This window comes from Anopheles arabiensis, chromosome 2 (genome assembly GCF_016920715.1).
Source record: "Anopheles arabiensis isolate DONGOLA chromosome 2, AaraD3, whole genome shotgun sequence".
Taxonomy (NCBI): Eukaryota; Metazoa; Arthropoda; class Insecta; order Diptera; family Culicidae; genus Anopheles; species Anopheles arabiensis.
The window spans coordinates 77555115-77661714 of record NC_053517.1 but is presented as its reverse complement, the minus strand read 5'-3'; the positions used below and the strand labels follow the sequence as shown (position 1 = coordinate 77661714).

The following is a 106600-nucleotide window of genomic DNA, read 5'->3' as shown; positions in this document are numbered from 1 at the left end:
TTGGGCTCGCGCGACTACGGAACGACCCGGGAAGGTAGGGCAGGGGCGATGTACAAAATCGAGACTTCTTCTGCGCTGCACCCGCCGCACACACCCCGTGAATGTCAGGCGACAGAACCGAAATGCGTGTTCGTAGACGTACACGGTGGGTAAAGGGAAAACGGGCACACTGCTGCTGCCACTACGTTCACTTCATTTTCCACCGTGCGTTTCACCGCTCACAAAACGTCGAAACAGAGCGATGGAAATGGAAAATTGGTGTTTCCGCGAGCCGCCTGCACTGCGAAGACGATGGTGATGATGATGCCGCTTTACAACACCCAGCACATACACGCGCTCGTAACACGGGTAGTATAAGTGGTGAAGTGTTTGGTGATGAAAAATTAAACAGCCACAGGCAAACTAAAAGCAGCGAGGTAGCGACGGTAGCCGTGAAAAAAGCTTTTTTCTCCTAGCGGTCAGTGTTCTTGCTTTCCTGCTCTCGTGGTGCTGATGCTTCTGGCTCTTGTGGGTTTTTGCGAGCTACAATAAATTCCACCGTCTGCGTGCCGAAGGTAGCCGAAGAAGGGCAGGTAGCCAAATGATGCGTTCTGCACCGCCATGATGCTTTTTCGGTCGTGTCAATGTGACGGTTAGAAAATGATGCTCGAAAGAGTTTTGTAACAATCGCTAATATTTCGATAGGCTGAGGTCGTTTTTGAGTATTTTGTAATGAATTTAATTTTTGTACTCTCAAATAGTGGAACAAAACTTTTTAAAACAAAAAAAATCACATTTTGTTCCCGAATAGACGTACCCGGTCGTATGACGTTTTGATACAAATGCCAAACAATAATTTTATTAAATTTATTTATGTTTCAATTATACTTTCAAAATTATGACCGGGAAATTTTAAGAGTTTTTTCTACAATGGTGCAGCCTTCAACAGGAAACAAATATAATTTCTAAAAAATGACTTCGCTAAAATCGTTCTCAAACCCGAAAGAAACAGCCACCGTGGTATAAACGCGCGCTGCTGCAGCACACAACATTTCGTGCAAGATTTCTGCTGAAACGTCAAGTGAAAAGGAAAGCAGAAAAAAGAAGACAAGCAAATCAAGCCAACAATTTCGGTCTCGGAATTTTGTGGGATTTTTCATCGGTAAAACTTGTTCCTACAGCGTGCGAAAGGGGTGTGTGTGCCTCGGTTCCTTTCATCGCCCTACCAGCAGCGGAACGCGGAACCCAGCAGCATTTGCAGCGTGACAGGATGAGCCGCAATGGAAGGTACGGTTGATTGTTGTAACCTTTTGCTTTGCCATCTTGTGACCCCGCATCCGGGATGCGCGCGTATGTGTGTGCGTGTGTTGCATTTTTGTAAAGCTGCTTCTGCTGGGGGTGCAAGATTTTGCAAAATCCCCGACCCTACCCACCTTGAACCACCGATGCCACAAGGTCATCATCGACGTCGGTTGTATGAACCATTGCATTCACTGTTTCATTCTTTCCCGTTTTTCCCTACCCACCCCTCCCTTCCCCGACAGGCGTCGCAGTCGAAGTAGAAGTCCCCGGGGCCGGGGTGGACTGCCGGGTAGCCGGTACGAAATCGGCAAACTGCAAACGCTCCGACCCGTCCAGTGGTCCCAGGTGAAGCTGGACCCGATCGTGCGCGAACCGTACCGTTCCAAGGCAACGTACCGGCGGTCCGAGCGCGAGATCTCCGAATGGCGCCGATCGAAGGAAATCACCACCAAGGGCCACGACATCCCGGACCCGATCTTTACCTTCGAAGAGTCCGGCTTCCCGGCGGAAATCATTGACGAGCTGCGGTACGCCGGCTTTACCACGCCCACGCCGATCCAGGCCCAGGGCTGGCCGATTGCACTGTCCGGCCGGGATATGGTCGGCATCGCGAAGACGGGCTCGGGAAAAACACTGTCCTACCTGATCCCCGCCCTGATACACATCGATCAGCAGCCGCGGCTTCGCCGTGGCGACGGGCCGATCGCGCTGATACTAGCGCCAACGCGCGAGCTAGCGCAGCAAATCAAACAGGTGGCGGACGACTTTGGGCGGGCGCTGAAGTACAAAAACACCTGCCTGTTTGGCGGTGGGAAGAAGCGCAAGCAGCAGGACGATCTGGAGTACGGGGTGGAAATCGTGATCGCCACGCCGGGCCGGCTGATTGACTTTCTGTCGAGCAACCAGACGAACCTGCGCCGCTGCTCGTACCTGGTGCTGGACGAGGCGGATCGTATGCTGGACATGGGGTTCGAGCCGCAGATACGCACCATCATTGAGCAGATCCGTCCCGACCGGCAGACGCTGATGTGGTCGGCCACGTGGCCCGACATCGTGGCTCGCCTCGTGAAGGACTATCTGAAGGACTACGCGCAGATCAATGTGGGATCGCTGAAGCTGGCGGCGAACCACAACATCCTGCAGATAATCGACGTTTGCCAGGAGTACGAGAAGGAGTCGAAGCTGAGCATACTGCTGCGCGAGATAATGGCCGAGAAGGAATGCAAAACGATCATCTTCATCGAGACGAAGAAGCGCGTCGATGATATCACGCGCAAGGTGAAGCGGGACGGTTGGCCAGCCCGCTGTATCCATGGCGACAAATCGCAGAACGAGCGTGATGCTACATTAACCTGTACGGTGGTGTATGGAATGCGTAATGTAAGGAACAAAATTTAATATTTCATTTTGTGGAATTTGTTTTACAGCATTCCGTTCGGGAAGGACGCCGATTTTGATTGCCACCGATGTGGCAGCACGTGGTCTAGGTGAGTAGTTTCCTTTTAACCCTTTTGATACAGTGATTGCGAATTCGTGTGGCCAAAAGGTTGTTATTAGGTAATTTTAAGGGTTAAAACGAAGATAAGTGAAGTCGTTTAATCACGCGAAGATAACTCAAATTTAATTGCATGATCTTGGAAAATTATCTGTAAGGTGCAATCAAAAAGTGTAAGTCAAATGTCAGGGATAACAGATACTAGATTTTAATTTTGCTATCGGAAAATGCAATCTTTTCATGTAAATTACCAGACGTGTTAAAATAGTGAAGAGTGACATTCTATCCAGAAACTGACATATTCTGCCAACCAAATCATGCATATAATGGTGTTTATTTAAATCTCGTGCAACTTATTTGCTTCTTTTCTCTTCCCGAGTACTGAAAGCATAACCAAAAAAAAAAAAAAAACGAAAGCTAACAAGTAAAACCCGGCCTCCCCTTCTATCCTTCCAGAGGCACACACTCACGTCTGCCTTGAAGAGAAGCGTTCGGCCGTTCCGTACCCGGCCGTAGCGCCCGGGAGCACAGAACAGGCTGGCGGTTTTTGGTAGGGGAAGAAGGATAGCCAACCAAAGCCAAAGGTGGTTAGCCAGGTGTGTGGTGACGGTCATCGGTCATCCTGCGCCCGTGGCCGGTGCGTTTGTTGATGCGATCGTGCCGAATCGTGTCGTCTCTCGCTACTTCCGGCTCATTGGGAGGGAAGGATTCAGAGAACACGCATCCGTGTACGCGCATCACCCGTCCCATCTCGTCCTCCCATGCGTGTGTGTGTGTGTGGCCCGGATTGTGTAGCCGCGACCCATGGGATGTGGTGGGCCCGTCGGCGTGACGTGCTAGCGGAGTGCAATGAATCGGCGATGAAGCCCCACCCAGGAGAGACCTGACTGACCGATCGACCGACCGGCCGGCAACAGCAAATCGATGCTCGGCGGGCGCTGTGACTGGCGGCTTGGCAAACAAGTTGCGTTGGCGTCCATGCTGGTGGATGTCGTCGGTGAGTTCGGTCGGTCTTTCCGGGCTTGAATCGCTGTCGCTGTTGGCACTGTCGCTGCTGCTGCTGCTGCTACTACTGCTACAGCTGCCAAGGTCCGACATCAGGTTACTTCGACTTGCGTCCCGCTGCCAGGGCTGTCTCTTCTGCCGCTGTTCCGCTTCCGAGCTGCATCAATCGTCGAAGGATGAGCACATGTACACCGTGGGAAACTTGCGGAACATCCTGGAATGGAATGTGAGGAGCGGCGCACGCAAGCAGCGAGTAGTAGCGGCGACAGTTCGGCCAATGGTGCGGCAGTTCTCCACGCCAGCGATCCCGCTCCAACCAGGCAGACTTCTTCAGGTCTTTTCCGTCGTTGGAATCACCTTTTCGGTCACCACGTACCATTCGGTGAAACGATCGAAACGGGTGAGCGTTGGCGTTCGCAGGTCGCTGCGGCGGCGACGGCACCGACGGACGAGCACGGCGACACAAAGGCAGCGACGGTGGCAGGCGGCGTCTGCGTTGGTGGAGCAGTAGCCGGCAACAGCAGCACGCGAGCTCGCTGGCTACTCCGCTCTGCCTCGCCCGGCACATCGCTGTGTGCGATGCATCCAGCCCACCAGCACACAAAGTCGAGTGAGAAAATTGCTTGAGAGAATGTTAGATGCAACCGCCAGAGCGTGGTCCAATTGATCCAGGTTGATCTGTTAAGTTCATTAGCAAACAAAACAAGCAGACCGGGGTTTGTCTTTCCCCAAAATCCCTCAAACCACTTCAGAAGAGTCCCACAAAACAAAAAGCAAAAAAAAAAGAAGATTACAATTATTATTTTCTGTTAGCCTTGTTTATGTTTGCCTTGTTGGGTGGCATGCAGCCCGAAAGGAACGTATTTGTTTCTCTTTTGTTAGTATCTCGTCTCTGCTCATACATCTACACTCTTTCCACGCGTCGACAATCCTAAACTACACTCCTTCATCGACGCGGCATTACAGTCCTTCCTTACGCAACGCAAAAAAAAGAAACTGGCGAAACGTAAAGCCCCTTCCCTTTCATTGTTTTTCTTTTTGTGTTTATAAAAACGATAGGGTTTAACTGCGTGTTTGGCTGTTTGCTGTTTTGTGCTTTGTTTGATGTGTGTTACTCAGTCCAACTAATGAGCCTTTTTATTCGTCCTTTTCTATTTAACCGATACACCCTTTCCGCCGGTTTTATGCTGTGCAGACGTGGATGACGTAAAGTTTGTAATCAACTTTGACTTCCCGACCACCTCGGAGGACTACATTCATCGCATTGGGCGCACGGGACGGTGCAATAACACTGGCACAGCCTACACGTTCTTCACCCCGAACAATGCCTCGAAAGCGCGCGATCTGATCGATGTACTGAAGGAGGCAAAGCAGGTGATCAATCCAAAGCTGGTCGAGTTGGCAAGCATGAAGGTCAAGGGCAAAGGTACGTAAGCTACTCAGTCGCGCAGTCGAACCAACACACGCTAATGGCTTTCCTGTTCGTTTCACCCGTTTAGGCAATCGACACATGACAACGCGCTATCCGCGCGAGCGCCGATCGCGCTCCAGATCGAAATCTCGCTCACCGGTACGAAGCAGGCGGCCGGCGGGCCTGTCAGACCGGCGCCGATCCCACAGCCGGTCCCGATCCCGTTCGCGATCTCCGGTACGCCGCTCGCCCGTGGGTGGCCGGCGGGATGTTCGCGCCAGAGGGTCGTCGCCCGGCCGGCGCAGCATTTCGCGCAGTCCGCGACGCAGCGGAAGCGGTAGCCGGCGTCGTTTGCTTCCTCCGGCAGCGCGTAAAGCTTCTCGTTCGCCGCCGCCCAGCCGCAGCCCGGTCGCTTCTAGCCGACGGGTGAATGGGCGCGAGCAGAAGAATGGCCGTTCGCTGAGCCGCGAGCGCGAGCGTGATCGCGATCGTGAGCGCGAACGGGACCGAGACCGGGGAGACCGTGATCGGGATCGTGGGCGGGAGAGCAACCGAGATCGAGATCGTCGCCGGCGCAGTCGAAGTCGTAGCCGCAGCCGCAGTCGTAGCCGCAATGGCAACGGCAGAGCGTCGTCGTACGATCGATACTAGCTGAGCGGAATGAGTGCCGACGCGTAGAAGAACAACGCGTCAAACTATAAATGGCATTGCAATTGCCATTCGGTGTAATTCAGTGTGGAGTTATTGCGCAAAGATAGGACAATGAAGTTTTCGAACTACTGTAACTACCGTAACCTTCCTCTGAGGAGCATTGTATACAGACATTTCTTCGTTTTTTTTGACCGGCAGACAATCGTCGGACTCAGTAATCAATCATCATTTAGTGAGCAAAAGTATTACGCAAACAACTTTGAACAATCGAAACAATTCCTATTGCGAAGGAGAAGAAGCGGAGGGAGAGGTGATACATTTTCCCAGCACGAGGATTTACTTGTCAAACACACAATCCTCGCCTTTAGAAATAATAACAAAAAAAGAAACAGATAGATTAAAGGTAGGTGAAAGAGAAGTAACGATGATGAAGGAGAAGTTAGAAAGGCAGAGGCGATGAGCCGCGTTGCAATTCCGGAACATACATCTCCGAGGAGCGCAAAACAAGTAGAGTGAATGCATTTTATGGTTTTGTTTTTATCACCACACACTATTTAATTGTAAGCTGTGTGGTTAGACAGCCGAGTGTGCACCGATTGCAGGCGAACATGCCTGCGAGACAGCACCGTATATGAAGGTATCTGAAATGCACTTGCACGTTGGAAAGCTGCAACTGAGCGTAAGGAGCCGCCCAGGGCGAACAAAGCAAAGCTTAGGAGCTTTCGTGTTTGAGGGCCATATTGAAGTGCACGTGTTGGTTTCATTTAGCCGTAAAAGAATTCTCCTCCATTCCTAGCCCCATTTATGTATCAGAAATATATATGAAAAGGAATTACCTTCATGCTTGCATTCATAGGCTCTGCATTTTTCTCTGATTTCTGCAGTTTGTTTGAAATACTTCGTTACTCGAAACCGTTATTTAGGGCACAGTGTTGCAGTGAAGTTGATCTGGATTATTAGTTACGTACGAGCAGAATTGAAATCTTGTACTCGTTTTAAAAGCTTAATGTAAAAGGGAGTTTTGCTTTTAGTTTTGGTTTAGATCTTAATCTAACGAAAGAGAAAGACAGTCGTGCACTGAACCCAGCGAAAGAGAAAGAGAGGAAAAGCAAAAAGAGAATGCATTTTTAACTAATGTGGTGTGTGTTCGAATTTGTCTAACAAAATTTTCGATATGAATAAATGTACGCATATGCAAATGGTTTCGTTTCTAAAAGTATTTATACTTTCGATGATTGTTGATCCCAGTTCATTTAATGTGCTTTTGGAAAACAAGTGGATACTGTTTATACCGATTTCAAGTGGCATTTGATAGTATATATTTATCTCTACTAGTTGCTAAGCTGCAAAAATTATGTTTCGGTGGTTCATTATTTGTCGTGGTTCAACTCTTATCTGGTGCACCGTTTCTATGCAGTTAAAGTCTGTGACTTTTTCTCTGAATGTTGTCTTAGTCCATAGGGTTTCCCACAAGTCAGTTTCCTTAGTCCCTTACAGTTCGTTAAAGACTGTACTTCTATTCTTCCTGTTAACGATTTCCTGCTATATGCAAATGACGTTAAAGTTATTCTTCTTGTATCCTCTACAGCTGATTTTGTCTCGTGCTTCAATCCTGGCTTTGTAACTTCTCTACATGATGTCCTTCTATCGGCTTAGTCCTGTGTAACGAAAAAAATGATGTGTTTTTTGTCCAATCCTGTACATGTATATCTCACTATACAGTCTCTGTAATGCTCCTGTGTGGATTTGTCTAAGGATCTCGGCGTCTTATTTGATCAGAATTTCTCTTTTCAGAAGTCTTATTTGATCAGAAAGAAAGAGCATACGGACGATGTTATCAATAAGGGCCAATAAATGTCTTGATTATATCTGTCGTGGTGATTGTGAATCACTTCAGTATTTTTTAAATAATGTTTCTACTTGTTGCTCGTCTAATGGGTTAGTGCTTTGTCCTCCTAAATGTTGTGTCGTCCTATAGGAAAAATTTCATAGGACTGCTTTTTTGGTCAAACTCAGATCTTCAATTAAGGACCTTGGTGTTTGGCTCGATGACACCATCACATTCAACGACCTGATCAACCATGTCGTTGATAAAGCAAACAAAGTGCTGGGACTCATTGCTTGTCTGGCCTCTGAGCTGAGAGATCCGCTATACCTGAAGGCACTGTACTATGTTGGAATTCGCTAGTTTTGTGTGGACCCCGATTGGAGGCGTCGCTATGCAGAGACTAGTGAGAGAGTGCAGAGGAAATTTACACGTATCGCAATACGTAGATTTCTTCACAGATATAATGCACCTGTGTCCTCATATTCTTTCCGCTGTCGTATGCTAGGCTTGATGGAAATCAAATCGCGACATTCACAAGCGCAGTCATACTTCATCGCCAGCCTACTTACCTCCAATATCGATGATCCCTCGCTCCTCAGCTGTATTCCTCGTCGTCTCCGCGACAGATCTCCCAATTTCAACCTCTCCCGACGTTCAGCTTTTGGCCAGGAAGATCCGATTTTGAGAGCTTGCGCTTCATTTAATCAAGTTCATGATATGTTCGACTACCACATTCCCTTGTCCAGTTTTCGCTCTCGTCTTTTCGAGTCCTTATCTATATCATCAATCCTCCATCCTTAACATTTCATTCTTCCTTAGTTTGTAAGATATATTATTGTGAAACTCTGGGCGGCTGACAATATGAAAATAAATAATAATAAACAGAATATCCACTGAAATTCGCGATCCATTCTGTCTTAAGTCCCTTTATTGTTGCTGGGTCCGTTACGTATTGGAATATGCCTGTATCATCTGATCTCCTGTTCAAGTATTTATGGTCCAAAGGATTGAAAGGATTTAGAAATGATTTACAAGGATTGCATTTCGTAGGTCGCTGGGTCATCACTCTATTCCCCTTCCTTCGTATGACCATAGATGCTCTCTATAAGGCCTAGCTAAGATGGAGCACCACCTCTCGGTAGCTTAGGCTTTCTTTCGTATAGGACTTCTTTAGCCTGTTGTTTCATACGATCGATGCTCCCTACCTTCTGTCCCGTGTACATTTTTATGCTCCTTGTCGCACCTTACGTTCCGTCCTTTACTTACTTCCGAATTATTGTACGCTTAAGTTAGTAAGTTCTATTTCTGTAACTCAATAGGGCCGAACAATTAACATTAATAAAAAATAAAATAAAATAAACAAGCACGAGTTTAGTTTTACGGTTAGCTTTATTTTCCTAGATTTTCGCACAATTTTCACAATTATTGCTGGCGTTAGCGCGACGGCCACCGATGGGGCCACCCTTTTACATTGTTTATCGGTCGTTAATGCTATTAATGATGCTTTATTTTATTCCTCACATTTGCGGATTCGGTGATTCGTGGTCCCATTGAAGGAGTTTACGATCAGTGATTTCTTTGTCTCTCCCCCTGTTAGTGTAAGCGCGCGGCGGAAGGCTTTTGTGGCCCCGATTACCTCCATATCGTCGCATCGGCTCGCTGGGCGCCTCTGTCCTTTTGGGCGCATTCCGTTTTCCCTGTCAGTTCTTGTCCGCCCAATTAAACAGTAATTAGACTAGCATTATCTTATCTTACTGCGGCTAGAGCTGCGCGTTTACGCGTGAACGCAACCTTTTACCGACAAGTTCGTACCGATCAGCATCGTACAGACGCGTTTTTGCTTATATCCCGAAGCACGATCGTGTTGTGTGTTTGATTTTTTTTCGCACACACAACCAGCAACTTTAGTATGTTTTAATCCTATTGTTTTCGTTCCGCGTGTTCTTAAACTGCCCAAGTAAAATGAATTTTCCTTTTCGTTTCGCACGCTGAAATATTCTCCCAGTGCACAAGCGTTTCTATTAGTATCTCTTCAAACGTTAATTAGTGTCTAATTTGTTCAGCGTTCAATTTTGTGCTATTAGTGTAAACTGTCGCGTAAAATTACAAAAAGAAAACCCGCTGCTAAAAACATGCATGAACCCCAGTGTTTGCTCTCGTGTGCTCTCTCACCGACGGTGCCACTGCCTACACAGGAATCGAATATTTACAGCTTGTTGTACCCTCACGTTCTAAATTAATAATTCCCACCCCGTACGGTGAGACAGCACCGTGCGTCCAGTGTTGTCTCCAGTTTCTCCAGAATGCATAGGACCGTCCACGGTCGGCGATGGCCAAAATGGAAGTGTGACATAGCGTCGTTCGCGCCGATTCGTCCACTTCAGCCCGCCGAGCACGGCAGTCCGTATTTGTTTTGCTTTTTCTTCTTTTTTTTTGCCTTGTTTGGTTCCGGTGTGCGAGAGAGATCATGCTCACCGCGTGAGAAATCGTGACTTTCAATGGCGAACGATCTCGAGTGCGATCGTGCAGAGTGCGGCAAGCAGGACGCCCAGTAGCCAGCCCGTCCGCCGGGAGCTACCGCTGGCGCTCTCGAACGATGCGTCCTCCTGCTCCTCCTGCCGGGTGATCACTTCGCGGAACACGATCGTCTCCTCGACCTTGGCGCTCTCGTTGTCCGCCGGCAGGGTTGTGGCTTCCGGCTGCTCCACATCCGCCGTCCGGGCTGGCACATTGTGGATGCTCTCGAACACGTTGCCGGCACGGCTGTTGCGGGCAAGCTTCTGGTTGGTGAGCTTCAGCTGGCGAATTTTCTGATCAATCTCCGATACGGTGTCTGTTGCAATAAGGGAGAGACAGAAAGAGAGCTAAAATAAGGTACTGGAATAACGCCAACCGCTGCACCACAACTTACTCTGATCTGCATTCTCGTCGTAGTTCACCTTGATGAAGGTAGTCATGGTGACTTCGTACACCTTGTTCGGGTCGGCCGGTGCAGCACTGATCTCGCGTTTCCGCCGTCCGAACGCCGTCTGACCGTTGCTGCAGATTACACCCTTGCACCGATCGACGCACACGTTGACGGTGCCGCGGAACTGGACGTAGGTCGACTCGGGGAACTTGAACGCGCGGAACTTGGCCGCCAGCAGGTCACCGTCGACCGTGTTAAAGTTTTCGAACAGATACGGATCAACCGAGCAGCTGCAGAACAGTGGGGAAAAAGGTTAGGCGGGTAAAGTACTGGCATGACCTTCGGCTGTCGGCGGGATAGTGTCAAAGGCGCGTTAAAGCCCAGCTTACCCGTTGAAAATGATCGTTTCCTCCTGGTATTTGGTGTCGGTGACGAGCATGTAGTTGACGCCGAGCCCGTAAATTGGTGCCGAACGGTTGTCGAGGAAAATTTCCATCTGCAGGTGAGCCCCGGGGCTAACGTTAAGGTCGCCCGATACCAGCTTGTCGCCCTGGCGGATCGCAATACCGAGTGACGGTTCGGGGGCATTCTCCGTGATCGAGGTCGTTATTTCGAGATCTCTGTAATGAAGAAGGAGAGATGGAGAGGGAAATTGTAAGGGTGAGTAAATGTATGTAAATGAAAGCATGGCATGTTCTTGGCAATCTATTGGATAGGTATAGGTTTCACACAAATATTGATTACAATGAAGTACAATTTTGCCTTTTTAGAAGACTTGAGGTGGTGAATAATTGTTTTATTATGACTCTTTGTCTTACATTGTCTTATCGACTTGAAGATATAAAGTCTATCTCTCTGAATCGATGCAAAAGACCCCCGATGTCCAACAACTTTATAAAAAATTGACAGCAACACCAGTCGCTCTTAAAAGACGATACGAAAATATTCAATATAGACTAGTCGCTCAAACCTAAATACGGCCTTTCGAATACTTAAATCTATTATAAATTAAGGTCATAACATTATTAAAACATAACTGGAATAGTGCTCCTGGATAATGAAACGAGATTTGAGATGTTTCTATATTCGGGTCTATTTTTTAGCCGAAACATAGCTAAAGAATGTCATCTATGACGTGTAAGGAAAGCTTTCCACAGAAAGTGGTCCAACAAACTGTTCAGGAAACTTCAAAATTATATAGGAATATAGGTGGGTTAAGCCGGCCTATACAGGCTTTCGAGACTTTTTTAAGTACTACGCAGCCTGATCATCAATACTTGATTAGGGTGACGGTCCTTACGAGAATTGAACCCAGGACAGGCATGTTATTAAGTATCCGAATTGAAGATAATACTGCGGTACCTCCCAATGCAAAAAGGAAAACCACTGGACTGGAAAGTTCCATGACTGAGACAGATGTAGGTACTATTTTTGGACCCGAATTAAAAAGAGGATCAGTATCAGGACCTAAAATGGGGTTACGATCTGTTTCAGAATCGATATGGAATCTTAATCAATTCAATGACCAGTATGTGTTTGGGATCAGTTGCAGTACAATAGGTACATGTTACAGAATTTGTACGGGGTAAGGATTAGTTCAAGAGCCGATATGGGTTCAGTGTAAGTTCTGGTATAGGTTGGCGATCAATTCCAGGGCCAATACGGCTTTGAGAGCAGTTTCAGTTTCGGTATAGAGTCAAGCTCAATGGAGATGAGATTAGAATAAGTTCTTTCATCTGTAAGAGATCTGTAAAATTCCAGGACATGCGTTCGGAACCAGTCGCCGGATCAGTATGAGATCATAAAGTTTCTAATAATGTGTTCCTTAAAAGTCACCAGGAATTGGCGTTGTATTTTAATTTTTTTGCGCGCAGCCTATAGCTATAAGATTTCTTGAAATTATCTTGCATAACCCTGTAACCGGGCCAAATTAACTAGTGCATAAAAAAATTAAATCAATGTGTTTGCTCTCGTTACAAGTATAGGTTTTCGTATACCAGAAAAGTGGTCCCTAGATTCAGATTGGTTGAGAAAACATTTGATTAGGAGGACCCAATTAGTGCAATAAATATGCATTCGAATTTTATCATGGACATGTGGTGACTTATTTTTTTTTTGCTAATTTGTACCTTTTTTGCTAAATTATTTTAAGCAATTTAAGTAATTTGTTGTTTTTTGCTAAACCTTGGCATATGAGTAGACTCTATACATAAAATTATAAAAAAGTTATACATTTCTATAATTGTATCGTGCCGTTTTGAAACACTTGTTGATTCTACTGATCTCTAGGAACGTCAATTATCTGACTGACTCTCAGACTTTTAAGCATGTTTCGTACGTAGAGTTTTTGAAGAATTCAGCAACTGGGCAACGAAAGGGATCTTGGTCATTTTGAAGTCCTAGCAAAATAATATGCATATTTTATTACAATCCTGATTTCACCAGGAGACCAACAGATGGCCAAAGAAGTGGCGATAAGGGAAGGGGAGTAGAGGGAGATTCTTCCATCGTTACATGTCGTTACCCTAGCGAGAGGAAGGAGTCCAACGGGGTGTGTATAATATTGCGTCACGTACCTCATGAATGATTCGATAGCTGCTTTAATCTTTTTTAAACTAACTTCATTTTTTATGCTAACGTTATTTATGGATGGCTTCTTACGTTGAACGTATAGTATAGTAGAACGGTGTAAAAAATACATTAAAAACAGCTTAAACACTTACTCTGGTTCCTGGAAGCCGGCGGGTAGCACATCCCGCTTCACGATACCGTGCGTCACATTGTAGCTCGGCCCGGTGGTGATGCACTTTACGCTCACGATCTCCTTGCCAGTGTCCGGTCCGGTCTCGACGATGATTCGATGATAGAAAACTTTCTTCCCCTGTAAAGGAAAAATTAAGCAAAAGTTGTCGTGTTGATTAGCATCTGCAAAACACCCACCCTTCCATTGCGCTCAATGACAGGAACACACACACGCCGGGTACGTACCGTAATTTGATTGATCACCCGTGTCACACCGCAATCGTAGATGTTGGTGAGCGAAAGCTCAAACACGGCCAGATTCTCCCGTATGGTGGGCTTACACTTCGGATCCGGATAGCCCTTCATACCGTCCAGATAGACGGCCTCGCTGGAGAAGTTTTCCGACGGCAGTGCAACGTCGACCCGCATCGTCTCGTCGGCGCACGTTACCTTGTGGGTGGCTGGGGCGGAAGGAAGATGGAAAACATACACAGGTACAGGCCATTAAAACAAATGTTATTTTGGGGTGGGTAAATTGTACACTCGTTGGTCGAGGAGGTGGTGGCAGGCAAGCGAACAGGTGCACTCTAACGGAAGCTAGGGGAAGGCATTTTCTTCCCATGATCGCCCCATGAATGCAGCGATGGGACGAGCGCCACGCATGAACATCATCATTTTATCAACTAGTCAGCCAATCAATCTAAACAGCTACTGCTGATATTGATCGTTTGGCCAATTACCGGGGACAGTGGGGTTTGGGGTTGCATCACGTGCATCGGGTGTATTCTTCCGTGTCACGATTCTATGCTCCTGGACCGGTTTTGGGAGGGGTGATGTGGAGGGACAGTAATTGGCTCTAGCTCGTCCCTTGGGTTTACTATAAATTCCGATACATTCCAGAACAATATATGATAAGAATGTATGAGAAGATAATATTTTAACTCACACTCAGAATGACTGTTTCGTTAACATTCCTTCCAATAGACTGGATTGCTTAATAATTCTATTTGCTTTTCCTTTTATCGACTCACTGGCACGGGTAGCTTGAATCTCACAACTACAATGCCGCTCGAACGTTCGGCTCGGGATAATTTACCGCTCGTCTATTTATTAGTTAGCGAGTCGTCATGTCACCCGTTATTAGCGTCAATTGCATTCTCCTGCACAAACGTAGCAAAGGAAGCGACCGATTGATACAGAGCGAGAGAGTGGGCAAACGGACAAACGTTGTTTGGTAAACAGTAAACGGTGTTGAGAGAGTTGGTTGAGATTTATAATTATGACAACGTCGCTTTGATTTTCTATGTTCTATGCTTTCACCACCGGACGCCACAGCATCATCATCATCCAGCCGCGGTGCAGTTAGACAACCTAGAATCTGTTCGATGCTGCGCCAAAGAGCAACAAGAAGCTGGTCGTATTTATCGCCGTTCAGGTGCTAATGGGAAGTCGTTCCAGGGCGCCTATTATTGCCGTGAAGCTTGCGTGATTAGAGGACGGAGATGCCCGTGCCAGGGTAGTCGGGTGTCTCCCGTTTGTAAGCTCTAAACTGTACGATTCAGATGTGTACCAGCAACAAGATTTATGCTCCCTTTGTGGCGCACCAAACGCATCGATGTGAGGGATGTAAGAATCGAAATAGTATGGAACACAATGAACAGTGTGCTTCCTTACTACAGGGCTGTGTGTCATGCTGTGCAAAGCTGTGTGATCTACATTTATCGCAGGAAATGGAAATCGGCATGTTGGTTTGGAGTATGTAGAGCTTTGACTGCCCAATGCCTTGATACTTTGTAGAGTATAAGTTACAATTCACGGTGTGGGAGTTTGAAATCGATACAACGCTAAGATCTAAGATATGCCGACATGGTGAAACCATGAATAGACTCTAATAGAGATCAATAACGATCCCGAAATGATTGATGAATTTTGAAGATCAGCGGTGCAGCTATTTTAAATGTTTCTATAGAGAGGTGCATTTTGAAAAATGATTTTTATTCAGCGAAACATGAATTAAGTCAAACTAAAGTAGTCAAATATAATATGCTCAACTTCAGCGTGTGTTATTGATTTTTCGAAACCCCATTCACCTCTTTTTTAATTTGGTTTTTCAACACCTTAAAGATTCGTTCGAGAGATTGCATTTTTTTTTCGTTGTTGTCGTTCATGGTTTGTTTCGATTTTGCATTAATGTCGAAAGGGGTTGACGGGGGGAACATGTCCGTGGCCTTTTCAGGAAAGCTGCTTATCAACAATCGATCGGTCATCGCGCAGCGTGCCTTCCACGACACGCCAAACATTCTTCTTCGGGGCCACCGCATCGATCGATCATTGCGCGCGGAATGAGGGCAAGCGCTTTTGATGTTCTGATATGTGATGGGTACGATCATTACCTTACCAGAAACAATTTGCTGTTGTTTGCTGCCGCTGAGTGAAAGGACCGAAATGGACACAAAATAACAATTTCTTTTCAGAATGTGTTGGGTTGCCCATTGAGGGAAGAATCGGTGAAGAAGTGCAACACATTAGTGCGATGGTCTTTAGCTACCGTTAGCTGAGGTACTTGATAATTAAATAATGTGCTTCAAGATTGACAGACTTCCTTAGGCAATTGATTAAGTAGGAGAGTTAAGTATTTAAATGCGTGATCTTTTTGTTCAAACCCAAAACTCTCAAATTTATTGAAAACTAAAATCAAAAATACCACTATCTGCTCAAAAAAGGTTTTTGTTGTTTGATTAGAACCGTTTAAGACTGAGGCTACAAATCGTACATCAAATGTTATGATAAAATATATCTTCAAACGACATCATGAGTTGCCTCAAAGTCTGTTGTTTCTCTAAGCCACCGATATCAGACCCGATGCACAACTGCAGATGATCTGCAACTGCATTCCCTTCTCGGTACAACCTGTCCGGCAATGTCCCAAAAATGGACCGCTCTTTTCCACCCTCTTTGCTACTTCCAGCGGAATACGCTGTGGACAGCAATTACATGCCCCAGATGGAAAAATTGATCCCGCTTCGCTATAAACGGTAATCCGGTACGCTTCAATCATTGCCGTCCCAGAAATGGAGCCATACGATGCGTGCGCTATGCTTCAGACGCCCCAGAATCTACGGGCTACGGTGATTACACCGGCCAACCGAGCGACTGCTGCATCGCGCACTCACGCATCGAAGCCATCCTCGATCCACGACCACCACCAACTCAACTTACGCAACCAGGGCACCCGCACACGAGCGCGGGAAAAATCGAACGCTTTTCTCTTAATTTTATTTTCTAGTCCACAGTCTCCCATTCCACCACCCGATCGATCGATCGGTAATAGCTCGCGGGAGCAAAACAAAATTAGATAAGTCTCGAGGTTGTCGAGCAAGTGCACTTGCCGATGTCGGTATTGTTTTGCCAGTGAAAGCAGAACAAAAACGGCAGACGGTTTTTTTTTGGGAACGGCTCGGAACGGCCCTTTCGAAAATTCGGTCTGCAACTGAGGTAGATAATTGGTTAGCCTACCGGACCGGTTACCGATCGGATGTGCCGGACCTACTGGCCGTGTTCAAAAACAGACAGACAGTAACGAACGGCCCAGTACAGTTGCTTAATGAAAAGTGAGATTTTGTTCTGGCCGCGAAAGAAGTACGCGGTGATATGCTTCTTCGACGGGAAACGGGGGCAATGCTTCTGGTGTTTTGTACCTTCAGATTGCATTGTCGTTGTGCCCTTCTTTTCTCGAGTGATCAATCTCACTGATACGATTTGGTTTAATTAAAAAAAATCATTTCTTCACAACCCAAAAAAAGAACTGGGAATTTAGGTTACAACCGTCCAATCGGGCCCGGTGCGTCGGTGGTACCGTGTCTGGGTGTGTGTATGAGAAAAAAGGGAAAGACGGCAATTAGATCAAACTAATTTTCCAAAAACCCCATCCATCCGGCGGGGAACGATCCTTACACGGATTTAGGATTGAAATTAATTCGTTTTCATTCTTCAATTCTGATTCCATAGCTCGACGGAAGGTATGCAAAGCGGCAGTTGAATGTTTCTGATGCTGCTGCCTCATTCCTGCTGCTGGTGGACCACTTCCAACTGGACACACGTACCAATCATGGTGATCAAAGAAAGGGTTGGGGCGTTTAGATAAAGATCAAAACATTTCTACCGGCATCAGCAGGGCAAGGGGCGGCCCCTTCTGCTTGCTTTGGCGGTACTGCCAGATTAATGTGAGAAATTAATAATGTGGTATTAAAGGGGGAGTGTAATTATGTGCGCACTTTAGGGTGGATCTGTTCCTGACAAGGAGCTTTAATGAAAGTAATTGCATGCTTGCGTATGTTTTGTAGCGCTTGATTGGTTTTATTTGTATTTGTTAGATTGCTTTTTTAGTGTGGCTTGGCGAGATTTTAAAATAACGATTCATGTTTGATTTATTAATTCGTTATTCAAACGACTAGATGCCGGAAACAGCCAAATACCTCCTTTAACTTTGGAAAATAATTTCTTCTAAACATTAGCTTTATGAAATTGTTACTGTAGTTAAAGCCGTGTAATAATTGATTTTTTTTGCAATTAAGTAATCGTGTATAGCAATTGTCGTTAAGTGGTCTCAAGAGAACTTAATTTATTTTAAAGGAATTTAATTTTTGTCCTTTAATGGGGGAAAAGCAATTTAATAAAAATCGAGACTGCTTAATTAACTGTGGTTAATGAAACCGCTTTTATTATAGATACATTGACAACAATTTATGATAAATTTAATTCAAAAACAATATACTCCGTCTTTAAATGTAAGAAATCTTTGAAAAAATAACATGAAAATATCTAACAGTACTTAATTTGAATATTTATAACTACCAAGAATGTTCTTAACATCTGATGCAGTCTAATCACATACGAAAATATTAAATTGTTCTTCCCTTTCGTGAGCACAGCTGGCGGTATGCAACCTCATGGGAAAGTGAACTTTGGATGTGGGATTCGTTAATAGTAACTATAGCACTCAAAAAAAGAACGAAAAAACACTTTCAAACAGATACAATAGTTAATTTCCCGTTGTGATTCATAATCGGGAATCACCACCCGCATTGGCAGCTTTTCCGTTCCACTGTCCGCTGGTGCGCTGATCCCTTTCTGTTTAGGGTTTCCATTTCTCCTATTCCCACATACACACTCACACACTTGTGGAGAGAATTTGTAATCTCGTTAATCAAATCGTTAATCGGATGAACTTACGCCGTCCCAACGCCTTGCTGACTAATGAGGTTTCTTTCCATGGGGTTTCGCTTTGTTCGATGGTTTGCTACAGTTGCAATACATTTTCTTCCCCGCACTCGATCGAGTGTGACCTCTGCGGTGGTGATAGGGAAATTGCGGCACAAACACTCGTCGGTTTCTGCTACTCCACGCAGACGGATCAATTCGAAACCAGACCAAGATTAGCCGATCAATCGGGGCGCGAGTCAGCGATGGTAATGTGCCGTTTCCGACCGTGGGCTACTTTCGGAGACGAAAGGTAGCGCAGCACCTTTGTTTTAGCAATACCGATAATGGGTGGTCTAGTGTCTAGTTCGATCGTGAACATTTCTAATCTGCAGGTACACATTACCCTGCGCTTATGTTTGAGGTCACTGAAATACTGAAAGACGTTAGCTTTGTCTTTGTCTGTTACTTCGGCAAGATCTAACCCTCCAAAAGAGAGTAGATGAGGTGATTCTTCGGAAGTGAAATTTTGGGATGCATTCGTACAAAATAAAAACTGCCCGGAAGTGGCCATTTCCTGCCGTTTATTCGCGATTAGCACTAACTGCATTAACGTTGCGCGTCAGCAGGAAGGGAATTGACATGGCATTGCTGCGATGTCTGTGCTCAGGTGACTCGTCTCCGTCAACGCAATCGGAACAACGTTCACGTTAATCGGAGATAATTTACAAAGCTAACCAGGTCGATCGAGCTGCTGCTGCTGCTGGACCAACCGTGTGGCCTATATGTGTTGGTTTGGCGCCGTGGAAAATGAAACCCAAAAAGCGAAACTGGGATAAGGTGATTAGCGCATTTCGAGGGGTGTAAGCTATGAGGGCGGTCGCGAGTGGTGTGGTCATCGATATGATCGAAAAGCAGCAGCTTATTGGCTATACCCTTTGTACGACTGTGCTCGATGAGTTTTTAACCGTGATTGGGAAAATCTTTGTGTAAAATTGAGAAAAAGTGTTTGCATATAAGACACAAGTTTTGATAGTTTTGAGTACATAACATTTTTGTTGTTTAAACATGTTTAAACTTGTTTAAACTTGATTGAAAAATAAAAAATAAAAAACAAATAATAAAGATATAAAAGAACTGCCGGTTCGTCGCTTGCTGTTGCCGTTTTTTGATACAATTTCTTTAAAATACGTTTATTTTGATGCAAATGCACACCAGTAATCGAGTGCTTACAATGCTTACCGATCAGAAGAAACCTGGTGCTTATGTGAGTGTGCCGAATCGATCGATCTCGTGCAACGGTTAACAATTTCACCTTTAACGCATAACCTACTGCGGTCATGCGGGCACGCGAGGTGTACGCCGTGCCGATTAGTCGATCAGCAAAAAGAGAATTAAAAAAGGTTATGCTTGGCCAACGAGCGTGCGCCACTGACCTCGACGCGATCGGGTTAGCTTCGTTTCGGGCACGTTATGGGATTGTGGTATACATGGGAAAATTCCAGTCTGTGGTTTTGAGTCCAATGCTGATTTTATAGTCTATCTCACTTGAAGTGTGCTTTACTGGATTTGTGATTGATGGAATCTTCCTATAGCCGAAGCTTTCATATTAATGTTGCAAAATTTCCATAATTAATTACACTGCTTAAAACTGTGAGTGCCGAACAAAAATTGAACCAATCTACACTACCTGTCCCTCGCCTTTGGATGGGAGAAATCAGTTTCTTTTGGAACAGTATGCATCTTCTTCTCTTTCCCATCCCATGATTATGCAAAATCAACCCAGAATTAATGGGCGTTGAAGGTGTGCTCTGGCATCGACACACCATTAACACCGGTCATTACGGTACGCATCGGCTCATGACTAGTAATGAGCCAAGGGGCTGTGTGCATCATAACCGACCCTGTACCATCGGCCAACGATAAGTTGGTGCGAGTTGGTGCTGTGCTGTGTTATACGATGGCAGAAACGTGCAGACCTTCGGCAAAAACAGAACGCTTCGAAGGGAGGCTCTAACTTTATCAATCAACTCGTTTCACACACACATGAAGCGCATGATAAGATGAACGCACTAGATCCACGTTAACGCATCTTCTCACACTTTAGCCCGCGGACGCGGATTGCGTGTAATTTATGCAATGCGTACCGGGTATGGCACCCTGTCTACTATGGCACTGTGTCTGTTGTAGCGCCTCCAGCCTGGCGTGCGGTGATCCAACCCATGCAAAACTAATTACCTTCTCTGCGTTGCGCTCCCGATCGGACATGACGAAGTGATTTTGATCGCGTTGGAAGCATTTATAATGCGCATGATTAGAATATTAATTGCAGATAATATAATGACCATTCCTGCGGCTGCCTGTTTACACTGAATTTCTGGTGTTGTTAGCAACGATAATCTGTTGTTTGCTTTTTTTTAAACACATCTGCACTGGATGGGCACGATCGCATCAGTTAAGTGGGCTGATCAATTGCAGAACTCACAGATTGGACCTCTCGCCCATTTAATGATCGGGTTGGTTCGGTTCAAAGGTGGTAACGCTTTTCAGAACCAGGGGCAAAAAATAAAACTCAGGCACAAACAACCAAATTTCCTTACAATGACCTCACACGCCAATTTCCTCGGGGCTTACACCGTCCCAAGCTTCGTCGATCATTGGATTTTTGCACACACGCTTTGCCTATTTTGTGAGGCATTTCAACGCCGATTTTTTTATTCGAGCTTTGTCTGAAAGCATTAGCACACACACATAGCAGCCAGATATCATTGGCAAATGAAAGGCCCATCGAAGGGGAAAAGAAAATCAGTACAGCTGAGCAGAGTAATTCCCTCTACAGCTAGGTGAGGTTTTATTAGCTTGTCTGTAATTGAAAATTACTCCCATCGGAGCGCGAATAATGGTACGCAACGGCATCGCGTCTTTGTCTGCGCTCTAATCAATCCGATTGTGTGGATATTGGTTAGCTTGCCTTTATCATCCACCCAGCCACATATTCTAAGATGGTGTGGAGCAGTTTTTTTCTCCTTTTCCGATTACTGTTTTCCCTCCATCGCTTTCCAATGCGCAAGCATCCAATATGCAAACAGGGAAGGAAGTAAAATATTGCTTCAGATCACCTGCAAACCTGCGAACAGCTGCCTATCGAGCGAAATAAAATTGGCTGCTGGCGAACCGTATTGCGAACTGTGGAGCAACAGAGTGGGTGTAATGCCAGCATCGAAGCTTTATGTGCGAATCCCTTTTGTGATGCTGGTGAGACAAACTGGGTGCTGGTCATTGACCAAACCATGAGGATAGTGGAGAAGGTGGTTGATTTTTCCGACGATCCAGCCAGCGGCTCAAACATAGGCATTTTGCTCTCGCCCGTACAAAACCCGTGGTCACGGTAAGCATCTTGCATTATGGCTTGAGGTGTGGAAAAAAAACATCTCATTTGTTGCGAGCGGCATATAGTTTCCGTTTTTATTTGTCGTCGTAGTGTGTGTTCCCTCGCATTCGCCTTCGGTTGTACGGATTGAATAAAATGCTCCCCTAGAGGGTACCGGTGTTTCCTTTTGGGAAGGACGAGAAGGTCATCTTTTGTTTACTCTTTACAGCGCTGAAAGAAGGGTGAATAAAATGAAAATGATTTCCACTTCATCTCCAACAAGATACTGTTAATACGATCTTCTGCTCTTCCGCTAACTGATAGCGGAGGGGTCAAACAAAGAGCTTACAAATTAAAAAAAAACTCCCTTCTACACTTTCACACACACACGCATGCCATAATCGTAAAACTCAAGAAGAGAGAGAGTGAAGAAACGGTTGTTAATGGTTTTGTTTTCATTGGTTGCCGTTGCAGAGCTTGGGGGCTTTTTTATGCCAAGTTGGTCAAGCTTCTTTCCGATGCCCGTTTTATGCTCGCTATGGAAATTGCTGAGAATTTTCCCAGGCAGCAGAGATCGGCTTAAGCCGGCTTTCAAAGGCGCAGTTCGTTCTTTGAGAGTGGGGGATGGAACTATTTCATTCTTGTGCCTTCAGCTTGCTTGTTTTGCTTAAGAATTTATTTAAGCTGTTTGTGCGATTTTGTTGTCTGTACGACGTGTGATGCCAGCAAGGGGAAAACGTTGAACTTTCTCTGCCAATGGTTATGCTTCGAAACAAGCTTAGAGCGTGTTTGGGGGGAATGGTTGGAAATACGTTGAATTAAATTCTTCGTGAATGACGTCGGTAGAATTTTGCCTATACAGAGGCGGGAATGTGTGCGTGGGAGCGATTATGAAAATATTTCTGTTTTGATCTGCAGCGTGGTTGGTAATTGTCTCAGTTCGAACGAGAACCATGTGCGCACAGAACGGAACGGAAGGGAAATGCCCGTTATCAACGATTATTCGGAGTTTGTCGGAACGTAAGGCAGATGGGAATTGGAGTTTATGTGCTCGTACATTTATCGTAGCCTTAAGTAATGAATCAACCGTCAAACAACCGTCAAACAACCGTCAGACAAACAAAAAATGTCATTTTTTAAATCATGTGGTTTTGCAATCTGTTTATCAGCATAGTTTTCGGTTAAGACACTTGGTTTTGGACTAAAATCGATATTGTTGTGCCTCAAATAAATCAATTTCCGTCAAACTAATTTGAAAATGAAATACTAAAATTTAACGTGCCTTCATCGCCATCCAATCTCTTAAAAACTCTCTTACAACACAGTCGCAGTTTATGGACCATTACAACTCCATACATCAGTTCGGCCATTAATATTCATCGATTCTGCAATCGATCGTAGCCGTCGCAAACGTATCCGGGAGCCACCGAGTTATGTGCATCGCCAGTACACAAAGCAACTGCCGGCCGCCGGCGTAAAGCACCGCCAGTCGCAAAAACTGGCAACGGAACACCCAAACGCTCCAAACCGAACAACAATCGCCCATAAAACCGTTCAAGTCGAAAGTGATTAGCTTCGTGCACATCGATCGTGTGGTCTCCCGCCCGCCCGTTTCCGGGCCAATCCAATCTGTACGGGCACCAAATGCGACAACGATTCTGTTCCGTCCGCGCGTTGCTGCTTTGCATTAGAACGCAGCCAATAGGGTTGGGTCTAGAGGGTAAGCTGTGAGAGCCGACCTGAACACACACCCTTTGCCCGATCGCAAGCCGCGTTCGTTGGACGATTTCAACCGGCTACACGAGGTGACGTTCATGATGATGTTGATGATGATGCGAGATTCTTCACCTTAACGGTTATGGGGGAATTGTTTTCGAACAAAAAAAGAATCCATCGGGGACGATCGACGAAACGGAGGGATGGCGCGATTTGTTTGCAAATGGCACGACCCAAGTTCGGCATCGCAATCCCAAGCAGGGGCGCAGGGGGGAAAAAGGTGCGAAAGATGTTCAGAACAAATTGAACAACATGATTCGAGCGAGCGAGAAGTGTTTCCGTGTGTCGTTTTAACGGTTCTTACGTCCGTTCGCGAACGCAATGCTTGCACGGGTGCTTTGGGCCGCATTTGGCAGCGGGTTGGTGGAAATGAACAGTTCGATTTACCACCCATGGTGCGCCCGGTTGGGGTGTTATGACACAGGTGATATTTTACTGTCACCAAGCACCATGATTAGCGGTGGGTTCTGTCTGAAATTTAAGCTATAATTTAAGCGAATAAAATGTTATTGCTTTTCCGCGATGAAAGCATGCTGTGGGGTCTCTGTAATGGCAAAAAGGGAGAATTCATTTCTTTAAGTATGATTGGATTATGAATCATTTGACCGATCATAGGCATTGATCAGGGCTATAAAAATGGAAAGAAAGTTGTAAGATTTCCTAGAAGAAGCAGGGATTATTTTTTATTGCATTAAAAGGCGTTCGACAAGATGACTCATAGAAAACAATTAAAACAACACAAAGATATGATTTGTTTCTCTGCCTTACTGCTCAAGAATAATTATGCGTTAAAACAAGAAAATTCAACAAAAAAGGTAATCGCCTTCCCTTGTTTCTCACAGGAAAAAACACACACACTTTTGTTTTGTAAAATAAGTGATCCTCCCCGTTTTCTCTCCATCAATTGCAGTGGCAATTTTAAGCAACTGTACACTCCCTCCTGCACATTCTCGGTGTTGCATTGCGTGTGTGTGCATCGGTTGCCGCCGCTTGTTACCGTTTAGACTGTTTGTTCTTTCGTTCGTTTGATATTTCTTGCGCACAGGCAATGCGGCAACGATTAGCTGCACAGTGGCAAAGGTTATTGCTCCTTGCTTTCCATGTTCGATGTTACGTGATTGTTTTCTCACCGGTGGTGCAGACGGGAGGAGGCAAGCTGCAACCTCCAGAACCAGACAGCCGTAAGCCCTTTAACTTGCAGACAGTCGGTACGTCACGTTCCAGTGTGTAAAGAATTCCCAGTCCAGGTGTAATAACTGCAAAATCATGGTACAGTGATCTCTGGTCGGCCATCGGCCGAAATGAAACCCATCATTATGTGCCTCAATTCGCTGCGATTGAATCGTTACGATGAATTTCGCTCGCAACGATCATTCGCAGGATCGTTGCATTGGAGGTAAAGAGCAGAGCGCTAGAATTTCGGGATAGAAAAAACGGCAGCAGATGGTTACCTCCACTGGGTAGCAGGTATCATTGGCAGATGATTAGTGGGTTTGGCGAGTGAATTATAAATAACTCTTGTTTAGTGTTATGAGGCGAGTGTTTTCACAATTTCTATGATTAGGCAGCGATCGTGTTGAATTCTTGGATTTAAATTCATTTTTCTCTAGTAAAAATGCATCACAGTGAATCATGTAGTATATATGATTATATATTTTGTAACGAGTTTTTTTTTACATAATAATGCTCACATGCACAATTTGTTTTAAGTCAAACTCAACATTCTGTTTACAGTTCTTTTGTAAAACTATTCTTCTGCGATAAACTATTTGTTTTATACAAAGTTTTGTACAATAACCAAAAATTGTATAAGAAATATACAAAAAATCTAGTTAGAAATAGCCAAAAGACTTGCAATTAAAGCGCATTCTTTCGCGATTGTGAACGATCGATTTCAATTCAAATTATAATCCAACATGCACCATTCCTATCTAGATACCTTTTGGATTGTCAATGAAAGATCACCGTTCTGTTAAAAGATCTTCGTCACGAGTTGTGCCTTTTGTTTTTTTCAATCCGATGCAACGACCAGCAAAAATTCTACATTTGAGAATTGAAAAACAAAAGAAAAGCATCTAAAATTCACATCAGACTGACGGGTAAGGGGTGTAAAGGAAGGGAGAGCAAGAGAAGCCTATCCAATTCCGGCACAGAATAATCAATCAATTTCCTTTCGAATGGACGATTATTGATAGCAGCGCTTAGAGACTGGCTGGAATAAGATATTTTATGCAATCGACGGCGCATGGTATGCACCTTGGTCTTCGTGACCGGGCGGGCTCCATTGTTTCCATCCGGGGGAGATTATCATTTGCAGCGGGGATCAGCAGCGCGGACCATTGTTCTTGTGGCATTCGGTTTGAGCATTTGCAGCACGTTTCAAGCTTGTTCGTAAATCTGTGACACAAGATATAATTTATTAAACCATCACGATGCGCGGTACAGAAAAGCGCATCGAAGCAATATTCATTGCCTGGCAGGAGAAGAAGCACGATCCTATAGTTATTCTAAGCGGACAATTAAACGTGCAGTGAATGCAGCATAATAATAACGAACCGATAAATCCATTCTTCGATCCTGAGTGTGAAATAAATCAACTCAATTAGAGTTTAAAAAACTAAGTAAAACGGAGCAGTACTAAATCTACACTGCAATAATGATGATCGCTGGCCCGATTAACACCATTGATTAATCTCTTTCTAAACCCTTTCATACCCTTCCATCGCTTCATAATCGTGTGGCAAAAGCGTGTGAAAAAAGAGAATATAGCTCAAGCACGCACCACGACGACCGCGAAACATCGATTGCGGTGCGGTGAGTAGCGTTTAATTTTCCGTTTCCTTCCTTTGGATGATTGCGAATCGCGTGCTCGATGTGCGTCGCGGTATGCAGTGTGCTGTATCGGAATTAATTACCCGAGACGGCGACGACGACGACGACGGTGACGACGATCACCTCCGATGACGGGCTGGGCAGGAAGGAATAATAGCGTTAAGACATAAACCATCGATTGGTGTTGGCAGAAATCGGCCACTAGCCGTACAGCAACCGTACTGAACGGGGAAGCTTGCGGTAGTCTAGGGAGTACACTGGCTCTGCCAGCAACTCGAAAAAGGAAGGCAGAGAGGAGGGGTACTGATCGTACGTACATGCGTCCCTTTGATTGCTTTGTCCTGCATTGTGGCGGTCTTTTCAACCCATCAAGGCTAAGATTAATCCACACCGGTCAACGTGAGTTACGCGGCAAATTTGTGGAAATTTTGTACCATCATTGCCGCTAACAATAAGTGCGCAAATTAGCCGTTGCAATCGGTTATGAGCGGCGGCGAGTGCGGTAGATCGAACTGTAGACGGGTGGATTTATGCGATGATGGAGGACTTCGATACATTACGATGAACGGTGGGCGATTTTTTCTTTTAGCTTTTAGCGAAGGCAAATTTTAGGCAGCTAAAAATTAATCAAGTTGGTATTTTAAGAGGTTTTTATAGATATTTGAAACAGAAATAAAATCATTTCATCATTAAGAACTTATATTCAGCAATTAAAGTGGTTTCTGCTTTAAATTGTACTACATCCGACGTAATCATTCTTCATTGCGTTGTTGAGTTTTTCCATTTTCCCAACAACCAACGGTAGCGAGAACCCTTTAGCCTGCCCGGGCTAGCAACCATGACACCGTGGATTCCCCACGACCGGAGATTAAATAAACGAAAGGGAAAGCAAAAATCGTGACAACAGTTTGCCCCTCGAGAACCTCTCAGTGTCCATCGCTATTTTGCTGTCGCTCGCCCAAACCCACCTCGCTTATGGCACCGTTATAGGGTAAAGGTAGGAAGCGTGTTATTCTATCGGTACAATTCTGCCCAAGTTCTCGCCAAAGTCAAGCGGCAAAATAAAGGTCAGTCGCGACCGTGTCTGTGCCGCGCGCTAGAATGTTAAACGGTAGGCGCCATCCCGCTTGGGGGTTCGTCGCTTACGAAAACGCCACACGCGCCACTGCCACGAGCGTTGAAGTCTTTCGTTGTGCGATGGCCGTTTTTTGCGATCTTTCGACCATTTTAACGAGCTACAAGGTTCTAGTGCATTCTTTTGCTTTCCTACCGGTCGGGTTTTGCTTCAAGTTGTCGCTTGTGCCCTTATTTAAAACGAGTTGGCATTTTGCTGGCAGTGTGGCAAGAGGGATAAAACCGCGTTTTTTGAAGCAGAGAGAGGTTTAGGATTAGCGTCAATAAAAAATCGTCTCACTGGTGAATAAAAAAAAAAGGACAAACGCTAACTATTTCCTCTATCGAATGTATCGCAAGACACCGGTGCCCATCGAAATCGTCGCTTAATTACGTCCACTTTATTACGCGTGACGCGTTTGCTGTGCAACCTGTTACTTGGCAAGCCGGTTGGACCGTGCGGCGTGCTTCCCCCGAGACGGATCTCCCGGCCAGCACCAGTAAACAGAGGCGGAAATGTACACGCGTGAATGTTATTTTTTTGCATTAGACTCCAGACGATGTGTGTGTGTGTGTTCTTGTCAGACATGCCAATAATAAAAAGCAACATCAAACTCCAATCTACGGCGTGGAATCGGAATCGATCGACACGCGGTGAGATTAAGCGTTCCGGGGAACTGTATCTTAAACCGGCGACCGTTTTGTGCGACGCGATAATCGGAGTGCAAATGCTTGTGGCCACTAGTGGCCGTAAAGTATGGGATAATGGCTTAACCGGTGGCACGATTTCGCGACAGGTTGTCGTTTGTGGGCATTGCCGTTTAAATTGCAGAACCGGTGCCACAGCGGATTGACCCAGACGGCGGCGATAATAAGTTCACCGGGCTCATTAGTTTACTTTTATTTCAAAACGAAAACGGTCGCTTTCCGTTCATTTGCCAGCCCACCGGCCTGTAATTACTGCTAATCCAGGTGCGAAATATGTGGAGTAAAGAATGTTCAGAATCTCATTTACAGAAGCAAACCGGGATAGTGCCGGACAAAAACAGGGATAAGAAGCCACAGCAAATAATTTTAAAATTATAACCTTGCTCCATTTAGTACTGGCCGGGCCCTGTGGCCCATCATCACATTTTATTTGCTTAACGGACCCAACAAACGCATCCCTTTCGCAATGCGTGCTCAGAAGATGCTGCGGAACAGGCTGAACGTTCAATTGCTCTCGTATTCCGTTTAACGTTTACCGTTCCGGAAAGAGGGGGGTAACCTTCTGGCCCCTGGGTGGTACTAACAACTTCATTAAACAAGTAACGTTTTACCTCTCTATTTATTTCGATCGAACCAATCGGCTGTCCGTTTCTGACCATGGGGCAGAGAGAGAAAGAGCGAGAGAAACAGCAAACTAAGGAAAAAAAGCCATGGAAGAATCAGAACAGTTTGTAGTTCTGTGCCGACTATCTGCATATACATGCCACGGGGTCGATGGATGGATGCTGCTAATCTATTTCATTTTATTTCACAAGCGGCCACATGTACGCGCCTGTCCAGCCCCGCCGGCTGCTTCGTGGTTCTTCATTTGTCATTCGGACCGATGTTTGGTTAGCATCCGGGCCGGGTCGAGTGTGCGCTAACGTTCTTGACGGTACGAGTGCAGCTGCAAAATGGTAGTTTATGTTTACGCTTGATACTCTACATCTTCCACTGCTTCTAAACATGCGCGAGCGGGCAGGTGGGAAAGGTAAAAAGATTAAGTGTCCCGTTGGATGCGAGTTAATGGTGTTGAAAGTATTTTATTAGCTTTGTGATCGTATGAGTAGCTTACTACCGATGATGCTGAAAGCTTTCGACGGGGAAAGGATCCGAGAGGGCTTGATGTCGATGTACAAACTCTTGGCTTGAAGTGAGCCCTTGAGCTTAAGAATGATTGCCTGGCCCGTTCGTGGGGTTAAGAGCGTAGAACATGTTCCTGTTCGGATGCGCCTAGGAGGCTAAAGGGTTTTTTGCTGGCAATGTTGCTATAGATTGGGTGATGGTTGAGAGAGAGAGAGATTGTTGAGTCTAGTCAAGAGTATTGCTGTTCTAGGACTTTGAATAAGTGCATTGAAGATATGAAGAAATGAGATGATTACTTCATCACAAATTCATTTTATTTAGCACTAAAAAGAAGTTGTTTAAACAATTAAAAATGCTAAAACTGTATTATTCTGTTGGGACGAGCAGATCGTATTGCTTTTAATTATAAATAACTCTTCTAATTGATCTTGTTCAATTTAATTTAGATAATCAATATATTTGAAACGATTTGCCACCTTTACTAAATACGATGATAGGATAAGCAACACGAACATTAAGTCCAAGTGAATGAAATAATGAAAGGGAAGCACTGAAGCGACAAATAAATGGATTTCAACACATCATTGAGTTTGTATTTTGTTGCGGATTTCAGATCGCATCGTTATGGAATCTAATAAGACTGCGCACAATGTGTTTGTGTCATTTACACAACATTTAAAATTAAAACACTCGTAAATAAGCATTTACTCGAGCCTTTCGTATTTTCTATTTATTTTTTTATTCCTTGATATTTTTCACTGTACCTGTTCCGCGTCGAGCCCATTGAATGGCTTCACAGTGTGGAATTTTATCATCTCACTATCAGCTAACGAGCCCTTTTCATTCCCGCCTGTTACCCGGCCCTGCTTGAAGCAAACTCATCACTAGGTCAGTCGTGTCGCGTAATGAGCGCACTTGCTTGCGTCCGGCGACTTGCGTAACAGGTAGAACTACCCGGGCCGGGGCCGACGGTCAAGTAGAATAGACACACACACAAACCCAACCGAAGCGGTACGGTAGGGCTGACCGTTGGCCATCCAAACAAAATGAGCCCTATTTCTCCTATTCAAGAGAGAGAGCGCGCGCGCGAGGGAGCCGGTTTTGGCCTCGCGGATAACTGTTCCTAACGCCAGAACGGACGATAAAGCGCATAGCGATTGCGTTTGCTTTCTTGGCCCGTTTTCCCTCTCCTCCCCCCCCCCCCTTCTTCTCACCAGCTTGTTGTCGCTGATGGAAATCGCAAATGGAAAAGGGAGTCAATATGTTTGTGCGCAGAACGTGCGGACGTAATGGGGAGGAAGATGTCCTCGTTTCTTGGGTGTGGACAGCCCAGTACGCGTGCAGTAGAACCGTCCCGCTAGAAGACGGAGCTTGTCCATCGGCGGAACTGCAAACAAAAAACAACGGCAAAACGGCGGAACTTGATTTACGATGTAGTTATGTCCACGAGCGAGTACGCACACACATATATACTAGAGAGTGTGAAAATGGCGCAAATGTGTGTGACGAGTGTGAGCTTCTCTTTTTATTTTCTTCCATATCTTTGTAACGCTTTGTTTGCCAAAGCCAGTCTGCGAAGAGTGTTACTGATCAATTTGTGCTAGATTTATGCTGCTAAAAGGGTCGAACGAATGTCGAGGGGAAAATGTTGCTTTTTGTTTGCTTTACCCGATTTTCCAGTGGCTTATGGTAGTGTGTGAAGTACTGTCTTGTGTTTACTTCAATGCTGGGCAGTGTGGCAGGGGAGAGAGCGTTAAAATAGCAGCACTACAATGTACGCCGATGGTATAATTTATTTGCTTTTGGAATAATACCTAAAATAGTTAAAACATCATTATTGAACATAAAAAATTGTTTGCAATGCTTATTAAAGCGTTTAATCTATCTTCAACTATAAGATCTCCGATTTTTTTCATAGACGATTCGAAAGTAAGTCTAATTTAATTATTTTACTATTTTTATTGAGAAACGTTATAGTGGTTTTGTGTAGTTTTCATGTAAAGAATGTTGAGAATGTTTGGTTGTTCAGCATGTTGGCAATGAAAATGATCATGGACTTGGAGGTATGAAAGAAAATATATTTCTTTAGATTACTCGAGAGCCGAGGTACAACGTGCTGCAACAAAGACGAGCATATTATGAAAACAATTACTGCAAACCAAATGAAACTATGACCATGTTTGTTTAAATTTGTAATTCCAAACAATTTCAGTTAATTGTAAGATTGAAGTAAATTTCAAAATTCTCTTCAACATTCTTGTAAGAAGACCTTGACATGAACTACATGGTCCTTTATGACCTTCCTGCTTCCTACAAAATAAGTCTGTCATAATTTTAAAAACGTGACGTTACGTCTTCTAACTCATCTCTTCGTTACTTCCAAATAATGCCATTACATCACCTTGTTCCAAAATAGGAAAAAATAATTACTAGGAAGACCATCTGACCATCGTCTAAGCACCGAAAAACGTTGCCTTTGCTGTGCTCATTAAAACATAGCAGCAGTTTACGGAAAGAAATAATTCAATGTCATCCAACTTCCTGTACACGCGCTGGTGGGTTGTGCGCATTCTTTGCTTTGTAAGCTTTTCCCCCCTACGCTCACGTTGTTGACAGTGAATATATTAATTTTTAAAAAATACTTCCCCATCACACACACTCTGCTCGAGCTTCAACAGAATAGAACAACGAAATGAAAAGTGGCTCCTATTATTGTTACGGTCCACAGCGCCTCAAGAAGCCTTTGTGGACAGTGGTTCTCAAACTTACTGCACGACCGCACGGTGACACAAGCGCGCCCGACGAGATTGTTAAGTGAAACCAATGAGAATTCGCAATTACGTCATTAGTGGCCGAAGACGGTGGGCGATTGCAACCATTTGCTAGTGCGTGTCCTGTTTCCCCGCACGACAGACCGCACGTAAAATCATCAAGACGCGCTCGTTCAACGCTCCGGCCTGTCCCGGGTCTTTGTCTGACCCCGCCAAGGTTACACGGCTGGAAGCGACGCGTCGAAAGTAATTTACCTCAGCGTTGCCTGCCACGGCAACCTCGTTCCGTCCGCGGATTCACTTTCCCGGGCTCGTCTACCAGATGTCACGATCTCGAGTTTTGCAACTGCGTAAATGCAATTTAAAGTGCTACTAATGGCGCAATTCATTTCAGTGCTTTTTTCGCTCTGCGCGCTGCCCCATCCGCGTGCATCCTTGCGCGGGGGAAAAGAATAATCGTTTTCTCATTCATCTATTTAGTTCACGGTCACAGGCCGGACGGTGTCATACGATGGGAAGGCTGATGCACGCTGGCTGCAGTGAAGCTAGAACTGTTGCTGTTTTGTATTTGCTGGCAGCGAATCTCTTCACAGTGGAATGCTTTCACTAGTGAACCGTGGTGAAGCAAAATGGTATGTCCATTGAGGGAGGGGACGAGCGTATGTTGACTTTTCTTGCACTTCATTCCGATTCACAAAAGCACGAAGCTGGAAAGCTATCTTATTACGCTGAAGCCAAGCTATTATCGCTCCGGTAATCGTTATCATTATCCTGCAACATTCATCATCAGCAAAAGCGACATGATGCGGATGCTGCTGTAATCTGCTGGGACTGCGTGCAAATAGTTAAAAGTAATTTAACATTTTATTGGATTCAATGCCGTGCTGCAATGGTTAATGATTGTGTTTTATTTGCAGCAAAATGCAAAGCAATGGAAGAGAGCAGAAACAATAAAATACAAAAAATAGATTCTAAACAACACATAAAACGAATTCATTTTATTAATTGTGAATTAGCTCATAAAAGTCATAGATTTTTTTAAACATTGCACAATTTTTTTTTATATTTCAATACGTCCAATGAACTCTTCAAGAGCTACAAATCTACTATCTTGTTGTCCTAAATTGTCTGAAGTTGGCTTTATGATCATTTTATTTACGTCACTATTATTGGTGATCATCTCCATTCTCCATCTTCTCCTTCAGATCGAGCAGTAACTCGTTCCCAGTATTCCTTAATTGATTTTGCAATTTACTACCGAAACCGAAGCTCCCATAATTTATTGTCACATTAAATTATTGTGCACAATTTTACAGAGCGATATTATTGAATTGCTGCTTTGCTCATTGCTTCACTGCAACTTCGGAAAAATGTCTCCCCCCGCAACGCTGCAACCGAATGCTCGACATCGCAACATAAAGTGTGTTTTATGAAATGTTTACGAGGAAATATCCTAAAGGCTGCGAACGTTGCACAGGAACAACACGCATTTCCCTCCATTCAATATACAAAAGCCCAACTGCATTCGGCTGTAATGTTGAATAGCTGCACAGCGTAAATTCCAATTTCAAAAGACTCGCGGTAATAGGCGACGAACCTGGTGGGCCTCGATTCAGGTTCGATCGGTTCGCTCGTTGCTATTTCATCTAGCAGGGTTAGCAGAGGAACGTGGAAAAAACCAGGGAATGATCTTTGCGTTGCCTTTTTTTCTTGTTATCCAACCGGAAAACCAAACCGGGAATGTTACCGACAGTGCGGGCAATCATTTAAATTGCCTATATGCAAACTAATCTATGCCACAAGCCACATGCCGGCGGCACACTTGGCCGCTTCCCATAACCGAAGCTAGAAGTCCTTGCGCCGGAATGTGTATGTGTGTGTGTGTGTGCGCATGCACCGCAAATAACCGACGATGCAATTACGTCGCCACGCTTGCATAATGCTGTTGTGGTTTCGCGTCCACCAAAACCACAGTCTGCAGCCATCCGGGCCATGCAGATTTGTCCGATTCGATCACATCTGTAACTGCGGTCAACTGAAGGAGTGAGGAGCATAGCCGGTGGGAAGGCGATCGATCGTGATTTGATCGAAGCTTTGATCTGCGTGTGGCTACAGCCATGTCCTGAACCGGTATCTCTTGGATTTGGAGTGCAATGGCCCAGTAAGGTGAGGTTTAGCGTCCGCTTCATCATATGCAAGCGTTAGGGTTGAATTATGTATTAAATGGAAATTTATTGTTGTCCGATCGGGCTCCAACGACGGGCGAGAAAATGTCCCGGGACCGACATTTTACCACATAAAAACCGACACCCTCGCACCACGAGCTAGAAGAGGAAGCGTGCAATGCAAATTTACCCTGCAGCAATGGTCGCGTTTTGAAAGCTGTTGAGGGTGGATGCAAGTGATCTCCCGGTCGATCTGGGCGGGCGATCATTTCTGGGGCTAGGGCACTTGATTTTGATTGATTTTGGCAATTGCGTCGGTAGGCAGGCATCATTTCCTTGCACACTAACCCAGTTCTTGCGTGGGAGGATGGAAGGAAGAGTTACTGGGATAGGGCACTATCCCGAAGGTAGCAGTCCCGTCTGAAAGCTTCCGGTTGTGCAGGCCCGCTTGTGTTATTTTTCCCCCAGCTGGGAAGTTCTTACAGCTAACGGAACGCGCAGCAATTGAATTTTATTTTTAAGCCCATCATGTCAGTGGTGCGTTGGAAGCTGCAGCCTCGTTCGGTTTGCCCTTGGCTGGGCTGCACTGGCGTGCTTTACCCTTGCATTTCCCGACGTCAACACCAACCGCACACGGCGTGGAAATAAACAACAACAACCAGAAAAGTCGGCCGATGTTAATTTGAGGCTCGTCTGTACGCCTTTTCCCTTCTCATTCTTCTCTCTCACTACCTCTTCGCGATGCAATCATCTCGTGCGGGGTATGATCGATCGTAGGTCCGCATGCATCAGCACATACACACACACGCACACTTACACACAACATTGCTGGCCTACTGAGATGAGCTGGCGACTGCGATTGTGCGTTAGGACACGTTCACACCTTCAACTCGCCCGTCGAAAGGTTGGGCTTTTGCTTCAACGGACGCATCTACACAATTCGGGCATCATGGAATGGGTGTCGGTGCACTTTTAACATAATTTAACATTTTTTCAACATAACTTTGCTGGGTGAGTTGCCGTGGGTTTAAATTTACCATAGCGTGAAAGTTCTTTCACCAAACGCGCGCCCATGACCTTTCTATGCGCCGCCGGACCGCCGTTCACGCTCGTCGGGCGCGTCGGAAGCACCCAGTTATGCATTGTTGTGGCAGCAATGAAAAGATCGTAAATTGTGTGAGCAAGTTGCACACGCTCCTGTCGGGCGGCGGGAAGGGAGAGGGAAGCAACGAAACGCCGACTCACCGGATTAAAATTAGAGCTGCAGAAAAAAGCTCATTTCAACCGCAGTAGCTTTCGTTGATTCATGGAGCGTTTGTTGTGGCTGTGTTTAATGTGTGTGCGGCTCTTTTTCCTCTGCTTCCGATGACAAGCGATGGGAAGCAGTGATATATAAATTTGACAATTTATGAGCTCCTAATGAAACCACCAGGGGATGAGTGTTTGTGCTAAAGTTAACTCAATCTAAAACATGTCAGACTGGTCTAATTTCTTAGTTGCGGGATTGAACTGTTGTTTTTAAAACACAATTGAAATTAGTACAAAATTGATGAAAATAGGATTAAATTGCACTCTGTTTTTCCATAAAAAATAATTGAAAATAATGACCAAATAGCTAAATGCTTAAAGATAGAACAATAAAAAAAGTTGTTTTAATATTTATGGATTAAAGAACTGCGTAGGTTTCCCCTTTCGGTAATGAATTGCTTTTGATTCATCTATTCACTTACAGGGTTTACCTAGCCAATCGGGCGTCGTCAAAACGTTATCGGTCACCGTAAATACTTTTTCGGGCGACGTAAACCCTCAATTGGGCACTGTCATTTCTATTCGGGCCTTGTGAAGTATGAATCGGGCAAAGTACAGAATGAATTGGGCCTACTTTATATTTTGTTGCTTTGTAGCTGTAAAATAATACTTTTTTGCGAGTAGTTTAACTGTAATGTAAGAAAATTCACTATTTTTAAGTTTAATTACGTAAAAAAATATTCAAATTCTTTTTTAAATTTTTAATACAAACGTACAATGCAATTTGATTTTATATTTTTTTTTAAAATATAATATGTTTGGTGGTTAAATCAGGTAAACATTTGAAAATAACACATAATAAGTTAAACAACATGCAACATACGTATTTTTAAACTGCTTCATGGAACAAACACACGCTTCATGGATCAAACACACCGGAGCGACCGATTAGACACCTTCAAGAGTAGGACGCTTTCTGTACTTTTCGCGCATTCTGTACTTTGCCCGATTCATACTTCACAAGGCCCGAATAGAAATGACAGTGCCCAATTGAGGGTTTACGATGCCCGAAAAAGTATTTACGGCGACCGATAACGCTTTGACGACGCCCGATTGGCTAGGTAAACCCTGTATTGATTACCCATAACAGGATAATCAGACCTACCAATGGTAGAACGGTCCATTCGGAACTTGAACCCATGATGGGGATGTTGTTAAGTCGTACGAGTTGACGAGTGTACTTCGAGATCGGCTAAACATAAAATTCACGTTGCCAATAAAATGGTATCTGAATGTTAAAAAAATGAAATTATTTGATCTTAACAATGATGCAAAAAAAATCCAACGAAGTTGCTGATTGGATGTGATCTAAACACATTATAAACAGCTTATTTACAGATTTACTGCTTTATGTAAACTAAAACGACTACAAAAGACTAAATATCGAATAATAAACAAAATTGTATATTTCAACCATACGATTCACAATTTGCACCAAAGTGGAAGAAACTTTCTCCAGAAGTAATGCAACAAGCTTCTGAGTAATGATGCCCATTTCATAGCCGCCCATCACGATCGCTCTCCGCGCAGCCAGTCAGGTACCATCATCGCTTCCCCAAGCATCCCGGCGATCATATCGCAACACTACGAATGGCCGAATTGTGCGCGGGGCTACTGATCCCGATCTGTTTTCCCGCTGCCTGGCAGTCGGTCAGTTGACCGAACAAGGCGCGCCCGTGCCCGCGATCATGTAATGTGTGTGTGTGCATGTGTGCGTATGTGTGGCTGCTGCGTTCGTTCGGGATGATTATTTTAAGTGTGTGTTCATTATGCTGCCGACGGCCAACACGGTCCACAGTCAGTGACCGTGTTGTAGCATGATCCCGCCTGGGCAAGGGGAAACCCTTCTCCGCCCGTTCCGCTGTGCCCGTTACGCTGCGTTGAGTTTCCATCACACCGCATCGGTATGTTTGTGTGTGAGTGTGTCGGTGCGCTGGAAGATTCCATGCTCGAACATTGCTTCCGGATCCAAAAAGGCCAAACGGGACCAGCCACGAGCCAACCGGTGGCAAGTACCGGCCAACTTTGACGAGCCCGAGGGGCACATTGCGCGTGTGTGTGTGTGTGTGCGTAACGGTGCTGTCAAATACTTGCCAGCGGATGTCACGGCACGTCATGTCTGTCTGGTACGCTGCTTCAGGCCGTCGACAGATTGCCGAGCGGATTGCAACAGTTCGAGCAGTCGGTAGGTTGGTCGCCGCAGACCACACACTGCCGATCGATGTCCTGCCAGCAGCCGGCACAGTAGCGAAGGAAGCAGTCCGGCCGCTGACACTCCTGCGGTGCTCCGGCGCCCCGACACACCGCACACCGTCGACCGGCGCGGGTCCAGCCGAACCAGTTTGGATGATGCAAGGCGAGCCGGTCAAAAAACGGGAGCACTCGGCAGGAGCCACTACTGTCCGCTAACTGTAAGATACGCCCGGGGAGGGTCGCCTGCAGAGTGCGCGTCTGCCGCAGGACACGATTGTACAGGTAAGCGGTACGCATCTGCTCCCGGCCAGGATAGAAAAAGGAGCAGATGAGACGGCGCGCCCGCTGGACGTACGCTTCGGTCGTGATGAGAAGGGCCAGCAGCGCGAACAGTCCATAAATGCCGGCGACGGTCCAGCCCGACAGTGGCACTGGGCGCGGAAGGCACGCTTCGTTCGAGGCGTGGAAATCTAGCCGTTCGTTTGTGCGAAATCCTTCGGCAGTGTTGCGCACCAGCTCAGCGAGTGCTCCCGTACCGGTGACCTGGTTGGGGATGAAGAAGTGATAAACCATCCGCAAAAAAAGGTCCATTTGAAACCTTTTCCAAAGACACACCGTCACGTTAACGCCATGGAATCCTTGCTGATGATACTCAATGCGCGAATGGCGTGCCACTATGTCGAGCGTTTCATACAGCAGTGCGTCCATCAGCAGCAGAACGGTCGTCGAAAGGCAATGAAACAGCAGCGTAGCGAAGGATCCAACAATGTGCCGCAATTCCAGCTTGTTCCAAATGCCTGCCCGCGTGTCGATCAGTTCCGATTGCTGGATCGCCCGCAAAGGGAGCAGCGGGAAGCCATTCTCCACCACACGGCGAGCGTCGAGCGCTCGAAACTGATCCGTGATGTAGAAGTTGTTGAAAGTGATCCTCCAAAGGTACGCATTATGGTAGCGGACCGAGCTGAAGATCACACGGAGAAAGATGAACGCAAACACTTTGCGCACAAAGTAGCTCACCAAGCGGAGGAAGTGTTTCTTTTTGCTGAATTCTTTCCCCATCCGTTTGGACGCTTTCTTGATGGTTCTGGATGAAATTTGGGGTGAATTGGGTTTTACAATTCTTCCACATGTAAAATGACCCAAAAAAGGAACTTACATGTAACCGGAATGGTTTCGCAAATCCGGCACCTGATAATCGATCCCGATGCTACCGACACCCCCCGTCAGCTGCTGTTCGGTCTGCTTGAGCAGGCGATAGTTTGCGCCGAAATCCTCATCCAGCACGTCCTCCATGCGGCACACGGCACCGACCCCGAACAGTTCTGCCGAGCTGCAGGCCACATCCAGCTTCATCGGCCAGCAGAGCAACGTATTGACGAGCGGTGGCAAGCTTTCGCTACACTCGTCGTACGACCGCTCGAACGCCGCCTTGCACCGGTCCACGCCCCGTCGCTAGCTGGGCCAGGCAGCGCTCGTTAAGCTTGGCCACGTACGCTTGCTGATAAGCGGCTGCGGAACGAATCGGCCCATCAATGGATGCGGCCGTGGTCTCCTCCTCACTGCTGAGCGAGTCTGAGCCGTCTTCTCCGCCATCACCACCACCACCACCACCACGGCCAGAATGCTCAACCTCCCGCACGATAGGTTCGACGATGGAAACAATCGCGGAAAACTCTTGCTTCAACTCCGGCAGCCGATCGCGCCCCTGGAGCAGTGCATTTTGAAACGGTTTCGTCATCAGATCGACGCGCGTTAGCGTCAAATTAAAGGCCAGCTCGGCGGAGCAGGTTAGAACGCGCACCACTTCCCGACCGTTCAGGGTCGCATTTTCGATCGGACCGGTCAGCAGGAGGGTGAGTGTAAGCGTTTTGAGCAGATTGCGTCCCGCTTTGCCAAAAAACCCTACCCAACACAGCGCACAGACGCAGCGAACTTGCGCCGAAAAGCTACATCCGACTGCTGCGAGTGGAGTGGAAAAGAAGCAAAATACGCCCAGTTGGTGAGCCGTTTCATTGTATGGAAATTGTTGACGCTTACCCAGTGCGACCGCCACCGTCAGGCCGAAGTAGAAGCGGACGGTATCGGGAAGGTCAAGGTTTACTAGCACGAGCCGGTAGAAGAGGAAGCCCACGAGCAGTCCGTACAGAGCTAGCAGAAGCGCACGGGGCAGCAGCAGCTCGGTTCGCTTTTCGCCCGCAAGAAGTTTGTACGGGGTGGGATAGTTTCGTTCGGAAGGTGGTGAAAAACCGGCGGAAAAGATATCTTATTCTAGAGAAGTTCATTTTTGGAGAATAGAACCTGTTGACTGTGGTTTAATTGTTCGCTAACTGCGATGTTCTCGCTGGATTACTTGGATGTTTGCAATGATGCTGCCACCATCCAACTCAACTGGATCCGATGTAAATACCGAAAACAAAAGCACAATTGGAATCGAATTACTCACCTAGAATGAAAAATGGAAGAAAAAAGAACCAATTAGAAACCAAGCAATACGGGAAACATGCTGCACTCAGCACTAATGAAGGGAAAACATATTCAACCGTCAAGCAGCAACCGTGGTTGCGCGTTGCGAGAATTCATACGTTTTTAATTGATTGCAATAACCCAAACAACTCACAGGGAGGGACTGAGGGAGGGAAGGAAGACGCTAACATATGGCCAGCAATCGATAGACAATTGTGATAAGGTAGCAAACGGCAACAACGGGCCCGCCGTAACACCAAACAGAGCAACAATGCAAAGCATCGGACCCCGGTAATGGCGGGCTCAGTCGGGTTTAATGCAACATTTTTCTCACCCCACGTTCAGAAAACGTTCTTGCGCCTGTGTGCCTGCATACTGTCCGCGCCCACCATAAGACCACACGAAACCCGAGTCTCGTCTTCATTCGCATCACCCATCAGCAACGATGTTGTAGCTCGAGCGTGGAATCATTCGTCTCCACATGAGGGCCCCTAGCCTCTAGTTCAAGAATCTGGACTCGACCAAACCTTACCCACTTGCCACCCACCGATATGTGTGTGTCTCTCTCTCTCTCTCGCTCTCCCGCACGATCGCGGTTCTAATTACAAGATTTTATCGTCTGTAAATAATGAAAACGAAAAGAGAAGCGTCGGTAGACGGGGTAGAACAGTCGATGTGGCGCACCGTGGCGTGACAACATGCGTCGGTCGGCACGCCTGTGCTGGTCGGGCGTTGGTCACTGGACCTTCGTGCCTGCGCTCGGCGTAAGTTCACACTCGCTGGACGCTGGAAGGTGGCTGACCAGCTGGCTCCCAACACTGTCCGCCAAACGGAGCCATGTACAGATTTGTAGCCCCGTACATCGCGGGCACGAACGGGAACTACGACATACCAAGGAGCAGAAACACACACACACACATACGTGGTGGCTTCCCGTGGGCTGCGCAGTCTTATCGTTTCTTTCTCCGCCAGTGAACGCATCAGGCAGTGCTTGTTCGGCTCATAAATTCGCACGAGACGGGTGCGCAAAACATGATCGTGATGGGTTCACGCATCAAGCCGCGCAGCAGCGCAGGAATGCATTGCGCCGCACCACGCGATAGCGTAACGAATGGACGAAACACGAGTGCACACACAAACACACTTAAGGTTCTAAAGCAGACCGCACGACACGGGCTGGCAACTTTAAGTGGAAGCATAAACTCCTGCCAAGTCCAAGGAAAGGATCGGAAGGAACCTACCCTGAACTTCCCTATTATTATGCATTTTTTTCTCACCTTTTCACGCGATTAGTGTTTGTTTTCTGTGTGGTGCAGCAACAAAAAAAAAGATAACCCCACAATGGTCTTTGGACAACGGTCGTGGGGCACCGAGTTACGATTGCTTTTCCCGCGCAGAGACATTAATCTCCCGGAACGCCCGGAAACTTCGCAAGAACGAATGAAGACATTAGTCAGCGCCCGGCCTCCGGGATGATAGATCATCCTGCCACAAGTCACATGTGTGAAGTTTGTGCGAACGGTGCGAAGTGTATCATATAAGTGTGTTGTGGGCTGTGGGTGGTTGGACGAGGGGTTGAGCGGGTTTGATGATAAGCAATTATGCAATAAGGGGAAGTTTTTATGCACGATTCAGCAATTAAGCTATCCACCGCGTTCGCGTCTCATTATCTGTATGGACCGGGACATGGCAGAGGTGAAGCGGAAGATGATCTCTCCATTGAAGGGAGGGGAAGGTAGAGGTCAGAGCTGTACTGAGCCGTCTCCAGAGCCGGGAAAAGGTCGATCAGGTGACGGTAATGTGTAATGAGTTTCGCTAATGTAGGTGACGAATCGGACTATTACGCGGCTGGGAAGATGGCCGTGTTCCCGTTAGGTTATGCTGGATGTTTGCGTGAATTTGTCGTTCTGAAGATGATGCGGTTTTTTTCCACAGAGCTTACAGTTGGAGTTTTAAGATTAGAAAGCCACACGAGTGGACCGATTCGATACATGACAATACGTTCTGCTGCATCCCACAGTCTGTGACTAACGCTCGAGCATCTATCAGAACGCATCATCAGTGGCTCACACGCGCGGGCCCGTGTTTTCCACCTCCAGGACAACCTAGCTAGCCAGTTGGGGTGGCCCATAAAAGCAGAGAACTCGGAGACTGTACAGTTAAACTGTTCGGTGGCGAATTTATTGATCCCTACGCCAACACGCGGTGTGCAAAATATTGAACGGCTTTTATTGGCCGGTTGGCCGGGGGTAATGCGCGACGTACAATTCGAGCTATCAGCTATGCAAGATTAGGAGGACACGGTTTTCGTATTGGAAATGCTAACTCGAGAGCCTGTGGCTGTGTGTGAAAGACACATTCCAAAAATTTATGGCTCATGTTTGTGCCGTGGCAGCGACGACCTAAAACAGAGGTCGGTGAGATCGCCCGGTAACAGATAAGCCCCACACAAGACAGCACGCTTATTCTTATTTTGGCTGCCTGGAAAGCACTTCTTCAGAAGCTTCCCGGGCTGTGGAACGTTGTATTGACAACATTGTATTTTAAATCATAGGAGTTGGCGTTGGCCATCCCTCCCAGCAGCAGCATCGCCGTGATGTATTACGCTCGGAGGGGTTTGAGCAAATCGCTCTGCTCGCGGGACGGAACCACGGGCGAACTCGCGCGAGGTCGTGCCCACCCGCAGGACAGCCAATTCCTGGGGGGTGGGGGCGCGCGATCGGTAATAAACATAAATCATAAAATACGCAAATACATAGCTATTGGCCGCCCGGGCCGTGCATGGCCTCCTTTGGGTGGTGACCGTTGTTGGATGAGCATGTGGTTGGGGCACAGAGAAGAGTGAAGAAACAGTAACACAATAGTAAGGGGTTGAAGTGGCTTTTGAGAAGGGTTCTTAAGAGCTATGAATTTCTAAGCTGATTGATAAAGGTAAAAAACATGATTATAATGTATTTGTTTAAGGTTCCTTTAACAATATTCCAAAAAATTCTCATAAAGTTATACTGTAATCGGTAATTTTATTTTAACATAACGCTCAATTACATTTTTATTCAGCATTGCTTTCATGCTCGATTTCATTATGTTCCATAATGTTGCAACGAATGGGTTTAGTAGACCATGTAATTTTCCCCAACACACGCATGATACCGATTCTGATATAATTTATGTGGCGTCCAGCTTCAATTGCGGCCAAACCATACCACAAACGGACGGATTCAGACAAAGTACGCCGAGTTCTTCCCGAGGCCAGCATACTCGATCCAATTCCTTCGCCTGCGCGCCACAGAAGAGAACGACGAAGAAGAGGAGAGGAAAATAATGTACCATTCAGCACCGGGAACCGGGATCACGAATTCATTAGCATTCAATTGGTCCACAAATTGAACGGGTTGTTTGGTATAAAACAAAAAAACACACACACACACCGACAGTCCGCATGCTGTCGTGTTGTCGTAATGGGTTCATATGTTTTATTTGCTTACCGGGTTGTTGTTGTGCTTGCGTTCGCCGCGAATCGCGATGAAAGTTGCGCGCGCCGAACGAACAAGATCGTCGCTCGTATCTCACCGCGGAAGAGAAGTTGCTCTGTGGTGAAGAGTGTACCGGAGCAATTGGGCACCTGAACCTGAACCCATTCCCAGTGTAACGATACCGCCAGGGTCTGGTACTGAGGACGTTATGAATTATACATACAGTATCGCGCAAACGGACGTTGTTGGAACGAAATCGGTCAATTTAATTGTGTTTCAATTCGAACAACCTTTTCTTCTTCCCGATCGTTGGTCCGGCCATGGTGACAGAGCTGTGCCCGGGGACGGTGGGCAGGGAACTCGCTTGTTTCTCGCTTCTCCCCGTCCTGGCTAATGCGGGCTCTATTGGAATTACTTAATTTTATCGCATTCGTTTGCTGATCGTTTGCTGATTATGGAGCGCCATGTATCGTGTTACACGCTGGCGAGGAGGGAGATCGAGGGTGCAAAAATAGCAACGGAAAAGAAAATTAACACAACGAACTGGGTGTCATAAAAATGTATAACACACACGGCGTGTCGTCCCCATAAGACCGTATTGTATAGCGTTATCGAATCGTAAGAGTGCGATTTTATGACAACATTAAAGTACGGTCAGATAACTTTCCTACACATTGTTTGATTGCGTGCCATTCTTTATGTTAAATACACATTATAAAACGAAGAAACTGTCAAAGAAGTAGGGTGGGGAGAAATTATAAAAAAACACTATGTCTTGCCAACGAATGTCACCCGGCACCCCACCCTATTGCTGCATAAATTCATGCCACGTTCCCTCGTGGACGTGGACCTTCAAAGTTGTTGTACAAAATCAGATAACTCAGCTGGCAGAGCTGAGTGTCGCAGTATTGGAACGACACTTGAAGGTTTCAGCTTTTTCTACCTGGATTTTTTTCGAGACGCGTTACTGAAACCACTTTGCTACTGGTCACTGCGGTACGCAAACCCGTGGGAATTCAAAGGTAGCTGGTGCTTGGGAAAACACTACCGATCTAGTCGCGTCCACCCAGAGATCTTACAAAGCGATCGCTGTCATATCCGCACAATGATGAAGGGTTAGAAAATGAAACGTTACGAAACGCGGACCTGTGTACCCGGTTGCAATGAAGAGGCAGTGAAAGATAATGCCATAAATCAGACGCAACTGGTGGTGGTACCGGCGTTTTGCTCGGGGATTTATCTTTTTAATTGTAATGGTTCTTTTTTTATATCGCACACCGAACGGGCGCAATGAAGATGTTGCGCAATGGATGCGGTTGTAGATGACTTGGACATTACTGGAAGAGGAATGGTGAGATATGGCTAAGTCTGCCTGGTTGAATGCCTTTTTCGTGAAGGAATGCTTTAACTTATGCTATTTATTCTTAATCCATAATACTCCAATATGCTTTAATTTCAGTGTTTTAGCTTAATCGATCAAAGCGAACTAAGCTCAAAAGCGCACCAAACCACTACACTACAATGTATCACGGACACGGCAACCAAATCGATCATCTGACTCACGAAGATCGTGCTTAATCGTCGCGCTTGATTCATTAAACGATCGCGATTGCTTCCACAAGTTGGTGAAAGGATCGCTACCCTTCCCCTTGTTACCGATATTGTTCCATTGTTTTCCCGCCAATTGGCATTACATCACACCGAACCGTTCAGAATCGCAGCAGAACCTGCCAGCAGGAGCAAAGGGTAATCGATCGTGCGGACACCGAATCGTCGTCGGTCCGCTTGCCTTCTGTCTTTCTCTCTCTCCCTCTGTTGCCCACTGACCCAAATACCGGGGTGGAAAATTTAGCCAGCCTTACTGGCACGGGCACGGCGCCATTAGCAGTGAACGGCACAAGAAGGGTTGCAGGCGCTGCGCCTAAGGCGTTTTGTAGGAAGCGATGCAACACGGTCCCGGACGGGGTGGACAAGTTGGATTGTAATTAATTCATTCTTTTCCCATAAAACAACCACCCCGAAGTTGGTCACCGTGGCCGGGTGGGTTGGTTGTTGCTGATGAACACAACGAAGGAAAAAAAATCGGGGACAAAATGTGACTGTGAGTGAAATGGGCAAGGTACAGCAGCCAAAGAACGGTGGCAGCAATAGAGGAAGCTGGTAGAAGATGTGTATATTTAGGCGAAACCAGCGTCTAATTGGAAACAATAGACACTCGGCACATCGGTACCGGCCTGCTGCTTGCCCCTTTGCAAGACATCGCTGGCACTGGTTATAAACGACGCTCCCGCCGTTTCTTACCAGGTAGATGATTAAATGCGTCTCGCTGGCGGTGGGCCACCGTCTGGCCTTGTATGGGTATTGAATTTCTGGTATCCCACCACAACAAGAAGGAGTGGCGGGAGGGAGAAAAAGAATCATTGAGTACATTGGACGTTTAGTAAGACACAAAACACAACCGACTAGCTGGATCTGGACAAACAGGGAAGGCAGATAGAGGCAACGTCGGCTGATACATTCATCTTGGGAAGCTGAGAAGCGACAACTTTCCACCGATGCTTGTTACTTACTACTAGCGGCTCATTACCGACTTTTAGAGAGCTCTTGGGTCGCTTGACACCGGGGCAAGTGTTCTGGAAGCTAGGCTCATCCCCTTTCTCACTTTCTCAGGCATACATTAGTGTCGGGTGCGGTGTAATTGAGTAGAGATGGTTTGTGGTAGCAGCAGCCATTGGGCACGGTGGTGCGTTGGTAAGATAAAATTCCAACAAGCTTTTGTCGTGGCTTCTTCCGCAGCCGTCTGCAGCTGGACAGATAACAGGTATGTGTGCGGGACAGTTTTGTTTGTTGGTCTGACGCATCCATTTGGATGAAATTAGGAGAGGGAGTTGGAGCATGGACCACAGAATTGTACCGTTCAGTGTCTTATGAATTCTATCCTAAGCTGAGGCTAGCATCGTTTAGGGAGTTCAGGAAAACAACGACGATGCTTTATAGCTCTCTCTATATTGAATGCTGTTCCTGTTTCAGTAGAAGTCTTTCATGCTTACGCAGATAACTAATTGAATGCCTGCCTAATGGAAAGTCTCGACAAATTGCTTCACTGACGCGTTGGTAGCAACTATGTACGCTTTGTAGTACCTTCGGAATCAGCGCTTCTGAAATATAACGAAGATACCGAATTTGGACATTCGGTTCGGTTGGTGCAATTAGACAAGTTATTGTTGAGTCTCGTCGCTCATCAAGCAGGTATTGACAGATGGGAGAGGGTTTTGAGGGTGCACATGACAGGTTTAGAGACGATCTTCGCCCGTGCCCGTGGTTTGGATTGATTTAATTATCATCTATTTCCATTCTCCAGAAGCACATTGTGGAAGACGTTTGGAGGGTGTTGTTTGGATATGGTACACTTTAATGATGCTTTGTCTTCAGATTGAGGATCAATAAAACCCGACATCGAAATAGTCCCTGGATCAAGCATCCGTTCCTCACAAGGCTTTCGGGAATTAGCGGCTTGCAGTCGACTTATTACTGATGTCCGTTTCTAATCATTAAATAGCTAAAGAAGCCCAGAACAACCTTCTCGAATGAAAGACGCTCTAGACGGTGTTCTAAAGTAATTATTGCACCTGCGGATAGGATGGGCATCAGATTTCAGTGTTAGAAGCTAGAAGAGCGATAGGAGAAGTGGAGCAAAAAAGAAGCTAACAACAAATCGAACCACATTTCGTTCCGCTTTCGGTTGGGGTTTTAGTGTTACGCTGGAGCTACTGACAGCAATAAAATGTTAAGAATCAATTTAACAGTTCTGACCGTGACTGGCCGTATGCAACCACTTCAAGCCGGATGATGCTCATTAGGTCAAAGAGGGGATGAGGCGTACAACGTTCTGTACGTGGCAAGTGTGTACGATCGGAACACAACAGGTGCAACCGATCATTCGAAATAAATCATGTCTCGCTTTACTCCTTAATCGCACTCAGAGCGGCAAGCATCACCGTGTGAGCTGAGGAATTATGATTGTTTCTGTTGAAATGAAACGAAAAGGCAACAGACACTCGCACTAGATATCCCGTCCGTTTGTAGCAGGGCGTTCGTTTTGTAAAGGCACTCATTAGCACCACGGTTTTTGGATTCGATGGTACGGTTGTGCCGCGGTTCTAACGGTGCAAACTACCACGAGTGCACTCGGCCAACTGCTGGTCCTGCTTTGATATGATTTGATTAAATTACTATCAATAATAAAAATACATAATCGACCATCGGCCAGCCAGGAACGGGATTGCTGACGCAAGCGGCGAAGGCGTAAGGTGCATGCGCGAGCGCACACTGAACGTATTATGTGCGCGATCATTTATGATGCTTCTTTAGTGGTGGGTCTGGTTGATGGTGGTTCTGACGGACGCAAACTGTACAGTTATACAACCGTTTGATCGTATATTGATTGCTCAATTTTGGAAGGTTGTGGCCATTCATTGTGTTTATCGGACAACATTCTTTGGGGGCGCTTCCGAGGGTACGATTGTGTTTCTGTTGTTTTCATTAATCTTTTAGAACACGGGAGCGAAACGGTGTTGGGATGGGATTTTGAAACGAAATGATGTTTCTTATTTGTTTTAGGCAAGTGATAAGTATCAGTTTGAGCTCTGCTTTCGTCTTAGAATTGCTTCAGAGAGCCTGTTTATTTAGCCCAAGGCCAACAAACTCATTTGTTACGTTCTATCTCGAGCATAGTTTCCCTGGGGAATCTCGAGAGAAAACCACTCACCGGAGCATAAAATCATTCAATTATTATCGCCAATAATCTGCACAACCTTCGGCAGAGCTGGCACGGGCTCGTACACGAAAGGCTGCGGTGAGGTAGGTATTTATTTCTATCTCCCAACCGCATTGGTTTTATTTTTCTTTTTAAAATGCAACAAATAAACCCACCCGTACCACACACCAGTGAGTACCTTTGTGTGCCCGAGAAGATCTACAGTAGGGAATAAAAGACACGGGACAAACCTTTTGCTTCTGCATCTGTCGGCCAGTGTGTGCATAAGGTGGAACAAAACGAGAAACAAACACCCCGGTCCCTGAAGAAGAGTGCAAAGAACGACCGCAGGGATTGACAAGCCACCGAAGAATGTCCCGATGGGCGCATCTCCCCAACAAACCGGTCGGATGCTACCGCGTGAACCTTTTTGCTAAAGCTCTGTCCAATCGGCACAATCAAACCCGGGCAGAAAGGAGCCCGGGCTCTCCATACACAGCAGCGTTGCAAGGGCCCTCGAAAGAGCGTCCACGCGTATTAAGTGGTTTGACAAGAATAGGGCCATAACCATGGGGGCATACGATTTCCATTTAGAGCTGCGGTATCTAATGAAGATTGCGGACCGTTTGAGGATCGCTCTGCTGCTTCGTAATGCAATAATGATGTTATGGAATTGGGTATGTTTCTAGGTCTTCTTGTACGGGACCGACTATGACGACGACGAAGATGATGATGATGATGAGGCGCAGTATGTTCGCTGGGGCACTGTGCTACCCTGTGATAGCTTAATTTGTGTTCGTGCGCTTGATTTTTAGGAGCATCAGCAGCAGTGAAACAAGACTTTTCTTTTTACCATTTAATTGATGATAACGATCACACGATAAGAAGCGTACAATCGGAAAAGGGTTTATGGAAAACCGGCTGCCTTAATTGAGGGCGGATGATCACCTTTTCAACTGCGATCCCGCTTCAACGTGCAGGTAGCCAAGCTTGCTTCGTCATTAAAAAGGGTGACTTTCAAGAAGAGTTCGTCTTTTCGGTAAGTGGCTTAAGTGAAGTAGGTAGCGTTTTTTTGTCCTATTTTTTGGGGAAACACTAACACTATAAATCACCCGATGGTCGCACCTTTCGGCGTTGTGTGCGTAAAATGACGTCAAATTTGCATACCATTCCGGCTCGAAGGACCATTCTGTTGATCAAACTCCCACCCGTCTTCTGCATGGAAGATTGAATTGTAGATGACTCAATCTGAAGCAAACGGCAACACGGACAATAGAATGTGGTGGCTTTCCCAGTCAGTGGCCTATTGCATAGTAAATTTCGGCCTTTTCTCACCATAGCACCCCTCCATCGTCTTCACTTGAAGTGCTTAAAAAGTGGTTAGAAAATGCGTGGCGCCTCCCGAGTGTGCCAAAATTTGTGCCAATTTTCTTTTCTGCCCACGCTGACACCGAAAGCCGCACCGTCGATCCACCGTACCGCGGCAAAAGCTGGGCGGAAAATTTGTGTGGAAATTTTACGTCCTACCAACGACCTCCTCTCTCGGCGCATCGAGATTGATGTGCTTCTCTCGTTGAACAAAGCGAATTTGCGCTTAGAGACGATCAGTTAAATTGCTTCCATGCCGGTTTTTGGGCAGTGGCAAGGCGGAAAATCACGCACAACGGCAGCATCATCGCTCGCCACCCGCCAAAAGAAAGCGAACTGGTTTAAATTTGAGTAGAAAGATTCCTCCAATCCACCCCTCTAACTTCGAAGCAGCGCCGAAAACGACCTCGAAAAAACGTGCCGAAAATCTAGGAAAAACGTTACCGGCTTTAATTGAATCAAAATTATAGTGCACCCGGCTGTGGCCTGGTGCCGCTCGTGTCGGATGACTATTTGGAGCACTTTACGGTTTTACGGTTTTGTTTTGGTGTGGAGTGGAGGGGAGTGAGGGAAATGAATTTTCACACCAACACGTTTTGGGGTTCTGTGCCTGCTCGTGGCATCAACGTTCTCAGTTTCATCCGTGCGCCGAGTCGTCAAAGCACCTGTGGGGGTGGTACGATTTTTGGAAAGGGGAACATATTGTGCCGGTTACCTTCTTTTTGCTGCTCCCTCTCTTCAGCTCTCAACTGCCAAATAGACCAAATTTACTGACAGACCGACAACCGACAGACCGACAGACTCCTAGTAGTTGCATTAGTTTCACACCAATTCACTGCCTCACGGCATTCAATGCGAGCTTTTTCTTTTCTTGCTTTGTAGCTTTTCCAGTTCAGAGTTGCAGTTTTTTTATTGGCCAAGGTTATGTGAGATGTTCAGGGAAGGTCTTTGTGTTCCTTTCTTTCTATTCCATTCTTCGTTATGGCAAAACATTGACAATGTTGATTGCAATTGCCATTGTCACTACCTCATTATGAGGGTGTGTTTTGGGTTTGTTTGTGTTTTACTTCAATTTGATGAAATGTTTGTACTGTTGTTACTTTTTCAAAAATGATTTCAACGTTTATTTTAAAGTAAGTTGTTTATTTAATAATTTTAAATTTTCTTGAATAAAAGTGTCAGTTCCTCATTGTAATGGGATATTTTTTTAATTAATTTGACTCTAATTTTGTTGTAGTTCTGTATTTACTTTTTAAAAGTAATCCAATGTAAGTTTTCCAGCTTATGTTTTTGTTATTCCATTTTTGTTCAATATCTTATCTTTTTAGTTATCTTGTTTAGTTGTAGTTTTACATATTATTTACTCTTAAATTGAATATTTTACATGGTGCATAATTTAATATGTTTCTCGATTTCCCTCAATTACATTGCTCATTTAAATTTTCATTTTATTACTGCGTTTTGTTTTCCCATTTTCCTGATTCTTATTTTCATGAAATAAAATAGGAAATATTTCCTACAATCTATTTTTTTCCAACATAAATGCCGTAACTGGGTCAAAATTCAATGCACAAAAACAATAAGCCGGCTGCAGCTCGTTACTGCTAGCAGAACTAATTGATTCCCTTCTTGATCGGAAAAGCGGCAAAGAGATCGCATTAATTGGAACATGAAGCGTACATGCTGGTGGGCCCCGCCCCAGGATGTTCGCGTTCCGACAGGAACTGGCCGTCTTTTATGTACTCCGCCCTGTACCAATCACCTCAATTTCGATCCCCCCTCCCCCCTTCCAAAGAAAAAATCCGGAAGTGTGGGCGATCAATTTGGCAAACAGTGGCAAAAAATGAAACCAACCGTTTTGGGGCGTTTCGATAGGTGTAACCGGCTCTCATTGAACCGGTTTACTTAAGATTTCGGAGCGATCAATTTTAATGCTCTTTAGTTTTTTTTTACCTTGACCTGTTACAGCTATTTTGCTTAACTAAACGGGGGTTTCTTCAACCAATACTTGAAAGATGTTTATTAATTAGGTATTTCCCTTACAAGAGCTGGTAGCGGTTTAAAACAACCGCTTAGGGAATGGGCACAACACCTTATCTGATACAAGATCAAATATTGATTTTTTAATTAATATTCACATATTTCATGCAAGCTTAGACTTACAGTACGGACTGGGATTTAAAAATCAGATTTGAATTATTAAATTTCACCAAGACCAGTAGCTGAAGGGATGAAAAATATCTGGTATTAATTACGCCCGGGAAACTCTAACAACCAACACACTCGCTATCGAGCATCGCGCAATCGAGCGAATCTGCAAATAAATGTAAATTACAAACAGTGGACTTGCGTCCGATCACACCGCACTAGATAACAGTGGCTTCAATTAAGCATGTTTTAATAGTACACCTGCCACGTAAGATCGCGATAATCCTTCGCTTCGTGAATCCCGGTTTCGTTTCCTAATTAGGAAATGAGTTAATGAAAACTAACTCCACCGTTTCCAGGCGCAGAAGCAGCACCGCCCGCTCAAACGATCAAACAGACGACGGCCATTCCCGTCAGAACGCTGTCCGCCGTCGCGGCAAGCGAAGAAACCAGTTGCTCAGCCTGTGCACCTTTGCTGCCCTGTGACATCAGTTTGACTTGAACGATGCAAACGTTCATTGAAATTTACAATCGGCCATCGATCCGAGGTTCGAGCAAGAACGCGTTTGCTGCCGTGAGCGTAGGACGCATTACGGCTGGCGGGCGCAGAACCTGAAGGTAATCTCCGGCGAGACTTTGTAACTGCATGGAGACAGGCACGGCTTGTACACGGCTTGCCACCAACTTCCGAATGGAGCCAAGTCGAGGGCCACCTTGTGCAAAACCTGCAACATGCGATTGGCATTAATTTATTCGCCCGGAGAACCGCACGGAACGGACTGGACTGGAGGCAACTTCGAGTGAGAAAATCAAAATGTTAAACTAATATGTGTAGCCAATCTTCATTCCTCGATTTGCTGGACAGAGGAGAAGGCCAAGCGTAGTCGCCGTAAAAGATTTATTTCTGCACTCACCGGTGTCGTACGATTGGCGTGTTTTATTTTTATATCACACGATGCTGCAAGGAACTTGTTTTAAAAGCTCAGACCAGAGATTGCTGTGGTAGGCGATAACAGCATTATTTTGCATTTCCGGTTTTGGGACCAGGTAAGGTTGAATTTATCTGCGGACGGAGAGAAGATCAATGCTTTGATGCTGTTTCGGACCAAAACCATCGTCTCGTTTATTAAAGACTCCGAGACATCGACCACAATTTCCAGGTGTTGAAAGCTATCAATTTGCAAAGTTTTCAAACATCTCCCCCCTTGAAGGTACGATCAAACCGTTACGATAATGCAAAACCGCACGAAAAGGTGATGCGCGGTAATGTTATGCTTTTGTTAAGTTTAGCAAAATTCAAGCGATGATCCGAGCGAAATTGTTTCGCTCTTGGGTGAGCCCCGGCTAGGCGAAGATGAAGTTTCAAAACGCCGATTACGATCGCTGCCAACAGCTGCGATCGACAAGCTCGATTCCCTTTGATGTGATCGTGCCAGAGCGCCGATGGTTGGACGGCTGAATGTCAGAAACATTATTCCCGTCGTCGATAATCTACGCCAGCAGCCGTCAATTTGGGCGTTAACCAATTTGAAGGCACGAAAGAAGACGAACCGGTGCTGAAAAACAGCGACAGGACGGGGTTGGTTGTGAAGCTAAACTCTGTTGAGGTCTTCAAGATGAAAAGTGCAAAGTGTTTAGGTGTCTTGCTTCCTGGTTCACCGAAACTCTTCCGCCAACTCAAGGGCCGACCGTAAACGGTCCACAGTATCGTCCGATCGATGGGGATGTAGAACATTTTTAATCGTAAAATCAAACTGCACACACCAACTGCGCTCCCCCCGGAACGATGATAATTTACACATTTCTTCTGCTCAATCATCGCGTCTGTGGGCCGGTCGATGGACAGAGCCGTCAGCTTCGGTGGCCGCAGAGCGTAGAAGTGCATTACTCACAGTTGAGTTTATTTGCTGGCGTTCTTCTACTCATTCTTCTCTGTGCTGGACGATCGTCTGTGATGCGAACGGGTAGAACTTGTGCAAGGCGATAAATCGTAATGATCATGAGGCGATGCTGATGTCGATCATTACTCAACGCGATCGCATTGATGTTGCTGAACGGGTGCATCACTTACAGTAGGAGTGTGTATTGATGCTGTGGCAGTAGTATAAATTCCAAGAGTATTGAGAGAGACAATTGATTTTATAAATGTGTATGCTCTCGTTTGAAAACTACTTATATTCTTCTTTACAAATCAACACTCCACTGTTTTATTAGCTGTGGTAAGCTAAGAGCTAAGCTAAGCTGTGGTAGCTAAGAGGTATTGTTATAAAGAAACACTGTATTGAATATTGAAATAAAGTAACTGCAAATCTTCAAATAATGTTGAATCTGTAGTACATTTGCAACCCTCACTGTGCTGTAATTCAACCAGCCATAAAAGGATGCTCTAATGTGTCTCAACCTCGACATCATCAGAAACGCCTTCGCCCGCACTTTAGCGAATGGAAAATGGAAGTAGATCGCCTCTGGCCCGGGGTGCTTATCAGATTCTGCTCGTACCATACTCCCGAACGCTTTCCGTAAGGTCCATTGGCGGTTTCTAGCCCTGGTATTGTGGCCGCCATTGGTCGTTGATTCCCATGAGATGGCAAATTTTACCACGCCACGCCAGTACAGTGGTCGGTTTCCGCAAGTGCTTGGGAAGCAGAGAGGCTGCCATTGCCATTATGAAACCATCGGCTGCATTGAATTGTTATGCGCGATAATTACCGCCCACCGTAGCCGGTGAATATTCCCGATCCCAGGGCGGGTGAGCTTCAGCTTGCAGTACTTCTTTTAGACTGTGATCCCGAAGCCCGATGCACTTTCCGTGCGGGACAAAGCATTGTTTTGTAACGCTCTCGGTACAATTGTGGTTTATGAGCATTGCAGTGTGTTGCATAGGAAATTCACAAACGTTTGAATTGTTTAGAGCAAAGATGTTTTGAATAATGTAGCAAAATGGATAAACAATTCTTTGGTTTGAGAATAGGGATGTGACCAACTGCGGTTTGGTTGTTTAATTAAGGTTAAAAAGTTAATGTAATTCGCGGGAAGTAACAAGAATAATTATTAATAAACAATTTTTTTTTCAGGAAGGAACGGTCCGAAAAGGCCGTATTGCTTAAAAACAATGGTTATGTTATTCTTCAAAAACTAATGTGTAAAGCCAACTCAATTCTAATTTGATTCTACAGATGCTGGCAGTTATTATACCATACCGAGTAAGCGAGACTTCAGCGAGACATCTTTTAGTAACGTCAAACGACTAGCGTATAAGGAAGCTTGCTGTTGACGCCTATACTAACCCGGACCAACCCTGGTTCCTACGCTTCTATTCGAACAACACCCCGGTACTTTACCCCACAAGGCCACTTAGCTTGTCTGGGTTGAGCCACGGATCGAAGGTAATGACAGCCAAAGCCAAACCTACTGCTCGTTGCACCACGTCGATCAGTCGACTCGCCTGCCGGGTTCATCACTTCTACCCAAACACGCAGCGTTTAAGTCACTCTGCCCCCGGTCAAACAGTTCTAGCCGTGTGGGAGCTCATCTTCCTGCGCCGCTCCGTTTCCCACCCATCCCAAAAGGAAGGTTAAAAATGAATTGCTTCTGACAGGGCCCACGTCACGTCCTTCCAGTTGAATGGAGCCAGACACCGATCCGCGTGCATTAATCGCAGCCGCATTATCCGTTAATATAGCGAAGCTGTAGGCAGCGGTGTAGAGAGAAGAGATTTCAGGCACGAGAAGGTGTCTTACAAAAGGAGGAAGCTGTCAGTATTGTTTACTCATCCGGGTGCCGTTCTTGTTAGGTGTCGAACCGTCATTGGCAGCTCGAAAACGGAAAAAGATGGATAAAGAAAGCAGACAGACGCTGAGCCATCGATGGTACATGCAAAAACTGGAAAAGACATCCCTTGGGCAGTGTTTATTGTGTATCATTTCCTTTCTTGGCGAAGCTTGGATTGAAGGTCACTGTAAATTCCATTCGCTATGGAATGCAGTTACAAATGGCGCCTGTATCTGCAATTGTACACAAAATGCTCTACGGATTGCTCGCATGTTGTGCTCTTTGCGTAGCTTTAGCCAGATAAAGCTTGAAAGTCTTCTGCGTAAAAGGGGGACATGCCGTTCCACATCTAGTTGACAAATTGTTATTAAGAGTGACTCCAAAACTCGTTTCCCATTGGGTGCTCGCAGGGAGTTTAACACCATTGACCCTTTATGGTTGAATTTTTCATCCCGACACTCACTTGGTGTGCTAGTAACTTTAAGGGTCGAGTTGACCATAAAACGTATTACCGTGACCGCTGCACGCTAATCAACTCTGCATTAGATGACAAACCAATCCCACCTAGAGGCTGTCATCACTTCGAATAAAGCACCACGACCCATTCCCGAGAAACTCACGCTCAACGCTGTCAACGTCGTCGTTGGTGCCCCTTCAACCTCCAACGCTAAGCGAACAATTGCACCTCGGGGCTGTTGTGTGTTGTCGGCGTCACCATCTTCGTGTTGCTGGAGAAAGTTTTGCATGACGCATACCATCTGCCTTAATTTCGTGCTAAGCAGCTAAGGAACCGTATGCTTGCTGGAGCGATAGCACCGTGTGTACCTTTGTACCGTGTGATGTGCGAGGCTCGTTTTTTGTGATGTCATTCGATACTGAACAAAAAGTGAGTCTTCACACACAGGCACAGAATAATTGGTACCGTTCTGCTGGTACGCGCCTGCGCTTGGGAAAATGAATAGCCTCTGCCGAAGCCTTTCAAATTGCTCATTAGCGCGGCAGCTTTCAAGGAATAGTACGGTTTGCCGTCTGCAAGCAGATCACATCTAGGGGATTTTTTAAACCACCCTTAACAGCATGACACGAGAAGCTGAAAGAAAGAGCCTTCCGATATGTTTGCTGGATGCTGCCTCGGGCTGCAGTGAAAGTAGTGCAGGAAATGGGGAAAGGAACCAGCGGTCTAACGCCCTTTGGAAGGTGTGCCGGGAAGTGTTAGCGAAAGTGAGTTACAGAAGCCGTGTCGAGGTTTGGTTTGTTGTGGTGCGGTGTGAGTTAAACAAAACGCCAGAAGCCATACGACGCTTCGGAAGCCAGCCTCACCCTTTGATTGGAATTTTATGGGTGATCACTTTCACTGATGCTGAGAGTTTGATGCGAAGTGAAACAGGCAACTAATTATTTACAAACGTGATTGGTAGTAGAACTTGAAAATATGCACAGGTTTTGTTAGTTAAAATAATTAACTACTAACAACAAGTAAAATACTTTGTGTAGCTGAAAAATTACGAAATTTAGCTAGATTGCTCTGAAAGGAAATAAAAGACTTCAACAGTACAACAAGCGAGGAACCCTTCGCTCGTGTTATATGAAGGCGACGGGAAATAACGTTATTTCTTGTATATTTAATATAAGTATAGCGTTGACCTAACTCTAGTTGAATCGTGTCAAGTGATCATGAAGATCGTGATTATCACCTAGAAATGATCCCGTCATAATGATTCGTTTCCCTGAAAGAATGCCTCGTAAAATAAATGCCAATGGGAAAGTTCTTCGGCAAAATGACTTGCTTCCACGAATCGTCACATCTTATTCGCGTTCTGTCCACTTGTTGGTGCTCTGGACTATAAGTAGCAAAAAAGCGTGAAAATGATACTTTAGAGTCAGACTATAACTACTTCCTTTGAAAACAACGAACTGTCACACGTTTTTACACTGCATTCAATACTATCAGCATCGTGTTATCTCTCAAAGGAAGAGCACCTTTTGCACCATCGAGCCAAGTGTCCATTATAAGAACAGAGCAAGAAGTTAATAGCAAATATATAAATGGCTTAAACATACAGTGTTACACCGAGAGCAGTGTTTTGCAGATGATCTGTCCATGGCAAGGGATTATAATTAGCAAAAACATAGCACACAATCGTGTCACCGTCGTTGATGACAGCGGCACAATCGACAGGTTGTTTGCCAGGTTCTCGAAACCATAATTACAGCACCGGGTCCGGGTCGCAAAGTCGAGGTTCGATGCATTTTACAAAGAAGCAAAAAATAAAAAGACATTCTCAACCTTCCCACACCAGGCATGCGCAACAACGGAAACGACAGAAGCCTAATGAGAGATTCGCTTTTACTTTACAAACTTCATCAAAAAAATAATAAGAAGCAGAACTGCATCTAAAGCACACAGGGAAAATCACTCACTCCCAACTGCGTGTTGCCTTTCGTTCGCCGCAGTTTTGTTTCCAAGAAAGAGGTGCAACATAACAAAAAGGCAAGCTCTCCTTGCCAGTGTGCATCGACCGGCTGCAAGAATGTTCTTCTCCGCCTAATGGATGGACGGGCGCGAATGGATGTGATGGTATGTGCATGGATTGCATGAACTGAAGTATGAAAAAGAAGCGAGATGCGTTTTCTAAACGGACGGAAAGCCGAATACCGAAAAGGAAGCGATAATGCGCCAGCCGGTATAAATCATGCTGCCATATTTCCGTTCCAGTGCGGTGATGCGTCGGTACGTGACGACGGCGGTTATGCATCCGGCGACGACCACACAGCCGACGATGACGACGGGGCCTCGGACAGCCAGCCACGCCAATCCCCGTGATAGAAGCATTTCGAGAGAGGTTCGAACGTGTCCGCAGCGCATATTGAATCTAGAAGCCATAAATCAGCCTTCGAGGCGATGATGTACGCTGGCCCTTTGCGCAAAGCCAGACTCTGGGGCGATGATGGGCCCGCGCTGGTATGTGGTGCATTGAATGACGCTCTGGAATGGCCACGGTGGGTTGCGTGCGGTGTGGAATTTGTGACAAATGCAGTGGGAACACTTTCCAAGTGCATTTGAAGAGTGCAATTCCGTGGGTCATCGTGAGTAAGTAGGAAAATGGATCAGCAAATGCGTAATGCGAAGAAGCATGTGTGGAAAATTGCTAAAGGGTTTCCTATCGATGCTATTTTATTGCTGATTTTACGTGTTTGTATTTGGTGTTTGCAGATACATTTTAGGCTGTTATTGACTTTTGTAATTTATTTGGTAATACAAAAAGTAATAATGATGATAAGTAATAATTTGAGAATACAAACAGCAGTTATAATATTTAACGTTTAAAAAAACTGAAGTGATAAAGGATAAAATCATTTGATTCATTGAACATGGTGTATATTTTGATTGCGTAATTGCAATACCCAAAAAGGAAAGCAAAAATGTTTATAAAGCGGCACAGTTCCTAGTCACTCAAAAGGGGAAAAAGAAACCCGATTTGCAATTCAACCAGTAAGGAAATTTGCAATCTAACCGGTATCTAACGCAACGTGACAGCACCCAGCATCGAGCATCGATGAGGCAACTCCCCGATTGAGGTGAAATCAAACAGAGAAAAGAAGAAATCCCGACAAAAGACAAAACTGCCGGCACAGGGACCGTTCGCATCCGGGACGAGCTTGCATTTCCGGTCGGATGATGTCACAGGCAGTGTCACAGGCCGTTCAGTTTACCGTCATCAAACAGCAACAGCGCGCGTGTGCAATTGACACTGAGCAACAACAAATAGAAACCGAAGTACTGCCCCCACCGGCAAGCATGAAGCGACTCCACCACGCTTCCCCGTTTTGGAGAGCCCGTTGTGAATGTTGGTGCAGTGCAGTTTCAGCCCACCATTTCGACCTCTAACCGGCAGCGGAGCCAACCGAAGTGACGATGACGCCATCTCCCCGGGCCGAGCTTTGTTTAATCTCCACTAGACACCTTTTTAGCCTTCCATCGCTCCCTCCCCCGAAAATCGTTCGTTGCGTCGGTGGCGGCGAATGTTTGTCGCGTTAAGCAGCCGTTGCGCGACTGCCTCGCCTATCTTTACTCCGCGGACACCACCGGTGAACCGGTTCACGAGCTGCCTGAGCGTGTATGGTCGTTTTCGAGCGCCCGTGCGGATTAGGCCGCTGGGTGGACTCCGAATTTCATTCACGGACAAACGACTCCCCGTACATGGACGTGACGTTTGCGATGTTGTTTATGGCTTGGGCTCGCGTGGCGCAATGAGTCAATATTTATGCCAAGCTCGGCGCTGATCTCCGCACAAACCTTTGCTTGCCAAAGATCACGGGGTATTTGCAGGAGACAACGTTTCAGTTTGTGGAAGGTATAAAAACCACGTCGCTGGAGCGTTTGCCTATCTGCGTGTACTGAACGAACCAGTTTCCATTTTTGGCTCAAGTATGGTAATGAGTCAATGGGCGAGAAGAATGGTTGCTGGTCTGCGCGCCCTTGCAGGCTAGGTAAATTCTTGCAGCTGGTGACAAATTGTTTAAATCGGAATAACCCGTAATGTGGGAGAGTGGCTCAAATAGGGGTTGAAAGTGTTCTTAAACCAGTACTGAGGAAAAATACATATCTTAATATGCGAAAAGATAGCTTCATTGCCACAAAGTACAAAGTATTTTTAGCATATTGGTCAGCGCGTGAGAGAGCAAAATTCACAATGGGTGTGTAATGTTTCGCTTTCAGCACTGCAGTTGTCCTCGACCTTTACGAGCACTAAAATAAACGGCCCCTCGCTGTATTACTTATTAGCCTTTACTTCGGTACTCCTACGCGTGGCATTTACTCTTTGCTTGACGAAGGTTGACCACTTCTCTTACCGCGGCCAAGCGGCCGAGAGACAATTCATTTTTGCACAGCTTACCTTTCGCTTCACAGCTGGCCACGGTCAGCAGCGCTATGCTGGCCAGCGTGTACAGCAGCTTCAGCTTCATCGTCGCGCCTTTTGTGGTGTACAGTTTGCTTCCCACTCTGTCACTTCTGGCAACCAGCGCGCACCAACTCTATCTGGAACCGAAATTCGTTGCAAAATTTGGGCTACGGGCACAATCGAATGCACGCCAACAGACGAATAGAATGGGTGATCACTCGAGATCACGTCAAATGTGACACTGCGGGGCACCTACACTACCATAACGACAGCTAAAAACACTACCACAAACAAGCACCACCACAATCACCGACAGACAAATCGCGCAAATCCAAATTCGATCCAAACGATTTCAATGCTTGTGCGGGCGGCGGCAGCGTTGGCGACGAACCCTTTTTAGCCGAAGGTGCGCTCGGTTTTAGGGCGCACGCCGGTGAGTGAGTTATGCAATACGGCGTTACACACAACCACACGCTTTGAGACACTGCAAATGCACACAACGAGCACCACGACACGACACGACGTGGGCAGTTAGAAGGAAAGGGCACCACTGCTAGGCACACTCCGCGGTGAGGGCGGCCTCGGGGTGGCAATTATTTTGGGTTTTTTTGCCTACTTCACGTTCACTCACTTACTACTGCACACACTTAGCGGGCGGGCTTTGAAGGAAAAGTGAGACGACGGGCTGGAAAATAGGGAAAATATTTCACTGTTACACACGGGCAAGGAACTTGTTATGTGGCGATCACGGTTTATGGATTTGCATTTGCATTTATGCTGCAATTTTTTCATCTAGTGCTGCTACTGCTTCCCTTTTATGTGGTAAGCAAAGCTCTTACGTGTGCGGTGGTGAAATAAATCATGCATAAGTATGAATTAGTTTAAAAATGAGTTTAAAACACTATAAAAATGCAGTCGCAAGAGCAACAAGCATTGGAAAATTTACTAAAAAAACACAAATCATTCAAAAACCACCATTAGTTCACTGTTTTTGCGGTGAACTTCGTCGTAAAACTGTGTAGCAAGAGAAATCAACCCCCTCAGTGGGATGCTGCAGCTCTTCCCGAGGGAAAACTTTCTAATAACTCTCTGCAACAGCGCGAAGCACGATCAAGAAAGCGGGTGTATAAAGCGTTGTTTGATGCAATTTCCCGGCTTCTACCGTGCTCGTCTGTTACTCTCTCTCGATTGGGCAGTGTAACAAATTGTCAAAACAATTCATTTGCACGGTTTACTATTGAACACTATTGAACACATGTGATGTAGCAGTTGTGACTGTGTGTTTCAGAGTTAGCAACGGTGAAAAATGCATACATGCAACAAAGTGCAATCAATAATATTGCACACACACACTCGCGCAGCTACGATAATATGCGACTGATGTGATGAGAATAAGCTTCTCGCAGACTCACGCCAATCGCAAACAATCGTCTCCGCGAAACACACTTTCAAACTAACACAGCAAGAAAACGACACACCAGCGCACTGGGACACCTAAGATCGCGATCGTGTGGCTCGCACTGATAAATTCAACTCCACCGCGGCAGCAGACAACGCCAAACGCCGGGATAAAAGAAGCAAATCCGCGCCCCGACCTTCAATCGTTGCGTTTCGTTCATTCCGCAATGTTAGTTCTCGTATCTTCGCTTCTGTTTTTTTTGTTGTGTTGCACACAATGTGATAACACCACTACACTCACACGGTGCGAGAAGATCGCAACCCCTCACAGTAACGCCACCGTCTGACTGTTCACCACCGACCATCCTGCCTCGAACGATGATAGTAGCAGCAGCAGAAAATACAATAAGCGCAATCTTTGCCTTCACCACGACGGCAAACCACAAAAGACCGCCAACCATTCCACCAACACCACCCCTTTCTCCCAGCATAAATCTATGCGAACTAAACCCCCCGGGTGCACACAACCTTTCGACGGGAAACGAAACGCGCTGCGGCCTCTCAGCGTCGACGACTCAAGCTGTACTGAGCGGTTGGTGCGGACGCGCAAAGGCGCAAAGTAGTAGTGTGCGCTTGGGCGCCCGAACTTGCCGTGATCGTGAGTCGGAGGGGCTGCGCAAGACCAGCAAGAACGAAACGAGATCGTCGGCAAGCGAGGAATATACGCGCACCCCGGTCGGTGCGGTTGCCAGCCCAACGTGAACGGTGTGGTTTTTGGAAAGTCGTCGTGCCGCTGGGGGATGAGTGAGCAAGCAAGACAACGTTTCCCAAGGGCTACTTGATCGTTGATCGTGCAGTTTTTGGGCAGGAGCGGGATAATAAAGGATCTGTTTGGTGTTTTTGGTTTTGTGTTTTTGGTAGTCTTTTTGAGACGATCGTTTCGGGGCATTTTGGGAGATTGTTCTTTGGAAATAACAATAAAGAAAATAAACCAAATAAATACCCGATTTTTTTAACTATCGATTTATTTTAACTTAAATTTGCAGTTAGTTTAATTGATGCTAATGTTTATTTTCTTTTTTAAATAAATTATTTAAATAGCAGATTTTAGTAAATTTTTACTGTTAATTACTCTTCGAAAGCAAACAAAAGGTGTATAAAAGTCATTTCAAAGCGATATAAACATTTTAATATTTTCTATCAATGTGACTCATTCCTCCTACGACTGGCAGCATTTGAGGGTTGATGAACTTTTGGACGTATCTTGTTTTTGTTGTTTTCGTTGTTGTTGTTGTTGTTTGTTCTGCAACAGGTTCCAGTGACGAATGTTGTATTCATGTAGGCAGGCGGCAACAGTTGGAGAACGCGAGTTGGCAAATAAATCGAACACTTTGCTGCACTGCGCGTTCGCCGCTGCGTTTTGCGCGAGCGGGCTTAAGAACCAATTTATGGTTGCTGTCGAAGATCGCAGCTTAACTTCTGTGTGTCGATGAGATCGGACAGTAAGAGTAAGAAGAAGAAGAAGAAGGGTAAAAGGAGAGGGAGAGAGAAGGAACAAAATGGGACACCGAAGGATACAGTGCTGGACTCGTCGATGGCCAGCTGTCTCCTTTTGGTGAGATCGAGCGGATCATCAAAACTGTGGGGGGGACTGTTGGCTTGCAGGGTGAAGAAAACCAGTTCCGATCTTCAACACTGGAGGACACAGTACCGGTATGGGCATGGAAGATTGAGAAAGAAAGAAAAAATACAAATAAAGTAACTTTTTAGTTGTCTACCAAGGACAACCACTGACAGCATGGAAAGTCGCATGATGGGCTGAGCGGAACATTTTATTATTTATTTCACAGTGGAATCTGAACGGCAAAAAAAGAGTCCCCTGTAGGAGCTAAAGATCGGCTAGAACTGCACATCCCAACATGCAATCACTCAAGCTTATCTCATTTGATTATGGTATACGATTATCAAGCGATCGGTAAAGAGAGTCATCATTTCCCAGCAATGATACGAAACATCCGCCCGGAAGATCGCGAGTGCGCGACTGAGTGAGTAATGGAGGAGTCGCTTCGATGCACACTCTCATGGTTAGTTAGGCTTGCAATAGGCAAGGTTTTAGAACCCCAGCATGTCTAGAAGGGGAAGCGAATGTGAAACTTCATGAGGCTCTAAAACAAATAGCCCTCCCCGCCCGTACGCCACATACGTTGGCGCATGAGGCAGTAGATATCATTCTACCTTAAGCTCAGATAAAATCACCAACTAGAACAGGTCCGGCAGTGGCCCCGCGTGCATGACTCCAGCAAGCAACTCAGCTGTGTCATCCCGGCAATCACCCTTTACCGTTCTGTGGACGAGACAGTTACGAGAGCAAAATGAATGGTTTAGAGAAAAAAAAGTCAAGAACTTCTACCCTTCAACACACTCCTCGCACTCCTCTACCTGGGTCAGAGTACACAACAGTAGGTTAAACAAGGTTCACCGACGAAATGGGTTTTTCTCATGTTGCTCACGCGGGAAGCCGGTCGGTTCAGGGTCTTAATCTTGCGTCTTACATCGCACTCGCGCGGATGATCCGCTAGAACATACATTAAACGGTTAACATACATATATATTCACATGCCCACACACAAACACACATGAAAACTGCACGTCGCAAGGGATGGCCGCCGGGAAAGCCGAAAACACCGGAAAGACCTACATTCGCGTATGGCCGCGAAGAGTACACTATTAACACAGTTACTACTAGCTGCCTCATGTGCGAGTACACGTGTGTGCCCCCGTAGCACCGTGCCCCTCGGCTTACGTCACGGCGCATCAGCCGTCCCCGATCCCCGCCCCCAGTGTTCTAGGTATGTGGGAGAACTTTCGGAGGCAGCAAGTTCATTTAGGCGTAATTGTGCACGATAAAAGTATGTGTATTATTATGCTTCTTCTTCTTCTTTTTTCTTTCTCGTTCTGAGCGTTTTGTTCAAGCGTCTTCTTTCCGTTTCTCGCGTGCGGATGCTGCTGCAGGAAGATGCGGACGGTGCGATCAGGGAAGCAGTAATTAACGTGCGCGAAGTGTAGGTCAGTGAGAAGTTAACCTCGGTGTAACGGTTGCGTTTTTTTGCGTAAGAATAAAGTGTTTTTTGGAATAATCTCAAGAATTCCTTCATATCCACATCACATAAGAGCACTTGATGTGTTTTTTTACATGCTTTCAAACCGTCCAAATCTCAGTTTAGGATGGTTAGGATGATTTAAATTGTACCATACGGCGTACCCATGCCTTTTGTGTGTCTTTCATTCTAACGAACAAATATTGTGCTTTGCTTATCTGCGCGAAAATCTTGCTCCGTTCTTGAAATGGGCAGAGAAATAGTAAAACGGAAATCAGCATCAGCCTGCCAGCTCTTGCTTGGAAGAAGTTGCGGTAGACCCTTTAGGCTGGCTTTGTTAGTTGGCAGGGAAGCATGATTAATGAATTAATTTGTACGTGCTCGCCGTCAGTGACATCCCAGAAAGCAAATTCAGCACGACGGCCCGTGAGGCAGTGAGGATCGCTAAGTTGATGATGTCATTGCGCTGCCGGGGCGGAAGATGAATTAAAATTATGTCATTTATCATGGTACAAAATTCAGCCTGGAAATAAGACATCTATGCTTTTATGAAGTAAAACCAAAGCTGGGTGCCTTTAACACATAACACATGAACCATAATTATTATTGTTTGTTTAAGCTCAAGTAGCGTTACCTGTTGCATAAAAATTCCCCCCTCACTCCCGCTCATACTAACACGTTGCCAGTGTGGTCAGCATAAATTATCAGCCCCAGCTCAGGTGAGCATTCTTGAGCGACCATTTGCCAATTTGCCAGACCAATGTTGGCTCTGTTTGGTAGTGCATTGCGTTCCGCTCGGTGGTCGGTGGTTTGTGTGAACCGCACCATCACACCCCGAACGTGTGGTAGAATTTATTTTTCATTTCCTCTTTTTTAATGCTTCCATCCATTCCGGTTCGATTCCTGTTTCATGCGTCTCACCCTGAGTGCGGGTGCCTTTCCTGTGTTTGTTCTTCTGCCAAAGTTTATTCGCTTTGGTTTTGTTTTCCGTTGCACGTCTCTCCTTCCGAGATTACGCCATTTCCTTATAAATAATACAACTTTTGGGGAGAAATTCGCAAACGAAAACCGAGAGACATTCATTTCGCTAACGATCGTGGTGTGTCTCGGGTTTGAAATGATCTGAAGGCGGAATGGTAATCGTACCTAGAATGGGGCTACATGCTACACTACCTGAACCGTTCGTCATCCCATGCGCATGTGTGGGACGTGCATGAGCCATGGGTAAAGTTCTTTGACTCCAGATTTTTGTTTTTGTTTTTTGGGCAGACAGAACTTTAGGCAAGGCCGTTGAACCGTTTTGCAAAACTATTGGACAACACAGGTTTTAAAACGAACGGTTTTTTGCAGTTCATGAGCCTGGCTTCCTTTTGGACTTTGTATTACGTCATCTGAAAAACTCAAGCAATATTATCAATAACAAATTAATTTTACGAAAAAAATACGATTTTTTTTCTGAGATAGATAGTAAAAACAAAATTCAAATAATCAGACTTAACAAAAGAAAAATGGCATGGAAAAATAAACATGTTGGTACAAGTCATTAAACGTCATGAAAACTTATTTTTGAATTTAAAATTTAATTTAACAACGCCAATTTTAAATATTTTACAAAAATCTTCTAAAAAAGATGTCATCCACGCTATCGTTTGAATTTAGATTTGATCAAAAGCCCTCGCTCGAAACGTCGAAAACCGTCACAACCTGACATTTGGACGCTTCAGCAGCGTGAAAATAAACAAACATTTGTTTGCTGCTGGTGTTGTGGAAAGAATGGATTTAAAAATTGAATTATTTGAAACGGTACCTTGTTTGCTGTGTTTAAGCAGTCAGGAACCCGCAAACTCTCTTTGCAGCGAGCTGGAACCGAAGGTGGTATCGGTTTTGTGTCGCCATTTCTGGTTCACTACAGAGGACATTCAGCAAAAGTACGTGTGCAGTGCGTGCTGGGCGCAGGTGGACGAATTTAACACTTTCTACGAGCTAGTAGAAAGAATACACCATGCAGAAGAACAGAATCAACACGATGGAAGCAAGCTGGAACCGTTGCCAACGGAAGATTCGTGTGCGTACGCGGAAAGCCCAGAAACAGATGATATTCACGAATCCTTTCCGGATGATTCAGACTCGGAAACTGTTCTTATTGAAACATCAGAGGAATTGAATTTGGAAGAAGTCAGTGGGGATAGTGTCGTTCTTACAATCGAACGGAATACCAAAGAATCTCCCCAACAAAGTGATGAAATCGAAACAGGACCAAACTTTGACAATGTGATCGAATTCGAGCACCACGAAGAGTCTGAAGATGCGACGCAAAACGGACCAGAAGTGGCGGAAAGCTATAAATGTGACCAGTGTGATCGCGTGTACCCCAAGCGGCATCTGCTAAATAAACATCGAAAGCAACACGTTGCTGAAAATGGCTTACAATTCGCATGTTCAGAATGTGGAAATGAGTAAGTAAAAATAGTTAGCAAATGGAGTGCGTTCCCTGGCGAAAAATTATGATTTCCATTCTCTTTTCTTATAGATACTTATCAGAAACGCGACTACAGCAACACAAAAAGCGTGTTCATGGGCCAGGATTTATGTGTGACGCCTGCCCAAAGTGGTACAAAACTGGGGAAGCGTTGCGCCGTCATCAAAAGGATAGCCACAATCCGTACGAAACGGAGCGGGTAGAATGCCACATATGCAAACGATGGTAGGCATACGAGCACGGCCAGTTGTTCATTGAAATGTAAAATAACTAAATTTGCTTAATTGTTCACTTTTCAGGCTGAAAAACAAGGGCAGCCTCAGAAAACACTTAAATCGACACAAAACGAGCGGAATGCAAAACGTGTGCGAGATCTGTGGAAAGGTCGCACCCACGCATACGGCCCTGAAAAGCCACAAGCTGTTCGTGCACAAGATGCAAAAGTCTTACCAGTGCAACGTTTGCTACAAAGCTTTCAAACGAGCATTCACATTGGAGGTAATGGAACGAGAAGCTTGCTAGGGCTGGAGTTTTACGTAGACAGATACTTAATTGGGCGTTTTATTTGCAGGAGCACATGACGATACACACAGGCAGCACGCTGTACAAATGTCCGCACTGTCCGAAAACGTTCAACTCGTCCGCCAACTTGCATGGGCACAAGAAAAAGGCACACCCGAAAGAGTGGGAAAGAAGCCGCATCGAGTATGAGAAGCGATTTGTGGGCGATAGCATTTACGAGGAGGAGATAAATGTTGTGTGAAATGTGTAAAACGTTGTGTTCGAAATTAAAACTAAACCATGAGTACGATTAAATATTAAATATATCATCATTTGTATTAGAAAATAGTTTGTCCGTCTGCATCAAAATTGAAACTGGCATAAAAAACGAAAGGAAAACTAAGAAATCGTTCGCATATTTTCTTGCTGCTCTTTTTCGTGGACCGAATTGTTTAACAACAAACATCTGACAGCAGCATTAACCCTTGAAGTTCATCGAATCCTCATGGAAAACGGAATTGAAATTAAAGTTATTAAAAGCATGAAGTTAAACCCTAGTAATTAATCTAGTATCATGCAGTTTCTTCCAGAAGCTTTGAATAATTTTTGTAACTGATAATTTGTCTTCATAATTGGTGTAAAAGATTTCTATGTTTGATTCTCCTTTACCACATGGATCACCTACATCAGAGCTCGCTCGTGGCAAACGTCACCGCAATCTGACAGGACGTAAACAAACCACGTATTGGTCCAGAATGGGAAAATAATCTGTGAGAAAATTGCTTCCCCCAGCTGAAACAGCGTTTGCAATCGCGATTTTATCATTGAATTAAGCGCAATGGAAACGGGTTTTGGTCGCACCGTGTGAAACACCTCGTTTCGTGGACTGTTTGTGTGTGTACGTGTGTGTGCGCTTGTGATTGTGCGTTTACTAAAGTGTTTCGTTCCGAGCTGTGCTAATGCCGAGCTCCGATGGCAGGTTGCGGACATGTGTAGCGATGATAGTGGCCCGTCGCGAAGGTGGTCATGCAGTCGGCGTGTAGTGCTATCGCGAACCGTGCTAACATAGAGGGGAACAATTGTATGTGCCGGTCGGTGGTGGTGATAGCATAACAATACAATTCCGCGCTGCGTTGCATTGTGGTGTGGAAAGCTGCGGCGGGTACGCACGGCCGGATGTAGTGCAGGTTTCGCGTTTGTTTTCGCGTGCAGTCGTATTGTTCCTGTGCAGTGATCACTCGTGTGTTATTGTCGAGTGGCACGCACGTTCGGTGCGAGTAGTTTGAATTTCCGCGAAGCAGCAGCAGCAGCAGCAGCAGTGCGATAACGAGCGTCATGCGGCCACGTAAGACGATCCTGCTGGTCGGCGTGTTGGTCATCTGGGTGCTGATGACTTATCTCGCGTTTATGCGCTCCGTCCGGGGGACGGACGGTTCGCGGCCTCGGCCCGCCTTCGCGAGCAACAAGCTGATGCTGGAAAAGGTGCAGGACTTTGAGCAGAATCTGAAGAGCTTTGCCGACAGCCGGCAGAATTTGTACCGTGACATTATAAACATTCTGCGACGGACCGACAAGGTATCGAGCGTTCCGGCGCAACTGATCCCGGCCGCGTCGCAAGAATCTCCCGGCGCGGCTGTGCAGGAAGCGGAGGTGCCGAAAGAGCGACAAGCACCACCGGCAGAGGAAGAGGATGGGAAGGGTGTACTGGGCGTGCCGGCACCGCTCGCCCCCATACCCGAGGCAGAAGACGGACGGCCCGAGGTGGAGCGGGTGCTGAGCAAGTTCCAGCAGCGCTATCTCAACAACGATCCGGCCTTCCCCGTCATCCCCGTGGTCGTGTTCGCGTGCAACCGTATCTCCGTCAACAAGTGTCTGGACGATCTGATACGCTATCGGCCGAGCGCGGAACAGTTTCCCATTATCGTGTCGCAGGACTGTGACGATGAGGCGACACGCAACACCATCCTCTCGTACCGGGACGAGGTGACGCTGATCCAGCAGCCGGACCAGTCGGACATACCCGTGCCGCCGAAGGAGAAGAAGTACAAGGGGTACTACAAAATCTCGCGCCACTACGGCTGGGCGCTGCGAGCCGTCTTCGGGCAAGGGTTCGATTCGGTGATACTGGTCGAGGACGATCTGAGCGTGGCGCCGGACTTTTACGAGTACTTCCTCGGCACGTACCCGATACTGAAGCGCGACAAGTCGCTGTGGTGTGTGTCGGCGTGGAACGACAACGGGAAGGAGGGATTAATTGATACGACCGCGCATGATCTGCTCTATCGGTCCGATTTCTTCCCCGGGCTGGGATGGATGATGACGAAAGATCTGTGGGACGAGCTGGAACCGAAATGGCCGAAAGCGTGAGTTGCTATTGTCTGATAGATTGCGATAATGGGCGCTCAGTAATCAATTGTAATCATTTTTACAGATTCTGGGACGATTGGATTCGGCAGCCGGAGCAGCGCAAAGAGCGGGCTTGTATACGGCCGGAACTGCCCCGGACGAGAACGTTTGGCAAAATTGGTGTATCGAAGTATGTTTGAAGCGTTTAGGTGGTTTGGTATTACTAGTGTGTGAAATTAACCTATTTTTGTATTTACAGTGGTCTATTCTTCGATAAACATCTAAAGTTCATCAAGCTCAGCGAAGAGTTTGTTAGCTTTACCAAAACGAACCTTTCCTATCTGGTGAAGGTAAAATGAGTTGCCATTCAAATAACTCTGTGTCACTCAGCAAACAGTGTGTGTAATTAATCTGCTTCTCCATTTCTTCATTCTCGCTTTTTCCTTCCTCCAGTCTGCATACGACGATGCGTTCCTTAAAACCGTGTACCAGAGTCCGGTGGTAACGCTGGATGAACTGAAGCGTGGCATGGTAATGACGCGTGAGCCGATTCGCATAGCGTACCACACCAAAGAGCAGTACAAACGGGCCACCAAAAACCTCGGCCTGATGGACGATTTTAAGGTAAGTGCCGGCGCGACCTGCTGTCTCTTCTTTGTACCAGCCAGCTGACGCAAGCAATTGAATTTCGCAATGGTTTACAGAGCGGCGTACCACGGACAGCCTACCGGGGCGTAGTTTCGTTCTTCTACAACGGCCAGCGGGTGTATCTGGCGCCGAGTGCAAACTGGAAGGGTTACGATCTCACCTGGAGTTAACAGAGCGCTCCACTGCCCAGCCTGATCTAGCAGCGCAGCATTGTTATCGTTTTGCTGCGCAACCTGTTTCCACGTGCGTTCGCTTCCGTGAAGAACTGACTTTTCTTACACAACCAACACACACACACACCGCACGCGTGGTAGAGGAAGCACAGCACGATGTCGTGGTGGCCTTTTTTGTTTTTTTTTTTGTTTTTTTTTTAGCGTAAATGTTGTAGGGTTTAAAAAATGGATTTCAAAATTAATCTCGATTGCTGACGTGGTGGTATGAGTGATGCAACAGCAAAAGCAACCACCATTTGCTCACTTCCCTGCAATAGTTTTGATATTGTTTTGCCTTTACTGCAATCTGCACACACATACGCAAAAGTGTTAATCATTCCCGTGCGTTGAACACCTGCAAATAGCTAAGTTTATCGCTAGTGTTACGCACTCGAGGCAAAAAACCGCTCAATTCCGCTGTATGAACTGGCAAAGTGATTGAAACAATTACCATGGTACTATTATATTTTATGTTAGGGCATTTAGGATTTTTTTTTTATTTTTTATATTTTGTTTCAGTGAAACGATTTTATAGACATAGAAGAAAGGTGAAATGCTAGAATAATTACGTTAACACTACTGCACTATCCACTGAATAACCAGTCACCAGCCTGTTTAAGTGTATCGTTATTCTTTTCTAACTCAATCACCAACTATCAACACAGTTCCTTGCTATCGCTATCGTATCTACAGTACGTTCCTTTTTTCCGTGCAAAGTTGCGTGACACCAACAAGTCTTCTACTTTTTGATACTCGACCTGATTCACAGAGCATTGATTTGTGATGCAAGCCCAGGAGAACAGTTAGAATTTAAGAAAAGTGCATACAAAGCACACCCACTGCACTGCTTATGCGCTGCAGCAGCTAGTCAAATGAGTGTTTGTTTTGAATGTATGTGATGCGTGTATGCGTGCGTGTGGAACCACTCCATTTGCCACACAGCCGACATGAGAAATGCCAGAATGCAGTTTAAGCCGTTAGCCAGACAGCAACAAAAAACCTAAAAGCAATACATTTTGGCTCCATCTTTTAGAAACTTTGGGTAATGAAACGTTTTAAAAATTACAATATAAATAAATGCTAGCAAAAATGCATCACAATTGAAAGGATGGCTAGGAACGGTGGATTCCTGTTGAATAATGTAGTGTGTCTGGGAAATGGTATGTTCTGAAAGTGGGAATAGAATGCAAGAGAAAGAGAGAGAGAGAGAGAGAGAGAGAGAGAGAGAGAGAGAGAGAGAGAGAGAGAGAGCTAATCTTTACAATGAGACATTAAAATCGTACGTCAGCAGCAAAAGGATTACAATGTCATTCATTGATACCCACACTAAGCGCAATGGTAAGGTCTATGTAAATAAGCAAAAACGACATAAGGTAGCATTTTTAAATAGTAGTAAAAAGTCGAAATCAAACACCGAAACTGTACGTGTCAAATGGTACTCTCGATTGGAGCGAAACATAAATCAGTGTAGCAACAATTGCAAAAAATAGTAACAATCATTAGCAAGGAAAAGAAATCGTGAAAGAGAAAAGGAGAGCCAAAAAACAAACAAACAGAAACAATGAACGGAAAGCGTTTGTATGAAACTCTGTACTCACTGTGAAATAAATGTACACACTTTACGCCAGCATACACTCTCACATACACTGTGTGAAACTCTGTAAATAAATCAGCTCTTTGCAGCTCTTGTGTTACTGTATTCCGGGAGTTACATAGTGGTCCGCCGAAACTTAACATTTGTTTTATATTAAGGTGTTTTTCAATATGGTTGTACGTCGCTGTTGTTTTATGTTGGTAAAAAAATGTTGTAAACTTTATGTAAATGCTAATGGAGTGCATTCTTTTTTGCAGTTTTTTTTTTATCTTTAAAAACAATTGATAATAATTGCAAAATTTTATCGCATTTGGGAATGATCACAATTGTCTATTTTATTAGACACTACTTCTCTTTAATAATAATTTCAATGTTTTATGCGTTCTACGATCATGTTTCGGAAAATTCCTTTCAAGTAACGGAACAACTAACTGACTAATTAGTCGATGATTTATTGATGTCTCTTGTTGCTTGAAACAGCACGCCATCCTCTTCGAGAAAATGATCTTCACTTGCAGTCAGTAGACACGCCCACTTTCTTCCCGAGAAGAATATGGTGGATCAAGGCAGGGTTCGGCAATGTTTATCCTAAACAGTAACTTGCGGATTTTGTGATAAGATAATAAGTGTTTTATAAAAATATAGTAAAGCTTCTTTTTTTTCATATCAGTTAGATTAGTTTGTTCTTTATTTTTAAAAATCTTTGGAGTTTTAACAAGTTTTGCACATTTAATTGGAGGTTGATTAGATCAGCTTTTAAACAATACCCTCAATGCTTAATTATCGAGGCTCGTCAGACCACTTTCATTAGTGTTTGTACACTAGTACACACGGTCAAATTATCCGTGATAATTCTAATAATTCTACTTGTCAAATCATTGCTTCATCCTCAATCTCTTCACAATCGATTTCACTCGACGAATCCTGCTCGCTGGAGGCCAATCCATCCTTAATGGCACACTCGTTATTGTTCATCAAATCGGCACCCTTCTTACCGCCGGTACGCACACCACCAGCGATCGATGCTTCAGTTGGATTGGACGTTGCTAGACTCTCGATCATATTGCTCGGATTGCCAAAAGCACGCTCAAGATCGGCTATTCCCGAGCTGTTACCATCCGTAGCCAGCAATCCTCCGTTGATTAGCTCATTTGGATTAAACTTTGGTCCGGGCATTCCAGCTGCAGTGTAGTAGGCACCTTCCAAGAGTTCTCCCGACGACAGTGCCCTCAAACCAAGCGGTTGTGCCATTCGACTTTGGGGCGATGGTGAAGGAATTTTGTGTAGAAATCCGTCAGGTCCAGCTGCTGCCGCCGAGGGTATATTGGAAAGGTACGCTCCCGGTGGCATTCCTGGACGTGGGGGGAAATTAGGACCGGCGTTCATGGGAATAGGCCCGGAAAGATTCGGGTAAGGTCTAATGGCAGCGGGATGTTGCATACCGAGTGCTGGATGCGATGCACCAGCAGCTCCTGGCTGTGGACCATTTAGCAGGAGTGATTGGACGGGCGTTGGTCCGTTCGGTGTTTGGCTGAACAACCACAACCGATCCCCCACGACCATCGGACGGGCAAAACTTCCAATGCCAAGCTGGGAGTAGTAGTGTGAGGCGAGTGACTCAACGTCCGCTGTATATTTGCGTTTCCACTTGGTGCGTCGGTTTTGGAACCATATCTTGATTTGAGTTTCGGTTAGATGTAGCTGTTTGGCCAGTGCGGTGCGCTTGGCGACGGATAGGTACTTGCCGCGCTCAAACTCCGTCTCCAATGCTTTGATCTGAGCCGCTGAAAATGCAGTGCGTGGTCGTTTCTTTCTATCATCGTGAGCAGCCAGTCCTCCTACACAAGAAAATACAAAAAAACACGCAGAAGAAATGGCTGCAATTAGTAATGAGCAACAATTTTAAACGATGACAGGTATGAGTTTAGTGAGCTGTTTCGTGACCACTAATATGAGTTGTATTTTTAGCCGTACTTTTAAACTTTTCTTGTTTACGAAAACATATATCTACGTTGTTATTTTTAGTTCACAGTAAAGTAAAGTTAAAAAAAAACCCATTCGACGTTCGAACGTACCGACTCGGCTCGGTGCATGACGGCGGCATTTCTCACATCCTTACCGTCGGGCAGTTAAAGCCGCTGATCGACATTCGGTGACAATTAAGTGGCGTATTTGGAGGCAATTAGAAAACGATTAAATGCTGCTCTGGCGATGATTGATGAGCAGTACGACAGGTTTGTTAGTTTTCGGGCTGCATGTTAGAAGGCGGATGCCGATGCGTTGGCTGTAGCATCGATGATTGGTCGATAGGAAGGTGGAGAAGAGACTGAAGTTCGTCCACGTGAATGGTTGTCAATGGATGGGGGAAAAACGATCGTAGGCGATAAGTTATTGAGAGAAATATTTAAAGATGTAGCTAAAAATAATCACGTTTTTCTTGCGGAGGAATATTTTTGACTCGAAATTCTAAGTGACAATTTTCTTGAATGGGTTTGAACATTCAAAAAATACGAAAGAAAACAGGAATGCGATTTAAGTTTGTTGTGTCCATTCCTACCGTATACAAGAATATACAAATATACATTCCTTCTGCTCATTGATTTCCTTTACTTTTTTGTACAAATAATGTGTTCTTTTTATACGATTCAATACAAAAAAAAAACAATGCCAGCTACCAAGAGTTAATCGAAAACAATTGATTTTTTACGATTGCAATTTATCATCGATGCTTTAATTTAATTTCACATTAGTTATTTAACGAATTTATAATTTTATTTTAGAAAATGTAGCTTTTTATTCCAGAAAATTTATAGAATCAAAGATCTTAGAATTATGGGTTGAAATATTCTAATGTATAATTGGAATAAATTACTATTCACTAAAATGTAATAACTCAAAAATTGTTTTCACATTTCAGGAAATTGGTAAAATGATATTAGTTCGATTTAAAAAATCTTTTATTATTATACCTTTTTTTTGGTTTACTGACTATACTTCAATAACTCTGTCTATTTCGAACGTTGGCAACATTTAACTAATCGGAACGCATAAATACTACAAGGGTAATTTTCGTTACACTAGATTTACGGGTTGTTGCATACCGCTTGATCATATACGAGATTAGGCATGCAACCTCTAAATAAAAGATTACGACCTGTGTCTGACAATGAAGGTGAACAATGGGTTATAACTGAATCTTTTACTCTCCAGCGCTATGACTACCAAGCATTCACTACCTTTGTGTGATACGCGACAATGTTCTGAAAATAATTATTCCTTAGAGCAACCCGTATTCGGTGAGATGGAAATGCAATTGGTTTTCCTTCAAAAACGAAACCAACATTTTCATGGCTTTGCCTCTTTTTCTGATTAGTGTTCTGGATTCTGAAGGATGTTGTATTTCTGTATTTCATTTAAGCATGGTCCTACATCGGTAATCTTCTTCTTCTCTGGCTCAACAACCGATGTCGGTCAAGGCCTGCCTGTACCCACTTGTGGGCTTGGCTTTCAGTGACTAATTGATTCCCCCCCATAGCAGGATAGTCAATCCTACGTATGGCGGCACGGTCTGTTTGGGGATTGAACCCATGACGGGCATGTTGTTAAGTCGTCCGAGTTGACGACTGTACTACGAGACCGGCCTAAATCGGTAATACCTATTTTAAAAACTAATTGTAATATTTGATCGCTTAAGGATTGCCAACAGAGGGGCGAAAGTTTTAAAAGTTACAAATAATAAAGCAAGAGCAATTTCGCTTCTTGATGAGCTCATCCTTTCACACCGCAAAAATTATTGGTGATTGAATAATTGAAACAAACGTGGATTAAGTAACTATCAAAACGCTTTATGAACAACTAACGCCATGTCAGATACATTGATAACTGATTCCTAATGAAAAAGCACGTTGGCACAGTTGTACTTGTTATCAGTTTGGAATGGTCGTATTTGTAAAAATAACAGGATTTGTTTTAATAGCAGAAAAACATTATCGCGAAAAAATGCATTACTGCAACCAGGTTTTAGTGTATCTTCTCTATACAAGATTTCGTATTCGACTAGCTCCATTACGAAAGTCTTTGTTGTCGTCTTAAAACAATGTTAATATTACATTCGGGGATATTGACCTCGAATTCGATCACACTGATGGTCCATAATTCCATATTATTTTTGTTGAAGTTGAAAGAGTACGATGGAGTAAAATGTCGTACTATAAGATCTTCAGTAATTTGTTTACCAATAATTTCTCCCCATCTTTCAAAATCAGCCAAACCCTTTCGTGGGCCGTTTTGAACGTTGCGGCGGGTCGCATTTGGCCCGTGGACTTTGTCGATCATTATTCTAGGTCTTCCTACTGTACATCTTTTGTACTATACTTATCACTATTAGAATCTGAACATGTTGTTAATAATCCGAGAATTTACCAGTACATTACAAGTACATGTGCAGTAGGATTGTGCAGGATTAGATTGCATAATAGTCAGGCTGGAATTTCCTCGCACGCCACCAAACGCAGACTATACAGAATGATAATTCGTAACTAATTCCTACACGTATAATTTTATCTATGAAGATAAATTTACAGATTGAAAGCGAATACAATAAAATCGTTTTCATCATCATCAGAGTATTCTATATCAGAGCATCGATAACCTTAACACCTTATATTAATAACTAATTAAAAAAAATATATAGGTTGATATCTTCTATACACCCAACCTGTTTTACAACAAATTTATAAAACTCACCACTAGCACTTCCTTCGGAAGCGATCTCCGAACAATTATCCATCGTATCCTCGTTGCAGCTTGACTCGGGCGAAGAAGATTCTGCCCGTTCCGACGGTGGGCGATCGGCTGCAAACGGGACAGCACTCGTTTCATTTTTATTCACATCCAAAAACTCAACTGCCGACGCACTGCGGGTCATCAACGTTTGGTAAACCATACTGTTGTGCAGTTGGGCAGGGTGAGCGATGGGATAGGAGCTAGCGAGACGATCATCCATCCCACGATAGCATGCGACGGACGAAGTCGATGCTGTACCCGATCGATCTGGTTTAGCGAGCAGATGTTCGATCGAGAAACTGTTTTTTACTCGATTGTTTGCTACCGGATCTACGTGGTGCATTGAGGAGGGCGTAGAGTTCACTACACTGGATGCCATCGTTGAAGTAATGGTTGATGTCACTAACGGCTTACCGAAGGCGGGATGGTTCATAGTACATGAGTGGTTAACTCATAAAACTAGGTGTGATTGTTGTAGCACTGTATGCACTCAATTATCACAAATCCTTTTGCTTCACTTGATTGAAGGTTATTCTCATTCATTGATTGAAATAAATTTCATATTTTACTAAAGCTTCATTTTTCACTACAACATGAAGGATTTACATAAAGGTTAGTTCTACACATTCACCAATATTTGAGAGTTTCACAGTGCATCACAACAGTTAAACTATCACTAAATATGTCACGCTAACGCACTTTCCAACGTCCGTTTCGACCAGTTTTCCGCGATCGACTGTGCGATGGAAAGGCAAAACTCGTCTTGAAAATAGTAGAACATTTCCACTTGCGCTCTGCGACGATCGAGGATGTTCGCGTGTTTGAGAAGGTCCTGAAGAGATTGCGTATTTAAGAGGGAAAAGCAAACAAGAGAAATCCACATCTGTATGTCTCTGGTTTTATTTTTTTCCCTTGAGTCAGGGTTCGTCAAGTGTTTTCAAAGGTTTGACAAAACATAAAAAAATAAGTAAATTTTGAGATAAATTTTCCATTTTAGATACTTCACGTATCAAAAAGTAGTTAGAATTGATGTAGATAAATAATTATTTGTAGTCATGTAGCACAGATCTACACAAAATAGAACTAAACAAAAGTGTTTAACAACCACTGCATTTGGCCACCGTTTTCCGTCCCGGGAAGAAAGAGGGCGTGTCCATTGATCGTGCATGAAGATCATTTCCTTCGAGTTGGATGCTGCGCCGTTTCACTGGTACAAGCGACACCAATAAATCATCGCCTAATTATCCGGCGTTGATGCTGGGTCGGGGAAAATTTCTCGAACAGTACGAAAAGGCGAAAGAAAACTCGGGAGGAGCACACATTTTTTCAATGCGATTCGTTACCTACACGGTTACGACTGGAGGTTTGAGAGCGTATAATTTCCCTCCGCATTTTCTGCGGAGGAAAAGTGTGGCCCACTCGGGGACACAGACACACGTTATCAACGCATCATTTCATCGTTAGTATCTCATCTGTTCGGTTTTATTGCGGCGATATTTACTTCGATACGTCACGGCGCATCGGGTACGGGGTAAGAGAATAAAATTGGTAAAATCTGTTTATTGAATCATCAGGCCAGACATCAGGAATGTACGTTGCACGACACGGGACATTATTCGGGAAACATGGGACAGGGGGACTGGGTAGGACTGTCGGACACACGGATCAAAACGGGGCAAGTTAATGGGGGTTACTCTTAGTTGGTGTCTAATTAAGCAATGATTATGTCCTGGGGGGAATTCTTTCTCACTTATGAAGCTGATGATTGAAATGCACAATAGAATTAATTTCTACTTAGAGGTTTCTTCAACTCGCTATTTAACAGAAAGTTAAGCGTTTGAAATCATGGTTGCTGGTTTGGTACAATGTAATGAAGGTGTTAGTGGTAAAAGAAATTATTAAATTCTATATTAACTTCTATTTTAAAATCAAGCGATAAACAAGTAAAAATATGTAATCTATCACAAAACATTTAAGATATTTAGATATTACAAATCTACCAAATAAATAAATAACTTTTAAACGACTAACATTTGTAACAAAATTAGAGATCAAAGAGCGGATAACAACTTACTCTTTTCTGTTTTCAATATTTTAATGATGTTTTGTTAAAAATCTCTGAAATAGCTGAAGGCTTTTTTTAATGATGTTTTGTCATGTTATAAGAATATTTTAACACAAATTATATATGGCTTTTACTGTTCATCGTTATGCAATAATCAAAAACATTTTATTAATTTTAGCTTTTTTTTATCTTCAATTTTCTTTTCTTTTTTATGCCTCTCTCATGACATGTTCTTATTTTTCCTTATTTTTACAATATTTCTTTAAAATATTTTTAATCTACTTGATTATAATGATGAATGGAATAATACTTCATTAAAAATTCAGTATATTAATATTTTAAGATAAATTCTACAAAACAAAATCATAAAACCACGCATAAAAAGATGAACAAAAATGATGAAAATGAGAACCATAACCAAAGGTATTTGTAACACAAATTCAATCACCGGCAAAGGTTGTTGATGAGCAGCCAATACCTTTCACCGTACGCCTTCAGCATTCCTTCAAATTAGCAAACGGTCACAGACAGGTTCACGCAGCAACATAAATTAGTACAACCTGCCGAACGATCGAGTGTCATTGTCTAACCCACCAGCAACCAACAGCCGAATCGGAAACCGAAGCAAGACAAATTATTCCAACAATTTTCCGCCACGCCACGGAGCAAACAGAAAAAAGGGCTACATTTGTTCAAGAAAGTAGCTCTTCCTTCCCAATAACTCGGTGTACGGCCTTTTGCTTTTTTTTTCTCTGTACGCCACATTTCCTGTCGTCTCCGAAACATACGATCCGCGAGGGTGCATTGGGTGGAGGGCCGCCGACTTGCCGACTGCAAGCGAGAAGATAAATTAACCGCAAGATTTATTTTTAATCTCAAACAAAGTTCTGCCTATCGGCTCGAAGGGACGGTTCTTGCAGCCGACCGACGAGCCGACGATGTTGCGGTGTTTGCAGTTTCGCGTCAAACGATCGTTACACGACTGCTTTTCCTTTTGGTAAGAAGCGGTTTGGCCCCGGGATGAGGACACCTTTCCCCCCACAGCAAACTGCTTTTCCGTTCGTCGACGAGCCGGTTGCTACACACCGAAACGGCACACATTAATCAACGCCGGAAAGCATCAACTTGGCCAGAGGCGTTAATTGTTCGGTAATTGGAGCATAATTGATTGCATTCGTCGACTTTTGGCTAAGTGGCTTATTTTGGAAAGGAAACCTTGAGGGGAGGGAAGCGAGATGTGCTGCTCTTTTCCATGCATTGTACAAAATGGGAACGGGTTTATTTGTTTCTTTGTTCGGGTGGAGAAGCTGTTGCCTTTGTCAATGAACCTTGAAGCATGAATGGGGTTGCATCGGTAGTGGCTCAGATAGTATTACGGACCGGTTTAATTTGATGATAAAATGGTAGTGTTTTGACATATGACAGCGTTGTTGTCAGCAACATATCAATTAAATGAGCTAACAACAAAGTTTGTGGATGTTTTGGGGTGGATTCTTTGAACTTTTGCTTTCATAATATCACATTCTTTTTGTGTTGGATTGAGGTTAAGGGTTTTTGGAAAATATTTGAATGATTTCTTCACAAGTTTATGCACATTAGTCATTTTACATGTTTTGTTGTTCAAACAAACACTTGATTATTACTATTTTGGAGATCATTCGCTTGAATGTATGCATAACTGTATGTGTATGTTCTTGTGACACTTTTGGAATTCTTCGAATCGAAAGCAAGCCGACATGGAGAATTAAATCACATTTAAATCATCATTAGAACAGCCAAGAGCATGATCCAAAGGAAAAAAAATACAGACTCAGATACAGCAGTCACCAGCGTGATGTCATCGCAGCCACAAATGAAGCATTACTTCCGATCCGCTGGGCCGATGACAAATGTGTTCGCTTGAAATTGGGGACTAATGGAAATATTTGTAGCTCATCAGGGCGCTTAGGAGGACCTGTGCAAGGATCGGTGGTATTGTCATTTTAAGCTACATTTTTTGCCATTCTCTCAACGACCAATTATAGAAACACTGCACTGCATGTGTTGACTTTTTGTGTGTGTGTGTGTGTTTTTTTTCTTTCTTCGCCGTTTCGCTTAATATTCAAAACCTGCACGCTTCATCGCAAACGAGCTGTCCTCCGGGGCCAAAAGGACCGCACCGTTTTGACGTTCAATGATTTGTTGAGTAGGTAATTAACGTATCCCAAATACAAACCCCACTGCCACAAACACACATATACATCCATTGTACGGCATCTGTGTGACAAAAGTCATCCCAGAGATCTTGAGATCTTTCTCCGAACACTGCTCCAACCGTGATCACTTCCACCCCATCCTCCCTCGACAAAGGTTCCTAACCGTTGGCGCGGAATGTGTGAAATGTACGGTTCATTGAATTTTTCGAAAACAATCTGGCGCCATTTGTGTGGGTTATGAAGAGCCAATGCGCCCAACACCCAATGTGCGCAAGGAGAGCGCGGCCCGGGCTTGCTTTTGATTGGGGTCTGTCGCCTGGGAAAACGAACGATCGTTTAAATTGTTGGCTTTATTTTTGTGGAAGAACGAAACGAACAGCATTTTAGCAGTTAGATTTGAGATCGTTGGATGATATTTTAATGAGCGTGTGTTGTTTGGTGGAAGGATGCTCGACGAGTAATAATCGCTAATGGGATGGTTTCGAATACTTCCGTACTGTAATCAATCAGAGATTTGGGGTGAGGGAAGCGAGAATTTTGTTTAGATGTTGACATTTTCATTGTTTCTGGTTTTTGTAAAGCGTCTAGATGTCTTCTTTTCGATATTACTTCGTCTTAAAACGACTTCTAAATATCATCAGTATGTCCTTTTTCGTATTATTAAGTGTCTGTTATATAATATCAAATATTTTAATTATAGCATATTGTTGATCGACACTTGACGAATAGGAATAATTATCATGAACATGTGAACCACCCTCTCGGTTAGCAAATTTATTCACCCCCATGTTTAGTAAATATACCTGCTAAACGCACACTTAACGCATCCTCCGATCGTTCGATCACTCATGTCAAATAAACGTCAAAATATAACAAACTTGCCAGCCATCGGCACGGCACGGTTCATTTTATGTACCACAACGTACCGCGCACGTACTGACACTGCCGCGCCTGGCATAGTGCATCATTGTCTCTGCCGGAGTCATTTTTCAAATCCCAAACGCATGCACGACGCATCCCGCCAGTGTGTAATTGGAGAACATGAGCGGTTACAACGGAAAGCATGTTTTGCCGCAATGTCTGTTTGCCTGCCGTGTTGTAGCGCCGCCAAGAGTAATGTGTGCCGCTGTTTGGAGTTTTCCTTCGGTTTTCTTTTTTCGGTGTGCTGCGAGGAAACAGCGGGTGTTGTATGATTAACACAGATTTTAAAAATATTTTTCGAAATGTTTCTCGTAGTTGTTTTTCGATCAACACCGCAAATTAGGCATCAGAATAGTTGAGAACATTTGTATTGTGTGATTCTATTGACTAAATTTATATCAGATAGAAAGAAGCATTTGGAAGAAGAGAAGTTTGGCGTATTAATCTACTACAATTGAAATACGCTTTAAATTTCCATCATGTAACCTTTTTAAGCGAAAAATTTTCAACAACTTATCGGCAAACAATAATTATCAAAAAACAAAAGTTCTGACAGCTTCATTGTACCCAAACGATGGTGTTGTTCTTGTAGTCGACATATAGTGTGACTAAATTTGGAAGCTAGTTCGATAAGATAAATTACCTGGTATCAAATGACAATAAAAAGAAAAAAAAACAATTTAAAAAATTGCTGCTGCTGAACCAGTCCTGCTGAACTGAACTTTTTACTCTTTTACTAACCAGAAATTGATTCAACATTAAACTTTGCTTGAATGTTTCCCCGCATTCTATTTAAATGGCACTCACTGTACTTACGATGCTTTGGTGGTTATATCCGTTTCTCTTCGAATTGCTCAGCCACACTTCTAATTGATTTATTATTATCGTAAATCTTGTCAGTTCAACCTAATAACGGTGAAAAGTGGAGTGTGTTGGACGTGGTGAGGGTCATTTCTTTTCACGAACCTGTTGACTGCTTGAGCGATGGCACTACTAACAAAACGTAATGTGACTTGTACTCTTCATTGACATAATGGTACAAATAAATGCTCATCAGTCTATTACATTTAGAAGCAAATTATAAATATTCTGAGGTAAAGGCATAGCATAATTCGAAACATGAACATAATACGAGATGGTGCTGCTACGAATTTTCGAATTATAACTTCTATTGACCAGAAAAAAGTGGAACGTATAAAGCATCTTTCTCCTTGTACCAACACCAAATGATGCGTTACGAAAAACTAACTGGCAACCGTCCGCCAAGCACGACACTAATCGATCTGATTTATTGGGGTGTGTTCGGAGAAAAAGGAACAGCTCCGGAGCAAGAGTTTTCCGGCCGAAGGCGTGAAAGTGATCTGCAACAATCCTTCGCCATGTTACGGTAAAGCTCGTTTTGGAACCGCCTTCGTTTTGGAACCGTGCCGTCCTGCATAATTAGGTTGCGCTTGTACCGTGCGTTCGTTTATTGCGACCAGCCACTCGAATCGAGGACTCGGCCGTTACCAGAAGAACAGTGCTCGTATGTCATCGTTCCGTCGGTGGTGTTTAATTACAAACATGAGGATCAATGTTTGTGGTTTTCGGACCCGTTGTTGGGAAAGCAGCAACCCTTCGTGCAACGGTAACAAGGAAGAGGTAGCAAAAGAAACGATGTTGTTGTTTTCTTCTTCTTGGGATATTCTTTTGTTCCAAATTCTGCAGCTGGGCTAAGCCAGCAGTCATCTAGGCGCCGCGGTATGGAAGAAATACGAAGTACGTAGAAACTATCATAGATTCAGATTTTTAATTAAATTTTAAACATAAATGCAACTTAAGAAAAAATAAAGTAGCTGAACCATTGAAAATAATAGTTTTATAAAATAATTTGTATTTGTCATGTTGAAAAATGTTTGCCTAAATATTTTCTTGATCTTTTTCAATTTTGCATTTACTTTTTTACTGTAACATTTAGCTGTTTTCATCCAAGTTTAAGCTGGCTCAGACTTTCTCCGGTTGCTGGTTTAAGTTAACGAAAGGAAAATGATTAGAACTATTTTGTTTATAAACTTATCTATTTTAATTACCTTTTTATTTTTATCTTTTGTTATCGTCTTCTTTAGTAGCCTTTTACGTTAGGGAATTTTCTTTCAGGGTAAAATATTTATATTTTGTTTCATATAAATCAAAGTGATTGATTACAAATGTAGATAATAATAAATAAGATAAATATGACAAATTTGCATGAAGTGACTTTTGAAATGACTTTTTTGACCTCTGTGAACCTCATCTCACTTCATCAGAAAGTGCAAATTCTGACATCACATGGCTCTAATTTACACGTTAGCTCATTTACCACTTATTTTTGCACAGCATAGAGCCTCGCAACATAAATTATGCTTATTTTGATTACGCTGTGCGACAGTTCTACCCCGCAATACAACGTGCTGGCGAAGCTGACTAGAATAAAACAATATTACATCACATGCTGTACGTGGAACCAATTATATAATTGAGATCAGCGATCATCACCTACTCAGGCTCTAATTAGGACGAAATTCTACGAAAAACGATTTAGTTAGGTTGAATAATTATGATCAACAGTAACGGCGTGCACGAACGCGTGCATTCCATGCTCCGCGTGTCTACATTGCGCACTGATCGTGTGCTGGAGCATAATTTATGTTGCTTTAGCGACTTGCTCCGGCACGGTATGTCACGTAACTGGATCGTACTGCTAGAACCTGCACTGCGCATCGTTTGTGGGTGAGTGTCCTCTTCCTAATAGGTATATTTACACTTTTTTTACATTGCACCTTCCCTTTCTTCCCGCTTGTTGGCTCTACTTTGCACCGGATTTGGTTGATTTCATTTTGTTCTAATAATTTATCTCATTCTCGCGATACTGCCGTCGCTGCCAGGTTTTTGCTGTGCCCCGGAGCCGGTGTACGGTTTCCAAAGAAATCATATCCATATTTTCCCCGCGTTACATTCCAAACTATTTCTTCCCGATCGCTTCATGATTGTCAACATGTGGCACGATTATTTCGGTATGGTCGCTTAAAAAATGTAGCATAAAAAATAATATAAATCGGGTACCACAAGAGGACAGTGATGACTTCAAACCAAGCTGGAACTAAACTGGAGGAACGGAACTCTTTAGCAGCTTTCTAAGCGCCCACAAAATGGGCATGAAAATATCATCCCAGCTCTACAAGCATAATTAGGATGCATTGGGAAGGGAGGAAGGGCAGTCATTAATTAAAATATTTCAGGCCATGCATGTAGTTCTGAATTGATTGAAAAGTATTGCGATTGAGTCCAAATTTTGAAAATTATGTTGATTGTTAGATCAATTTTTAAATGATTGAAATGGAATTTTACAAGTTACATAGAATTATTAATATTAGAAATAATTTTATAAACGCTGAAAATATTGATTGATCCTTAAAACATTTAGTTCATAATTTCGAAGCAAATAGCTTAAAAAATTCTTGTTTATTCATAAAATATCTTATCATGATACGAAGATCAACAGTTGCAAACCTTATCATGGCCATATTTTCTATATGATGAAGGACTTTAATTTTATCATTTATACCTTCTTCAATTTACATTTTTGAGTAATGCATCCCGTCGTCAGATAATGAAGTAAAAAATAAATCACTTAAATAAACACACCCTACGTGGGAGCAATAAAAAACTATCCATTTATTCCACCCAAACAGTAACGGTACGCTGTGCAGCCCCACATTATAGCAATTATGAAAATATTTTAACGAAATCATTCTCGGCTCCTTCCATTGCAGTCTCCTTTTCCCCATGGGTAGGCAAGGTGGGCAAACCACGCAGGAGGAGTATCATTTGATTAACAGGGTGACAATTTACGGTGAGCCAGTGCTTTTGTAGCTCGCGCGCACGATGATGCACATGCAACGAGCGCGTTGCCCAGCGATGCAACGAGCGGCGTAATGGGACAGGATGTTTGACAATTTATATCATTCGCATAAATCATCAAGTCTTTACGAAACAAACGCAACGATCGTTCCTTCAGCACCGCAGTATACCGCCATTAGGACGCGTTTGCCAATGCCAAATGCTAGTGCAGCGATACTCCACCGGTAGGGGTGAAATTCGCAGAAATGAAGTAATTACGCGCGCACTTAAGGGTACACCGGGCTTGCATTGTTGGTGACGATCTGACGATCGTCGAAACGTATCATGTGCGTGATCACTCGTTGCTGCTTGCTCGCGGTGGCAGTGATATCTTCATTAGACACACCTAATATCCTAATTAAAGGCCCAAAACGTGCTACATACATCACCGGGGCGGATGCATAAATTATCGCTAATTAAATCGTAGCTCCCCGGTTGCCCGTTGGTCAGCATAGGTCCAGAGGGAGTTTTCACGGGGCGCGTAAGATTTTCTATATTTGTTTTCTATATCCACGAAGTAAGTTAGTGTGAGTTATTGAAGAAAGAATCTTTAACCCTCAACATTCGGTGCTAAAATATCAACGAAAATAAGGACACCCTTGATGCTCTATTGGTAAAGTGACAGGACTTATAATTTGAGAAAATTAGCATCCATGGATCGTGGCGCTAGTCCCGAATGACGGGGGCGATTTTATTGGTCAGCGTCCAAGGGAAATTGGTGAAGCATGTTGGGGCGTAAAATGATGATTGGTTAATTTAGTTTTTGTACGTTTGGAGGATGATGAAGTGCAACGCTTTTGGCAAAAGGTGTGTTGATTGACGTCGGAAAATGTTCTTTAATAATGTTTTCATCAAGGGTTTCCAATGATGTGTTCATTTTCTAGTTATTCTGATGATCACTAACAAAGAGGATAGCAAAAGAATCATGCAGAATGAGAAGGCTTACAGTATATGCTATTTGCTATTTGTTATCTGTGTATTCAAAATTCATTTAAAATTCATTCCAGTTGCGTGGTAATGAATTAAGTCTCGAAAGCCCGGATAGGCCGGATAGGCTAGGATAGGCATGTCCGCCGAGGACGTTATGCCAAATATAAGTAATTCAAAATTCAATTCATCATATTCACACAACCAATGGCTAAGATTTTATAAACAAAAAACTTTCAAGAAATGTGTAGGAAACAAAACTCGCAAGAGGTTACAGTGACAGGTTCCACGACAAGCGGTATTTGTGGCCACCAGCTGCCCTGAGGATTGTGTAGTGCTGTTGTAATGCAGCTAAAATTAAATCCTTTTAAATCCTGCATCAGTTTAGGAGGTTATCCTGGATATGGCAAAAGCGGACATGACATATGTGTCGAGGATGGACGAGTCTTTTCACACCAGTATGGTGCTTGTAAGCAACATTAGTTGCAGAGATGGGCAGCGATTTCGGTGGTTAGAGACAGAAGTACACAGAAATACACAGTTTCCTATGCACCTGTCAAAAGATTACAAACAAAGATTCGTGTCATCCAGTCTACAGCGGATGGCAAAAATTTCAAGCAAAAGATTCGCCGAACCCTGCTCAATTTAGCGTTGACAAGAGAAACGTTAATTTTGATAAGAGTTTTCAAGCAGCAATCGTTCCGTGCAGTGAAGGTTAATGTGACACATTTCTTCCTCATCGTTGGCCCCGCAACCGTTATTGGTCAAGAACTGCCTTAAACCTCTAATGGGATTGGCTATCATATACTTATTGATTACCCTTAGCAGGATAGTCAGTTCAACGAATGAGGAGTACTGTTCATACGAAACTTGTACCGATGACGGACGTACTCATCACATCTCATAGCAAACATTTGCGAGTCCTTAAGAAAAGTTTGCAACATACTGACTTTTAACAAAAAATCTGTGATAGTTTCACATGCGCACACACACAATCAAGCGTATGCAACGACATTATAGTAAAACACAAGAAAACTATATGTTGCTTCCCATAATATTATGCTTTATTCTCCTAATACTGCAAATGTTCCTTGCAATATTTAGACCGTAATAAAAAAGCTAAACTGCCTCTTGGCAAATTTGAATTTGGCGGTGAAAAGCGATGACGCTATTTCTCGCAATCTGATACCTTATACTTATGTAAAATATGTAGAATAAATGAAATTTAATCATAATAATCTACTAATTTTCTAATATTCTCCCAATTATTCGATCTGTTTGGAGGTTGGGGAGTATCCTTATTTGTTCCCTTTTTTATTGTGCACGCCTCTGCCATTAACAAGCGCATAGGTTGCTCTGCTTTGCTATGATTGGTATTTATTTCTTTTATAGAGGATTTGAGCTTATTGGACCCATTCCCCTCTGTAAACCAACAATTAAATCTAATCTAAATTATGGTTTGCAAGTCATTTATCACCTGCGATCAGTACCAATCGATTGTAGTACAATTTTCTCTTCTTTCATTGTGCAGTATTCGATAAGATTTCACACTTCGGATTTGATTAACCGGCAAGTTTGTTTAAATTTTATCACACGTGTTTGTATTCCAATGTACACATTTGAATCCGCCGACCACGAACAGTCATTGGCGCTCCAACCGATCTGTATGACATCTTCTTGCGAGAGAAAGATAACTCACGATAAAGAGTGAAGGCGAATCATGATGGCTGCCTCGAACACCATTCAGTTGGATGGGGTAAGGAGCAGCTTGAAGGAGGGGTGATCAAAATCAGCAGGTGATCAGCGAATTGTTCGATCGTTTCGCGCTACGGGAAACCAGTGGATAATTTGTATCGACTGCTTTGGCGATAGGAGACAATGTGCCGGAAGGCTTATCAATTAAAACTCATACTGTGATAAATGATGAGGCCATGCACGAAAATCAATACAGATATTCAGCGCACTTTTAAATCTTCCGTACGTAAACGTACCGTGCCATTGTCCTTCAAATGAGAATAAGGAACGGAAGAACTTCATTTTAATGCGATTGCTGAAACATGATCTTTAACTGACGTGTAAACTATATGCTGGATAGATATTGTATAAAAGGCGTTAACGGTCTAATATAAATAAGAGCTCTTTTGATAGGCGACCCTGTTCTCACCGCGACAGTCATCCTGTCGATGGTGGAGACCAGGAGGATGCCAGTGTGCATCTATAAACACCGCACGATTAGAGTGTGTGGAACAGCCGATAGAGCAGGAGCTCTCGGCAGGGCACGCGGCCCGTTTACTGTGGTTGTATAGTGTTTAATATGTAAATATCTGTAAATATAAAACGTTCTGTTTGTGCCGTGTAATACTTCAATACCGTCTTTATGATTCATTTTGCTCGGACACAACAGTGGCGACGAGGATAGGATCCTCCTCGCGTAGGGGGGGATCTCAGCAAGAAGAACCCACGGCCGCCATCGCGATTGGAAGCTGTGTTCTGCTGCATCATCCAAGGGAGACGCCATCGCGAAGTGCAAAAACAACGCCGTGGAATTTCGGGCCGGTGCCGCCCCAACAACCGACGTTCCGACTGCCGTCCCATCACGGGGACCGTTTCGGCAGCAGTTACACACACACTCTCCACTCAGGCTGTAGCTTCCAGTCCGGCGCGATCAGCAAGGCCGCTACTGCAGCCCCGTGTAAGCGACGTCAAAGTCATCCGTTGCAGCTTCCAGTCCGGCGCGATCACATTCGGCCGCTACTGGAACCTCGTGTAAGCGACGTCAAAGTCGCCCGTTGCAGCCTCCAGTCAGGCGTGATCTCATTCCGCCGCTACTGCAACCCCGTCTAAGCGACGTCAAAGTCGCCCGTTGCAGCCTCCAGTCAGGCGTGATCACATTCCGCCGCTGCTGCAGCCCCACATCAGCGTCGTCAAAGACGCCCGCTGCAGCCTCGTATTCAGCCTGCTGCAGTTTCCTATCCAGCAGAATCGAGTTCTGCCGCTGCTTCAGACCCGGGTACAGCGACATCACGGTCGCCGACTGCAGTTCCCCCTCGGCACGGACGCAATTAGTTCGCCGCTGCAGTTCTTCTATCAGGGACAGCTGCAATCTGCATTTCGCTAACGCTGTAGCTTACATTTGGACAGCTACGTTTCGCCACCGCACCGTATCATCGATGGAAGCCGATGGGACCATCAAGCACCGTCGCCACTCACACATCTCTGGACACCCCGCAACGCACGTAAATTTGGCCGGAGGGTGTCGCCACGCCGATATTCCCCAATGGAATATCCCGCGTTGGCAGGACCTCCGGATACCCTGTTCTCACCGCGACAGTCATCCTGTCGATGGTGGAGACCCAGGGAGGATGCCAGTGTGCACGCACACTCCGGCGCATCTATAAACACCGCACGATTAGAGTGTGTGGAACAGCCGATAGAGCAGGAGCTCTCGGCAGGGCATGCGGCCCGTTTACTGTGGTTGTATAGTGTTTAATATGTAAATATCTGTAAATATAAAACGTTCTGTTTGTGCCGTGTAATACTTTAATACCGTCTTTATGATTCATTTTGCTCGGACACAACACTTTTTATTGTAATTAACAATACAAAACAATAAAAAAATACGAATATAAACAACGAAAAACAGAATAGAATTTTAAAATTTTAAATTTCAAGGTGTATGCAATCCGCATTACACATTGCAGCACTTTCAGGCGCCGCGCGCTGAGCTAAATCGTTTTCTTACAGCGGCACGATGCGTACAGTGCACTATGTGGCGGCATCGAACAACCCGCGGTCGTAATTCTTTTTGGCACTATTTATGATATATATCCAGTGGCGGATTAATGGTATCGGGGGCCCTAGGCGGTAAGACGAGTTGAGGTCCCCTGTAAATAGTAAATGGTGTTCGGGGGGGGAGGGGTAGCGCCACTAAACTTGCTGTTGGAAGATTGAACAGTACACTTGAAATATCGTGGGGCCCCTACGATCATCATCACAGGCTCTAATTTTTTTGTTGACGGGGGGTGGGGGGTGCAAATGATTCGCCAGCCTCGGGGCCCCAACGTCCATCCTTCCGGGGGGCCCCCTATCAACTCTGTCCATACGGCATACTATAGAATGGCGATCTACGGGGCCCCTAAATCGGCGGGGCCCCAGGCGAGCGCCTAGTCCGCCTACCGTTAGATCCGCCACTGTATATATCACATCGCATCTTGTTTAAAGTAGCCACTTTACTTATAATATATGATTTTATGAGTTGGAAAAGCAGATGGCGCCACTGTACACTATTTTACAGGATTTTCCACTGGTTAGTAATATTTTGGCCAACAATATAGAGACCTTCGGCCCAATAGCAAGACCAATCAAGGGGATCATGGTGTCAGACTACAGGTGATTTGAGCAACTACTTGATCTTGATGACTTAATATAGCCATAATTGGTACACTTACCCAGCATTTTAAAATTTATTACCAAACTTGAAAAATGCTGTTTTTTGTAGTATGTAATTAGATGATGTGCCAGAACAAAAAAAAAATAATATTTATGTTTTATTTTTGAATTAAAGTAAATAGTATTTCCTTTGCAATGATATATTATTCGTCCACTTACAACAATTATTCACACATCAGATCATTATGCGAAATTAAGACAAAAATCGGGAGAAAAACGAAGTTTGGAAAGATTTTTCAATTTTGACCAGTCATAACTTCTGCGGTTGAAATGATAGATATATAATATAACTGATTTTCTTAACTAACGATTAATTTTTGAAATAAACACGACCATTTCTTAATCCGAGATATTTTTTATAACTTTCCACCGCGTTTGCCCCGCTGTGCAATGGAACCGACATTTAAATTGCTACTAAAAAAAGTTTAACGGATTTGATGATTGCATATAAGAACTAGTTGCTTTATGATAGTAAAAATCAAAGCAGTATAAAAATCAGATTGTTATTTGTTGTTAATAGTAATCTACTCCAAAACATATGAATGGCTGGTGTTGTCCAATTGTTAATGTATAATTTATATTAATGTTTTAAAACAAACTAGAGAAACATGCAAAAATTACATAGATAGATTTTATTTTCTAAATTATTCGCCTTGGTCTGGTTGGTACACTTGCTCGACGTATATTTATCACATTCCTGAACAAAAAAATGAACAATCCCTTTGGTCGATTGCTATATCAATCTGGCCTTGTGTGACTTCTCTGTCTAGCACAACCATCAAAAAGCCTTGAAAACGTTCGTATTTTTCCAAGCAAAAACACTTATTCAATTTCAGCGTTTGAGCTGTGGTAAAATTATCAATATCATGCACAATTCTGGATTCAAGATATGATTCTGTTTAACAGGAAAACATATCAACGCCAGAGTTGTATTCTTATCAAAGCCATGCAAATAAAATTTACATGTTATAAAGCTGTGTAACAACTAAAAGCAATTTGATTTTAAAGTAAGAAAATCTACTAAAATAAATAAAGAAGATACAACTAATTGTGTTGTTAATCTAAACGAAAAACATTTAACACCAACAATACAATTAGCATCCCTCGGATGCTCAGTCTTCTTACAGATCGTGATGGAATTGCCACCCCCAAATCAACCCCTCTGTCACACGATGTGCGTAATCCCCGTGTACTTTATTCGCCGTTGGAATTACCTCGCACCTTCAAACCATGCTGCTGTCGCCGCCGCTGCTACTTTTTGTGTTGCTTCCTCGTCGCTTTATCGCTCTGCGTACAGTTTTGACGGTCACCATCAAGGCGAACGGATTTATCGTCTAACTAGAGCGAAATGGGGTGCCCGTCCATGTGTGTGTTGTTTGCTGCCACAATATTTACCCCGCAAACACACAGCGCCCGTGTGGCAATGTGCTATGTTTTGATGTCTGATCGCACGTGAGTGCGCGCGAGGGTGCGTTCTACTAACGCGAGAGGCGAAAATGGAGTTAGAACTAATCTCATTCGAGTAGCTTCTATCAAGGGGCGGATAGGTAGTCACTTTTTTTCCTCTGTCTCCAAAACGGGCAAGTGCTGGAGGTTAAAGTAGTAGGAAGCAGGCCGTAAACGCTCTTCCTACTGGTGTGGCGTTCTAGCGGCAATACTCGTTCAATATTCGAACACACGACGATTGGCAACGACGAACGATCCTTGAGGTACCCTTCAAAGGCTCTTAGCGCTCGAGCACAGGACCTCAAGCTCGAGATCCATCATAAGTGGCGCTGTTGAAGGTGAAGTACAGCGCGGCCTGTTTTCGGAAACCGGACATGGAACGGAAGGAAGCGCGAACCCGAATCGGCTACAAAACCACAATCACGCCGCCGATCCGGTTGACCTTTGCGTGCCGGCGTCATCCCTACCATTACACTTCTCTCTCGCTGTGTGTATGGTTGGTACTTTTTTCTCCTCGTCCTCCAACACCCTATTGCCAAATATAGGCATGTATCTGTTTACTATATTGTGTGTGCTGTTTTGTTTCGTTCAAGGCTGCGCCTGACTGTTATTGTTGTATGATGCACGACTCTTTTTTTCACAACAAGTCATCATTCAATCGGGTTTGCCTGTAATGTATCACATGCCACAATAAGTGATAAAGCATGTAATGTGTCCACCGATCGACGGTAAAAGCATAAAACAGCAACGATCAATGTGATTAGAAAATTAAAACATCTCCATTTCGCCGCCACCGAAAGTCGTAGCAATGAACTTTCTCTCCAACGTTGTCATCCCGAACCTACCCAAACGGAAGGGACCACCCAACTGGCAGGGCGGCCAAACACTTGGCGGCGATGTGTATTTTCTACCGTAAGGCCATCGGTTGCTTCTTTCTTGCCAAACCCAAGAGCACGGTACTATTTATATGATTTATATTTACTTCCTCGAGTCTGTCTCGAGGGAGAATCTTCTCACGTTAGACCCTCCCCCAGCCCCGCATGTGACGGGGTGTGATGATGTAGCGGCAACGTACCGTGCCTTTGACGGGCGAAGGTCATCATCAGTCATAAATTTGAGCCGCGTACTGGGAGAGTGAGACACTCCCGATCCCGAAGTACAGGTTATGATTACGCACTGACGGGCGGCGGCTGGTGGTAACGCCTTTGACCGCGGTTGACAGCTCAAGGGACTACTGCTTCGCTTTGACTGGGAAGAAACAGTTGTAAGATTCATTGGTGTGTTTTTTTGTGCATGTTAGTTCAGAAGCAAAGATGCTGAAGAAAAACGCTACCAGAACACCGCCCCGCCCTCGTTCTGCCTGGAATTTGCCATGCCATGAAGATGTATGGTGCCCGTCGTCTCGAACATTCGCCCTCTCCCAAGGAGAACTAGCCACAGTGTGTCCAGTTGTACGCGGCGATACTTTTACTTTTCTTTTCCATTGCTGTTTTGATTTACGTACTTTCGAGAGTTGGTTAAAAAAAGAGTAAGAACAGGAATTAAACTCCTCCTTGGTCGAGCCGTTTCGTCGGTTGTCACCGGTGACATTTTCTTCGTGAATGACATTCAGCCCAAAGGCGAGGGAGACGGGGATCTATTTTCGAGACTATGCGCGGTGACGCACCCTTTTCGTCTGGTTGGAGGTTTTTTTTGGATGAAGGACGCTCCTTACACGCACCTCGATCTCACACACTCCTCTCACACTTTCCACCAGAGATTGCAAAGAACGATCTGTTCGGTACAGGCAGATGACGCGAGCTTAGAATCTAGGTCATTGGGGCAGCAGGGCGGTACAGCAGTTTGTACTAAACCTCGCAGTAAGCTCTATGTTTTGCGATTTACGAGTTTTTGAAATGTTTAGTCGACCGAAGGGTAGAGAGCAGGGTATGGGCTGAGTGTGGGCCGTTGGGAGCTAAACGCTATCCAACGCTGCGCCCGTTAATCGGTTTCTTTAAATGGGATTTAGAGAATTTATTAAATTAGTGCCCGGATTAGTGCGACACGACGTACTTGCTGTTGTGTCGGCCGTCAATGAGGTGTCAGAAGCAAAAGGGTAATCCCACGTACGGGTGTGTGTATGTGTGCGTGTCTATCGCATTGCGCAACGAACCGATCACAACATTTTTTGAATCAAATGCATTAAACAACTGGAAAAAATAGCACAATTTTGTATAATCTATTTTATTTTTTACCCCTTTTTGAATATTCCTCCCCATCCACACTCAATAGAATGTGGCCTTCCCCGGGAGGCCACTTACCTTCCTGCTTCGAATCGGTGTCAAGGCTTTCGGATGGCTAGTGTTTATTTCCTGCAAGCTGCATATTAAAGAGACATATTTTTAGCTGGCCACCAACCCTGGCCTTCCGTTTGACGTACGACGCTCCGGGGGGAACATAAAAATGTCCCCAATTATTTACACCAGGCGGAAGGTTCAAGCTAGAATTTGGTAAACGATGTTTGTTGTGCCTGTCTGAGCACAGATGCTGTTGGATTGTAGAAAAAAAACAACATTGAAGCAATATTTTATTTCGGATAATAACAACTTCCCTTGAACTCTCTCATTAGCGGCGAGCTTCATCATCGGTGGAAGTGGACCGTGCGAAGTGGAAATCTAAACGGGCGAAAGTTTCTTTCTTCAGGCACGATGAGATATTGAGTTGTTTGATTAGCTTTACACCAGGGGCACGAGGAAAAAAGAGGATTACATGTATAAAATATGCTTTCTTTCCTGTATTTCTGTTCAGGCTTTGTTTGTCCAGTACACCATGCATTTTGTTACACATCTAAATCGGCTCTCGTAAGCGCTCCAACGTTTTGACGTTTTTGTTTCGATTTAAAACCGTTCTTAAAAGTAGACAAATACTAACACGCGTGTCTGTTTGCTCGTTTCGTATCAATATGTCTAGCTCAAGCGCGGCACCACTCTGCAGAACGGCAAAGGCCGTTCCTTGGCGCTTGCCATGCGTGGCCAGCGCGGGATGTCACTGGTTTCGCATTGCTTGCACACTTTGCAAAAGTTCGCTTCTAAATATTTTTTTTGCTGCCTGTCTGTTGTTGCTTAACGTTATGATAATCGGGGGATATTTTAACGACAAAAAAACAATGATGCTGATTACAATAATAATAACAGATTTTAAGGATTGTGGAACAGGGAAGGACAGGTAAAGGGAAAGGGACACACGGGGGGGTTATGTCTCCATAATTAATATAATTATTACAGTAGTACTTATAAGTTAGGTCCGTTTTCCTACACTGTTGACTGAAAAATCCTGTTTTAGCTAGTGAAAATCGATTGATCCTATTAATATTCTCCTGCTCCTTGGGTGATTGTCACAAGCTCGAACATTAGATCGAGCTGAGATCGTTGTCCCGAAAGGAAGCCAGAGTTTATGTTGCATTTATTCCCAGCGCCTGTATTGTGTGGTTGTGTTTGCATTTCGCTATGTCCTAGGGTTGCGCGGCACGTTAATGCGCTTATTCGAGCTTAAACAGAAACTAACTTTCCTTTTTCTCAATTAATAGTGTGTTTGTTTGTGTGTGTGAAATAGACAGCAGGTGGAAAACGTCATTAACACGAAACGAAAAAAGAAAAAAGAAAAAAAAACATAATTAACTACTACCATACTCATTACGAGACCAATACTAAACTAACTGTCATAGCAGCCACTTTTAAACGTTAATGCCTTTACACTGCAACAGCACGAAATTGTGATTCCTTTCCAATTGTTTGTTTTTCATTTATTTTTTGCGAACCATTGACCCTACCGAACGGATACGAAAGGATGCCGTGACAAAGTTCCGTGTCACTCGGACCGTGCTTTGCTGCCGTGATCTTGAGCGCGTGGCGTGATAACACGCCGAACACATGCGAAGTCCCGCTCGCCGATTCGTGGGGTATGATAGCGAGGATCGCTCGCTCACTTCCTCAGCCGGAAGGCAGGCATTTGTGTCGGAGCTGCACACATCCTTGTGTTGTAATATGCCTGCTAGGTGGAAGCAGCAGCAAGAGAGCGCCACATGGACATGCAACACTCGCCATTATGGATTGCATTCCACACCACGGAAAATATTAGACCGATGTTGCGGGCATGCACGTGTCTGGCGGAGCGCTGGCTAGTGGTAGGTAATTATTGTAAGCAGTTTTTCCTGCCACTTCCACGGTAGATATGGTACACCAAGGCAGTCCCTAATGAGCTACCGCGTTTGATAGGCATAGCAACGCCAAACCAAACCCCAACCCACATGTCGATCGCTTTCGGGGTAATCATTCTTCAACATGAGGGCCCTTCTTTCCCCGTCTTGCACGGCGAGCCGTGTCACAGAGCCAGTGTGCAGCTAGACATAATTGTGAAAAGTCGACGAAAGGCTGGGCCACTGTCAGCACCACTGCACTGCAAAACCAAACCAGCGGAACATCAAACAGCGTGGTGCTTCATTGTTCGACTGAATCGGAGCCCTTCGCAAAGAGGCGTCAAATATCGAGGAATTTTCTTCGCCGTCGTCGTCGCCGGGGTTTTTCCCTAAACCCCCATTCCGCCCAGACCCAAAACATCGTCGAAATTGCGGGCAGCAAGTGAAATGCGGTCGTTAATCTTTGTTTTTTCCCCCTTCTTGCTGGTCGCGGCACCGCTACTAACACTCACGCTGGTAGCGGTAGCCAAAACCGTTGGCCGAAACCATTCGCAAGAGTGGGGAGGGGGGGGGTTGATAATTTCACTTCCTACCACGCGGTGCCGGGCTTTGCTGCTGCATTGCTCGCCGCAAGTGGTGGAGAGGTGCGGTGGAGGGGGGGAAGGTACATTTTCCACACCATCGAATACGGAGCAATGAAAATCAAAACCTAACGAACCGTTGTCTTTGGTGGTCCGTGGCAAGATCGTGCCGTGATCTTCGAAAGCCTTCCGAAAGGGAGAGGAGGGAGGAAAAGGGATGGGGCTAATGTGCCGCACGAAACGGTCACGGCAGCGGCGGTGGACCGGAAATTAAGTCTACTCTGAGAGAGAAGGAGAGAGAGAAAGAGCGGCAGACTGCACAAAAATTGAAGTCATTGGCCAAAAAGGAAAGGGGAAGGTAAACGGAAAGAAAACATATTTGTATCAACCCGTTACCGCACCATTAGGGAGGGTCTGGAGGGTGAGGAAGGGAGGCAGGCAGCAATAGCATGTGCAATTTATCAAACGCACACACATGGTCCGGCAAGGGAGAAAATCGAATCCATTTAGGAGCCGTTTTTACTTCGGTGGTTCAGCGATCGCACTGAACCCACGGCGAACACGTGGCACATCATGGGTCATGCTTTCATTTTGGTTAATACTCCATTATTTCCCGATCATACTACGGTTCGGGCATCATTACACACTTAATTTGACATACGATTCGCTGCGATGGAGTGTCGCAGCATGTTGTCGTTTGAATTAAAGTGATAGTTTGAAAGAATCGTGAGAAAGCTGATTCGTTTCACAATGACAAACATGCACACGAGTGTGTGTGATGGAGGCTTGATCGAATGAAACTACCCAAAAAGGCAGTTACCCGATTGTAGCAACCAACCGATCGGAACCTGTTCCGATCCGCCCGAAAACTCTCTCAAGTAGGTCAAGGTCCATGCACTACCGAAGAAACCACACACGCGGGATGCTTTACAAAGCAGATTATAAAATATTTAGTTACTCTGCTACCTTCAGCGCCTGAAACATCGGCCACGTTGTGTGCAGAGAGCGTCACTCGAGCAGAACTTGACCTATCCAACCGCCAAGCGCGCGCGCAGAGGATCCAGCCATTTGCCCCCGCCGTACTCGGGGAGCGGGCTTCGCGGTGCAGTTCGCTCGTCACGCGTACATTCGGTCGTTCGTTCGGTCCGTTCGGTTCAACTGGTCGGCCGTGTGTTCGCTCGTTCCTTTGCTTTTGCTCTTCTATGCGAAACGGGGCAAAACTGCTAACTGCTAACATACGTACCTACTATATAACGTACCTGTGTGGCCACCTGGGACGATTGACCCTCAGGTTTATTCTATTCTTAGCGTACTACACTCTCAGCCTAAACCTCTAATCTCCGACGGACTATAATTCACATGTGATCGTACGCTTTCGAGCGGCACGATGAGCGCGCAGCCCGAACTAAAACGGAAAATCTTAACCTATTGTATATCTTATAGAGAAAAACAGATGAAAAAAATATAACTTAATAATTGCTAACCATAGTAATAGTAGATGTGAAGCGTGATCGAGAGACAAACTCTGAGAGAGGGTTTGCCATCAAAATAGGGACAACTTTTACACACGCGATCGCAACAATTACGGCGAATAAATAAAAAAATAAACCTTTCGACAAGCATCTTTCCCGAAACGCAAAATTCACGCCCGCCCTCCCACAGTGGCGTGAGAAGACAAGGTCGCGTAAACGATCGAATTTCGTGGCGATCGTTTTGTTGGTGCGAAAAATAAATAAATAACCCGTTGGGATATACACACACACACAGCTGCTTGCCACTGGTCCACAAGACCCTGTGTTCTGGCAAGATCCGTGCGTCGGTGGCCAAAGATCGTTAGATGGGGTTGGTCGTAAAAGTGAAGGTGCCGGATGACGCATAGCTCGAATAGGCTGCGAGCGCGAAGCGTGTTCTTGGCTCAAGCCGGGCCCCAGAGGCACGCGATCCTTAAAATAAGTTCAATGAAATCTTTCTATTCTCTAATACCACCGTCCATCCTGCTCTCGCGCGCTCTCTGTCCCTGTCAAATCACTGTCAGGTGAGCGGGTCGGCGAAACGCAATCGCGCAAAGTGAGCAAATTGTATATGTGTGATGTTACACGCTGTTCGGCACACCAACACCAAGGCGCTATCGCCGTGCGGCCACACTGCGATCTTACCCTCCGCATCATGGGGTGTGCGTGAGAGGAATCCCATTCTCTTACCTTGCAACCGCTGTACAAACACAAGCGAAAAAGATCAGGTTCGGTCGTCAGCTTGTCTGCGCACGTTTCTGGCCGGTCGGTTGGTCGGCCGATACAACACTCGTGCGAGTCGTCTGACTGTTTGTACGCATTGCGCTCGCCGCTCGCAGCCGCTCGTTCGGCCCCGTTGGCTCTTTTCCCTGGCCGCATTCGAGCAGCTTGCGCAATAATAGCATCACTACGGGAACGTTTTGCGTCGTGGCGCTGAACTTGCTACCATCGGACTGTGTGCTACGGGATGAGAGCGAACGAGAGACAAATCGGATGCGAGTGTGTGCGCGAGAATGCAAAAAACACACAATCGCACTGTGCGACGCTAATCTAGGCCACCGTACACACAGCTGGCCGTAAGTGAAAGTGATCGGGTCGAGTCGCCCCATGCAGACATGGGAGGGGAAGCGTTTCGTTCTGGATACACGGAGGGATGCAAAAGTTGTCGAAATGTTACACCTGAACCTAACACCTAACTAGTGACGATCACACGCGTTCTTGTTCTACTCAAACAGGCAGAGCCAACGACACGATGATCCAATGCGAAAGACTGTGTGGCGACGGGGTTGAGGGGAGGGGATGAGTCAGAATACTGCAGAAAACTGGACGGGGCCGGATCAATCACACCTTAAGCCGGCGGCACAATTTGGCCGATGCGGCGTGTGCGCGTCCCGAAACCTTTGCTGCCGTCCGGTCCAATCGGCGTACGTACGACGGCTTCGTTGCCGGGCGTCGGCAGGACGGTGGTGCCGGCATGACTGCAGAGGATGCTGCCGGCGCGCGACCGCGGTCCCGAGCACTCGGATCCGATCGAGATGCGCCTATCGTAGCCCGAGTCGGTCGAGATCTTGCGCCCGTTGTAGTACTGGTCGGAGCCGCTGGACAGCTTGCGGAGCGGGTCGAACCCGCCGGTCGAGTACTTACGAGGTGAAATGTTGGGGCTGCCGTCCGTGTGGTAGCCCGTGATCGAGCCGGACGAGAACTTGCGATCGTACGCACCCGTCGAGTCCATGGAGATGCGGCGTTGAAGTAGATGGGGCTGCTGCTGCTGCATCAGTTCAGGCGAGTTGGCGTACTTGCGGTCGTAGTTCGAGCCGACCGAGTACTTGCGCGGTGCCGAATGGACCGGCGTGCCATGCTCCGACGAGCACTGGGACATCCGGCGGTACATCAGATCGGTAGAGCACTGCGAGATGCGGCGCACATTGCACGAGCAAAAGTCGGAACAGTTGGACGACCGTCTGGATGATGGCACTTCCGAGCAGGCAGATGTCCGCCGGGACATACCCTCGGCCGGGACGGACGAGCAGGCCGACGTACGGCGTGACATCTCGCCGCAGCTCGAGTAGCCCTCGGAGCAGTTGGAGAACTTGCGCGAAGCGTCCGAACCGAGCGAGTACGCACTGGAGCGGCGCTGTTGCTGCTGTTGGCCTGGGACCTGCGTCTGGTAGCATTCGTAGGCCTCGTTGCCGAACGAGTACTTGCGCTGCTGGGGCGAATGCGGTACCATGTACGGCATCGGAGGCGACTGCTGCTGGTGTTGGTGCTGGTGCGGATCCTGCTGCAGTGGCGCCTGCATCGGCTGCGACATCATCGGCAGCATCTGGTGATGATGATGGTGATGGTGATGGGGCTGCTGCTGATAGATCGTACCGACCATCATGTCCGCCTTGGGGTAGAAGCCCGATCCACGGCGCATTCGGAACCGATCGAACCCTTCCCCACCACGGCTACGCTCGATCTCATGCCCGGCCGCAACCTTGTAGCTCTCGACGAACTTCGTCACGTTGGTCGCCTTCTTGCCGGTCTTCTTCTTCGGTGCGACCAGCTCCAGCACCACGAACTCCGTCATCGCCTGGGCCCGGCGGGCCGACGCCGACTCGGTGAACTCCACCAGCGCACACTCGTTCTGCTGCAGCTCCGGATGCTTGTTGATGAACTGACGCACATCGGCCGGAATGGGACCGCCCGGGCGCAGCACGCGGATGAGCGAAATTTCGCCACACTTCGAGAACAGCTCCGACACCTTCTCCACGGTGTACTTGTCGTAAGGCAGCCCAGTGGCAACGACCGTGCGCGACGGCGTCGTTTCATCGTGCTCAGGCAGCGCATCCAACCGGCGGATCTTCGTACCCAGGTCGTTCACCTCGATCTTGACGCTCTTCCGCTTGATCGCGTCTCCCACCACGCGCCAATCCTTCGTCAGCTGCCGGACGCGCTTGAAGCTCGACACCAGCTTCAGGCTCACGAAACCCTCCTTGTTGCGGCGCACGTGCTTCAGCAGGAACGCATCCTTCAGGATGTTATCGTTGGAGAAGTAAAACTCCACCTGCTCCACAATCCGCTCGCACATCTCATCGTCCGGCGTCTCGAACGCACCACCATCTTCGGCGTCCTCCTGCGTGCCCGGCTCATTGCCATCTTCTCCGGCAGACTTTTTCGTAATCTCACAACCCGAATCCTTGGCCGCGTCGTCCGACGAACCAGCACCGGCATCTTCCGAGTGCTGACGGAGCTGCTGATGCTGCTGGTGCTGATGATGCTGCTGTGGCAGCTCGCTCGAGCTGCGCCGATCGTACGACAGCGACACGTCACTGTCGATCGAGCTGATCGATTCTTTCGTGTCCGAGTGCTTCATGTTCCGTTCCTGGTCGTCCTGGTCGCGCATAAACATCTCATCCTCATCGTCAATATCTTCATCATCATCGTCCTCATCCTCATCCTGATCGTCATCGTCGTAGATGCCATAATCGTGCACCTCTTCCACCGCCCCGTGATGATGGTGATGGCGGTGGAAGTGCTGCTGCGGGCTGCTACTTCCCGGCTCGTCCGACTGCAACCGCTCGTCCACCGGGAGCGGTTCCTCCCGCATCAGCTCCTGATGCTGCAGGAACGTATGATTGTCGGTCATCAGCGGGGAGAGTGTGTCCGGTTCCTCTTCCGCCTCGACCGCTTCCTTCGCGGCGCCACCTACGTCCTCGACCAGCTCGATCTCCTTCGCTTCTTCGGCCGGGCTGCCCGGGCTGACGTCTGCCTGCTCCTGGGAAGTGGCTGCTTCTGGCAAAATCTTGGACTCGACGATCGGTTCGATCGGTGCGGCACTTTCACTTTCCTTCTGCTCGGTGGCGTCAGTCATCGTAGCCGTTTCGATCATCGTTCTCGCTGGCAGTGTGGTCTCCGTCTTTGCCTGTACACTGTCGCTGCTGCTGCTGCCGCTGGTGACAGTTTGCGTTGCCGTTTCCGTCGCTGGTACAGGCGTCACTAGATCCGCTGCCTCACTGGACGTCGTCGTCGTCGTCTTTGTATCGGCCATACTGGTTAGTTTCGGTGACCGGTGCGATTGCTTTCTTCTCCACTAATATGGCTAATATGGCTTCCTCTTGTACGGTATGTAGGAGAGGGCGAGTTTTGTCACCGTAAGTTGCTTTCGTAAGTTTTTTGTTGTTTTTGTTGTCCAACAGATTCGGATGAAGGCACTATATTGTTGCTTGTTCTTTTCTCCCTGCTTTGTTTCGCTCTAGAGCCCTAGAGAGTTGGCGTTTGACGATATCGATCGATCTGGTGCACACACTTGGTGCGGTCACCGGTTCGCTGCTTCGCTGCTACTAATCCAGTCTTTTCGAGGGGAGCTGATTCCGTTCGACGGTGACTCACTCGTTATTTACAGTAAATTTACAACGACAAAAAACTGATTGTACAATTGTTTGGTTACACAGCCTGCTTTACAGCTTTTATTATCACTCTCAGTCTGTCCGGATTTTGTGGTCCCGACAACACAAGAATTCCGAATCCAGCAGATTCTTCTGTTTTGGGAGTATAGTTCCGAATGAGGTTTTTTTTTTATTTTGTGGGGTAGCCCCGAACGACAAGGATCGATCGAGCCTTGCTGAGAACACAATAATTTATCTAACTCCACTGCTTCACGCACATTTGCATACACATAAAGTCCTAGAGGTGGACGAATATGCACACCGAAGCTCGCTGTTGCTCACTAAAACACACACACTCGCAGTGCTTTGTAGCGTGGTTTTCTCTTTTCGCAGTCTGCTGGTACTACCACCACGTACCTCCGCACTGTCTGCAGCGGTTGTTCCCTTTCACTTGGCAGTGTGACGCGCTACACACCGAAGCTTCGTGTTTGCGGAGGCTCGACGACTCTGATCGCCAGTGTGCTGGGGTTTCGGTCGACGCGCGTTAGACTTTGCTGCGGGCACTCTTTCACCGCTGCGAATGTTTCCACACCGGAATTCAAGTACTTTCACAATTGCCGTACCACACACACACACGCACACCCGCACGCTCACTAACAGTTTCTAGCAATGCCTGTCTCTATTGGTACGAGGTATCCAGACTGCTGGAGTCGTTGCTACTGCTGCTGCTGCTGCTGCTGCTGGGGACGACGGCAAGGGCAAAGGCGATTAGCGTAATGTTTCGCAACTGGCACAGCAGAATGGAGATGGGGGCCTGGCGAGAAACTTTTGAAGTGAACTTTTCTTCACGCGAGCAACTTGTCCGTGCAAGGGGGAGAACTATCGTGTCCGTAATGGGTCAAAGACTTTCAGCACATGCAACTGCATGAAACGTGCGTGGGTTTTTTATTTATTTTTTTTTTGCTTTTTTGTTCAATTTCTTCTCACGAGTCAAGTCCAATTTCAGTTCCGAAACGATCACTCGAAAAAAAGATGCTACCGAAAATCTGGATCGTCAGCTACTGCCACCTTCAGTACTTGCCGCAACCTGAAGGACCTAGCTTTCTCCGTACCGTGCGCACCGTCTGCGCCCTACTGAATGTCGTGCTGATCGAGGCAACACACTGCTTCAACACAATCAACACCTGATCGCGCACACACACACACACACCCTTTGGTCTTGTTGTTGGTTAGTCGTTTCGTTAGTCCGTTCCTCGGAAGAATGGGGAGGCAGGAGATGGCGGTTTGCAAGCCAGCGCACTACACAAACTCCGTGCAACACCGCGTGACACTCGTGACGGAACGCTCGGTCGCCTCAGCTGCTGTCGCTATCGCACACAAACTCCACTGAATGCCACCGATTCGCTGCTCCATCAATTTGAACTGCTTCTGCTAATGCTGACATGCACACCGCGCGGGTCAACTTTCAACGCGCACTGCAGGCACTGCGGTACCACGCTGCACCGAATACGCAACAACGACAAACGCTCTCGCGCACACCACACGCAGGTTCGCCCGAATTGAACACCTTCTCCTCGCAAGATGCACCGCACCTCGGATTGGACTATCTCGCTTGGTTGAAGCAGCGCAAGGGGGTGGTGGTTTCGGTTTCTTTTTCTGCTCTGGTTTCCCGAGCGCACTCACTCTGGCTCCCACGTGCACACATACAATCCGTTAAACACCGAAAGATGATTTAAAACATAAAAATTGCAGACACTGTCGAAACGGGGTGAAGGCGGAGGCGGTAAAGGTCTCGGTGCCTAGAGCTAGAGTTTGCACACACGCGCACGCACACACATACACACACGGTTGGGGCCTGTTGCTGCTGTTCGTCGTCGTCGTCGTCTTCGAAAAAGGTGTTGCTACGACAAGTGTTGTTGAAAGACTGAAATAAAGCTACGACTTGATGCCGGTTTTATATCGGCTCTCCCCGTTTGCCCTTTCCCGTGCCAACCCCCGCGTGCCAACGCAGCGCGGCGCGCGCTGGCCCGAGCCAGCAAGGGGTGGCGTGTGCGTGTGCGCTCGGCCGTTCGGGCTTTCCGTTCGTGTCCGCACTTCCGCTCCGTTCGGGGCGCTCGGAACTGGCAGTCGTGCCCGGTTCGGCTTCTGCCGGCTGTGTGAAAGGACGGAAGAGGGGGGTTGTATGGTGGGCCCACACTTCCACCCCTGCCTGCTGCTG

General features: G+C 45.4%; 6 protein-coding genes across 7 annotated transcripts; 2 read left to right on the top strand and 4 right to left on the bottom strand.

Annotated features, from left to right (window-relative positions):
• The first annotated feature begins 1045 nt into the window (after positions 1-1045).
• LOC120893855 (DEAD-box ATP-dependent RNA helicase 20-like) lies at positions 1046-7062 on the top strand. The gene is made up of 5 exons (XM_040295994.1): positions 1046-1266; positions 1524-2635; positions 2709-2768; positions 4977-5207; positions 5281-7062. Exons 1-5 carry the CDS (start codon positions 1250-1252, stop codon positions 5841-5843), a joined length of 1983 nt encoding a protein of 660 aa, XP_040151928.1. The 5' UTR covers positions 1046-1249; the 3' UTR covers positions 5844-7062.
• Positions 7063-9041: 1979 nt separating this feature from the next.
• Positions 9042-62814, bottom strand: LOC120894148. 2 transcript variants are annotated; one of them, XM_040296560.1, is made up of 7 exons: positions 62691-62814; positions 60759-61449; positions 13568-13782; positions 13303-13460; positions 10969-11199; positions 10583-10869; positions 9042-10504 (listed from the first exon to the last, which is right to left on the bottom strand). In XM_040296560.1, exons 2-7 carry the CDS (start codon positions 60826-60828, stop codon positions 10167-10169), a joined length of 1299 nt encoding a protein of 432 aa, XP_040152494.1. In that variant the 5' UTR covers positions 60829-61449; positions 62691-62814; the 3' UTR covers positions 9042-10166. The 2 variants fall into 2 exon arrangements, with proteins under 2 accessions (XP_040152494.1, XP_040152495.1); XM_040296561.1 differs by lacking the exon at positions 62691-62814 and adding an exon at positions 62177-62383.
• Positions 37050-39430, bottom strand: LOC120894147 (protein sneaky-like). The gene is made up of 2 exons (XM_040296559.1): positions 39038-39430; positions 37050-38965 (listed from the first exon to the last, which is right to left on the bottom strand). The coding sequence occupies exons 1-2, from the start codon at positions 39232-39234 to the stop codon at positions 37825-37827; spliced, it is 1338 nt and encodes a 445-aa protein (XP_040152493.1). The 5' UTR covers positions 39235-39430; the 3' UTR covers positions 37050-37824.
• A 4176-nt stretch (positions 62815-66990) lies between the features above and the next one.
• Positions 66991-73145, top strand: LOC120895428. The gene is made up of 9 exons (XM_040298787.1): positions 66991-67716; positions 67791-67964; positions 68039-68237; positions 68311-68460; positions 69522-70603; positions 70672-70776; positions 70846-70936; positions 71040-71210; positions 71291-73145. The coding sequence occupies exons 1-9, from the start codon at positions 67034-67036 to the stop codon at positions 71402-71404; spliced, it is 2769 nt and encodes a 922-aa protein (XP_040154721.1). The 5' UTR covers positions 66991-67033; the 3' UTR covers positions 71405-73145.
• A 581-nt stretch (positions 73146-73726) lies between these two features.
• Positions 73727-78628, bottom strand: LOC120898401 (homeobox protein MSH-B). Its single transcript, XM_040304219.1, has 2 exons — positions 77787-78628; positions 73727-74878 (listed from the first exon to the last, which is right to left on the bottom strand). The coding sequence occupies exons 1-2, from the start codon at positions 78256-78258 to the stop codon at positions 73911-73913; spliced, it is 1440 nt and encodes a 479-aa protein (XP_040160153.1). The 5' UTR covers positions 78259-78628; the 3' UTR covers positions 73727-73910.
• Positions 78629-96490: 17862 nt separating this feature from the next.
• Positions 96491-106293, bottom strand: LOC120898398. The gene has a single exon (XM_040304217.1). The coding sequence runs from the start codon at positions 104043-104045 to the stop codon at positions 101361-101363; it is 2685 nt and encodes an 894-aa protein (XP_040160151.1). The 5' UTR covers positions 104046-106293; the 3' UTR covers positions 96491-101360.
• Positions 106294-106600: the final 307 nt, after the last annotated feature.

Coding starts and splice junctions, on each gene's coding strand:
- LOC120893855 (XM_040295994.1), top strand. Junction 2,636..2,708: donor GCGTGATGCTACATTAACCT/GTACGGTGGTGT, acceptor TTTGTTTTACAG/CATTCCGTTCGGGAAGGACG. Junction 5,208..5,280: donor CATGAAGGTCAAGGGCAAAG/GTACGTAAGCTA, acceptor TCACCCGTTTAG/GCAATCGACACATGACAACG.
- LOC120894147 (XM_040296559.1), bottom strand. CDS start 39,234: ATGAAGCTGGATGTGGCCTGCAGCTCGGCAGAACTGTTCGGGGTCGGT. Junction 38,966..39,037: donor CGAAACCATTCCGGTTACAT/GTAAGTTCCTTT, acceptor AATTTCATCCAG/AACCATCAAGAAAGCGTCCA.
- LOC120894148 (XM_040296560.1), bottom strand. CDS start 60,828: ATGAAGCTGAAGCTGCTGTACACGCTGGCCAGCATAGCGCTGCTGACC. Junction 13,783..60,758: donor GGCCAGCTGTGAAGCGAAAG/GTAAGCTGTGCA, acceptor CTTCCGCCCCAG/CCACCCACAAGGTAACGTGC. Junction 11,200..13,302: donor GCCGGCTTCCAGGAACCAGA/GTAAGTGTTTAA, acceptor TCTTCATTACAG/AGATCTCGAAATAACGACCT.
- LOC120895428 (XM_040298787.1), top strand. CDS start 67,034: ATGGATTTAAAAATTGAATTATTTGAAACGGTACCTTGTTTGCTGTGT. Junction 67,965..68,038: donor TGCCACATATGCAAACGATG/GTAGGCATACGA, acceptor TTCACTTTTCAG/GCTGAAAAACAAGGGCAGCC. Junction 70,777..70,845: donor GGCAAAATTGGTGTATCGAA/GTATGTTTGAAG, acceptor TTGTATTTACAG/TGGTCTATTCTTCGATAAAC.
- LOC120898401 (XM_040304219.1), bottom strand. CDS start 78,258: ATGAACCATCCCGCCTTCGGTAAGCCGTTAGTGACATCAACCATTACT. Junction 74,879..77,786: donor TTCCGAAGGAAGTGCTAGTG/GTGAGTTTTATA, acceptor TTTCTTGTGTAG/GAGGACTGGCTGCTCACGAT.
- LOC120898398 (XM_040304217.1), bottom strand. CDS start 104,045: ATGGCCGATACAAAGACGACGACGACGACGTCCAGTGAGGCAGCGGAT.